Consider the following 107,395-nt stretch of genomic DNA (forward strand, 5'->3'; position numbering starts at 1 on the left):
CTGTATAAAAGTTTATATAGGATCATCGTTCAAAAATGATGTATTCTCCCAAGAAGACCTGGGAGGTATAGTCACTTTGAAGCTATAGTTATTAAACTGAGGATGTTGTATTGTGTAGTCAATATTACTGTTTATAGTTCTGAACTAGTTCAAAATAGTGGTGTGGCCAATTCCATTGTTGTTCCAGAGAGAGGAGCCTTGACGCCGTATGGCTGTATTAGCGGCTGTTGGCTTGCTGAAAATGTCCAGCGGTATAAGATGGAACAGAACATCAAGTGAGACGGAGGGGTAGAGCGAAGTGGTCCTCCCATACACAGGCAGGTTGTTCGTTTGACTTTGCTGAGTTTATCGCGATATGTCCAAATATTTAGCGCCGTCCACCATACCGCTACTCCATAGGTAAGGATCGGCATTATGACCGAGATATATAGCCAGTGTGTAATGCGGGGCTGTAGGCGCCATTTATTGCCAATGGCCATTTTACAGGAGAACAGGGCTATACTATACAGGGTTATACTGTGTAGAGCCGTTTCAACTCATTTGCCTTTGTTGTAGGCGTGTTGAGCCTTTGAACGTCTAGTAGCAAGTTGAGCGATTCTTCGCTTGAATTGGTCCAGAGGCCAGAGTCGTTTTTCAAGCAGCTTGGCATGATTTAATTTTTGGAGAGGATTTTGGGAAGCCTGGATGCTTCAAAGCAATCTTCCAAGTTGCTACAGAAGTTTTTCCAGGACGATCGTTTGGTTTTCCTCAGTTCTTTTTTTATATATCTTAAGTGATTCTTTATATGCTATCTGCATTCTTTTCGAAGTGGATCTAGCCCTGAGTTTCACCAGTGTGGTTTCTTTTTACCTCTTAGTTGTATAAGAGAACATGCAGTATCTAGAGCTGTATTTAGGGCTAATGTTAGATTATTGACTTTGTCGTCAAGATCTTCAGTGTTGGAGGGGGTATTAAAGAGTTCAAGTTCTACTAAACTATTTAACGTTCTCGTGTATTTTCGCCAATTTGTTCTTTTTGGATTTCGAAAGATCGGTTGGCAAGGTGGTTCATTTATAAAGTTAAATTGGATGTATCTATGTTAAGAAAAAGGAGGGATCTTTAGATACCTTCCAGTTCAAAATATTATTATTAATGAAGTCGGAGACAAGAGTTATATCTAAAACTTCTAGTCGATTTTTAGTAATAAAGGTTGGCTCTTTACCAACGTTACTTATGAGTAGGTTTGTGTTTAGTTCGAAAAGATTCTCACCCATGTCGTTTATATCCGTGCTAACCCACACTGTATGGTGGGCCGATGATGAGGCCGATTTATGCCTCGGTCCCATCTTTTTTGTAGACCCTTAGCGGTATTTCATCAAACCCGAACCTGATTACACCTTTCGATTGCGCCAGAGGAGAAAGGGACTCTGCATTGATGATAACAATTGTACCCTTGTAGGGTCCCTTTGGATTCTCTAGTTTCGCAACCTTCCAGTTGTGAGTAGGAAGGGTTGGATTGGAGAGCCTGATTACTTTCAGTTCCGCTAATCTACCACGTCATTCGGATAGAACGCCCCGAAAATTAAATTGTTGGTCGAAGACATACATAGCTCTTCCAACGTGACTTCGAACGAGTTTAATCGCGAAATTGTCAATTCTATTGATGTTCGATATAAGCCGGTACAGAGTCGAATTCACTGCCTCTCGAACACCCGAAACTTCTCCATCAGGGAAGGGGCAACGTTGAACCACACAGGACATAAACGATCATCGGCCGTATGAGGGCCATTTAGAAAATTACTTTCAGTCAAGCCGACTGCTAAAATACAGCCGTTTCGTCGTCGGCGTACGCAATTGCCTTTGTAAGGTTACCTATCAGATCGCTGGTGCAAATCCTGAAGAGAATCGGCGAATTCATCGCTCCCTGTTGAAGACCATTTTTAATTTTGCCACTTTTAACAACAAACTTTGGAGTTTTTCTTTCCCTTTTTCCGTAGAGGATGCACTGGATAATATGCATTATTGAAGAGTTTGGTGTAAATTTGAATTGATTCCATCGGTAAATGTCTTGGTACAACGTTGGATATACATCGACACCTGCCGACTTTTTGTTTTTTATTGAGTTAAAGATGATCTGAAGCTCGACCTTCGTCACTAACAAGGGACTTGGACTTTCAGTTGAGGTTAAACATGGGTTCAAAGTTTGTACATGATAAAAGCCCACTCACAAAACCACTTCTCACTTTATCTTCCAAAACGGAAAATTTACAGAATACGAGACCAGCTGTCCAAAAATCAGTAATTTATGTAAAACAATAAACTAGACAAATTTTCCAGCTATAGTTGGCTTAGATCATTTTGTTGGCGACGTTAGAAGTTAACGTGGAAACAAAAGGCGGGTGTCTCCGTATTTTTTTTTTGTACAGACAATGCTAGGAGAAGCATACTTGTAAAGTTCCATTGCCACCTTAAGCTAGTTCAGATTCCTCAACTAAATTAGTATTTTCATCATTTAAGCAGTTCGATAATTGCAAGACCAAATTTAAACTTTTGGTAACTAAACATTTTTATGGAATGAATGAAAATTATATTTTGCGTTAAACTTTGGCAATCCTATAAAAACTTCTGTACGTCAACAATTAACATTCATGTCGATTACATGATCTATTGAATGAGTTATGCATGAATTCAGAACGATTTAAAGACGTTTTCATTTTGTAATATATGTCAAAATTTGCATTTTATTTCCTCTGCATTTATTCAACAGGTTTGCTATAATTGTTCTGATTACTTTTTCAAATCATTGGTGTTCCTTTGGTGTATAGTTTTTTTTTTATAGCAAACACATGTATGTTTCTATCAATCAAGAATGTTATGGATAAGGTAAAATAGTTACAAGCTTAAATCATTAAAACCGAACTTTAAATATACTTGAATTAATTAAATTGACAAAGATTTTAATTACTTGGAAACAAAATATTTGGGCTATTTATTAACGAAAATTTATTATAATTCAATAAGTTGCGTTCGCACCCTTAACTTGATGGTTCTTCGAACGCATCTTTGATCCAATAATCCGGGGTTAATTATGAACTTTAAGGAATTTCGTTGTGATTACTGTAAATTAGTGTATTAATTATAATAAACTGATGTTGAATATGCTTTTTTAAAGACAAAAATGTACACTGGTTCGCTAACACCAAAATCACTGAAAAACTAAAGCTAAAAACTAACTTTTTCATGAAAAAAAGTACATAAAAAGAAAAATTTGAAAAAAAACTTACTAACCTCCGCATTTTCTTTTTGCTTTGCAAAGTGCAGCAAACCGAACGCATCGTTTTTTTTTTTTGTTGATTTTCACATCTATTCATGGACTAATTGTCAAAATTACAAATACAACAATGTAAACAAACGTGTTTTGGAGAGTGATGCCTGAAACACAAACACGCTTCAGCTTCGGCTTCGCCTGACGTTTACGAGTTCAGCCATAGGAATTCAATGCATGTTATCACAATGGAGCTTCGACCTCACGTTTCGTTTGACAATCGTAAGGAAAAGAACGTAATGTAACGTAATGTGAATCCAAACGGAAGCTCTAGTTCAATTATCTGAACATTTGCTTTGTCTGACAGCTCATCAGCTGTAAAAAATGTCAACAACAAACAAAATATTTGCTCTTTGAAGGGATGCAATAATAGAAATGTCATTCAAAGCAACCTCGAAGCAGGCCTAACGTAACGCAGACGAAGCCGAAGCTGAAGCGTGTATGTGTTTCAGCCATGAAACGTACGAAAGATTCCCATATTGGTAAATGAAACATTTTGGTTATATTTTGGTGCAATTCTTTTTCCCACCATGGCCTTAACATATACACTTCGTACCACATGGATAGGGACAAGCTTTTTGTTTAAATTTGACGATGTTTTGCAAACATTAAGGTTTTGTGAAATGAATTAGGTATGTATTAGGATTATATTGCAAGCAAACATTTTTGGATTAAGTTGATATATACAAGTTTTATGACGTTTTTTTTTTTGAAGAAGGTCATAAAAAGTTCCTGTTTTTTTTGTGTCACATGAATGGGACAAGATCTAAAATTACTCGTCATTTCAAATGGAAGGCTTTCCATTAGTAAAATCAAGGCAGAAGATGGGGTAAATGGTAGTAGACTGTTGCTCGTGTGATACAGAAAGCAGACCATATACGCCGTCAAAATGAAAAAAAAAACAACATTGAGCCAACACCATAGTTTTGCAACAAATCACATCGACATCAGGTGAAATTGAGCTTGGCATACCGTCGTCTTTTGCGATGAAAACAAAATTAATTTGGAGAGGCCTGATGGATGTATGTATCCAAGATTTAAGAAAGCAGGAAATTTATCTTGAGGTACATAATATATTATATATATACGGGACCGTGAAGCTGGATCTTTAAAGCTCTTAAATGACGTCAATCAATTACAAATCGATTAGGGAAGGAGCTTTTCCCCATCAGTTTTCTGAATTATTTGTTTCTAACAAGATAATGCACCAATGCACCAATACATGCCGCACGAACAACAAAAGCCTGGATTTAGGTGCAAAATGTAAGCTTATTACCATGGCCAGCATATTTTTCTGACTTGATCATCAAGGAAAACGTGTGAGGATAGCTTTCAAAAAAAAAGTCCACGAATGAGGACGACAATACCCAAAAACAGAAGAGTTTTTTGAAGCCATAAATCGATCCTGGGTCATGGCTCAATTATCTAACAGCTGACAGCCTTCTATGAATCCATACACTACAGGTTACTTGAAGTAATTCAGAAATCAGAATGCAGCACACGTTACTTAAAATTATTTTAATCCGTTCAATAAAACCAATATTTACCTAAACCATATGATTTTTTGTTAATTTCTTTACTTAAAGGGTCATATAGGTTTAGATCTTGTCCCTTTCCATATCGTTTGCAATACAAACTTAATACATACCTCATTCTTTCCACATTTGGTTTTTTTTTTCAACAAAAAAACCTATGGGTTTGAAAAATAACGTCAAATAAAAAATTTAAACAACTTGTCCGCATCCATGTGACACGAAGTGTACATTAGAATTGACGTTGCACCAATTCTTTCTTTAATTGTATGTGGTTTAAATTGTCCGTAAATAAGAACATCATTCACTATTGTGATTTTAATGTCAAGCTAAGAAAGGAATACATCTTTTGTGGAATAATCAGCAAAACAGCCTGGAATGCAACACTTCTGATAACGGATTTAGGCTCATCGATTTAACTGCCTGCTGAGACATCATGGTAGAAAGCACTCGTTTTCCACATAGATCAGATTAGATCAATCTACCGTAAACCAGATTGACCATATTCCATTATGGATGTGCGTACTTTTCGAAGAGCTAACATTGACTCGGAACACTACCTCGTTTTAGCCAAGGTAGCACTTCGGGTTTCCAGACTCAAGGCATAACAGGGATATGCTGGGAGAAGGTACAACGTCGAACGGCTACAATCACAAGAGATCACCAAATCCTTCTCCGACCGAGTTCGAAGTAACCTCCCTCGACGTTCTCTGCCGCAAACACAATGTATCGAGAACCAGCGGCATCATTGCAATTGCAAGAGGAACGTCGGATACTCAGAAGCAAAAAGAGAGGGCATGAGAAGCGTGCGGTCGAAGATGTTGGGAGGTTTAAAAGCAGGAATAAAGTTCGAAAGTCTTATGAACAGGCGAAACCAAATTCACAGGTATATAAACCTCGAACCGAAGTCTGCAAAGACGAAGAGGAAACATCATAGTGGAACCGCAGTCAATACTGAGGATATGGCAAGACCACTTCTGCAGACTGTATAACGGCGATGGAGCACCGAATTTTGCTGTCAGGCAGGATGATTCATTCAACATAGACGACGAAAGCCAACACTCCCTTCTTCCCGACTTAGACGAAGTAAAGATTGTCAGATATAATTTGAAGTCTAACAAAGCAGCTGGAGCAGATGACTTAAATGCCGAGCTCTTCAAAGCAGCTGGAAATAATTTGGTTAGGAGCATGCACAACTTGTTTTTAAGATATGGTGGGAAGAAAGGATGCCAAATGAATGCAATTTTAGTATTGTTTGCCCGATTCTGAAAAAAGGAACTGCAGCAACTATAGAGGCATCAGTCTACTTAATAATCATCGCCACCGTAATTTGTTAATGTCTAAAGGGTTGCCTTAGACCAGGAAAAACTACACTCCACTCACATTACGGCAGATCTTGGAAAAAACCCCAAGAACATCAAATCACCCATCATCTCTTAATCGATTTCAAAGCCGCATATAACAGCATCTCCAGGGCCGATGACCATGGAGAATTCACGTCGCTCCATAAAGGTTGGAAACAACTTAACAGACCTTTTCCATTTGAAAAAAGGCACTAGATTCACTATCTTTCAAAAGTCTGTCCCATTACTAGCATAAGCTGATGACATTCGAAAGAACTCAGCGTGATGTCAATGGGTATTGTGAATATTGAGACAGAGACTGCAAAAATGGGTTTGACAATCAATGAGGTTAGGAAGATTTTTCTTCACTTACTTTCAACTTTCCAAGAAAGAAACTAGAAACTTGCATGATTTTCAAGGCCCTTATATCGTCTTAACCATCTCCTTGGTAAAGAACTGAGTGATCTAACAATTTCGTATGATGATCTTACAACCGCCTGTAGTTATATTTACCGATACTGAAAAGCAAACTACATTACTGAACTGTTGAGTTCTCCCAATGAACACACTTAATAACTTCCTAACAACTTTCCGTACTAAAAACAAAGAAAACTTTGATTATATGTTTTGACATTTAACAGCTGTTTCCTCTGCTATTTGCTTAAAATATATACCAAAAACACTCTAGTAAAGATATAAATCCTTCGTACGTATCACCCTCCAAAGCCCATTTGTTTACATTGTTGTATTTGTAATGTGGACGAATTCAACGAGAAAAATTGACGTGTTTTCACGCATACATAGACACACTTACTGAGTTTTTTGGGGAAATTTATTAAATTAGAGGAGAAATTACACGCATACAATGAAAAAGTTTATGAGGCTGATTTCCGGTTTAGCTTGTAGGCAAACCAAGTTGTCTACCGCGGATTTATATCTTTATATAGAGTGTTTTTGATATATACCTTTAGCCAAACCATACTTCTTCCAAAAATTAAAACTCTTGAAATAAGTTTAAATCACAAAATAAACAAATGAAATGAGTTTTCTAAGACAAAATTCGCGTTTCCTAATAGCAGGCTTGCTTCCTTTAAGTGATAAAGAAAATGACATCATCTCCAAAGACACCCGAACCTACAAAGCCTTCCTAGAGAGGCCGCCTTCAAAAGAAACCGGCCTCGATAGGATTAAGGAAATGTTTAAAGTCGAGTATGTATACAATAATTGAAAAATCATTGATTAAGCGATAACATTATAAATTCCAGTGAATTTGGAAGTATATCCCCCGAATTAAATGCTGTCTATCAAGCTGGCTTCGTTGGTTTTCTGTTCGGTGGTATCTACGGAGGATTCATCAACTCTCGAACAGCGTATGAAGATTTCATGAATAATAACCAAGCTTCTGCATTTAAATCTCATTTAGATGCAAAGGTAAAAAGAAGAAACCACATGAGTGAGTGAGAATAGAAATAATATTCATGTCAATCTTTTACTTTAGAGAAAACTGCAAAACGAATTCACTGTGAGTTTTGCCAAAGGAGCCTTCAAATGGGGCTGGCGAGTCAGTCTATTCACAACCTCATATTTGTAAGGATTTTACCTTCCATCCAACAGTGTTTCTGGAGTTTAATAAACATTTTGAATATTTCAGTGGCATCATAACCCTTATTTCGGTTTACAGAGAAAAATCGTCAATCTATGAGTATCTTGCTGCTGGTGGAATCACAGGTAAGCCAATGCTCCCCCACTGTAAATCATCTACTCACATAGAACTCCCTAGGTGGTCTTTATAAAATGAACATGGGACTTAAGGGAATGACTGCAGGAGGCATAATCGGTGCAGCCTTCGGAGGCATTGCCGGACTGGCGTCGTTGGGAGTACTCAAGCTATCCGGCACATCAATGGAAGAAATTCGTTACTGGCAATACAAGTGGCGCCTGGAGCGTGACGATAGCGTTCGAGAAGCATTCAAGAGTCAAAACGAGACACAACAAATAGTGATCAACCACGATGCAAATCTCGGCGAAGCTGGACAAAAGATTTCCCTCGACGCAGTCAATTAGGAGACAAACAAAAATAAAAACAACCATATTCTTCAATGAGAGAATTAGAAAATATATTGCTTTATTGCTGACAAAATAACACAAAATAAGAAAATACACGAACACAAAAGAGAATATGTATATAATATAATAATTGTAAAAGTAAATCGCAGCTTGAGTTAACGGTAAGCACAAATCCACGAGATGTTTTACTATATTTTTCATTATGCAAGAATAAATGCGAGCAATACGGTTAAGAGTCAACAAGAACGATGCACTCGGAGTCGGAGAAGCACGAATTTCTTCAGTCGGATTGCTGGGGGCGCGTCAGACGCTTGGCGCCTCGGTTTGGCGGTCCTTTGGGTTTGGCAAATGCGGGTCGGTGGAGAATTTTCTTTGGATGCAGCTCGTCTTGGAGGAATTGCTCTGTCAATTCCGATCCACTATCGATTTCCAACTAGAAGACAAGATTGATGACTCACGACACATCAGCAAGATGTTTATGTACGTACCTTCTTTGCAATTTCTACTCCCAGGGCTTCCAGAGCCTCTAGAAAGGGTGCCTTGCAGCTGGAGTACATCATGCGCTCGCGAACAGAGCACGAGTAGCCAGGCATGGAGTAGATGAAGACAAACGATTCGAGGTAGTCACCCTCATGGGTGTGTTTGAAGAGAAATAGATGGTACCTGGCGTGATCTTCAGGTATTTGCTTGGGAAGCTCTTCTACGGCAATGTTTGTGGCATTCACAACATGAATTCTCTCTTCCTGCAATAAAAGATTCGTCATGAATTCACACATCACCTACCATCTCAACTTACTGTTAAATCGATGCGGAATTGAATATATCCATAAGAACCCTTAGCTGCATCCTTGACAGCGGCAACAGTTGCCTCGGACAGGGGACATGACACACCACCGAGCGTCTGGTGCCGTGTGTCGGTGCTTATTTCTGTATTCACTTCAGTCTTCTTCAATTCCTGAATCTCCTCTTCGCGCATTGTAAGCGGAGCTGGAGCAGCAAATGCCTTCTTAATTTTGTAATATCCGTTCAAGGTGATTTCATCGTTTGCGGTGGCATGGAGTTCCTCTGTGATGTGTGCAGAGCCGAATTCTTGCTTTAAGGTGGCCTTAGTCGAGGCGTAAACCATCTTCTGCCTAACACTGGCCGTATCCGGAACCCAACTAATGAGAAGCCATGCGTGACCCAGAGACGTCTTGCTATCCAAACGATAGAGAATGTAACATGGCACTGATTCCTCAATCATGGGGCCAATTAGTTTGTCGTAGTCTTTTTCCCAGTCTTTCTTGACGTCTTGAGTGCCGGCGCTTACGAGTTCCTCTTTTTTTTTAATGAATGCGGAAATGAAATCACAAGAAAAGAGGAGTTAGATAGTTGTATTTTTTGGTTTTGCTACACATCTGTATTTCACATTTCTTACCATTTTCGATAGATACTTTTATAACTCTCACTTTCCCATTTTTACTTTTTCCAAAGACTTTCAAAAGTTGATCATTTGCTAAAGAAAATAAAAGTTCGATTTTAGTTTTTCTTTTTGCAATAATTTTTGTATTTTTTTGAAACAAACCTTTGATTCCTGTTTGGTGGGACATTATTGCTTAGAAAGGTTATTTCTTAAATTCTAATTGGAAGAATATTTATGTATTTTCTTATTTTTGGGCGAGAATTATGTGATTATTTTTATATTGCAAAGGCAAACGGATTACTCACAACTCACTGGGTATTCTTTGTTTTTGAAGTTTTTTTTTTTACAAATTTGTCTTCTTGGCTGAAGTTAAAGTCAAAGAAAAGTCTCCAATCAAGGTCGTTCACAATGGACATGGATGTTGGATGGGAATAAATTTAACACTGAGGTCACATCTGTTGATTATTTGCTAACTAATACGATTAATTTGTTTTCAATTTAAACTTGTCTTGACATCGGGTTTAAACTTAGAGTATAAATAATTTATATTTTTTTAGTAAAGTCTCCGAACAGTTTGAAAAAAATGTATGTAAGGTGTGTTTTTTTTATTGCATAATGGCTGAAACACAAACACCCTTCGGCTTCGTCTGCGTTACGTTACTTGGGGTGTCCATTGAACATTTCTGATGACAGGAATATCGGCCTGAGAGACCATAGAGACCAACAATCCGACATCCAGTCCATGATCCGGCCATTACGGTTTTTTCGAGCGGATCAAAATTGACGTTTGTGTTGCATGTAGTGGTGAGCGTCCATTTTCCACAGTCTTATTGAAATTAAAATTTCATTTCGTTTAAATTGTCGTCGAGTGCCTAAAATCATTAACTCAAAGTTATCTTTACTAGGCACAGAACAGCTTCAAAGCTGTCGGCCGACATACTACGAAAATTCTTATAATCCGCACCGTCCTCCCATAGTAGGTCCTTGAGTAGGTGCGACTCCAAATCATGAAGTTCCCTTACTTCGAGAAATTAATTCACCCAAACCCAATAACTACCGACACTAAAGGTAAATCAAAAAAAGAAAACAACAGATTAACCCTTTTTAATGTCAATTGTGACTTTTGTAGTTTCTCATGGCAAGACCTCAGAGTTAGGCCTGCTTCGAAGTGAATGACACTTCCAAACACGGTAGCCACATTGGTAATCTGTAACCAAATTTGGTCATTATTTTTTCACTTGGTCATTTTTATTCAACTCAGTCATATTTTTCGGAAACGAAAAATTATCTTCGACAATTTGAGCAACGAAAACGTTCTTGGCTAAACAGAAACAACGGTTAAACTCATGTAAGCAACTTTATGTACATAAAAACTTTATTAAAAATACAAACTCTTGATCTGAATTGGACTTAGGGGACAGAGAAAATTTTCTACTCATTACATAAGCCGTAAAACATTTCAAAATACCTTACTTCTTTTAAAACAATTATTGTTAAAACAAACTCCTTATATTTGTATTTATGTATATAGAATTTTTAAAACAACTTCTACTAGTTATTTTAATTAAACTTTAGTAATTTTAATTTAAGAAATGTATGCAAAATAACTCCAAAAAGTTTTTTGTCGGATTTCAAAGTGATCAAGGTGTTAAAAAAGATAAAGTAATGAAATGGACGATGCCAATATTTTCAAAAAAGAAACACAATCAACGTCAGTATTTTTTTATTTTTTTGGAATAGTTTGTTTAAAAAAATAAAGGAATAGACTTAATTTTAATAACGTGCTGGGCAAAGAGCTTCAAAATAGTCTTAGTATCTGGAGAGTAATAAATTTTCTTAAATTATGTTTTTGCATTTACAGTTCTTAAGCTTATAAATTTTGATCTCATCTTAAATCGCTTTATTTTTATGTTTGGTTATCTTTATTCGGGTTAATCTAATTTAATTAAGTTTGTTAGAGATTTTGTGAGTTTATTTGTACGCAATTAAAAAAAATGTCATCTGCATAATATGGAAAATATGTTAAGGAAAATGTAAAGAATTCATAAATCTGTGTTTACACATTTTTCGGGCTTCAATTAATTATGTTCGTTATATTTACCAACAATTTTTATTTCAAATTTGGACACAAACTTTTTTCAGGTTGGCAACCGTGCTTACAATACGACATTTCTAAAATGGCACTTCTGTCATTAGCAGCTGTTATTTTTTCATATAATAAAAAAATATGAGTTTTGAAATCGGAAGAAGCTTAAACAGCCTATAATTATCCCTTGAAAAGCAAGTGCATTTTGTTTGTTGACTTTTTAACAGCTGTTGTCAGACAAAGCAAATGTTCAGCAAATTTGACATAGAGCTTCCGTTTTGAAGCTCTCTCAGCATCCTTACATGCTCTCATTTTACTTTGACAGGGTCCAGGCCTCAGCGCCATAAATGAGAACCGGGATGATGAGTGTCTTATAGATGGAGATTATAGGTGCTCGAGGGAGGACTTTACTTCTCAATTGCCTTCTAAATACAGAGAAGCAGCGATTTGCAAGAGTTATTCTTCGTTTGATTTCAGCACTGGTGTCGTTGTCTGTGTTAATAGTTTTGCCTAGGTAGACAAAGTCCTTAACTACCTCGAAGTTATAGCTGTCCATGGTGACGTTTTGTCCAAGACGTCGTTGTTCAATGTCCTTTTTTGGTGACGGCATATACTTGATCATGTCCTCATTGACCACTGAACCCATCTTCTTCGATTCCGTCGCAATACTCAAAAACGCTCCACTGACACCACGCTTCAATCTTCCAATTATGTCAATATCATCTCCGTATTGAAGTAATTGGATGGACCTTTGGAAGATTGTGCCTCTAGTGTTGACGGTTGAGTTTTGCACAATTCTTTCCAGCACGATATTGAAGAAGTCGCATGACAGTGCATCGCCTTGTCTCAAACCTTTTTTGACATCAAATGCATCGGTGAGATCTTTTTCGACCTTAATAGAGCAGCGTGTATTCTCCATCGTCATTCTGCACAAACGGATAAGTTTGACAGGGATGCCAAAACCAGACATTGCTCTGTAGAGCTCTTCCCTATATACGCGGCTTTAAAATCGATAAAGAGATGGTGGGTATCGATTTGAAGCTCCTGGGTTTTTTCCAAGATCTGCCGTAGTGTGAATATTTGGTCGATAGTGGACTTTCCTGGTCTGAAGCCACACTGATAAGGACCAATCAGGTTGTTAACGAATGGCTTCAGACGTTCACATAATATGGCAGAGAGGATCTTATACGCAATGTTAAGGAGATTGATGCCTCTGTAATTGGCGCAGTTTAGAGGGTCTCCTTTCTTATGTATCGGGAACACTATGCTGAAGATATAGTGTAATATTTAGAAAATTGGTAAAAACCGATTCAAAATCTTTATAAGCGATTTTTTTTTAAATTTTAAATAATTGCTTTTTTAGTTTAACTTTTGTTTTAAAATCGGCAAAAAATATATATGAACATGTTTTTAAACTTAAAAAAATGTTGGTTTTATGTAAAACATTACTAAAAATGTGAATAAAAAATGAAACTGTAGTATAAAATTAAGGCAACTATCATTAATAATGTGTAATTCCCCTTATGTTTAGGTTTCAGAGTTTCGTAGCTAGATGTCGCACGCTGAGCGCGAAACTCTGAAACCTGAGACATAGAAGCGAGACAAAAGGTTGTTTGGCTCGCTCTCATAAAAATTTGTATTCTAACGGCTATTCTATTCAACGGACGCGCCCAAGCCAGTCGAATTAGATTTGTAGTCTTTAAATAAGAGTTATATTTTAATAAAGAAATTATATACCACAACGTCAGATGTGGGGTAATACACCAAAAGAAAACTAAATTATTGTGTATATTACCTCTTTTTGCGGATTTAAAGCCAGCTATGACAAAACTCAACAAAGCACAATTGGTTGAAGCACTTCAGAGCGCTGGAGTAGATGTGCCAGACACGGCTTCTCTAGCTCAACTTCGGGCATTGTATGAAAGTACAGTTACAGTGGCACCCCAACAACCTTCTGGTGAGTTAACTGAGAAAACTCCACCTTCTGCTGAGCTAACCGAGGAAACTCCACCTTCTGCATCTCCGAATGGAGAGAATACTTCCGAAACACTGGCCGCTTCTGATAACAGGCACAGTAATACAGCTTCTGATGTCCAAGACTTGGAAGAAGAACAAGAGCTGGCCAGACTTGAGCGTCGGAAAAAAATCCTTGAGCTAAGGAAAGAATTGGACCAGATGGAAGCGCCCACAACATCTTCGGTTGCACCATGGCGTGCAGTGGACTTCTCAGACATCGAAAATGCTGTTCCTGCATTCAACGGTGACGATCCATACAGCATCACTAAATGGATAGTTGACTACGAAGATGTGACCGACTCGCTGGGATGCGATGACCGATGCAAGTACTTGTCTGCACGCCGTCTCATGCAGGGAACTGCGAAAATGCTGTTACGCACGGTCTACGTTGACAACTGGGATTCTTTGAAGCAAATACTTATCAAAGAATTCGACCATAAGATGAGCAGACAGCAGGTCTATCGTCAACTGAGTGAGAGAGTACGTCGTCAGGGCGAGCCACTTCTTCGATATGTCATATGTATGCAAGAACTTGGGTCACATGCTGAAATCGATGAGGCAGAGTTGATCGAATTCATTATCGATGGTTTGAGGGATTCACCAGCAAATGTCTCTATTCTTTTTGCCGCCAAAACTATAGTAGAGCTCAAAAACCTCTTGCCACGATACGAAAAAAGAAGAGTTCCGAGGACTATGGTTGCTAGGGCAACAACTTCTGGAGGAAATATGGTTCCCTCAACTTCAGCATCAAACAACGAGCAGTCCAAGAGATGTTTTAATTGCTCAAAGTATGGGCACATCGCAGCAAAATGTCCAAAGGAGCAACGACCAGCTGGATCCTGTTTCAAATGTGCTGACGAGGGGCACACTTACAAAAACTGCCCTTATATTGTGAAGACCAGAGTTGGAGCCGTGAACCGGGATGCCCTACATGATGACACCAAGGAGCTGACTCAGAGTTTGGATGCTGTTCAGATGGTGAGTGTCGCCTTTATGACAAATAAGAATAAGTGCACAAAATTTATCGATTGTTGTTCTCTTTTGGATACCGGTAGTCCGATTAGTTTCATACGAAAGTCTGTTCTGCCTGAAGAAATTAACGTTCAAGAATCATTAACGTATTCAAGATTTAAAGGATTAGGAAACATTAAACTCTTTACGTACGGTACGATTAATTGTTATATTAATATAAAAGATAATTTAAATCTTGTTTCCCTTATGGTTATTCCAGATGAAGTAACTCCTATACCTTTACTTATTGGTCGTGATCTCCTTGAAATCTTTAATATAAAACTTAACATGAACTGTAATAAAGTTAATATAACTTCTGAGCAGTGTCAAAATGAAATTTGTTCGAATAAAGTTTTTCTTTCTAACCAATTGTATATGTGCACTTATTCTGATGAAAAAACCGAACCTTCAGAGTGTAGTCATTATAAGAACAACATAAATGATGTTTTTGGGAGCAGCGTATTAGCCGGTGAATTAAAGATACAACCTAAAGAACTTAGTGATTGCTTCAAAGACAAGTTGAATACATTTGATCATGATCGGATTAAGCTTAAAGACGATCTTGATGTGAAGAGAGAATACAATAATGTTGAGGTAGATAGTGATTTATTTGGCTGCCATGCTTTTGAGATTATATGGGATAGAAAAGATTATATAGATATTGATTCAAATCTTAGTTTAGACATTTCAAAAACTATTAAAAATATAGTATCTCAAAATTATTTGAATTTTGATAAAACTATGGTTTCACCAAAGGATTTTGAGATGCACATTAGACTTACATCTGATATTCCTGTTTGTTTTGCTCCGCGAAGGCTATCAGTCTCAGAAAAAGGTACTGTGAGTGAAATAATAAAAGACCTATTGGAAAAACGAATTATTCAGCCAAGTAGTTCTCCGTATGCTGCACCAATAGTTTTAGTTAAGAAAAAATCTGGTGAAACCAGAATGTGTATAGACTATCGAGCATTGAACAAACGTACAGTAAGAGATCCTCATCCAATACCATTGATAGACGATTGCATTGAATACCTGGAGGGGAAGAAGGTTATGACCTTATTAGACCTTAAGAGTGGGTTTTACCAGGTAAAGGTAGCAGCAGATTCAACACAATTAACATCTTTCGTAACCCCGAACGGTCAATGGGAATTTCTTAAAATGCCTTTCGGCCTTAAGAATGCGCCCAGTGTTTTTCAGAGATTCATAATTCAAATTTTTCGTGAATTTATAGACAGAGGAGATATAGTTGTCTACCTAGATGATATATTAATTGCTAGTAAAACTATTACTGAACATTTTGAGATACTTACTAAAATTTTATGTTGTGTAGCGAAGAATGGGTTGGAGCTCAACTTGTCAAAATGTCGCTTTGCATATTCGAAACTTGATTACTTAGGGTTTAAAGTAACGGAACATGGCATCCAACCTAGTGATTCCCATATTCGAGCGATTGCTCAATATCCTGTGCCTAAAGACAGAAAGAAATTGCATTCATTTTTAGGACTTTGTTCATACTTTCGCAGGTTTGTCGAATCCTTTTCAAGAATAGCAAGACCTCTTTATAATTTATTAAAAGCTGAAACTCCTTTTAGATTTACTTCCGAATGCGAAGATGTTTTTCAGACTTTAAAGGAACGGTTAACATCTCCACCTGTATTGGCAATCTATAGTCCAAGGAAAGAAACAGAACTGCATTGCGATGCAAGTTCATTAGGGTATGGTGCAGTTCTACTCCAACGACAAGAAGATGATAAATTACATCCGGTAGCATTCTTCTCTAAAAGCACCACTGATCAAGAGGCCAAATACCATAGTTTTGAATTGGAAACTTTAGCCATAATTTCAGCTTTACGTCGGTTCCGTGTTTATTTGCAAGGTATTCCTTTTACAATCGTAACTGATTGCAGTTCTTTAACAATGACACTGAACAAAAAGAATGTTAATCATAGAATTGCTCGATGGGCCTTAGAGCTGGAGGATTATGATTATAAGGTCAAACATCGTAGTGGTGCCAATATGAATCATGTTGATGCCTTAAGCAGATGTAATGTTATATCCGTTATTGACTCTGAGGATGTTGATTTCCAACTCAGAGCAGCCCAAAATCGAGATGTAAAGATTTTGGAAATGAAAAACAAACTATATTTAAAAGATAATAATTCGTTTTTAGTTCAGGATGGTATTGTCTTCAAAAAAAATAAAAATGGTAAACTTCGATTCTATGTCCCATCTGAAATGGAAACTAATGTTATAAGAATGATCCATGAGAAAATTGGGCATTTAGGTGTAACAAAAAGCTCTGATCAAATTGGCCGTCACTATTGGTTTCCGAATGTTCAGGAAAAAGTTGGAAAATACATTAAAAATTGTATCCGTTGCATAATGCACTCAGCACCAGTTCGATCTAATATACGCAATTTGTTCAATATTCCTAAGGAGCCCATTCCATTCCATACAATACACTTGGATCATCTTGGTCCTCTCCCTTCAATAAAGTCAAAGAGAAAACATATATTAGTGGTAATAGATGCATTTACAAAGTTCACTAAATTATACCCAGTTGTATCCACAAGCTCAAAAGAAGTATGTGCAGCACTAAGAAAATATTTTGAGTATTACAGTAGGCCATCAAGAGTAATTACTGATAGGGGAACCTGCTTTACATCACTAGAGTTTAGTTCATTTGTTATAGACCAGAATATAGATCATGTTAAGGTGGCAGTTCATTCGCCACAGGCCAATGGTCAAGTAGAGCGAGTCAATAGGGTATTAACTGGCATGCTTGCTAAGCTTTCGGAACCAATCGAGCACTCAGATTGGGTTGTTACTTTAACACAAATAGAATTCGGACTAAATAACACTATACATCGCGCTATTCAAAATACACCAAGTCAATTGTTATTTGGTATTAACCAAAGGGGAGTAGTAATCGACAAATTAACAGAATTTCTTGATGATAAACAATTAAGTCAACTGGAAAGAAATCTTGAATTGTCAAGAGAAAAGGCTTCAGAAGCAATCACTAAGATTCAGGAATATAATATTAAATATTTTAATGAGCATAATAACCCGGCACGTATATACGATGAGGGTGATTATGTAGTAATAAAAAATGTAGATACAACAACCGGTGTAAATAAGAAATTGGTTCCAAAGTTCAGAGGCCCATACGTTGTTTACAAAATTCTACCTAATGATAGATACGTAATACGCGATATCGAAGGTTGTCAAATCACACAGCTGCCATATGATGGCATTGTCGAGTCTCGAAATATTCGACTTTGGAAGAATCGAGACTCTGAAGGTTCGGTTGATTAAGGGCGACACCTACCATCTCATGATTATAACTTAAGACTTGTTTGTTTAATTTAATCGTGGGCGATCAAATTGTCAGATTGGCCGAGTTGTAGTATAAAATTAAGGCAACTATCATTAATAATGTGTAATTCCCCTTATGTTTAGGTTTCAGAGTTTCGTAGCTAGATGTCGCACGCTGAGCGCGAAACTCTGAAACCTGAGACATAGAAGCGAGACAAAAGGTTGTTTGGCTCGCTCTCATAAAAATTTGTATTCTAACGGCTATTCTATTCAACGGACGCGCCCAAGCCAGTCGAATTAGATTTGTAGTCTTTAAATAAGAGTTATATTTTAATAAAGAAATTATATACCACAAAACTAAAAAAAACAATATCGCAAGTATTTTTGATCAACTTTTGTATGGGCTTATTTAACCGCTGCTTTTTTTATCATATATAATATATTTGAAAAAACATTCCTGAACCATTTTCTAGCCATTTTGGAACTTATATTTATATCGGATGCAACTCTTTTCCTAGTGGAATGTAGGTTAATGTTAAGTTGAGTTTAGTAATCGGTGTATCCTTGGCTTTTTTTCGTTAAGTGAAAGATTAGAAAAACACAAATAATTTTAAGAATGCAAATTACTAACCAGTTAGATACATGTAAGTGTTCCATTATGTTTAAAATTCACAATGGACTCATAATATTGTAAATAAAAGTTCCGACTGGCAATCCTCTTTGGAGAGAAATAATAATACGTCAAATGCAATTTTCTCCACATTCACTTTTTGTACCTTGTACAACCAAGTTACTTAAACTGACAGATTGTCACTGTCATGGCGTAATTTGCTTCGGCTGGGTTGTTAAATTTTAGTTTTTCGATTTGTGTTCATAAAGTTTCATCTTAATAAAAGGATGAGTGATTTTTTAAAATCCGCAATGGGTTACTTCAACTCCGGACCCAATGGCGAATCCGACAATGAATTTGTCGGCCAAACTGTCGAGATTGGTTCCATAAAACTACGAATCAAAAGAGTTATTGCCGAAGGTAATAAAACACAAAAAGAAAAAAACAATTCTTTTCTTTTTCCTCACTTCTTATGTGTTGTATGTTTTTTTTTTCTTTTTTGTATATTACCTACTATTTTCGTTCTGCCTGGGTTAATCATCGTTCTGCCTGCGATTCATCCATCTATCCACAAAATAAACTAAAACCAAAAAAAACTACATTCTGAGGGTTTTCTTTGTTTGCAGTCATTTTTGTTTGACTCTGGCCAAGGAGGCTTTCACCTTTGGCCAAAATGGTTTTGGTCTTGGTCTTTTGAATGAGTCTACTTCCGTCTGAGTCTAGGTTCGTCTGAGCCCGTGTCCGTGTTCGTCTGTGTCTCAAATAGTGTGAAGCTTTTCCTTCATCGTTTCTTCATTCATTATGTTGAAAGATCTGAGTACCTTCTATCCTTTGTTATAAATCAATAAAACAAAAACATAGTCAGCTGGTTTTGCTGGATTAGAAATTGATTTTTATGATTTGTATCTATTTTTTGGTTGTTTTTTTCATTGCTGCTGCTGTTGCTGTTTTTGGTGCATGGATGGAATTATTGTGTAGGTGGTTTCGCATTCGTCTATGTGGCACAAGACGTCGTAAGCGGAAAAGAATACGCCCTCAAAAGACTTATTGGCGCTGATAAGCAAGCTTGCAGCAACATTATCAACGAGATAAATATACACAAACAACTGTCGGGACATCCGAATGTCGTGGCATTCATTGGTGCAACGTTTATTGATAAAACAAATGGTCCACATGGCAGGGCTGAATATTTGTTACTTACAGAACTTTGTAAAGGTATGTAAACCTAATGTTGTTCTTTGACTAGCTGACCGATGTTTCTATTCTAATTTATTTTTAACTTGTCGATACAGGTGGCTCATTGGTTGATTGCATGGGGACTGCTTTGGATCCAGCTGTGGTGCTTAGGGTGTTCTATCAGGCGACAAAGGCAGTCGGGCATTTGCATGCTCAAAGTCCTCCCATCACACATCGGGATATTAAAGTTTGTTTTTTTAACTTCTCTCTTTCATTTCCGGTGAACTTGATAAACTTATTTTTGTTTTGGTTTGCAGATAGAAAATTTCCTACTGGGTAACGACAATCAGTTAAAATTATGTGATTTTGGTTCGGCAACGGTTCAGATATTCGAACCGAATGTTGAATGGGGTGTCCAGCAGAGGAATGTGCTGGAAGATCAGGTAAGTGATGCTAAACTCTTGTACTTAAGTTTTACTTCATTGTTTTTGTGTGATTTAGGCGTGAAAGTTAGATTTAGAAGTCAAGAGAAAGACTGAAAAAATGGTTACATAATTAATAAATTTGTTTATAACTATAAAAAATGATTAACGACATCAATTAGGTCTTCAGGTACACTCAAAACCAAAGTTCATCTTGTGCTCATTCATTCTTTTAGTGGGCGATGCTAAAAAGTGCATCAGATGCAAACAATGATTTATCAAAACAGAAAGAGGAATGAAAACAAAACTTTCAAGGGAAAGTTACAATCTTAAATGTTGTTGCAAAAAAAATAGTGGGTGTATTTTCGAAGGGTCAAACAAAGCCAAATAGGACAATATCATAGGCTCTGGTGGAGTAGAAAACAGTTATGCCAATTGTTAGCCTATTGAATCCTGAGTCTTTCTTTTGGGCTCAATGAAACAAATTGGAGTTTCTTATAAAACGTGAAAGACTAATATTAATATTTGTGTGTTTGAGATCCTTAAGATTATTAAAGAAGGATTTGCCTAGGCCTTTCTTCATTTTGACAATAAGGCGATGACGAACCGAATTCCGCTGTAAGGGAGATAGAACCGCTCAACCTAAGCGACGCAGATAAACAATTCAGCCTACCCGACCTTGACGAAGGGAAGATAGCTTTATCTAAACTTAAGTCAAACAAAGCTGCTGGAGCTGACGGCATGGCTGCCGAACTTTTCAAAGCAGCAGGCGATGACTTGGTAGGGAGCATACCCGATGAGTTTAATCTCAGCATAGTTTGCCCAAAACATACAAAAAGAGACCCTCTAAATTGCGCCAGCTACAGATGCATTAGTCTCCTTAACATTGCATATCAGATCCTTTATGCCGTATTATGTGAACGTCTGAAGCCGTTCGTCAACAACCTGATAAGTCCTTATCAGTGTGGCTTCAGACCAGGAAAGTCCACTATCGACCAAATATTCACACTACGGCAGATCTTGGAAAAACCCAGGAATTTCAAACCGATACCCACCATCTCTTTATCGATTTTAAAACCGCGTATGACAGCATCTATAACGAAGAGCTCTACAGAGCAATGTCTAGTTTTGGCATCCCTGTCAAACTTATTCGTTTGTGCAGAATGACGATAGAGAATGCACGCTGCTCTATCGGAAAAGATCTTAGACAAGGCGATGCACTGTCATGCGACTTCCTTAATATCGTTCTGGAAAGAATTGTATAAAATACAACCCTTAACACTAGAGGCACAATCTTCCACAGGTCCATCCAATTACTGGGATACGTAGATGATATTGACATAATTGGAAGATCAACGCATGATGTGGAGCGTTTTTGAGCATTGCGACGGAAGCGAAGAAGATGGGTTTAGTGGTCAATGAGGGCAAGACCAAGTATATTCTGTCATCAAGAAATTACATTGAACAACGACGTCTTGGACAAAACGTCACCATGGACAGCTATAATTTCTAGGTAGTGAAGGACTTTGTCTATAAACACAAACAACGACAACAGCTCTGAAATCAAACGAAGCACAACTTTTGCAAATCGCTGTTTCCTTGGACTTAGAAGGCAATTGAGAAGTAAAGTTTCTTCTCGAGCATCTAAAATCATCTTCCCGGTTCTCATTTATGGCGCTGAGGCCTGGACCCTGTCAAAGAAAGATGAGAGCGTCTTAGGATGCTTCGAGAGAAAAATTCTTCGGGTGATTTTTGGTCCCGTATGCATAGATGGAGAATAAAGGAGAAGATATAACGACGGACTGTACGGGCTGTACAGCGACACTGACCTAGGTAGCAGAATGAAAGTCCAAAGGCTTACATGGCTGGGTCATATAGAGCGAATAGACATCAACGCTCCAGCCCGGAAGGTCTTCGCATCTCATCCCGAGGGACGGCGCAGTAGAGGAAGACCGCGACTCAGGTGGCGCACTCAGCTGGGTGAAGACCTCAACCAACTTGGCGTGCGAAACTAGAGACATCTAGCTAGGGACCGAGATGGCTGGAGACGCATGTTGGTTGAGGCACAGCTCTGCCCCGGACTTTAGCGCCACCTCAACAACAACAACAAGACCTTTCTTCATTAAGCTAGAGCAGGACATGTACAGAGGAGGTGAAGAACTGTTTCCACCTTTTCGTCATTCATACAGAGTCTTCAAATATCATTTCGGAATACGCCTAGCCGCATAAGCTTTCCTGTTAAGCAGTGGTTATCGAGTTTATATGCAATCTTCTTTGAGATTTTAAGCACCTTAAGCCCTTTAAATCTAGAGTAGGCCAGATACCTTTTTATGGCCTGACAGGTGGTATATGTATATTATTATTATTGTCTTAGCAAAAGATTACACGGAGTGATTGGTATGCCAGTATTACGTGGTAGAATAGCTTGTAATGTACCATTCGTGACGAGTTCATATGCCTTACAGTTTTCTGGAATGTCTGTATGGGCAAGCACCCAGCGAGATGAATGTTAAATTGTTGTGCCATCTCATCTAGAGACGAACGACAGTTTTGGACTCTTTTAGAGTTTGTAGAGACAGGGTCTAAAGATTCTGGACCGTCTGAGAAAAACCGGTTATCGGATGTTAATGTCACATTCTCCGTTATCTTTTATCGCTTCTGCCTGAAACACTGTACAGTGATTGGGAAGATGGAATGAAAGACTTAGTTTAAGTCGTTCTGAGTACACGCCTCAAACAAGTTTCACTTAACTGTTACGTTGACATATTCGATTAATTATTTACATCCTTTTTTTCGTATGTTGACTACTAATGAACGACAGCGTTTGATAAGCTCATTGAATTCCAACCTTGACATCTATATTTTTATAAAAATATTGCTGAAAAAATTCAACAGTAATACATTAACTACAAGGAATGCTTATCAGTCTACACTTGAGCCCTTCTTCGCCGTGTTGTTAAATTCTGAGATTCAAAAACCAATGCGCATCAGTATCTCCCTTTTAGTCCAAAACCTCTTTTCTTATTACTTGTAATTTGTTTAAACAATATAATTGTATTCATTTCTAATGGAGTGCGCGCTCAATATAATAAAAACAAAAATTTGAAAGTTTTTTCTTTATAAAAAAAATGTCTTGTTCATTAATTGTGCCAAAAAGCAATCGAAGCTGAGCAAAATCTCGTCATGGTGGTGGATTAAAATACCTTTACAATATATAGTCACACGGCATGGTTCAGCAGCAATCAATTTATGTCAGTTTAATGACTAATAAAATCATACAAAACTTATTAATGGTAGCCTGTTTCTTTATTATAACCGAATATCCTGTCATTTTCTACTTGAGAAACTTATTGCGGCTAATTAGAAATAGTTTATAGGCATTTGGTTACTTTTTTTCTTTTGAAAAACCAATAAAAACTTTTAAATTATTTTCCATTATAACTACGTAAACTATCAACTATCAACACGTAGACTCTCTGACGTCACCAATAAATCAAAATGTTCTCTAACAACGCACCGCCAACGTTCACAATGTCAATGCATAAAACGTTCACTGTCCCAAAATGCCATGACGCATTCGGAAAAACCGCCAAAAAACTTGTATAAATAAACTTAGTACATACAGTGATAAAAAATAATAGAAACAAGCTTCGTGTTCATTCTTTTTAACACATAAAAAGGTATTTGTGAAGAGCAGGAAAATAAAAACTACACTAATAGATTTTTAATAATATATTGCTTAAACGCAACAATTTTTTAAATATAATAATGGGAAATAATGATAAAAAGTAGATTTCTGAATATTATGTTGTTGCATCCTGGAAAAAATAATAGAAACAGAATAAGAATGGTACTCTTTTGTAGAGAGAAAATAACTTAACGGTAAAAGTATTTCAAATTCTTTCTATTAATAACTTCCTCCACTGTTCGCCCCATCGAATTCACCAATCTGACAAATGGCTCTACGGGTATGGAGTACAATTCGCTTTAAATTTTCGAAAACAACTCGTCTTTCTTTTTGGTTATACAATCTCCGATCCTTCGCTTTAGGATGCCCCACAAGTGCTCAATTGGGTTTAGGTCGAGGGATTGTGATGTCCATTCCATAACATTGATTTTGTTTTGTTGTAAGTATTTGTTAGCCAATTTAGAGATTAATTAATTTATTTATTTTCGTCTTTCAAGTAACATGACTTTATGGAGACTACAATTAAATCAAATAATAATAAGATTTATAACATATGAGTTCAATACAATTTATTTAAAATAATACAGTTTATAACAAATTTAATAAATTTATCTTAATATCTTACCTACTATTAATAAAATCAATTAAAAAATCAAATTCATTAAAAGCAATACATGAACCAGTAATTGGATTGTGCTTGGCATAGTTTGTACTATGAAAAGGAATATGTAAAAAATTTCCATCTCTAGGTCGCAAACTACGAAAAGGTACGTTAATATTAAACATTGATAGCAAAGTAGAACAATCTATGTTAGAATTCAAAACATCGAAAGCAAAGAGTATCGAATATAGCTTTCTTCTCTGTACTAAAGGTTTTAAATTAATTAATTTACACTTGGTCTCTTAAGATGGAATATCTGAGTTTCTAAAAGCCAAAGGTGAATTTGGTAAATCTATTCTGAACTTTTTCAAAGGATTCCATATAATGCAACAATACTCAAGCAAAGGTCTGACAAGGGATAAATAAAGGGTTTTAAAAGTATATGGATCTTTAAAAGACTTACAACTTCTAGATATAAAACCCAACATCGCGTTAGTTCTAAAAATATCGTGGTCCATTTGAAGTGAAACACTCATTTTTTAGTCAAAGATACCTGCAAGATCTTTTTGTCTCGATAACCTTTGTAATGGATGATTATCAATTTTATAATTGAAACTAAATGGATGTAGTATCTTAAAAAAACACCAATTAACAATGCAGTCAATATCAGTTTGAATTTTACTGGCATCTAATTGAGATATTACACAGCTAAAAATCTTGAGATCATCGGCATATAAGAGACACTTTGCATAAGAAATATAAAATTTATATTTTTTAAATAATTAATTAATCTGACCACAAACCTGGCTAAATCATCACAAAATTAATTGTGAATTTAATTAATCATTAATAAAAAGAATAAAAAGGAGTGGCCCAAGGTGGCTGCCTTGAGGAACACCTGAAAAGTTTACTATTTTATTTGATGAAACGTCATCAATTTTAACATATTGACTACGTCCAACCAATCTCGCTCAATACTTTCCACATTTGGGAATAAATGAGGTGTTGTATGTCCTTTCTAGACGACAGCATGTACTTTGTTTTGCCCTCATTAACCGTTAAACCCATTTTTGCCGCCTCTGCCTCAATACTCACAAAAGCCCCATTGACATCACGCTGAGTTCTTTCGATTATGTCAATGTATCAGCATATGCCAGTAATTGGACAGACTCTTGAAAAATAGTTCCTCTAGTGTTGACGTGTGAGCTCTGCACTATTCTTTCAAGCACGATGTTAAAAAATCACATGATAGTGCATCACCTTGTCTAAAACCTTTTTTGACATCGAAAGGTTCTGTTAAGTTGTTTCCAACCTTTATGGAGCAGCGTGAATTCTCCATGGTCATCCTGCACAAACGGACGAGTTTAGCAGAGATGCCAAAACTAGACATGGCTCTATACAGCTCGTCCCTGTAGATGCTGTCATATGCTGCCTTGAAATCGATGAAAAGATGGTGGGTGTCGATTTGGTGTTCCTGGGTTTTTTCCAGGATCTGCTGCAATGTGAATATTTGATCGACTGTGTACTTTCCTGGTCTAAAACCACACTGATAAGGACCTATCAGGTTGTTGACGATGGGCTTTAGACGTTCACATTACGGCAGAGAAAATTTTGCAACCGATGTTAAGTAGACTGATTCCATTATAGTTGGTGCAGTTGTTGAGGGTCTCTTTTTTCAGGATCGGGCAAACAATACTGAGGGTCCATTTATCGGGCATGCTTTCTTCCGACCATATCTTACAAATAAGTTGGTGCATGCTCCTAAACAACTTATCACCAGCTGCTTTAAAGAGCTCGGCATTCAAGTCATCCGCTCCAGCGGCTTTATTAGACTGGATATGTCAATCTTTACTTCGTCTAAGTCGGGAGGACGGGATTGTTGGCTTTCGTCGTCTACGTTGAATGGATCATCCTGCCTGACAGCGGAATTCAGTTTGTCGTCACCGTTATACAGTCTGCAGAAGTTGTCCTTCCTTGTTGGTGGCTATTTGAAACCCAGCACATCAGTTTTCGATACATTGTGTTGGCGGCAGAGAACTTCGAGAGAGGTTACTTGTAACTCGGTCGGAAAAGGATTTCGCGATCTCTGGCGATTGTACCCGTTCGACGTTGTACCTTCTCCTAGCACCTCCCTGTTTTGGCTTGGAAAGTTCGTACATCCATGATGCTGGAAGCGTGTCTGGCGTCGATCGCAATATGGTCAATCTGGTTGACGGTAGATTGATCTGGAGAAGTCCAAGTACCTTTGTGGGTGTTGAGGTGTGGAAAACGCGCATTGGCTACCATGACGTTTCACCCCCCAGCAAAATCTATGAGCCTGAATCCGTTGTCGGAAGTGTTGTCGTGCAGGCTGTTCTTCCCGATGATTCCACCAAAGATGTCTTCCCTTCCTAGCTTGGCATTAAAATCGCCATATGTTTTGTCTAGGAGCTCGAAGAACATATCTTTAGTGTTGTCGTCTTTCTCTTTGTTATTTGTTATGAGGCGCTCATTGATGCACCTATAGCTCAAGACTTCTTGCCTAAGTCTGGCTCCAATGACGAAGCCGCATCCAAATAAGCGCTGTTGGTTTTCGTGGTAGCAGTCACCATAGTAAATATCGCAGTTTTTCATCCTCTTTTTGCCCGGCCCCTCCCATCGTATTTCCTGGATGGCGGTTATATCTGCTTTATATCGTTCTAGGGCCTCCGCTAATTCTTCGGCCGACGTGGTCTGTTAAGGGACCTAACATTCCACGTACATATCCGAAGTTCGTTGTCCTTTATTAGTTTGCGTTGGTTGTCAACAGTAAATACGTCCGTATCCGAGGCATCTCGGGAATTCCTCTGCTGCCGTCTGGATAAGGAGAGGTGCCGCTTGTGTCCTCTTGAATGCACATGTCTATCATTTGAACATCAATATATATGACTGGAACACAAACCTTCAATCTCAACCTATGAGAAGTCACCCCTGATAGTTCTACTCTATGGGGTATGATGTTACTTGCTCCGTGTCCATAACGTTGTCTACTGAGATATATTTTGCTGGCTAACCATCTCATTAGTAGGAGCTAAAATTGCAGGTTATACTTTTTAATTCATCTGTGCTACAGAGAATTTGATAGAATTCATGACTCAACGTCATTTCTTAAGTCTCAAACTATCTCCTTACAAAATTTTATTTAAATCTGTTCAGTAGTTTAGGCGTAAAAGCGATCGGTCCACCTGAATTTTTCCATGGGAAAACGTCATTTTCACGGAGTAAAAAGTAGCCTATGTCCTTTCTCGGGTATCTTGAAATTTGGTTCAGTAGTTTAGGCGTGATTGAGTAACAGACAGACAAAGTTACTTTCGCATTTATAATATTAGTATGATATGTCAACTTAATTTCCATATTGTGCGGTGCTATAAAATTACATTTAAAATATGCGTTGATTCTACCCTTTCAATGTTGGACACAGTCATTGCGATCTATCAAAATGTCTTGTTGGAAAATATTTTTAGAAGCAAATACACTATTTATAATGACATACTGTAACATACTGTTGGGATGATTCTCGCTCAATACTTTAGATCCTTAGAGCATGATATTTTATTTACAGTAGTTTCTATGTAACACCAATAGTGTTCTTAGCATTGACAAGACTCAGCTTGAAATGTTTTTACATGCATAGGTTTCTTGTAGGCCAAACTTGAAGATATTTAAATTCCTTGACAACATCTTTCTATATATATTCCTGGTTGTACGACCTACCCTCATTTAAATAATTTTATCCTTCACCATTTCATAATTTTTGATTTATAAATGTTTACATTGCGACTTCGTGGATTGCATTACCCTTGTAATTGATAAATCACCAGCTGTAGAAATTCAGATGAATATGCAAACAAAACTATATCATCCTCAAAGAACAAATCAAAGGATTTGTATATTGACGCTTTTTTAGTCCACTGCATGCCTAGGAAAGTCAAATACTCTCGAAACTTCATACATCCATAACATGGTTAGACGCCGCATTAAGCTTGTTTATCAACTCTGAAGTTTCATATTTTTAAAACTCAGAAGCTGTATAGGCCGAAAGAAAAAATTTCTCATCAAAATGCCTGGCCTTATTAAAAAGTTTAAGCTCTTTCTCGGAGACCACCACTGTGACGCTACAACTATTTAGCCATCTTACTAAATTTATATGGTATCAGAACAGACCAACACAATAAAAAATCTAAACTTTTACATTTACAGCTCACCACGGTCACTACACCGATGTACAGATCTCCAGAAATGCTAGACACCTGGAATAATTATGTGATTGGTCCCAAATTGGATATCTGGGCGCTAGGATGTGTACTCTATTGTTTGTGTTTCCAAAAACATCCCTTTGAAGATTCAGCTAAGCTTCGAATCACAAATGGAAATTATATAATGCCATCAGATTCCAGATTCAATTGTTTTCATGATGTTATAAAAGGATGCCTAACAGTGGACCCATCAAATAGATTCAACGTTTCCACAATCCTTGATCGTCTTGCAGCGATATCTGAGACTAAAAATTGGCCATTGAAGGGATCAATTGAATTGATTGTAATTATTTATTTATCGATAACTAAGTCATAATATCTTATTCCTTTGTATAATTTGTTACTTTGCAGGGCAAACCAATAGTAACACCACCAAGTGGTTCGCCGGAACATAGCCCGGCAACAACAAATGGACCTGTTCCGTCTCCTTTACCGACGCGACCTCCACCACCAAGACCTACTAACTCTCCCAATCTATCCGCTTACTCAGACAACAGTACCTCAGATAGTTTTGCCCAGCAACCGCAACAACAACAGCAACGTCCAGCAAGACCACCTCCAGTTGCAAACAACATACCGTACAACTATCCTGGTCAAAATCAAGCCCAAGCACCCATCGCTGCTGGTGGCGCACAAACTGGAAGTCTGTTCTCTTCGATTCGAGGTGGTGCCGGAAGTTTCTTAAAGAATCTCAAGGACACCTCGTCAAAAGTCATGCAAACCATGCAACAGACAATTGCCCGAGTTGACATCGACATAAGTTACATAACATCGCGAATCCTGGTGATGCCATGTCCTTCTGAAGGATTTGAATCGGCCTACAAAACCAACAACATCGAGGACGTGCGATTGTCTATCGAAAGCCGTTATCCACCAGCGAAAGTGAGTGTCTATAATTTCGGTAACCGAAACTGCCCACGTCTGCCGCCACCAGTTCGGACTGTCGAGGCAGGTTCCATATACACGTGTCCTCAATCGAAGGCTCCACACTTGCACGGAATGTTTTCTGTTGCTGAAGACATGTACGGCTTCCTGACTGCCGATCCCAAAAGTATTGTAATCATTCAGACAAGTGATAGCGGTGGCTGCAGTGCAGCGACCATGGTGTGTGCCCTGCTCATGTACAGTGGACTCATCCATGAACCCGAAGATGCCGTACAGGTGTTTGCTGTCAAACGACATCCGATAAATCTGAGGCCGTCGGAGTTCCGTTATTTGTACTATTTGGGTGATATTCTGAGGACAACGCCACTTCTGCCGCATTACAAAACCTTGAACGTGGTTTCGCTGGTGTGCCAGCCAGTTCCACGAATGACTAAAGCTCGTGACGGTTGTCGAATGTACATCGAAGTTTACTGCAATGAAAGGCTCCTAATGAATACAGTGCAAGATTATGAGAAAATGAAGTAAGATTAAAGGTTTCTTTCAACGCGAGATGTATAACTGTTTGTTTTTAGGTTATATTTGTCTGGACCGGGTAAAATTGTGTTACCCATCAATCTGACGGTTTGTGGAGATCTTACAGTGGTCTTGTATCATGCACGAAATGCCCTCAAAGGAATGGGTCGTCCACAGGGCTTGAAAATATGTCAATTACAATTAAACACTGGCTTCATACCCGAACAGGAAACCCTCATTACTTTCACAACCAACGATCTGGATGAATTACCTGACCAGGAACACGTTCCATCTAACTTCACAGTGTCTCTTTCGATTGTCGTTACCGATTCCGAAAGTCGCCCATCCAAAAATCCCCCTTGGCTTCCGGCTAAGCCAAAACGGAATCCAATTAATCTTTTTAGTTCACAATTGGAATACGTTGAAATGGTTGACAATTTTGGTAATTTAAAGATCCCGAAAAAAAAAACTCTAAGAGGGTATAAATAACATTTCTACTTTTTCAGTGACTAAACCAACAGGCGGATCTGAACCTGAACGTCATCGTCAGCAACCACCAACAAGGCCAGCGCCACCTGTTCCCCATATAGCGACCACAAGAAACTCTGATGGAGATGTGTCGGAGCATTCACACGAAGCACCCTTAGTGATGCCAGATGTTACAGAAAACATCAGCGAGCGTCCTTTTGCAAGCCACTCGCCAGCTCCTCCAATAGATTTACTTAATCTGGGAAGCCAATCGATGTCTCAAGATCCATCAACATCTCAAAGTCAGCCTCACAATGCATCGTCAAAGGAGGCTAGCTTTGATTTGTTGGGATCATTTGATTCAGGTGATTTGCGTTCAGCTCCAATTCCAGATATTTTAGGTAAGTGACATCACTTTTTTTTTAAAAAAAAAGTTAAACATTTTCTTTATGAAGATAACACTCAACCAAAATCAGCTGCAGGATTGGACGATATATTTGGTTCGATAAGTGCTCCGGCAACTTCTGCACCAGGAGGAGAATTTAATTTAGACTTTAACGCTTTTGCATCGGCGACACCAGCAGCTCCCAGAGTGGCCGCTACTTCGGTTCCAATGAGTTTTCCAAGATCACCCGCAACTTCGGCTGCAACACCTTCATTCACTTCGACTGGCGGCGGTGGTTCTAGTCAAGTGCCTAGCAAAGAAACATCACCACAGCAGGTTGGTTCAAGAGTTCTTCCAAAATGAATGTATCTTCAATTTTTGTTTCCATTTCCTAGCCGAAGGATCCTTTTGCGGACATAGCAAATTTAGCTTCTGGATTAAACATAAACTTCAATCCCAATACTCTTAGTAATAGTAAAACACCTGGTACCACGCCAGTGGCAAATAGTCCCTACACCACTCAATTTTCAAGTCCTACTCACAGTTATGCACGTAACAACAGCACTAATGCAACAACTGGAATAGTACCACCACCGCAGGTGAATCTTTCGACACCCTCACCATCACATAACATCAAATCACCCCTCAATGGCAGTGTTGGAGTACAATTCCCAAGTCAGCCTATTCCTACTGCGACGCCATCACCATCAACACAACCGCCACAACCAACATCGGCGACGAACAACAGACCCGACTATAGTCGGTCACACTTTGAGCCTAAAACTCCAGCTGGCGCTGCTGGTGGAACACCCAAAAATGCAGACATATTTGCAGATATTCTGGGAGAGCAGGGTTACAAATTCGGAAGCAAAACACAGCATGGACCGAGGTCTATCAATGAAATGCGAAAAGAAGAACTCGTCAAGGATATGGATCCAGATAAATTAAAAATTATGGAATGGGTTAGTATCAATAATTTAAAGTGGTTAACTTGGTACTTGAGTGTCATTCATTTTTGTTTGTTCTCTTTAACTTTTTTTTAGACGGAAGGAAAGAAAAATAACATACGTGCTTTATTGTGTTCAATGCATACTGTGTTATGGACAGACTGCAAGTGGAAAAAGTGTGAAATGTCAACCCTCATCACACCGGTCGATGTGAAAAAGGCTTACCGAAGGGCTTGTCTGGCTGTGCATCCGGATAAAGTGAGTACACACAAATTAGTTCATGGGCATGATTCATGAAAGTCAGTTGGGGGTTCTGCTGATGGAGATAAATCGATTTTTTCATGATTTGAGGAAGTATTCTCTAACAATTAATTAAATAGAAATGAAGGAGGTTTTTTGTAACTAATAATTAAATATAAATGAAGGACATGATGATGGCTAAACGAGGTAGACTGAGAATCGATGGGGTAGACAACCCCAGAGTTGAGAGGGAAATAAATATGCTTCCATGTAAAGCAAAAAAAAAAATTAAATAACCGATAGGGGTATATGGCACACACCCACCAGTCTAAACCTGGCAACCTTCCAATAGGGCCAGGAGAAATATAGGAAACTCATTTTTTAAGAAACTTGGTAATGGTCTCTCATTATATTAGCACCTCAAGGGCAAATTTTAGCTAAGCAAATCATTCACAAATTGTCAACCTTATTAATACCTTTGATAAAGTATTATATTTATTAAAAACGTTAAATGTTTACGTTGAGTTAGCCATGAGTATAGAGAATTTGTTAAATTTACTGGTTAATTGATTGATGGGGCCTCTAACGCCGTAGTTCGATCTGCTAAAACTATTTATAAGGGGTAAATTTCATCTTAAGCTAGTCTAATTTAGATTGAAATTCATTCGACAAAGAATATATGTGAATGAAATCGTTTCATTCAGTACACCATCTATAGAGTAGAACTGCAAATAATCTATGTGACCAGAAAGAATTGGGTGGTTTATCATGGGAAGCCTTTGAGTGTATTGAGGTAATAAATGTCTGTCAGGCCAGGGAAACACCGAAGACAAAGTCTTAAAAATCTACGTTAAATATAAAGCCCAAAGCTATACCTGGAGCTGATGGTATACCCGATTTTTTCTTAAAAAATTGTGCTAAGTCCCTATGCTATCCTTTGTATTGCATATTTAATCAATCTCTATTTCTCAGGGTATATTTCTAAGTGAATGGAAAATATCTTATCTTGTGCCAATTCATAAATCTAGATCTAAAAATAAAATTGAGAACTATCGTGGTATTTCCAAGTTGTCTTCCATCCCTAAATTGTTTGAGAACCTGGTAAAAAATAAATTGGAATTCATAACCCGAGAGCATATTTCTGACCGACAACATGGCTTTGTTTCCGGTCATTCTACAATAACTAATTTAGCTCTCTTTTCTCAAATTATGCGTTAAATTCGTTTGAAAGTAAGAATCAAGTAGATGCGATATATACCGATTTCAATAAAGCTTTTGATTCGGTGGATCATTCCACTTTAATACACAAATTAAAACTTTATGGTTTACATTCTACTCTTCTTGATTGGCTGTCATCTTATCTTATGGGAAGATCTGAAAAAGTCATAATAAATAACACTTTTTCGAGATCTATCCAATGCAGCTCAGGTGTTCCTCAAGGAAGTCATTTGGGTCCGCTCCTCTTTAATATTTTTATAAATGATATAACTACAGTGATAAAATATTCTCAATACCTCCTTTACGCTGATGATTTGAAACTCTTCTTAAAAATCAATTGCCCCCATGATTGCAAGCTGTTACAGGACAACCTTAACCATGTCTCCGAATGGTGTAAACTAAATTGTTTAAAATTAAATATAAAAAAATGCAATGCTATCTCCTTCTATAGGTCCTATATCCACATTAGCTTTGACTACACGATCGATTCTAATGTACGAGTATTATCTTGCGTAGAAAACATAAAAGATTTAGGTGTTATATTGGACAAAAATTATTCCTTTAAAAGTCACATGGATTATGTAATGAGCTTACTCAACTGTAGGATTTATAAAACGTAATTGTGTTGATTTCAGTGATCCTTACGCATTACTATGCCTATATATATCTCTTGTGAGATCAATATTGGAATATGCAGATGTCATTTGGAATCCGGGTTTTAAGACCTGCTCTGATCGTTTAGAAAAGGTTCAGAGGCGGTTTACTAGATTCATATTTTATAAGATGAAGTGGACTTCTATCCCAGATTATAAAGCAAGATGCCTTTTTCTAGGTATTAAGTCTCTTGAATCAAGAAGAAAAATTCATGGTATAATGCTTGTGGGGGATATTTTATGTTATCACGTACGTTGTCCATCTTTGCTTTTAATTGTACCAATTAATGTTCCGTCAAGAGCTTTGCGTGGTAGAAAATTTCTGTTTGAATATTTTCACAGAACAAGCTACGATATTAATGAGCCGATTTGTAGATCTATAAGGCAATTCAATGAAGTTTGTCAATTTATTGAATTAAGTAATTCTAGGGATTTGTTTAAGGCCAATTTACTTTTATTGTTTACTTTTTAATATAATTTTGTAATATTTAAATTTTTAAGATCAAATCTGTTAGCTTTAAGCTTGTAGATAAATAAATAAATAAATACTTTATATTCTATTGGAATCAAAGACGGATTTAAATCAGGGGGAGGGGTCACACGCTTATACTATAAACGAGTTTTTACTCACAGCTTAAAAATGTTCTTTAATGTTCTGTAAAGGAAGCTAACAACAATTAAATAACATGATGTGTATCTTAACCTTAAAATTACACATTTCAAGGGCCTCACCCAACAAACTTCTCCATCTAGCTCGGTCCCTAGCTAGATGTCTCCAAGTTTCCCGCTCCAAGTTAGGTGAGGTCACTTTCCACTTGTGCGCGCCACCTTATCCGCGGTCTTCCTCTACTGCGCTGTCCTGGAGCATTGGTTTCCATGTGACCCAGACATCTTAGTCGTTGGACTTTTACCATTCTGGCTAAGTCTACGTCGCGGTACAGTTCGTCGTTACATCTTCTCCTCCACTACCCTTCGATGTATACGGGACCGTAGATCACACGAAGAACTTTTCTCCCGAATCGACCCAAGGTGCTTTCATCCGCTTTTGTCATAGTCCATGCTTCTGCACCGTATTGCAGGACGGGGATGATAAGGGTCTTATATAGCAAAACTTTGGTCCCTCGAGAGATGACTTTACCACTCAATTGCTTTTTTAGTCCAAAGAAACAACGGTTAGCAAGAGAGCTGGTGTTGTTTTCTAAGTTTAAAGCGGAGCCTAGGTAGAAGAAGTCCTTGACTACCTCAAAGTTACGTCTGTCGATGGTGAGGTTTTGACCAAGACGTCGGTGTTGTATGTTCTTTCTTGACGACAGCATGTACTTTGTTTTGCCTTCATTAACCGTTAAACCCATTTTTGCTGCCTCTGCCTTAATACTCCCTGCCTTAATAGCCCCATTGACATCACGCTGAGTTCTTCCGATTATGTCAATGTCATCAGCATATGCCAGTAATTGGACAAACTTTTGAAAAATAGTGCCTCTAGTGTTGACGTGTGAGCTCTGCACTATTCTTTCAAGCATGATGTTAAAAAAATCACATGACAGCGCATCACCTTGTCTAAAACCTTTTTTGACATCGAAAGGTTCTGTTAAGTTGTTTCCAACCTTTATGGAGCAGCGTGAATTCTCCATGGTCATCCTGCACAAAAGGACGAGTTTGCAGGGATGCCAAAACTAGGCATGGCTCTATACAGTTCGTCCCTGTAGATGCTGTCATATGCGACCTTGAAATCGATGAAAGATGGTGGGTGTCGATTTGGTGTTCTTGAATGTGAATATTTGATCGACTGTGGACTGTCTTGGTCTAAAACCACACTGAAAATGACCTATCAGGTTGTTGTCGATGGGCTTTAGACGTTCACATATTACGGCAGAGAATATTTTGTAAGCGATGCTAAGACGACTGGTGGAGTTCAGAGGGCCTCCTTTTTCAGGATCAGGCAAACAATACTGAGGTTCCATTCATCGGGCATGCTTCCTTCCCATCATATCTTACAGATAAGTTGGCGCATGCTCCTAACCAACTTATCTCCAGTTGCTTTAAAGAGTTCGGCATTCAAGCCATCCGCTCCAGCGGCTTTATTAGACTTAAGCTTAGATATGGCAATCTTTACTTCGTCTAAGTCGGGAGGACGGGATTGTTGGCTTTCGTCGTCTGGATCATCCTGCCTGACAGCGGAATTCGGTTCATCGTCGTCGTTATCAGTCTGCAGAAGTGAGCCACCATATTCTCAGCATTGACTGCGGTTCCACTATGATGTTTCAACTTTCATCTTTGCAGCCTTCAGTTCGAGGTTTATGCATTTGTGAATTTCGTTTCACCTATTCATAAAACTTTCGAACTTCATTCCTGCTTCTGAACCTCTCAACATCTTCGACCGCACGCTTCTTCTGCTCATAGAGCTCGTGAGCAGCTCACGTCCTTTACTGCATTTACCCTGATCAAACCAAGGATTCCTTGTTGGTAACTGCTTCAAAGCCAGAACGTCATAGGCAGCTTCTCTGATTGCATCTTTTCAATGTTGCCGCTGGTTCTCGATACATTGTGTTAGCGGTAGAGAACTTCGAAAGAGGTTTCTTGTGGCTCGATCGGAGAAGGATTTGAAGATCACTTGGTATTGTAGCTGTTCGACGTTATAGCTTCTCCCAGCATTTAATTTTTTTGCCTTGAGTCTCAAAACCCGAAGTGTTGCTTTGGCTTCATCGAGGTTCGATTCGATGTTCATCGGAAATTTCGGACATCCATGATGCTGGAAATGTGTCTAGCTCCGATCGCAATAGGCTCAATCTGGTTGATTTAAGATTGGTCAGGGGAACTCCAAGTTCCTTTGTGGATGTTAAGGTATTTAAAACGCATACTGGTTACCATGACGTTACGCCCGCAGCGAAATCGATGAGCCCCAATCCTTTATCATAACTTAACTTGTACAGAATAATATATACCTTCATTAATAAGGTCCCTTGAAATTTCAAGACCCGTATTTTTGGGTACAAAATCCTAAGCTTAAAATTGTTGTAAGAGTTTATAATAATACGTTAAACTCGTTGCAAGCCTGACAGCTGTCATAATGCAGTAAACGTATATTAGGTGAATGGGTTCTATGTAAAGTTTTAATACACGTATTCCTTTAAAAAACATTACTTAATGTTTTAAAAGTCTGACTACATACTAATAATTTTTTTTTTTATTTTATTTTAGCACAACGGTACAGAAAATGAAGAAACTGCTAAACTGATTTTCATGGAGCTGAACAATGCTTGGAGTGATTTCGAAAATGATGCTACTCAACAAAATATGTTTAATTCATAAGCCTTAGTAGAAAAACCATTACCCATTAGGTATTGTATTTCTATTTTTGTTTTCTTTACAAACTCGTATCTATAAAAGAAAATCACTGTTATGAGAAATTTTGAAGAATTAAAATAAATCCTATCACTCAATATTTATAAATAAAATAATGCGATGCAGCGCCATACTGAGAGCAATTAAAGATGCTTTTTTTATTAAAACAAAAACAAAAGAAAAGAAAGAAAGAAATAAATAAATGTTATGTTGCCAGGACAGATTACTTAATTTCTAAATAAATATTTTATATGTACACGTACTTTTCCTTTTATATAAACAAATATAAAATATAAGCATACGGAAACATGCTAGGCTAGGAAATACAACAAACAAAACAAAAACAATATGTAAAAATAGTCTTTCCAGTTCATGTTCTGCATTTAAATTAATATATTATATACTTATAAATATTATAACAATAAGTTTAATCTATTGTTTTTTTCTTTTCTTCTTAAAATCAATATTTCATTTAGTGTGCTGTTTTTTCTTTTTAAATATTTCTATTTTGAGATTAGGAGATTTTTGATTTGCTTTGTTTTAGTTAAATTTTAATTTGTTTAAATTACTATATATAAGGATTATATAGAATTGAATTATGATGAAATAGAGACTGTTTAAGTTATTAATTATTTAATTCGTTCAATAAACAAAAAGAAAAACACACACAAAAATAAAATAAAAATATATTTATATACTGTCCACTGTTATTCGATAATAAAATAAATTAAAAGAAAACACAAGTTCTATTTATATACTTAAACAATGAATGCATTCATTATATTTATATATAAATAAACTAAACTAATTATTTTCTTAACAAAATTTTACTTCATAAAACAAACAATTATTATAAATTAGATAGTGAGTTAAATGTTATATTATTATTATTGAATTGAATTCATTCCAAAATTCCAAAAAAAAAAGAATAAATAAAATTAGAGATAAAAATCAAATAAAAATGTGCATAGAAATAAAAAGAAAAAAAAAAGAAAGGTATATATATTTAATATATAAAATATATTAATGCAATATTAATGTTATTAAAGCATATTCGTAAATACAAAATACAAAAATATAAATATATTTAAAATCAGAAGGAAGCAAAAATTATTTAAATAAAAATTAAAATAAAAAGAATAAAATAAAAATATATATTGACACACATAATTTTTGCTAAAGCTTTGTAAGTTAGGTTGAATTGTGGGCATTGCATTGATGTGCATGTATTGTATATATAATCTAAAAAAATATAATATATATATATATACATAAATGTTTATGTAACTGAAACATAGTTTAAATTGTTTTGGCGTTTTTTCTTTCTACTCTAAAATGGAATTCCGGATTTCTTTAAGAGGCCACATAAACAGTACTCACTTAAGTCCGTTGGGAACCCCTTGAGGGGCATAGAGCCTCTACTACGCCTACGCGCCATCGTGTACGGTTTCCGGAGATGTGTTTCAGCTCCCTCCAACTTTTGCCTGGTGACGCTGATTCCGCCTCTTCTTCCTTCTTGTGTTAGCGGATTCCACTGCATTGCTTTGCCTGCAATGCAGTCGTTACCTTTTCGAGGCGTATGTCCAATCCTTTTCCACTTACGCCTTTGTATTATAGAGTCTATATGCTGGTCTTTGATATACCGTTTGGCCAGAAAATCCTTAGGATGTTACAAAGACATCTATTCACGAAGGTTTGCAGTTTTCTTGTAATGGCTGAAGTAGCCTTCCAAGTGTTGCACCTATAAAGAAGCACAGATTCGACTTTCGTGCGAAACAGTCGTAGCTTTGTCCTTAAGCTGATAGAGTTATTCCCCCAAATTTTCGACAACATACCGAACGCCGCTTTTGCTTAGCCGATGCGACAGATGACGTCTTGTTGGGTCCCGCCTTCGATGGAGACGATGCTTCCAAGGTACTGAAAGCTCTCCACTTTTTCCACCGGTTGCGAGGAAACATTTATTTAAGAAGATCGGTCGGGTTCCAAGGCTGATCATTTTTGTTTTGCCGGAATTAATTTTCATCCCCACAACTTCTGCTTCTCTCTCCACACTTGTTGTCATTTGATGGAGATCCTTGATCCTATGAGAGAGTAAGCAAACATTGGCCGCTTAATCCAAGTGCTTTAAATATAATGTCAAAGTCCATTGGATCCCTCCGCTACCTGACAAAGCTGTGCGCAATACATCACTTATCACCAACAAAAACAATATTGGCGACAGAATACAGCCCTGTCTGACTCCGCTACGGATTTCAAAATCGTCTGAAAACCTATCATCGTGCAGGACGTGACATTTGGATCCATCATATGTTGCATTAATAATAACAATTAAATTTTCTGGGATGCCTCTCCTCGGTAAATCTAACCAGATATACTCCCTGTTAACGCTATTAAAAGCCTTCTCGAAGTCGATAAACAGCAGGTGTAGTGGTGATCGATATTTAACGCACTATTCAATAATGATCCGCAGGGTATTGATATGATCAATACCCCTCTGCGACTGACGTGGTAGTCTGACAGACACCACAAAATTTAAAATCTAGTATTCCGTCGTTATTTTTTAAAATTTCTCGCGTTCTCAGTACCTTTCAATCATACGTTCAAGCAGGCGTTAGTGTATAGTGAGCTGTCGTGGCGTGCGCATCAATAGTGTTGTGTGAAGGAGAGTGTATACGAGACCACCACGTCAGCATTAAGGTATGTGTCTGTGAGACCACCACCTCAGTGTTATTGTTTTAAGTTCATAGTGTCTGTGAGACAACCACTTCGGTGTTGTTCTTTGTCTTCATAGTGTCTCCTAGACAACACGTCAGTAAATTGTTTGGTTGAGTATAATTTTTTGTTTTTTTTAGATGGCTCACTCAAATAACAACGGAGAGTCGCAAAAATTGAAACGAACATCGAATGGAAACTTTGCAAGTCACGAGTGGTTGGACGATGAAAGCGAACACGACGATGAAGATGATGACCCAACTTTTCAACCAGAAACCGAATTCCTGGAAGCCGATGAAGTTTCAGATGAACTGGAGGAACCAGAACATGAAGAAGCGTCACCTGAAGCACCCGTCAAACATAATGTGCATCAAGAAAAGTCTTACAAAGGTAAGAAGGGATTTACGTGGAATCGAGAAGAGTGCCCCAGAACATCTCGAACTGCAAATCACAATATAATTAGATTACCTGGCCGCTTGCATACTCCTAGTTTTGAAGGCTATTTTGAACTTTGGTCCAAGCTTTTTGACCCCTCAATGTTGGAAAATTTGATCACATTTACGAACCAAAAGCTAAATAGCTTCCGGGCGCGGTTCAAACAAACAACTAAAGTAGAACTGAAGGACACAAATGTCACCGAAATGAAAGCATTTATTGGTCTATTGTACTATTCGTCAGTATTCAAGTGTAATGACGCTGATTTGTCCAACTAAAATTAAAAGGAAGACTGGATATTGTTGCTGTGATTGCTTGAAGCCAATTTGCCTTCAATGCTCCAAGCCACTCTGTGAACACTGCCAAAAAAATTTGTGATTTTTATTTTTAATTTTATTTTTTTTTTGAACCGATGAAGTGATCTTTTTTTTTTCTTATTACTATAACTGTTAACCTTAGTAAATTAATACTTTAAATGAAGAAAATATTTATGTTAATTTTTTTTTTGATTTTTTTTATATGTGTTAGTTTTTGAAAAACTATTTATGTTGTGTTAATAAAAATTTTTTAACTTTATGTGCGTTCTTAATTTAACATCATAAGTAATTAAAAATAGGAATGGATACTCTAAGCTTTAAAATAGAATAGTTAAAAATATCAATATGAGACAAGTTTTTGAAATACAAGCTGTTCAAATGGTGTCTGGTATACTACCACGTCAGGGGAATCGCAACAAAAAAGTCACGTCAGTCGCAGAGGGATACAGGAGAATTCAGAGCGGAATCCTGCTTGTTCGGGATCGAGTGTGGCCTCAAGGTGTTCTCGGATGCGTTCCAGAATGACTTTTGCTATTATTTTGGCAACGGCAGGTAGGACGCAAATCACTCTCCAGTTTTTGCACTTTGTAAAATCTAGTTTTTTTGGGAGCTTGACGATCATTCCCTTCGTCCACTCATCGGAGAAGCTATCGGTGGTCCAGGCTTCTTTTATGAGCGCATAAGGCAGTTCGCTTGAAGACGTTGGCGCTGATTGTAAAAGCTCTGCGAGAATTCCATCAAGTCCTACCGCTTTGTTGTTCTTAAGTGCTTTAATTGCTGCAACGATCCCATCTCTACTGAGAAGTACGGTGCGGATTCGAGAATTAGTTTGTTCAAGCAAGGAAAAGGGTTCTTTCCATCTTCTGAAGAAATCTTAGGTTAGCTATCATTAAGTGGTGGTCACGGGCAAGTCCCATGTCGGCGCGTCTTCTTTCATATTCATATATTTTATTGATTTTTATTTTATTCTGTTTCGGACATCCAAGAGACTGCTTCTAAAGCGTCGAATAATAGCGAAGTGGTCAATTTGGTTGGATGACGTTTGCCTGTCTGTCGACATCCAGCTAATTTTATGATACAGTTTGTGTTCAAATATAGTGCCACCAATCACAAGGCCATTGGCGTCAATGGTCGCATTCACAAAGCTAGTGGCTACGTAGTCAAGGGATTGATTCTGATTGGCTAAATCTAACTACAAAAGTAGTTGAAATTTCCCCTCCGACGTAATGTAAAAAATTCGGCTACAAAGTTAGTGGAGAAAGATTTTGACGTTTCACAATCAGCTGCTCGGTAAAGTAACACGAATTCAAAATGAAATAAATCAGTCAGTATTTAAATACAAATATAAATCATTCAAATTGTGTCTTAAATTTGATTTTATTGAATTTCAAAACACAAAAGATGAGTTAAAGTTATCAAATCAAAAATGTTTCCTATTTTATATATTTGCATTTGTCAATAATATGACAGTTCCAGATTGACTAGCTTTGTAGTGTAGTTTTGCATTCACAAAGCTAGTTGAGTTTTGACTACGTAGCCACTAGCTTTGTGAATGCGCCCAATGAACCTCTCACCATTATCATTCCCATTGCCGACACTATGAACACCTATAACATCCATAGCCCGTTGTTGTTACTGCCAACCTTAGCATTGAGGTATCCCATAACCAAAATAATATCTCCGCGGCGAGTGTTGTTGTAGGCGGATCCTAGTTGACTGTGAAAGCATTCTTTCTCTTCATCAGATGCGAACTATGTCGGGGTAACACTGTATAATGATGACGGGTCATACTCTACTCTGAAACTCTTCAGTTCAGGAGGTGCGAGGTCTTCCAGCTTTATGAAGATCACCTCTAGCCATATATTTATAAAATCTCGATGCCTTTATTATGTGCGCAAAGAGTGGATTTGCACACAGTAACTGCTTGAACAGAATGGTGTAGCTGTAGCTGTTGCCTGTAGCACTGTCAAAGTTACAAGATACGAAAATAGTATACATCGACACAATGAGAAGCTGTAGCTGTAGCAGTAGCTGCAGCGCAAGTTGACTCAACTTTAACTTTTAGCGACGCTACAATTTCCATTTCATTCTTTGACTTTTCACTTTTTTTGGGAGCGTTCAATCCTTGTATATAAACTGATCAAATATATATACAAAGGTTCAATGCATTTCAGAATTTTTTGTGGTTTTGTAACTTTTTTATAGTATGCTACCATACAAATTCAGTTCAAATAAATTTCCTGCGCTTCACCATTGTGGGCGACCTTTGCTACATTAGTGAGCGTTTTTATTGACAGCTTATACTACAGCGATTTGTTTAGCTACAGCTGCATCTCATTCTGTTCAAGCAGTAAAATAACATCCATAAGCTTTTTGGCTTATCAAATTCTAAAGCGCTGTAGCTCATTGTAGTCAATCTCCCAGGGACTTGAAAGTAAGGCAAGTTTATAGCATCTGATTGACCAGTTGCCAAAAAATCGCCTTCCAATTGACAGGCAACTTTATTTATTGAAAAGTTGACTAAAAAGTTAGTCAAGAAAAATCTCACTAACTATCAAGTCAGTCTTCTTCTGTCAAAATGACAGTTGATCATGTCTTTTCATTCAACTGAACTTTATTACTCTATGATTTATATATATATTTTTTACAGTACAAAATAAAAATCGTGAAAGATTTGTAGCTTGCCTAAGAGTGTTTTGTAGACAATAATGTCTTTAGTTTAGTTAGTTTTTGTACTATGAACTTAAAATAAAAGTTTATGAAGTAAAGTTCTGATTTTGAAATTCGTTATGCTTAAAAAACTAATTAACTAACTAACTAAGAATGAAATTGACTGCAAATGAGGTCCCTTATGATGTCTATATCTGCTCCTTGTCAATTGACCCGAAACACTCCTAAAATGTGTGTTTTCTCCACAATAGAAAACAAATTAATTTAAATTAAATACTTATTTCTTTCTTATTTCGTTCCCACCATTTTCGTCCATTTTATATTAAGAGACGTAAGTTCGCAGCTGGTAATGCCAAAAGTCACATTAATAATAGAGGCCTGAATGTCCCTCCAGATTCCGTGTATTATTTTTGTAATAATTAACAGCTCATATAATACTTACAAAGTCTTTCATATTTATTTTATTCGATTGAAAAAGTAATGACATTTAAATATATTTTTTTAAACTTTAACTTGAACACCGGCAACAAAAACCTTGACAATATTTCGCTCATCGCCAACATAAATAAATTTCTGTACTAATTCTAAAAGTTTAATTTCTTCAGATTTATCCTGGTTCCATGTTTTATATGAATCGAAATTGTGTAAAGGATATTTGCTTGTGTCGATTAGCAATGCATCGAATTCTTTTCCAGTTACAAAATTTCCGGTTACATGATCCAAAGCCAAAGCTTGTGCTCCACCGAGAGTTGCAAGATATATAGCTTGTTTATAATCAAGTGGTTTATATTCAACTGACGATGAGGGTTTTGTATTTTCACATCCCTTGATGTGTTGTTTTTTGACAAACTCAAGATGATGAGAAACATCCATGGCTCGTAGTATTGCATCTTGAATTGACATTGAATTTCCACCGGAGACATCTGCAAAAGAGAAACGTTTTAAAGGGTTGATTTATCGGAAGTTAAAGCTTGTTTTTGTTTTTAAATTACCAGTGCCAAGACCAACTTTGATTCCTTGATTTAAAAGTCTAAATATATCACATAGACCAGATGACAACATGGTATTTGAGGCAGGACAATGTGCTACAGACGAACCCCGCGAACTGATGAGCTTGATTTCATCGTCTTCTAGATGAACTGCATGGGCTAAAACTGTCTTTAAAAAATAGAAAACACAAATCAAAAATCAAGCTCCTTCTCGTTGGACACGAAAACTAGTACCAAACATAGTTAAATAGATTGTTTTAAGGAAACAATTCTTACCTTTTTCGTGAGCAATTTCGCATCATCGTAGACTTGAGCGTAGCTCTTTGAGAAAATTTCATGTACAAATTCAATTTCAGCAATACTTTCACTGATATGGGTCTAAAATAAAAATTGTATACTTTATCCATTCACTAAATTTGGAAAAAGTAAAATAATGAAATTACTTGAATGTGTAAATCATGCTTATTTGCAATGTTTCCTAATCCTGACAGAAGATCTTTATCACAGCTTACTGCAAACCGTGGAGTTATAATTGGTTGAACTAATTTTGTTTTCAACGACTTAAAATCGCTAATATACGCTTCAGTCGCTTTGATTGACTCTTCGCAAGTTTCTCTGCAATAGAAAAAAAAAAAAACAATATAGTTCGGAAGAATTATTCGTCAAGTACATAAAAACTAAAGCTTTAATTGTGTACCTGTAGAAATCTGGAATATTACAGTCCGAACAAACTTTTCCTATTAAAGCTCGTTGACCAAGTTGTAAGGCTTCCTTGGCCAAAATGAGAGTGCTGTCTTTGTGATTTGTTCCAAAATATGAAGCCAAAGTAGTACCACAGCGTAATGTTGTTTTCTTGATAAAATAAAAACGAAAATTAGTAGTTTGAGTTTAATGTAATTTGAATTTAGTTTAATATTGTATGCTTAACGGTCTTTGTTTGTTTGTAATAAATTTGTACCTACTTAACATATTTTTTATATTTTTAAAAGCAATTAAGTGAAACGGATTTTTATATAAAAGGGTAAAAGAGTAATGCGAATAATCATAATGAAAGTAAAAAGACAGGACACATTTTAGTAGAACAAAATACAGGTAGATGTATATTAATCCTGTGGAAATAAATAAATCTAACTTTTTTTTGTTGTATGTATAAAAGCTACCAGCAAATAAGGTCGCTGAAAGGAAAGGTAAGTTATTCTTTCAGATGACTCAAACCCTCAAATAAGAACCACTTTATTCCCTTTTTTTAAAGTTGGAAACATATATCCATTCTGCTCTTTTTGGAGGAGAGCAGAAAGAGAAAGGACCAGCTCCGAGACTAAAAAATCCGGCGAAGAACAATTTTTTAAGAAATTGCAAAAGTTCTTGAAGAACGCGCGTCGATTTTTGATGAGAAGGAATTCGAAATAAAATTAAAAAATATGAAAAAGCGCTACAACATTATCATAGCCAATAACAAGAAAACGTCGACGGGTCGAGGGCGAATGAATTGGTTATTCTTAGAGATGATGGCTGCAAGTTAAGAAATTAAGAAACAATAAGTTCTCTTGTGCCATCCTCTAGGTCTTATCCGAGTTTGCCCTTGACCTCATCGTCGCTTGAGAACCCTTGTCTACATTTAAGAAAAAGTAGCAGTGGAATGTCTGATTTCAAAATGTATCTCGCAACCGTCAATTTCACCAACAACTCCTTGAATACAGATTTGAGATTTTTCTCCTAAAATAATATCTTCAGACTTAACAATTTAATTAAGTGATATTGATGATGGGATTTTATTTGAGAAATATTGTTGTAATGTTGAACAGTTGGATATTTAATATACTCTTCGAGCAATGAACATACCACTTGAAGAATTTCGCTGAATGAAAAATGAGCAGAACTTTCAGCTAAATTGAACCTGTCTCCAGCTGATAAGAAACTTTCTTAACAGAAAACAACAGTTTTTCCTTCAAGTTAAAACTTTATCTACTGTGAAGAAACCAACTCAAAATCTTACCACAAAGCAACTTCTGTTTATTTGGAAATAAGATCGAAATTTTTCAAACTATATCTAGGTATTGTCATTTCATAATAGTACTCGTTTCGTTAATCGTTTAAAACTGGAGATTTCGCAAGTAAATTATTAATCGTATAGAATTCCAATTGAGCTAAGAGGAAATTTAACATAGATTACAGATTAAGGTTATCTTTTATTTATTAAATTGTTACGCACCTATCAATTCATCATCGACCGACGAATCAGTTGAATTATCCATTAAATGTTTTATCTTACAACAATTTTCACTTCGAAGCTTAAATGTTTCTCTGCTTTTTGTGAACAGCTGAAAGTTGCTTTTATTTGTTGACAGCTATTTCAATACACTTATCCAGCTCGTTCAACAAGGTATCTAAAAATCCACCTATCCAAGATACCCTATCCAACACGAGATTGAACGCAGCCATTCAGGAATTTTTTTGAATGACAGACATTTTTAATAATAGTTATAAACGACCAATAAAAAAAAATTAAATGCTTGTTTTCAATAATGAAAACCAATGATAGCTATAACTGGCGCTGTAAATGTGCGCGCGCATCCCCATACACATCACACAGATCGAGACACCGACTTTTTGCGTGTCAGACAATGAAAATCGATATCTGCTCCACACGTTTTTGCACAATGACACAACTGTAAACACAAGTGTGGTGTCTATCGGCCGCTTAACTTAAATTTACTTAAGACCTTAATTTCCAATTTTGAACTTATTCGACCCAATAGTTTGGGCTGTAGTGGTCAGGACAGACAGACAGACGAGACATACAGAATCTGAAGACCCATTTTTTTCGACTTCTCTAAATTAAAATCTCAACTTACAATTTTGTACGAATGTAATATGTGTTATGTATAGTTTCTATAAGTCCCAAGTAAAAATGTAAACTATATCCAGATGTAAAAAAAATGTTTTGTTTAACCTAAACCCTACATTATAACGTAGGTGGGTACTATGAATTTGCTAACGTTTTTTGAAGAAATATATTTAAAAAACTTGGCCAAACGGAGACATTTTAAGACCAACTTTGAATTCAGAAAAAAGTTAATTGCTAAAATGTATTAAATAGTTTGATGTGTATTGCACTTTAGCACTTTAACCTTAAAAGTACTAGGAACGCTTAAAAATAAATTTGTACTGGTTGTTTTGTTTCAAAAATTTTCACTGTTTTTAAATTTTCTAAACATGTATACACGAAAAAAAAAATAAGTTCAATTTACATACAAATTCATTGTTACGGTACATTGTAACAATGTCGATAACAACAGAAGTTTTTCAAAAATCGAGGTTATCGACATTGTTATAAAAGTCGATTATTGTCTTCTATCGGCTAAAGATTAAAAATCGAAAACAGAATGCGCAATACTAGCCAGCCAGCGATGCCACTTTGCTGCAAAAGCAGTAAATCTACTGCACATTCCGCAAAATCTAAATCTACTGCCACTAAATCCAATCTACTGCACTTAGACAGCTGTCTTAAAACATATATACAAATAACCGCTGTAAAAACCGTCCGAACGAAGTTAATTCATTGTGAACTTGATATGATATATAAAATTAGTTGGACGTTTTCATTCATGAAACAAATATCTGTCCCTGTTTCTAAAGTGTTCCCGTTTTCTGCGAAACTACAGGATTCTGGAAGCTTATTTAAATTTGTATATTTGTTGTGTGGCACTGACAATTCCTCATTTTACAAGAATCTATAGGTATATATAAAAGATATCGTGTTAGTTACACTATTTATAACTCAAGAACGGCTGTACCGATATGGCTGAAAATTGTTGGGCAGGTAGCTTAGAGCCAGGACATAGGATACTGCTTATCCCGTTCAACAGCGTTCCCGTTTGACTTGACATTAAACATCAGTCATCATAAAACGTGGTATAACAAAAAATAATCAGACTCGGAATAAAAAAAACAGCTATGGTATGGACGTATGAAACTGCATCTGACAACAAACATTGCTTAATGATACATCTGCTGAAGATTTCTTTGAGCGATTCCTGACTATCGGTAGTGGTCAAGTACCAGTCGATCAATCGAGCGAATTGATATTATTAAAAGTCAAACTTATCAACAATGTATTAAAAAACATATTTTTCTGAGCAAGCAATTTTAGCTGCTAAGAATAAAGATGAACTGAACTACATAATTCAAAATAAGATCATTGGAACAATGCATTCATTTAAATCTATTGATTGAGTCACAAATGAAGATGAAGCCACAAACTATCCAATTGAATATTTAAGCTCCTAGGATGTACCTGGCAATTAACAATTTGCTCTGTAGTACTCATGCTGCGAAACATAAACCAACCAAAACTGTGCATCGGTACTTGTCTGTTGGTTAGAAAATTGATAAACAATGTAATTTACGTGACGATACTGAAAGGAAAATTCAATTATGAGGAATTTCTCATTCCGAGGATACCGAAGATCCCAACCGACATGCCGTTTGAATTTAAAAGACTTCAATTTTCGATCCGTCTTGCATTTGTCATGACCATCAACAAATTACAAGGCCAATCCTTAAAAGTTTGTGGTTTGAATCTAGAATGTCCATGTTTTTCCCATGGTCAATTATATGTGGCATGTTCACTGGTCGGAAGATTATTGCGTTGTTTGTTTTTGCGCCTGATAATTAAAACAAATAAACTAAGACGGCACAGACTATCGGGTCAGCAAAAAAATAAATATCTACTCCAATCAGTGTATATCTTCTTGAACAATACATTTTTCTCTACATGGATCTTCATAAGGAATTTATAAAGCTTTCAATTCGTATTTTAGATAAGAATTTCAAGAATAAATAAGGTTTATTACCTGAACTAGGGTCTAGGAACTGATAAAATAAAAAGGGATATTTTACATTTTTATGTAGACATTTTTAACCAAATAAACAAAATACAGAACTTAAACTGCTGAAATACAAAGATGCTACGACTACATTAGTTATCGATGATGCTATGCCATCAATATATCCTCTTTTCCTATACCAATTTCTGCACGGGGCTTATGTTTTATATTTTAAGCCAAGTTAAAACTAAATAATAAAACAACAAACACTCTTGCAAATGTAAAAAAATAATGTCAGTAAATGTCAGACTGTCCTGAGTTTTTAGAGTATTTCCAAAAATTTAACTTTTACTGATAGATAGTCTGTAAAAATAACGTTTAAATATTTAGTAAGTATTTCAATATATTAAAGGTTTTAATTAATTATTTGTATATTTTGTGCTCGATGAAAATCTACTGCGGAAAGATTCAATCTACTGTTTTTTCTGTAATGATCTACTGCACTCTTCTCTTCTTCAAGTAGCAACGCTGAGCCACACGAGTGTACCTTAAATCCATTCCATAAAATATAGTATTTATGTAGGTACCTTTGTACCGACTTGCTCATCTCTTTGGGTTTCGGCGAACGGCAATCAGCAAATAAATAAGCGAATAGGTAAAGAATTTGATAATAAATTATGTTATCATCAATTTATTAAAACAAGTAATTTATTTTAGACTACATTTATGTGAATGTCATAGCACTAAAACTGATAACATTGGTAGCTCGTAGTCTAACAAATTAAAAAACCCATAAAAATATGATAAGACAATAATTATAAATGGTTATAAAAAGAGTTCGTTGTTTTCCATTCAAATGTAAATATAGTAAAACAGAACAAAAAGATTGATAACAAAATAGGTATAGCTAATAGCGCACTTACCACAACTTGATTGTAGACTTTGCGGGCAAATTCTTGGTCAGCGAATTTCGCCTCCAATGGAAAAGTATAAGTATTTAGCCATTCCAACAATGGCATATCCAATCCGAGACCTATTTGAGCACATTGTGGTGCATGGATGTGGCAGTCAACAAAACCAGGCATTAGAAATTGATCTGGAGTGAGATAAATTATCTCGAAATCGTTGATGTTCTGCGTTTTATTCCATGATTCATATTCAGTGTCGCTGCCGCAACTGATGATCTATAAAAGTTGTTTCGTTTAGCATTTAATTATTATTACAACGTACAGCTTTTGAATATTAATTAATTGTTTATTTACCTTTCCATTTGTGTCAATTGCAACAAACCCATTTGTGAAGACTTCGAACTCATTCAATGCTCTGGTGTGTACAATTTGCCCGCGAAAAATCTTTGCCATGTTTTATTCACGTGCAATCCAATTCCTATCCACTGCGTTGTTATTTTATTACTGGTTTCAGCTTTGTTTTGTCTGGCGCTGGTGCCGCTCTCTGTGGGCCCTTGTCTAGTATATTATGGAAGTGTAGTGATAGTGAGTGAAGTGATTACTTGAAATTATTTGAGTGGAATTTTTCTGAGTATCTTTCAATGGGAATGGGAGCAGGCCATAGCATAGGGATGGGAAGAATAGAAATAGATGATAATTGGTTTCTAGTAAATAGAAACTAGAAAACATGAGCATGGTTGCCATTTGTGTAATAAATTGACCAGAACAATTATTATTGGAAGTGGAAATAGGGTTGGTACTGCAAAGCAAGGGGTGTTTTAAAAAACATTTATACAAAAATATTTGATTTTTAACAATTTCGTAGAAAGTTGAAAATTGGTTTCCTCATACACAATTTGTTCAGTAAAGAAATTTGTTTGAAGACGATTTAGAAGAACATAAAAGCCCAAGAGCTGTTAAAAGATCCTTATGGGACAGTTTAAACCCTCTGGAATAGCAACATTTCCTCAATGGATAAAAGTATGCAAAACGTCGATAGAAAACAGAAAAGCTGCTCAGGCATTCAATTCAAAACATAACTTTCCTGGCATTGTAGGGTGCGTTACAAATTCGAATCATTGCCTCGCCGCCTGTAAACAAACATTTATTTTATAACATATAGATATTATGTGAACGTCTGAAGCCATTCGTCAACAACCTTATTGGTCCTTATCAGTGCGGCTTCAGAACAGGAAAGTCCACTATCGACCAAATACTCACACTACGGAAGATCTTGGAAAAAACCCAGGAGCTTCAAATCGATACCCACCATCTCTTTATCGATTTTAAAGCCGCGTATGACAGCATCTATAGGGAAGAGCTATACCGAGCAATGTCTAGTTTTGGCATCCCTGTGGCACTTATCCGTTTGTGCAGATTGACGATGGAGAATGCACGCTGCTCTATGAAGTTCGGAAAAGATCTTACTGATGCATTTGATGTCAAAAAAGGTTTTAGACAAGGCGATGCACTGTCATGCGACTTCTTCAACATCGTTTTGGAAAGAATTATGCAAAACTCAACCGTCAACACTAGAGGCACAATCTTCCAAAGGGCCGTCCAATTAATCGGATACACAGATGATATTGACATAATTGGAAGATCAAAGCGTTGAGCATTGCGACGGATCGAAGAAGATGGGTTTAGTGGTCAATGAGGGCAAAACCAAGTATATGCTGTCATCAAGAAAGGACACTGAACGACGACGTCTTGGACAAAACGTCACCATGGTCAGCTATAACTTTGAGGTAGTTAAGGACTTTGTCTACCTATAGGCACCGCTATTAATACAGCTAACGACACCAGCGCTGAAATCAAACGCTGCTTCTTTGGACTAAGAAGGCAATTGAGAAGTAAAGTCATCTCTCGAGCATGTAAAATCACCATCTATAAGACACTCATCATCCCGGTTCTCATTTATGGCACTGAGGTCTGGACCCTGTCAAAGAAAGATGAGACCGTTTTAGGATGCTTCGAGAGAAAAATTCTTCGGGTGATTTTTGGTCCCGTATGCATAGATGGAGGTAGTACCCGTGGCATGATGTTTAGTGCGTTGGACTGTCATGCAAGGGGTCTTGGGTTCAATCCCTGCCTGTGCCACATTAATTTAAAAAAAAAAAAAAATAATTTTCGCGGGTACGGCCTCTTGCGAGGAATTGACAAATCCTTCAAGAGTAATTCTTGTCATGAAAAAGTGCTTTCTCAAACTAGCCGTTCGGATTCGGCCTTAAATTGTAGGTCCCTTCCATTCCTGACAACAGTACTCGCACACAGGAATGGTTGAGAGTTGTAAGTCACTAGGCCCTGGTTCACAACGGACTGTTGCGCCACCCCATTTGATTTGATTTGATGCATAGATGGAGAATGGAGGAGAAGATATAACGACGAACTGTACGGGCTGTACAGCGACACTGACCTAGTTAGCGTTGATGGACATCAACGCACCAGCCCGGAAGGTCTTCGAATCCAATCCCGAGGGACGGCGCAGTAGAGGAAGACGCATGTTGGTTGAGGCCCAGGTCCAATATATAATAAATGCATGTCAATCACCGGTATGTCCCGCAACATTGGAAAATTGCTGAAGTAATTGTCATACCAAAGCAAGGTAAACCACCTACAGAAGTGACGGCTTACACCAATTTTGGCAAAAGTTTCTTAAAAACTGCTTCTAAAGAGACTTAGCAAAATCATAGAAGAAAGAAGGTTAATCCCAAACCATCAGTTTGGCTTTGGAAATAAACATTCCACGATATACCAAGTTCATAGAATATCGGATGTAATAGAAAAAGCATTAGAAGAAAAACAAGTATGTTCAGCTATTTTCTTAGATGTTACTCAAGCTTTTGACATGAGGGACTTGAGTACAAACTGCAAAGGGATCTTCCCAGGCAGTACTTTGAAATATTAAAATCGTACATCTCAGACCGATTGTTTAGAGTAAGCTACGATCAAGAATACTCGAAATTGAAGAAAATAGAAGCCGGTGTACTACAAGGAAGTGTCCTAGGTCCTACCCTGAATTTACTATACACGAGGGATATTCCAGTTGGTAATCACACCATAATGGCTACTTTTGCAGATGATACCGCAATTTTGGTACGAAAACACGAACAAAATCTTCACATATAAACTTTACAAATAAAAAGATAAACAATATTCCAATAATCATTAATAATCAAGCTGTACCTTACGCCAATACGGCTACGGCCAAATACCTTAGAATGACTTTGGATGCAAAGCTTAAGTGGAAAGAGCACATCAAAAAGAAAAGCGAAGACCTAAACTTGAAATATAGAACAATGTACTGGTTACTTGGTAATAACTCTGATTTATCAATACAAATCAAAATAATCAAGTACTAAAGCCTGTTTGGACCTATGGAATCCAATTATGGGGCTGTACAAAGAAAACAAATACCGAAATCATCCAAAAATTCCAAAACAAAGTCCTTCGTGGAATTGTTAATGCACCTTGGTACATAAGAAATACCGATATACATCGTGACTTACAAATAGAAATGGTTACAGAAGTTGTTAAAAAATACGCTTTATCGCACAACCAGAGACTGCAAAGTCATACTAATTCTGAAATGGAGTCCGTCTTGAATATGAGAAACCATGTTCGGAGATTAAGAAGAACCAACTCATGAGCTTATGGTCTAAAAAAACATGGGAAAGTACTAAAAGTTTAAACTTCCCCCAAAGTGATTGTACAAAGTTAAGAAAGAAAAATCGGAAGTCGATCGTTCAAGATTGGTCCTGATGAAGAGGTGGTTTTAGTGGTAAAGAGTCCCACACTACTTGGTGTCAAATACTGCAAAGTGTCTTTTGAAGATTTCCTCCTGTCAAAAAAAAATTTAAATAAATCAAATTTAAGACACAATTTGAATGATTTGTATTTGTATTTAAATACTGAACGACTTATTTCGTTTTGAATTCGTGTTACTTTACCGAACAGCTGATTCTGAAACGTCAAAACCATTCTCCACTAACTTTGTAGCCGACTTTTTTATACTACGTCGGAGGGGAAATTACAACTAGTTTTGTAGTTAGATTTAGCCAATCAGAATCCCTTGACTTCGTAGCCACTAGCTTTGCAAATGCGACCAATGCGACCATTTACAAAAGCATGCTTCGTGCTTAGTTTTTCAAAACAACGCGAAAAGGAAGACATTCCGAAGATATTCAAAAGTTCTACACAATATGTGTGCCTATAATTTGGTTTTAATATTTTACTTTCTATAGTCGATTATCATGTAAAGAAAGGCGACAGAATATGTACATAGTTCATGGGGCATATAGAGAGAATAGCTTTGTTAATGTTTTAATTAGTATTATGATGATTTTATTCATTTGACCTAAAAAACGTTAAATTAACACTCATATGAATGTATTAATGCCCATTTGAAAATTAATATCTTGTTGCATATACATAAGTTATGAGTGTAGTTGACCGCTGGTTGAATTAATGTGATTTTCTAGAATTTTAAACTTCATACGTGAAACACATTTTTGTTTTGATAGAAGTTTTTCTTAGGACTCGAACACACGGTGTTGGACAAAATAAAAGAAACAAGATTCTTCATCATTTTCAATACACGATCATTTTTTAGCAATTATGCCTTTTTGTCGTTTGTCTCTCTATATTTTGACCATACCTAATAAAGCTCTCAATTGGTAAATTGTTTTGTGAAAACAACTTATTGTTTTCCTGCATTTCAATTTTAGGCAATTAAATAAAATAAATAGTCGTTACGCCACAGATACTTTTGGGTCTTACTTAACTTACTTTGTCCGAAAGCGATTTCCGATGAATTTCTATCTAAGAAAGAAGGTTTTGAACCTTTAGAAGAGGTGTTACGATATACAGCATTTTTTTTAACAAAAGTACACACAATGTTGCTTCTTACCATGAAGATCCAAAACCAAGCTGAGAGAACTAATTTACTATTGGGAAAACGATAGCTTAAGCGTCAAAATATTGTATGTGTGCTAACAATTGAATTAATTTTGCAATGAGAAACATTAGTTATTTTATCCTATTTTAATTTAATTTAACCCTTTGTTTGCACAAATAGATTCGATTTTCGTTATGAAACCTCTAGGAACATATCAGTTTTATGGTTCCACAGTGAAACCACTTTTATTTGTTAATTTTTTAAATCGGTCATCGTCTTGAGCTCCAAAATATTTTTCTTGTTTATATCTTAAAAATGGTTACATTAGCTCTTTTTCGCTCAACTTCACTTTTTTTTCTATAGCATTCAAATTCATATTTATGAATTTTTTGTACTTTTCAGATTACAAGAATGTGTGCCCAAGACGTTTTACTTTCAGCCTTCTGCTTTCCAGACGCATTCAAAGCTTTTTTCAATGCATTTTTCAACTTCAAACGATAATAACTTTATCCTTTTTCTATAATAAATAACTAAAGGGGTTTCCGAAGCGGCTATTCAACAACTGACAACATTTTTGTCTTAAAAAAGCATTGTGGAAGCACTCTTGCAACAAAAAAAAAACTATATGTCCTATTCATAGATTGCAAGACCACATTCGATACTATCGACAGAAGAGCCTTGTTTTACAAGCTGTGTCCTTTATTACGAGTTTCGTTAAACGATCGATGCGATAAATGTCGAAAGCATCGATAATAAGTATGGTATTATGTATCTTCATCGACAGAGTTTCTTGTTACTGTGAACAGCGAACTTTGGGATTGTGAATAAAAACTAAATTTTGACATTTGAGTTAATTTCAGTGATAATTCATGTAGAGAAATTGTTTAATTATTTGAGTAGTTAAACTTTATAAAAATATAATGCAAGCAACTAATTGACCACTTTTCAGATAGTTAGCATGATTTCCAGCAAGTTTTTTTTTAATCAGACGACGATGAAATAGCAAGCGAAAAGATGGACAGGAATAGAAGTTATGACCTGTTGGTGATTGCCAGAAAGAGAAGGCTTTTGAGGGACGCTTCGAACTGTCTGGAACTTGAAGAAAATATGTGAATTAATAATATGAACATATTCACCCTTATTCTAATAGTCGTTTTGCTAAAACGCCAATAAAACGACAAGGCTCTGGAAACAAAAATTGGAATTTTATTGAAAAGATTATCGTCATAATGCTTAGAAAAGTGAAGAACATAGAGAACACTGCTCTTTTCGTATTATTTAAACACCAAAATGTGGTCTCTGGAGCGTTCTCGTTTTAAAGGCGTTTAAAACGACTACTGGAATAAGGGTGATTGGTTTCATTTGCTAATTTATTATTCTTTGAAGATTTTTGAAACACTTGAGGCTATCAAAGCCAGCTTTTGTACATTTACTTGCTGACATTGATAACCATCTAAGGCCAGCAAAGCAAATAACTTCGATTAAAAGCATTATAAAATTAGATACCGCACTACGATTCTGCGCCCATGCCCATGCCCATGGTTCATTCCAATTTAGTGTTGGCAACGAATATTGCCTGGGACTTGCAAAGTCGACCATATCCGTCATGCTAAAAGAAGTGTTAAACTCCCTCGAAAGAATAATTTGCCCAGTGTGAATTAAGTTTCATTATACCGAAGCTGAAAAATCACGCGCTAAAATTTATTTTTATGAGCGCAGCCATATAGGTACCACGAGTAATAGGTTGTGTCGATGGCACGCTCATTAAAAGTGCTTCTCCAAAAAAGGATCTCCAACATGCGTACTATAACCGTAAAGGATTTTACAGCATAAATGCAATGATAGTAAGAAAACTCTTTTTCAGCAATTTTGTCTATTAATTTACAAGTTTTGTTTTAGGTTTGTGACGATACGATAAATCTATCCCATCTTTTTTTCGCTTGTTTCTGGGTTTGCTTCCATTATTGAAACTAGCCTTTCTAGCTGTTTTGTATTGCTCACTACTTTTACCCTGTGATAACAAAATATTTATTTATAAATTACAAAACTTACATTTTTACCCGGGGATTTACACTCAACACCAGCAGTAGAACAGAAAAATAACGAATAATATCGAACAAAATCATTCACAATAGTAATTATGTTCGACTATCGATAAATGCCGTTTATCGGAAGCCAAACGACACTCATAATAAGGGGCTGCTGTTGTACCTTTATGAAAAGAGTAGAACTGCGGTGTGAAATTGTGAGGAAAGGTCAGATTGGTTTGTAACAAGAAAGGGTGTCCGTATCTGTTTTCACTGTTTATTGACGAGAAGAAACTTATTTACGCCTAGAGCGCAATAACCGCTACTTGAAAACAATGCTTAGCACACTATTTTGTGTAAAATACAATGCTTTTACTTCAGTAGCTGAACCTATAATGATGTATGCAGCACAAACTTGGGGATATAAAAATATGAAATTGTTGAAAAATTACTAGGGTTCTATGTCAAAAGATGTTTTTACCTAACAAAAAAAAACGCCAAATTATATGGTCATCATTAAAACCGAATTGTGGCCGCTCATTATCAAAACGCTTAAGCTATGTACATTGGACTATTTTTTGAGAGTTTTTAACATGCCTAATCAAGGATTGCCAAGCTCCTTAAACAATTCAAAATTAGAGTCTTTGGTTCGAGAAATAAAAGGAACTTTCTGAATTTTACCCTCAACGTGCCGTCATGCAATGGAAGAGAAGAGAAAATGCACTCTATGATCTCATTGCCAAATGAGATTAGAAATACAGGTATCCATGAAGCGACTTAATTTGAAAATAGAGCCAGATAAAGCGTTCTTCAACACAATCTTTGTAAAACAATTTATTTTATGATTGATTCTAATCAAAAATTAATATCGGCTATATTCAAAATAAGAAGAGAGTTGAACTTCATGCCGCAACGAGACGATCTTCGATCGATAGATGATTTGCACAATTTGTAACATGTCGGTAAGAAAAGACATTATGCATATCATCGGAAAGTGCCCAATCCTGAAAGAAGAGAAAAAACCTTCCTTGGCAGCAATGTATTGAACGATGCAGAGCTAATACCTCTTTTTAACTGCAATGGCGATTTAACGCAGCTGTACTTATACTATCAAAAAGCCATGTCCTATAGAATCCAAATCATTAAAAAAGCCTTTTAATACCAGCCTATACAAAGAATTATGTTCACTTTTTTATATTTAGCTTTTTCTTTTCTTAAATTAAAAATTGTCTCCATCTCTTTTAACTTAAAATACCATTAACTTGGAGTTAATTATGGAGACGACCAAACTGTGCTTAACATTTTGAAAATGATATAAAACTGTGTTGAGGATCGTGAGAGAATAAAAGAAAACGAAGATTAAACTTTTATTAAATATACGAATATATTTATTTGAAAATTAAGTAATATAAAAATGGTTGATTGCTCTGACGAGACGAGAGGTTAAAAAAGGAATGAAAGGAAATGTATTCATGCATGATTAAGAAACGTCTTGTTCGATGAATGTGTTCAGTGTAACACTATGTTTCAGGTGATGGTTTCTTATGCTGGATGTAGAATGGTAAAAGTGAACCTTTCAACAAACTGAAAAAATCTTAATCTAACAAAAATCTATAACCATAGCAATGGTAGACCTCAATATCAGAAAACTTCCCCTGATTACACAATTTTGTGTCCAAGACGTTTTGGTTGCAGCCTTCCACTTGCCAGACACACTTTAAGCCCAAAAACTTTTTTGCTATATCAGAAAACTTTTCCTGATTACAATGTGCATCTTGGACGATCTTAGGGATGCACCTTTAATAAAAATCAAACATTTGGTTTGAAAATTGATTTTATAGAAAAAAATCATTTACCATATTAATATTTTAACTATCAATATATTCACGTTAATTTTTGTTTACAAAGTTTTAAATGGTTTCTGGGCCGCAACTCTGGTAAACCATTTCACTTCAACAATATTATCCTCAATTGTCCAGCCGTATTGAAATAGGGATACTTTATGCATGTTTTTGCAAATACAATTCTAAAAAACTAAGAGTACCACTTTTTGTTCCAACAAAGGTTTAAATGTATCAAATCTAGTTGTTGAACATCGCATTCCCTACACTTTATGAAACAAATTTCAATAATATTAAACCAACTTAGACCTATTTTTAAAGAATAAAATAAAAATTAATAATTTTATTTGGTGTCAAAATTATAAGGTTTATTAATTGCAATAATAAAATGGTATATAATGTACTGTATATAATATGTACGCACTTAGATTTTGTAACATTAAACTTCATCAACTTGTGCCTTGTGTGCGTTTTAAGCACAAAAGATCTATAAAATAAAAATGTTTAAAATATTCATCTGACTAGTAACTCTGTGGTAAATATTGTAATAAAATGTCTTCTAAAAAAAAGCTTAGCTGGTGCGTTGTGAATTTAAGGCTTTTTTCCATTAATATAAAACATTGTATAAAGCCATGTGTTAATTGGGAATTCTATCTCTTAGATATGACATCACAGCATCAGTTCCTTTTTCCAAAATCTGATGACGTGGCTGGCGGAAACGATTGCCAATTATATCTAAGCACCTAAAAGTAAAATAAAGGAAATTTACAAGTTTCTAGAAAGTTGAAGTGATTTTCGAACAACTGACGTTATATTTTTTAAATTTCCCAAGATCGGCGGAACTTGTTCAATATTGTTGTTCCTCAAGTCTAATGTAGCCAACCGCTTAAGAGCACCAAGACCAGTAGCCGAAGCATCGATCTTTTCTATTTGATTTTCCCTAGCTAGAAGTATTTCCAATCCTTGTAGTTCGTAAATGCACGACGGAAAATCTTTAAATCTGCATAAATATAAATATAATATAAAGGTGTTGGAAAATATATAAAATGTATTTAACTTGTTGTTTGCGATGTTAAGTTCACGTAACATAGCTAGAAGCCCAAACTCCTTTGGCAATTCGGAAAGATTATTACACGACACATCGAGCCGACTAAGTCTCGAAAATTTCGATATAAATACGGGAATAGAAGATATGAAATTCTGGGACAAAATAATTTCTGTGGCATAATCCGTAAGCTTTTGAAGTCTGAAAAAGAATATAAACGGTTTAAACAAGGTCATTTGAAATATTTGAAATACTTAAGTTACCCCTCAGGTAATTCTTCTAGTCGATTTTTTGACAAATCCACAATATTAGCGGCCTCTTCCTGAGCATCGTGGAAGACTTTATCCGGTATTGTTGTTATATTTTGCATTGTAACAATAAGGCTTCGAGTTTTACGAATTTTGAACCTTGAATTTTAAAGTTTTTCAATATAATATTTGCACCAAAACTTAGAAATAATCTTTTTTTTTATATACTTGTCAGGGAAGATGTGATTTTCTTCACCAACTAATGCTGAATCTTTGACTTCTGGCATTGAACTTGAATGCATTTGACTTCGATCTCGAAGAGTTTTTAATATTCTACTAGTTCCACACTGAAGAATATCACGTCGAATCGATTTGATTGGATTTCCTTCAACTTGAAGACTCACCAAATGAGCCAAGGTGTGTAAGGAGTTTGGTAGACTATTGATCGAATTATTGGACAAGTCTAATCGAATTAAACTCTGAAGGAGAGCAATTTCATCTGGAAGTTTTTCAATTTTATTGTCACGTAAATCTAAAATTTTTAAATGTGGCAATTTTGAGCAAAGGTCCCCAGGTACTTCCTGAAATTATTTTTATTTTTATTTTTTAATTAACAAAGTGATTTATGTAGTTTACAAACCTTTATAAAATTATTGGCAATATGAAGTTCTTGCAGTTCAACACAACCGTCAAAGTCTGGCAGTAACCTTATGTCATTATGTTGAGCGTAGAGGCACTGAAGCTTTCTCAAACTACCTATGTCCATGGGCAGAAGTTCTAAATCATTGTGCATTAAGTCTAACTTTTGAAGTGCTGCAAGGTTGTAATTTTGGTTGTTATTTTTAAATATATAGAAAATAATAAAGTTATTAAAAAAAATATTGTATGGTTAACTTACATCTCATGTTAACTAGATCGTCGGGTAGTTCTTTAAGATGGTTATGAGAGCATAAAAGTTGAGTTAGTCGCACAAGAAACCCAATACCACCGGGAAGTGATTTAAGATTATTATTTGAAACGTCCTTTGGTTTTTTGTTTGTTTTATTGTTGTTGTTGTTAGGATCGTAATTATAAAGAATATAATAAAGCATATATGGAATTAAAAGCATTACACGTTAAAAGTTTATCTTATTTTATGATTTATGTAAATATTATTATAGCGGCTGGGTTTTAGGGTTCTTGAGGTTTATTGATAGAAGTTTTCGGGCGGAGGTATTTTGTCGTAACACTTTAGAGGGTTGGTTGAGTGGAATAAACTCAATAAGACGATTGGTTTTTCAAAGTTTTATGGTAATACTCTTGAAATGGACCCTATAGAATTTTTCGAGGACTGCTAGATCACTTGGAGTAATTAAGTAAATATGAATTTAAGAGTGGACAATCAAAGGATGGAACAAATTTAATAATTGAGTTGCCTGTATTTTTCTTAAACTTTTAATAGTCTAGTAAAATAAGGAAAACAAAGGGGTCAACCTCGGAATTAGAGAGAGTAAGCACGACTTTGTTTATAGCTTCCTTTTGGTGTTCTTAATATTGTGAAAAAAGTCTGATGAGATGTATTGTCTGATGAGATGTTCTTGGATATTACTATAACTGGGAAAGACAGAGTGTGGTAAGACATTTCATATTCGCGTAGTACTGAAAAAGAACGAATATCTGTACTTCAAAGTACGGCTGAAATTGGAGTCAAGGTTAATAAGCATTCTTACAAACGCAATTGATACGGTTAAACAGTTTAAGGGGAGCAATGCAGCTGGTTCTCTCACTAAAACATAATTCGTTGAAATAACGATAAGATCGGGTGAGTCAAGAAACTTAATGATGATGTTCTAGTATCGTAATTGTTTTAAAGATATAATTGTTTCCCATCATTTAAAAGATCTTCCTTCTTGCAACGTAAACATCCACTAAAGGCTAGGTTAGTTTTTGCCAGAGAACTGGATCATCTCACATGTGGAGTGACGAAACGAAGATAATAGAGTCAGTTCCGATGGAAAACAATATGTTCGACGACTAAAAAATGAAGCATTCAACCTTAAGTACACAACTGTCAACCTTAAACATAGAGGTGAAAGGATCATGCTACGGGGTTATATGTCATATAAAGGAACCGGTCCGGTATATCGCATAGAAAGTATAATGAATGCCCAAAGCTACATACACATCCTTAAGACGGTATGCTGCCCTACGCAGATGGAGAGTTGCCCGTGACGCGGAAATGTATGCAGTAAAATGAGTAACTAAAGCATGGTTTTCTTCATGTAGCCCAGTCCTAAACCCTATCGAAAACCTTTGGAACGAATTGAAACGAGAAGTAAATAAACATAAGATAAAAAACATAAATGAGTTGTATGAGATCGCTAAAGCAGCTTGGGGAAACGTAACCACACAAAAATGAATTGTTCTTAATTAGTTCGCCAGCTAATTTTGTTTCTTTCAAAACCTTTGCATTTAATTTTATATTATTTGTTATTTTTTTGTAAAAAATATTTTTATTTCTATTAGTATACTAAAATATATACACTGCGGGTCATAAGGTTAGAAGCAGGATTTTTTGAGAAGTAAAATCGATATTTCTCCCGTTACATAATGGATTAAAAAAAATAACTATGGTTAATGAAAGACTATTTTGTTAACAGCACAACATACATTTTGGGTATAGAGGAGATTAAGCTAACTGAACTTCTAAGACAAATTTTTAATTAAGTCAAGAATATGCGAAAATAAACCGGGTCATTAGATTAGAAGCACATAAAATAAATGAAAATAAAATGTAGTTATTCATATTTTGTTTAAGTTTTTTGGGTTTTATTAAATATTTAATAATGTGTGCTGCCACTAGCCTTTAAAATAACTTCAAAAATTTTATCTTTTAGGGATTTATAAAGAGATTCCAAGTAGTCCAGTGAAATCTCACTCACGGCCAATTTGATACCATGAATAAGCGCTTCCTTGTCATCGTATTGCTTTCCTTCCTAATACACCTTACGTGTAAGGTTTGCAATGAAGGATTTTACCTCTCGGGTTGTGTGTATCGGAGCGTTGTCCTGCTGAAAAATCCTTGAAATTGGTCCAAAAAGCTCGGTAATTTTGGGGAATACTGATTCCAGCAAGGCTTTGTAGGTTTTTCCAGTCATTTTACTATCTTGGACTACCAAGTCTATAGTGCCATAAAACGAAATTGAGCCCCAGACCATAACGCCTCCTTCTCTGCTATGGTGACGGTTTAAAAACCGCTCCTCTTTCCTCATGCCATGGAAATAATAATTATAACCATCTGGCCCATCTATGTTAAATTTTTTTTCGTCGGAAAAAATAACCATTGAATTCTGCACATCCCATGATCTTTCACTTCATGTGATCTTTCGCAAAACACAAGCGTTGCTTCTTCAGGGCCTTAAGAGTAAAAAAACATCTATTCTTGCCATTTCCTCCACTGTCAAACATTTTTCCTTGCCCATTTTTATTACAACTCAATAAACAACAATTAATTTATGAAATGCACCGTTTATACCGAAAATAAAATGAATTCACTTCACAAGACAACGTTTATATGTTCACTGCTTCTAATCTTATGACCCGATTTATTTTCGCATATTTTCGACCCAATTGACAATTTGTCATAATTCTCTAATATTCTCAAATTTTACATTTTGTTGTTAACAATAATTATAAATTCGGCAAGCAGCTGCCTTAAAACTGTGAGTATAAAATTTCATACAAAAAACCTCCTTAAAATTGTAAAAATTTAAAAAATCTTGACCCGTGTCAACTCTTTCGCCCCATCTCCCTCCTCATACGAATCCAATCCAAATCGTTGGCTTATGAAAAAGAGAGGAGATAATAGAAAGAAACTGAATAAAACAACAACAATTACTTGTGTGTGCTTAGAAAAATGCTAATCGGTTCAGTATAGTACGATAGAACGAAAAAACCTGTAATTGGCTTACAACTTTCATGTGGGTGCGGTGGCGTAGTGCGTAGTGCACTAGCTCCTCACACGCTTGATCGCTTGTTCAAGCCCAGCTCGGGCAAAAGTTCTTCAAAAATTAAATTGAACAAAAAAAGCGATTAAGCACCACTAAAGGAGTCTGATGATCGGGTTGGCCCCCGTGAAATAGCTATAACTCCAGCCTATGAACTTGGTGGTAGCACACACAAGTTGTTGTTGTTTCATTCTTATATTCAAGTAGTCTTTCATTTACTCCAGTTGTTTTTTTCTAATCCACCATGTAACGGGAAAAATATTGATTTTACTTCTCAAAAATATGTAAGAAAAAAATTTAAAACTTTTTATAGCGAAGAATTTTAATACAAATTTGGAGTACACAAAATTTCTATAATCTTTCTTAATTAGTTCGCTACAACTGTACATAGGCTTTGTAAATTGTACTCGTAGCCAGATTATTAAGAGAGGTAGGTACATTTCCTACATCGGTTCAGGAAACCCAAACATTTGAGGACATTTTTGAAGACTTAACGTGGAAATTCTTTTGTGGAAAAATCAGAAAATGTCGACATGTTCAGTTTAATCAATGCAAGTGCCACTCATAGATAGTGATAAAATTAATGATAAATGACAGCATTGGGGTTTCCCATTGTACGATGCATGGCAGGTCGATATTTCCTGAGCTTATCATATTTTTTCGTTACAGTTTCATATCCGAAGACGGGGGAAGTGAGTTTGGGAATGAACATGAAAACGGAGCATTTGGGTGCAAGACCATTTATGTTGCAGTTTACAGGCTTTAACAGATTCAGTGCTGCATTCATTAGACGATACAAAATGTAAGAAAAGATTCATCTAAACCGAAGGCACATATTTTGAATAAATATTGCTACAAGAGCGTACTCACGGTCATTAAAAAGCCTGAATAGCGGATTAAGGTCTTATAATTTTCTTTATTTATTTGTCTATAAATACAAAAACTATCTTACATTTAAACATTTTAGAACTAAATGCATATGTAATGTACATTGAAGCTTTGAGTAATTTAAGACTTATCCAAAAAATGAAAATAAATAAATTATTTATTTTAGTAGATAATTAGTATTATTCATTTAAAATCACATTCATATTTATTGAAAAATGACAAGCTCGTGTTACTGGTTTATTGATACCATAATAAGTCCAATGAAATGGGATAGAAAAATGGTAAACCCTTAAACCCCGATATGAAGTATATAATTTAAAAAACTATTGTAAAGGCAAGAGACATATAAAATTAAACTGCAAGATATCAGACCAAGAATACGCTCTATTTCAGTAGTCGAAGTCAAAACCTCGTAAATCGTTTTGGAAGGGTTGGGTACCCTAGCCCCAAAGCTAAAATCCCCAAAACACGAAATCCCCAAAACTAAAATCTCAAAAACCGAAATTCCCAAAACTAAAATCCTCAAATTCAGAATCTATACAATCAAAATTAGTACAGATCCACCATATTTAGAGTATATCTAAAAAATTGTGTTTCGCGTTAAACATATTTAAAGTTTGTTGGAAACAATAGTGCTGTATTTTACCCATACGCTGTAGTTAGCTGTTGCATATCCATGTATTTTTTATTACAAAAAAGAAGTAGAACTTGAAAAGCGAAGTAGATTCCATGCCGAAGTAAATCTACTTCATTAAAAATGAAATTAGTTTTAAGAAAATGCACCACTTTAGATCTGGGGATTTCGTTTGTGGATTATGTGCATGAGGATTTAGATCCTGGGGATTTTGTTTTAGGATATTTTGTGCTTGGGGATACGAATTAGTGGAATTTTTAAAGTGTGGGGATTTTGTTTTTGGAAATTTTAAACTTGGGTATTAAGTTGGTATACCGTTTTAGAATACTTTATATTCTATTTGACGTATTTTTAAAGTATAGAGTCGAAACTTCACAATGGCGTTCCAAAATCGGTCAAACAAAATGACATTTCAATGTGATTTAAAGTCTTTGGAAATTCTTATCAAGAATCCAAGCATAAAGGTAACGTACTCTACATAAATTCTAAAATCTATTTTTGTATTAAATATAACTCCTACATTTTGATGGTTATAAACTCTTACAAGCTCATTGGTTTAAATTTTATAATGATAAATAAAAGGGGAAAGATAATTTTAAAAATGATGGAAGTTGATTTTCCTATATTTAAAGATATGTCATTGAAGTTGCATCATTCAAGGAGTTTTATTGTTTTATGAATTTTAGGATTATCCACAGAGATTAAGCATGATTTTTTTTATAATAAGAGAAAACTCAAGGTGATAATACTACCCTTATTATGCAGACACAGTGTGAGCACTATGAAAGGGAGGGAGGAGGTGTTGGTACACATTGGTTTTGAATTCCTGAATTTTGCAATGGCTGGGAAAGACAGAGTGTGGCAAGGCATTCCACATTCGCGTAATACGCCTAAAGAACGAATCTCTGTACGCCTAAAGAACGAATCTCTGTACTTGACAGTACAACCGAAGTTGGGCTCGAGGGTATATTGATGAGCATTCTTAGAAGCGCGAGTATTACGGTAGAACTGTTTAAGGGGAGGAATGCAACTGGCTATTTCTCTAGAGCATGAACCGCAAAAATAACGGTAAAAGAGGGTGAGACAAGAAACATTTCGATGATGTTTAAGCAACGTAAATGATCTTATGATGGTAAAATCACCAATCAATCTGAATTCTCTATGTTTAATACAGTCCAAGAAACTTAAGTAAGTTGCAAGAGCACCAGACCAGATATGGGAGTTATACTCAAGCTTTGGACTTATATAAGTCTTGTAGATAACAGCCGGATCAGAGGGAAGAAAAACTTCTTGCATCGCCTTAGAAAACCCAAACATCTTGCGGCATTTTTGGCGATATCGCGTATGTGATCGTTCCATTAAAGGTGGTTCGTGATACACATACCGAGAATAGAGGTAAGTCGTTAATAAATAGCAAGAATAGAGGGGGATAAGACAACTGCCTTGAGGTACCCCTGAGTGGTTGAAAATTGTGTCAGATTTATCAGGAGCGATTTTGACATATTGAACATGATAATTCAGTTAGATTTTCAACCGGTTAAATAATTGACCATGAATTCCTAAAAATTCAAGCTTTTCTAACAGGATTTAATGGTTAACTATACTAAAAGCCGTCGAAAAGTCTATATGTATTAAATCTACAAGATTTCCTTTTACAATAATATTAACACAAAAGTTTGTAAATGAAAAAAGATTAGTTGCTGTTGACTTGCCACTCACAAACCCGTGTTAAAAAGGTGATATATGTTATTCTTAACAAAAACTTTTGAAATTAACTGTAATTCCAAAAAAGAAAAACACCATTTCTTAGAGACATATTAAAAATATACGAAAGAGGTTTCGATAGATTTAATCTACAATTTCTTAAAAATATTGAGGAAAAAATACATTTTGGATAAACAAGCCCCATTACTGAAGTTCTTATTTATGGCCCTACCAATATCATTAGACAAAAGGCACGGTTTAGAATAGATAACTAGGTAAGCTTAAACATTTTAAAGAAAAACTACTTTTTTCAATAAACTTTAATTTTTTCACTATGAATTTAATTTTACAAAGTCATGAGTGAGGAAAGATGGCCATTTACTGACCTCCATTTTTGAAACAATTAAGCGTATATAAAAAAAAATTAGGTGGCGCAACAGTCCGTACCGTGGAGAACTAGGGCCTACTTACTTACAACTCTCAACATTTCTGCTTACGAGTAATGTCTGAGATGGAGGGAACCAACAATTTATGTGCCGAATCCGAACGGCTAATTTGAGAAATTACTTTTCCCAGAAAGAATTATAGGTATTGAATACTAGAGCTCTTCCTAGACAGTCTTACGTACTTACGGCTAGGCTACAAATTTTTTAAGTTAAAAAAGATAGCAAATTGTATGCTTGACAATAATGTGGTTTTACTATTGGAGCTATAGAAGATCAAGAAAAACTTGTATATACGATCTTTGGCGATCCATAACAGTGTTTAGAACACCAAAAGGAAGGTATCGACTAACTTCTAGCTTACTATCTCTCATTCCGAGATAGAAACCTTATTTAACTGGATGATAAATGGTTTGTAAAACTCATCGGGTTTGAAGCACTTTAGTTTACTAAGCGACCGAGGGAAACTCTAAAAATTAATATTATTTCAGCAGGTAACCTTCGCACGTTACTTAACTTCTGGAAGCGTTAAATTTTGTTTTTGTTTTTAATACGAATATGAATATGAAATGTAAATATTTTATGTGTTATGTTTTTTGAGTAATTATTTTTCTTTGTGTCAAGAACGTATGTTTTTTGTTTACAAAATTAATTTGAACAACACTACGCTAAATATTTGTTCATGTTTTGTTGAAGCATCACTACATATAATTTATGTTACAATTTAATTTTAATTTTTCTAAACAAGCCTTAAATTAAAAGCCTTACCAAAACTTCCAGCATATGTAAATCGCTTACATCTGGATTCAATTCTTCAAAACAATTGTATGCCAAATTTAAATTCTTTAGATCACGAATTCGAAAAAACTCAGCTGGCAGTTCTTTGAGTTTATTTCTGCTTAGATTGACTCTAGTTAGTTTTTCTAATTGGCCAATTTCTTTTGGAATTGAAGTCAAAGCATTGTCATATAACTGCAATTAGATATTATTAAACAAAATTATATCATTATGGAAATTAAAACTCACACTCAAAACCGTCAGGTCGTGAAGGTTCTGAATTTTCGGTGATACACTTGTCAAAGTATTCGAACTTAGATCGAGATTAACTAAAGCACGTTGATTCCACCAGGCATCCTCTTCTCGTTCCATCAACGTGTCCAAAGTAACTTCGACTTCTTTTTCCGGCTCATGAAGGTTCCATACTTTGTCAGGAACTAAAAATAGAATAACAATGTTGAAAAGGATTAATTATTAATATGTACGAACACTTAATTTAATTACTCTTCGATTCGGTTTCAACTACTGGAGTCTCAGTATCCATCGATTTTTGTTCCTTACTACGAACTCTAAAGTATCTACGCTTCGGGTATGGTGCAGAGGCATGAGCATGAGCATGAGTATGCACACACTGTAAATGGTATGTTCCTTTTGAGGCAGCTATTTTGAATAATTTATTTTCAACAAATTCAATAGAGAATCGCAAAGAAGAAGCTCTGGTTAATCCGAAGGATTAAAGTCAACTGGTCACTTGAATAGAGAAATAAATCGTATAAAGTGTTCTTGGGAATGTTACGAGAACGCCAAAACATACATAATTCTATGAACCGTGAAATTTACTCTAGGGTGTGTACTCTAATGTATGTATTACATAATTCAATGTCAAGTTCAGCGTTTCATATAGTTTTGTATAGATTCACATTGTTACTGTAGACAACAATATAAGGTGAGTAATAATAGTGTTTTCTTTTATTATATGGAATAGGCAAGAGTTGCGCAAAGAAAGTCTTTATGTGCATTCTACGATGCTATTTGGTTTCAGGCCTATCATTTACTTCTTCCCTCAACTTTTAGATGTTTTGAAGTTTTTTATTTCTTTTATACATACGTCTGTAAAAGGGGGGACACTTTTTAAGATTAAAGTTGGAATTCGTTTAAAGTTGTTGCCAATGGTATGGCACGACTCTTAGTGTACATATGGGTAAGAATAGCTTAGGCAAATGAAACATTATTTGAATTTAATCTTTAAGTGCGCAATTATTTGTATATAACAGTCTACAGAATTAAATTAAAAAAAATATTATTTTTATTTAAAGCTCAACTTTGGGTTCTCTTGGAACTTTTGTATTACATTTTATTTTTGTCTAGAGCAGCGGTTACAGCGCAGTTACATGAAGCAAATAAAATAACAATTTTTTCAAATTTCGTTTATTATATTGAATTCAGGAAAAACTTTCTACAACGAAAAACACAAGAATAATGTTAACTTATCTTATATATACTCATAGTCAAAATATACTTGTCATAAAAGATTTAAATACAAGGATTGGTAATTTGGAAGTTGAATCGAACATGCGACAAGGAATTAAACTCGAAAGATTCAACCATTAACACATGTGGTCGTAAGCTGTTGGATTTTTTAGACTCTTTGGACTTGAGAATTGTGAATGGAACTTCAAAGTCAGACCAAAAGGAGAATTTACCTACGTCAAAGGCAAACATCGAATTTTAATTGACTATTGCTGTATAGGAGGAAACTGGTGCTCCCTAATTGCAGATTTTAAAGTCGATTCTTTCCCATACTCCGACCATCTCCCTATTGTTGCAAAAATAGGGCTAGAAGGTGTCGAAATGGATAACATGCGTGTGCTGCCAAAATATGTGTGGGCCAATTCGATGGCTGAAACCTATAGGATTAATAAAGGGTGATTTTTTTGAGGTTAGGATTTTCATGCATTAGTATTTGACAGATCACGCGGAATTTCAGACATGGTGTCAAAGAGAAAGATGCTCAGTATGCTTTGACATTTCATCATGAATAGACTTACTAACGAGCAACGCTTGCAAATCATTGAATTTTATTACCAAAATCAGTGTTCGGTTCGAAATGTTTCGCGCTTACGTCCGATTTATGGTCTACATAATCGACCAAGTGAGCAAACAATTAATGCGATTGTGACCAAGTTTCGCACTCAGTTTACTTTATTGGATATTAAACCAACCACACGAATGCGTACAGTGCGTACAGAAGAGAATATTGCGTCTGTTTCTGAGAGTGTTGCTGAAGACCGTGAAATGTCGATTCGTCGCCGTTCGCAGCAATTGGGTTTGTGTTATTCGACCACATGGAAGATTTTACGCAAAGATCTTGGTGTAAAACCGTATAAAATACAGCTCGTGCAAGAACTGAAGCTGAACGATCTGCCACAACGTCGAATTTTCAGTGAATGGGCCCTAGAAAAGTTGGCAGAAAATCGACAATTTTGTTCAGGGATGAGGCTCATTTCTGGTTGAATGGCTACGTAAATAAGCAAAACTGCCGCATTTGGAGTGAAGAGCAACCAGAAGCCGTTCAAGAACTGCCCATGCATCCCGAAAAATGCACTGTTTGTACGCTGGTGGAATCATTGGACCGTATTTTTTCAAAGATGCTGTTGGACGCAACGTTACGGTGAATGGCGATCGCTATCATTCAATGCTAACAAACTTTTTGTTGCCAAAAATGGAAGAACTGACCTTGGTTGACATGTGGTTTCAACAAGATGGCGCTACACGCCACACAGCTCGCGATTCTATGGCCATTTTGAGGAAAAACTTCGGAGAACAATTCATCTCAAGGAATGGACCGGTAAGTTGGCCACCAAGATCATGCGATTTGACGCCTTAAGACTATTTTTTGTGACGCTACGTCAAGTCTAAAGTTTACACAAATAAGCCAGCAACTATTCCAGCTTTGGAAGACAACATTTCCGAAGAAATTCGGGCTATTCCGGCCTAAATGCTCGAAAAAGTTACCCAAAATTGGACTTTCCGAATGGACCACCTAAGACGCAGCCGCGGTCAACATTTAAATGAAATTATCTTTAAAAAGTAAATGTCATGAACCAATCTAACGTTTCAAATAAAGAATCGATGAGTTTTTGCAAATTTTATGCGTTGTTTTTTTTTTTTTTAGTTTTCAAGCTCTTAAAAAATCACCGTTTATTAACAACCTGTTATCAGAGCGATCTACAAGTAATATGTCAAACTTACTCGTAGAAGCAGTAATTAAAATCTCTATTCCAAACCAAACTCTTTCAGGAAATAAAAGTCAAAAAACAAACTTCAGAAATCAATGGTTTGATAATGAGTGTTTAAAAGCGAGACAGAAGACATTTGCTTAACTTAGGTCGTTTAGAAAATTCAACACCGCAACTTTCCAGTAACTTTACAATACAGCCAACAGTCACTACAAGAAGTTATGTCGAGCAAAAAAAAGGAACATTCTGAATCGGAAGCCAAAAGACTTGCAAACTGCAACAATCCTTCGGATTTTTGGAAAGCAGCAAATAAAATAAAAGGAATTAAACCAAAGGTAAACATTGAGTTAACAGTCGAAACTCTTAAATGTCACTTCCAAAACCTTTTAAGACCACTTATGAAGGATGCGTACTTTCTCTACAGTAGACCAAACCATTTTAATGAAACCTTAAATAAGCTAATCTCGACCTCAGAAGTTGAGGAAACATTAGTTAGGGCGAAGGATCTAAAAGCTCCAGGATTAGACCGAATACCGATGGAATTTTATAAACATAGTTCAACAGAATTCAAGAACACACTAACTGAAACATTTAATAAGTTTTAAAAAAAGGAGACTCCAAAGATCCAGCCAACTATAGGGGAATTTCACTGTTGAACTCATCAGGTAAATATTTTAACAAGTTTTCTCCAAAACCGGCTAGAACTTTGGATCAACGAAAACAAGCTTCTGAAAGAAATATCTTTGTAGCTTAAAGATTCATGAAAATAGTTATTGTTATTTAGATTAAATTGTAACTGGCTATATAATATTCGACTTTCTGATTCAATAGCTGTTTTTATAAATTGATTCCGAACCGAGTCTTCATTAAGCTGGATAATTTTATACATTTTTTCCTTAACATCAAGAATGTTACTTGTATTAATTTGCATATCTTCACCAAATGAAGAGGCAATTCGTTGCCATTTGTCATACCACCAGTCTTTGTTCCTTATTTCGTAAAGCAGCATTATTTTGCTCAGTCGCTCATCTGGGAAACCTAAGACTTTAATAATATAATCCGCTTGTAGTTTTAATGTGCTTGTAAATAATTTTGGTAAGCCAGTTTCCAAGTAGATCGCATAGTTCGGCGTGTTGATTGGTAGGTTGAAAATTTTTTTGATGAAACTCCTCTGAAATTTCTCAATTTCCTCATACTCTTCCATTCCCCAAACTTGAGCTGCATAACATAAAGTGGACTTCACAACTGAATTAAAAATTTGGTATTTGGTAGACAAATATACAAGGTTGTTTGAGAAGATCTTTCTCCATGTTAAGTTTATTAGACTTTGTGATGTTTTGGCTTTAATGTCAAGGTGCTTACTAAAATTCAGCCGTGGGTTGAGGTTCACTCCAAGATATCTATATTCGTTTGTCACCTCCAAACTTCTTCCTTTGTACTTCCAATTACTTCCGACTTCAGTCCGATTGGATCGCGAAAAGATCATTATTTTTGATTTTTCTGTATTGATTTCTAATCCCCATTTATCGCAGTATGTAGACAGTCGGTTTATCATCAATTGAAGATTTTCTTTCGATTCCGATAGTATGACCATGTCGTCAGCATAAAGTAAAGCATTTATCCGGATTCCGGCCATTCTAATTCCTCCAGGTAAGTCGTTAACTATGTCATTAATGAATAGTGAAAATAAAAGTGCACTAAGCGGACATCCTTGTTTGACACCAGAATCAGTACTAAACCATTCAGAAAAATGCGCTCCATCCCAGACGTTAGCTTCTGTGTTTGTATACATATTTTCGATGACATGTACAAATCTGGTTGAAACACCGATCTGCGAAAGTTTGTATATTAAAGCATTGCGATTTACCAAATCAAACGCTGCTTTGAAGTCAACAACCATCGAGCAAACCTTTTTATTTCTTGCCTTAAATGCTTTCACTATCGATGACAGAGTAAAGATTTGGTCAACAGTGGAGTAATTTTTCCTAAATCCAGCCTGGAAGTCAGATAATATCTTTTTCTCTTCTACCCACTTTTTCAAACAATCGACAAGAACTCCGCAAAATACCTTAGCTATAATATTCATAAAAGATAAACCTCTGTAGTTTGAGACGTCATTTAAGGAACCTTTTTTATGTATTGGGAAGATAACCGATTTTTTGTACGAGGAAGGACTTCCGCTTTCGTAAGAATTTTGTTAAAAAGCACAACAAGTTGCAGCTTAAAACTTTGCGATGAATTCTTTAAAAATTCGTACGGTACACCATCTTCACCTGGTGCTTTATTATTTTTAGCTTTTCGTAGAACTGTTTCTATTTCAATCAAAGATATATCGGTGTCTAATATATCATTGGTGATGAGAGGTTCAGCATAAGGTTCGAGAAATGAGAAGAAAGATTAGCGGCGGATACACCTGTGCCAATTATATGTTGAGTACCATTAATATTTTTTGCAAGTTTCCAAAATTCCTTTGTATTCTTTGTTTTGCCAAGTGATTGTGCTTGTTCATTTTCAAAACCAAGTTTCTTTTCATAGCATAGACGTTTATATTGAGGATTCAACTGCATGTACCATTTACGTAATTTTTCATTGTCGAATCTCTTAAATGCTTTTAAAAGAGCAAATGATTTTTTCTTGCTCTCATACACTCGTTATCAAACCATTTTTGTTTAAACGCTTTCCTTACATTGTCACTTGATTTGCTCCCGGCATTTCTTATGCAATTTATAAGTTCAATTGATAGAGTATCTGAAGACTCGATGTCAGTTGGGATTCTTGAGAGACAGATGTCCAGTTTGTGTCGAAAAGTTCCCGCTTCGTCTTCTCTCCATTTAAGTCGGGGTAATAGCTTAAGATTTGTTTGATGTGAGCCAGGTTCTGTTTTCCATTCGACGGTGATTGGCATATGATCAGAGAAATGCCTGTATGGAACCTCAAACTTATTTATGAGTTTAATCCAATCATTGTTCACCATACAGTAATCAATCACTGATTTGCCTGATCCTCCAATAAACGTATATTCACCATCTAGGTCACCCTTGGTGCATCCATTCAACAGAATAAAATCATACAGTTGAAGCATATCGAGTAGTGCAGTACCATTTCTATTGCATGTTAAATCTTTGGATGTTCTAGAGTTAACGTTCAAACAATCATTGTTGATATTTCTTATGGCAGTTATTTGATTGCAACTTGTTCTAGCATTGAAATCTCCAATTAATAATATACTCTCATTTGCATGAATAGAGAGATTATCATTTAGTTGTTCAAAATCTTCTGTCCATTTATTACAATTTAAATATAGAGGCATTATATACATGTTGTTAGTTTTTAATAATTTAATTACAGTTGTTTCCTGCATTACAGTAAAATCGTATAATTCAAGATGTGATGTTTTTATACCAAAAACACAACCTCCACTTGCACGTCCTTTAATAGATGTTTTAATAGCAGGAATCCAATGTAGTTTATATCCATTTAAATATTTAATAAATTGACTTGTATTTTCTATTGTTACATGTGTTTCAAAAAGGAAAAATATTTCAAAAGTTTTGACAAAGTTGAAAAAATCTACAAACAATAATTTACTTTTGAGACCAGATATGTTATACGCTAATATTTTACAAAAACTATTGATTAAAGAGCTGACGGCATTTAATTCTCAATTTCTTGATACACTACTACTACTACCATTGCTACTACTTTGTTGAAGTGGCCCTTTACATCGAAGACATCATTGATCACCTCTCAGTGGAATCACTTTCGCAGGAATGCATATCAAGGCTCTTTTGTACGTTGACGACATTTTCATTTTGGCTAAATCACCTGAATCTATGCAACTGATGATTAATCGAGTTGCGGAATACTGTAATCTTTGGGACCTTTTTGCAATTTTTAATATTTTGTAGAATATTTAATTACATTTTCTGTACTAGAAATCAATATTACCCTATTATTGAAATATATTCTTCATTTGGATTTTCGTTTAATAAACCATAAATTTAGTTATGTTAAAGTATATCACTTCATTCACTGTTGTTGTTCATAAATTTATTTTTTTAAAACACAAAACATAATAGAAATTGAAAAAATGTAGTTTTTATTGTTTCTAAACTAAAAATATAGAATGTCAATTATATTAAGGTAATTTTTATGTTTGAAAAATAATTAAGGGTTATAATGACCTTTTTAATTTCTTTTTATCATTTTCAAATAAGTATGTTTTAAAAAAAATTAAACACTTCTTAAGCAGAGTTTTATTATTAACCGTTAAATGGCGGTTTAAATTAAAAAAATATTATTATCAATTTTATGAAAACATTTATTTATACTTTTCATGATGAGTTAAAAATTCACTGATATTTATGATTGTTCTCTTTCAAATTTGTTCTATCAGGCAGTTGGGCGTATACGCCCTTTTTTATTGAAATGTGAAAGGATTTCCGTCCCTTTTAATTACTGAGGTATTTAATAATTTTGTTTGAATCATAATTAAATACTTAAATAAACATGTTTAATATGCATAATGTATCTTTAATTAAAATCTTGTTAAAAAATTTAGGTACTCGTATCTTGAAGTTCAAAACAAAAGCCCTTTTATAACAAATAGAAATTAACTTTTTTTGTTAGAACCATTTTTTATAACGGTTTTGACCAATTTGGGATCCATTCGTGAGAAATGTGATTTTATTTTTAAACAATTAATTTGCCGATGTGACCTTTTCAACAGAGTTATCCTTTACTCGTTATTAACGCAACACATTAATAGTAAAACCAATACAGTTTTTCAAAACACTATTAATATTTTAATCTTTTTTTTGGGCTACCGATATTGAAAAATATTGTAATTTAATACTCTCACTTATATAAATCTGTGTAATATTTCAAAATATTCATTAGTGTAAAAATTTATAAACTAAGAACGAATATTTCGATTTTCATAATGTCTGAAACTATTCAACAACTCAGATTGATTAAATTTTGTGTGCGGAATAAAATATCAGCTGCCGAAACGTTGTATTAGACTTTTGGTGAGCAAGCTACTAAATACATATATTATATATTGCTAAAAAGAGTTTATAAGGGTAAACATTATTCAAAGAGGGTCGAGAATGCGTTGACTAGGCACGGCTACAAGTACGACGATCAACAACAGTAAATAATCAACTACACTTCATGACGCGCCACAAAGAATTAGTTTTTCAGAGTCTTCGGCTTAGTAACCATTTGCGATTCAGATTGGAGTGGTTATGATGGATACTACAGAGAGACGCTCAATTTCTGTTTCTGTGATTGGTAAACGTTGGGGGCATTCACTAAGCAAGGGACTACGTAGTCAAATCATTCTAATTCGATTAATGCTACTACAAAGTGAGTTGAAATGTTCCCACCGACAGGAATTTTCGTTACAAAGTAAGTGGACACTGATTTAAATATGTCACAATCAGCTGCTCGGTGAAGGCACAAAAAATCAAAATGAAATTATTAGGTCAGTAATTGAATATACAATATGTTAATATAAGTCATGTTTGATTTTATTGAAAATAAAAACAAAAAAGGTCATTTAAAGTTCTAAAAATACATATGTTTCTTATGTTATATGTTTAATGACATTAATTTGACAGTTCCGGATTGACTAGCTTTGAAGTGCAATGGGTGGGTTGGGACAACATAAAAGGCTTCATTTGCAGTCAACTTCATTCTTTGAACGTACATTTTGACCAAGGCACCTAGTTAGATTTTTAAAGTGTAATAAATTTAAAACTCGAAACATTACTTCACTAACCTCAACCTTCAGTTTATCATACAAAAGCTACCAAAAACTATATCCTCTACAAAACTCTCCTCTAGGAAGCTAAAAGTCTATCACGATTTATATTTTGTATTAGCAAGGAAATAGGCAGGTTCAGAAGAGTCTTGAAATTAAGGCAAGTTTCTAGTATCTGATTGGCCAGCTGTCAGAAAATTCCCTCCAATTAAAGCAACTTTATTGGAAGGTTAGGTTAGGTTAGGTTATAGTGGCTGTCCAAGATGGAAACGGACACATTGCGTTTTCGAGCTAGAGCAGGGCATGTGCAGAGAAGATGAAGAACCGTTTCTTGCTCTTTCTCGTCGGTACAGCTTCTGCAAAAGTCATTTGAGAATACGCCTAGTCTCGTGGCGTGCTTTCCCATTAGACAGTGTCCGGTTGTGACACCTATTATAGAGCTTATTTGCGATCTGCTTAGAGAGAGCAAGCACCTTGAATGTTTTAAATTCAGTGTTGGATAGATGTTTTTTGTGGCTTGACACGTGGTGATGTTGTTCCACCTGGTGCCTGCCCTCCTCGCAGCGTCTTGCATTAGTAGCAGTTTACAAGCAGCGATTGGTATGCCAGTACTTGCCAAACGTGGTAGGATGGGCTGTACTGTACCGTTCCTGGCGAGTTCATCTGCCTTACAATTACCTGGAATGTCTCTATGGCCCGGCACCCAGCAAAGGTGAATATTAAACTGTTGCGCCATCTCCATTAGAGATGATCGACAGTTATGGACTGTTATAGAGTTTGTAGAGACAGAGTCCAGAGATTTGATAGCGGCTTAGCTGTCAGAGAAAATACGAATATCAGATGTTGATATCACGTTTTCTTTGAGCCAAGACAAGACTTCTTTAATCGCCAAAAGTTCCGCCTGGAACACGCTACAATGATTGGGAAGGCGGAATGAGAGACTTAATTTCAGTCGTTCAGAGTACACACCTCCACCAACCTCTTCTTTGGTTTTTGACCCATCTGTGTAAGAATGGATTGACTTATCCTCCAAGAATGTCCTATCCTCCCAAAAAGATCTGGTAGGTATAGAAATCTGGAAGTTTCTGTCTAATTGTAGTTGGGGGATGGTGTAGTGTGTGTGCTTTGGAATTGATTCTAAGTACCTTAGAATTACGGAGTGGCCAATTTTGTTTTTAGTCCACTGCGACGAAGCATTGAGGCGAATAGCAGAGCTTGCAGCTATTTGTTTGCTAAATATGTCAAGAGGTGTAAGGTAGAGCAAGGTGTCCAGTGCCGCAGACGGGGTCGTGCGAAGCGATCCGCTTATACATAGGCAGGCTGAACGTTGGACTTTATTTAACTTATCCTTGTTTATACCTTTCTCTAAAGCAGTCCACCATACTGCCACACCGTACGTTAAAATCGGTCTGATTACCGATGTGTATAGCCAATGCGTGATTCTGGGTTGTAAACCCCATTTATTACCAATAGCTTTTTTGCAAGAAAAGAGAGCAGTAGCTTTTTTGACTCTTTCCTGTACGTTGCGTTTCCAATTTAGTTTTTTGTCTAAGACAAGACCTATGTATTTAGCCTCGTCTGAGAATTTTAATTGGATTCCTTTAATGTAAGGAGGGTTGGCAAATGGAATTTTGTATCTCCTCGAAAATAAGACCAGATCGGTTTTGTGTGGGTTAACACCCAGTCCACACCGATCAGCCCAAAGTATTAGTCTGTCTAAAGCATTTTGTAAGAGTTCTTTTAGGATATTAAGATGCTTTCCTGAAACTGCTATAGCAACGTCGTCCGCATAGGCTATCACTCTGAAACCCTCCGCAACCAGACTAGTTAGGATTTCATTCACCACTAGGTTCCAGAGGATAGAGGATAGAACACCACCTTGAGGTGTCCCTCTACTAACGAATCGTCTGCTAGAAGAGTTGTCCAGTTTTGAGTTAATTATTCTGCTAGTAAGCATTAAATGAATTACCTCCCGAAGCGAACTCTCTACATTTAGAGATGTCAGTGCAGATGTGATTGCAGATGTGTCCACGTTGTTAAAGGCACCTTCGATGTCAAGGAAAGCAACCATAGTGAACTCTTTATGATGGAGGGAATATTCGATGGTGCGTACTAAAGTGTGTAACGCTGTTTCCACCGATTTACCTTCACAGAAGGCATGTTAAGACGAAGACAGAAGTCTTGTATCGATACGTGCCCTTAAATGGATATCAATCAATCTTTCCAAGGTCTTAAGAAGGAATGATGATAGACTTATAGGTCGTAGATCTTTATGATTGACTTGGGAGCATTTACCTGCTTTAGGTTTAAACACAACTTTAACTTCTCTCCATGTCAAGGAAACATGGACCAGGTAAAGACAGCTGGTAAAAATTGCCTCAAGGATTGGTGTAATTATATCAGAAGCCTTTTGTAATTCGGCTGGTATTATTCCATCTAATCCTGCAGCTTTAAATGATTTGAAGCTGTTGAGAGCCCATTGTAGCTTATCCTTTGTGATCAGACCTTGTGGATATGTTGTATTTGAACTTGAACGTATAAAACTGTTGCAAGTTTCGGTAAGAGAACTACCAGGAAAGTGAGTGTCCAATAGTAAGTTCAGCGATTCATTACTTGAATTTGTCCAGGAGCCGTCTGTATTTTTCAAGCAGCTTGGCATAGCTGGATTAGTTGAAAGAATTTTCCGTAACCTAGAGGCTTCAGAAGTTTCTTCTATCATGCCACAGAAGGATCGCCAAGAAGATCGCTTGGATTTCCTTAGTGCCTTCTTGTAGATTTTTAGGGATTCTTTGTAGGAGTCCCAATGAGAAGCTAGTCTTGCAGCTTTGGCCCGGTTGAAAAGTTTCCTGCATTCCTTCCTGAGCGAGTCAAGCTCTGAGGCCCACCATTGTGGTTTCCTCTTTCCTCTTATGTGTATAAGTGGACAAGCAATTTCTAGCGATCTGTTCATAGCTGAGGTAAGGTCATTGACTTTGTCGTCAAGTTCGTTAGCGTTAGAGGAAGGACTAGATAGTCCAGGTTCTAGTAAACTCTGTAATGAGTTCCTGTATGAAGCCCATTCAGTTTTCCGATAGTTTCAAAAAGTCAATGGACTCGGGTTATCATCCACATTTATATTGAACTGGATCTATGATCAGAGAATGAGTGTTCTTTGGATACTTTCCAGTTCAAGATCATATGGTGACAAGAGTTATGTCTAAGGCTTCTTGTCGAGTTTTAGTTATGTCTAAGACTTCTTGTCGAGTTTTAGTTATGAAGGTTTGAAAGTTAGTCACGAAATGATAATAGAAAATACTTTAAATTAACGAAATGCTATATTTATGAACAAAATTCTCCAACGTGCTCGTCAACTTTTAAAGGGTATTCAGATGAATATTTTCAATTTTATAATTCAATATAAAAGAACCTAAATTGTTTTTATTAAATTTTTATTTCAATTAAATGCAAAGTGACAATGCGTTTTTTTTAACTATATCATCCAAATAATCGCCGCTTTTTTCAATGCACTCTTACAGTCGGACCCTTACCCAATTACATCTGCAATTGCGGTAATCGAAACCTATCGATGACTGTCTCACTTGGCTAACTAGCTGAAATACCAAACCAAAATATCGTTTCTAACTAATTATAACCTTTTTATGTCGTATTTCGTAGTATGGCATATTTCGTTTGTGAACATATCAACCAATAGTCAATTGTGATTCGTCACACAAAACAATTTTCAAGTGGCTTAAGTTTTTCCGCTGAGATCGTGAAAACTTCCTCATCGATTTACGTGGAATTCGAATAATATAATAATTTAAATACAGTTACTCTCAAAATTGACCGTACACCAGCAAAAAAAAACTGTTTTGCTGTTTTAAATTATTAAAATGTTATGTATTGGTATTTTGTTTTCAATCTTCTTTTATTTAATGTTTTATGTTAAATAAACATGAGGAAAAACAACAAAAACAATTAACAAAAAATAATAAAAAACATAGCACAAAATTAAGCGTACACTTGGAATTTAAAGCATACAAAAATGTTAATTAGTGGTCAAATTTAAATTTTAATATTTTATGGGGCCACCTTTAGCCGTAATCACAGCTTATAGTAGCCGCGGCATTGATTCAACAATTTTTAGTAAAATTCCGTGATCTTCGCTTTCAATTGACTTTTCTTGGTTGGGTTGCAATTCTGCAACCTTCACTTTATTTATTCCCACAAATTCTCGGTATTGAGGTCCGATGACTGAGGTGGGGTCTTGTGCTTGTTTTTGGCATTATACAGCAACCATTCCTTCTCAAAAAACGAGTTGTGTTTTGGATCGTTATCTTGTAAGTAGTAAAAGGTTGCAGATAAATCCAGTTTTTCTGCAGGCTGACCCAAATTTCTTTTAAGAACGTCCAAAAATGTCCACTTGTCCATTATTGTGTCAATAAATTCAAAGTTTCCAGTCCCATTTGCCAACATTGACTCCCATAACATAACATTTACTCTCTGTCTTGAACTGAGTATTGGGCTGTTTCCAAACAATTTGTTTACCGTCGTTTCAAACAAGTTAATTTTGGTCTTATCCGAGAACAAAACATTGTCTCTGAAACTTTGGGATTTATTGAGGTGCTTTTTAGCGAACTCAACACGTTTTCGCTTATTAATTTTGAAAATAAAAGTTTTTTTTTTTCCGAGCAACTCTGCCGTTAAAATCATTCTTCCGAAGAACACGGCGCACGGTTTCGGTTGAAACTGAACAATACCTGTCGCCGTTTCGGCTGCAAAGTTTGGTACACTCGTTTTGAGGTTTACCTCGAATTTTCTTAAAATTCGCATATATGACCACTTATGTTGGTTATATTTTAAATCATATTTATTAAAATTAAACGGTGTTCAGGAAAAACTTTCCGAGTGTTTACAGTCAAAAATTTCTTTTTCAAAAAGGCTCCATAAGTTTGCTAAGCAGAACAGAGCTAATTATCTTGGATGAGGGCACCGTTACCGCCGCCAGTTATATTAAAATGGTAATATGACCTTTTTTGATCCCATTTTCACAAAGAGTTGGCTATGGGTTTGTTGTTATGCAAGACAATACTTGCCCGCATATGACCCGTAACACGCAAGCAGCTCTTTCTGAAGCCAATACTACAATTTTGACATGGCCAACAAAAAGCCCAGAACTCGGTCCGATATAGCATCAAAGAAAGCCACAGCAGTGTCAACACTGCACAGAAGTTTATAAACGAGTTAAAAGCCGGCTGGGAGCGTATATAAAATTCTAAGCTTCTACAATTTTCACCAATTAAGTATTTCTTAGGCAAAATACAAAGTAAATCTTGGGTGGGCCCTATTTTGTTTTGAGTAGTTTAGATACACGCTTAAATTTATTCATTGGATACCCATTAAATTCTACCCTATTTCATTAATTACAAAAATAAAAAGACAATAAAAATCCAATGTTTTACATGTTTTATTTCAAAGCCTTTACTGTTTCACAAGTTGTATGCATGTACCTACAAGCAGAGCAAAATTTATAAATTTAATCACGTCCAAATCAATTAAAAGTCATACTTTAATTAACAATAATGTATTTTTTAAAGCCCAGACATGACTGCGAAAATGATAACTAGGTATATAAATGACTTCACGTTCACCATGTTCCCAAATGATGACATGACATGACATATTGTGTAGTCTTAACATAAAATCTAGAAGTTTATCTTGACAATAAAAAATATACCTATAAATTTCCTTTTAAATGTTTTTACCAAGTTCAGAAACAAATAAAACAGACAACAAAGTCGTTTCCTCCATTCCATGTACTTGTACCCGCCTAGTAGGCACCTACCTAGGTAAAATTTCAACAACTGCAAATGTTAAAAAAAGCAAAGTGCAATCAAAGATAAAAATAACTCACTAGGCTATTGACCTAACAAGTCCGTTCTCCTCTTAAACAACTTAATATCTATCTGAAACCCTCTTCCCTACACGCCACCACTATCGGAAAGTAAATCGCAATGACCTTGAACGTCATTAAAGCCCTAGAAGTGTAGTTTGAGGCAAAATGGGAGCTGAATAGTTTGAGGTGGTGATTGGAGAATGCTAGTCGATATATCAGTTAAATATTATTGATTTTTACACTCATGTCTTTAAAAAGAAAAGTGGGAAAAAGTAATATTTCCTGGATAGGGAAAATAAATACAAATAAATGTAAGTGCGTTATGAGGAATTTTACCCCCTACCTGTGGCCAATGCTCTTCCCGATAGATTCAGCACACCCGACTTCCTGGCTTGTATAATCATTGCCTGCGATAGTTCACTATTGTCCTCAGATTTTTCACGTTTGTGAAAAACTGGATTGAGATTCCTTAAATTAGGACGACGCGAAGCTCTACTTGCCATTGTCTTAGTAAAATTAAAAAAACAAACAATCAAACCGTATTAAACACTCTTAATGACAAAAGAAACTTTATTCACTTTAGACGAAACAAATAAAAACAACAATAACCGCACAATAAAGTTGCAAATGAATCTCACATCATTAATTGAACTATAAAGTGTTATTTGTTTATTAGAACAAAAAAAAAACAATGTTCCAATGAAAGCTGATTGAGTAGTGTAGTGTGTTGGAATTGGCACTTTGTTAAATTCCACTGCGGGTTAGGAAACAAAAATAATTAAAACAAATAACTGTAGGCACGGAAAACGACGACGGAGACAAGACGCGCATAGAAATTCTCGTATTCCGAAGATTTGTTTTCTTTTGCGGTCGTTTGTTTTGTGCTTTGTCCGGAACAGCTGTTTGCTATGAAATGTCAATTTGTTTGGCATTCTGTTTTGGTTTCGTTCGAAAGGTTTGAGGGACTTTGGGAGATGGTTTGGTTATTTGAATTATGGGTGGGTTCACTTGCTGAGATGTTACACTGTCGAAAAGAAAGATGTCGCTAACAGTTTCCGGTGCTGTAAAAAGAAACAAATAATTTAACTTCCTCTTATTTCAACTTAAATTATTAACTGAGATAAATGGTTATTATAATAGAATTTACTTATATTTGGATGTTCACAAATATAGTATCTATTATATTGCAGTCTTATGAGTTTTGAGGTTTTGGGTGGATCAAAATTTACTTCCTAATTTAAAGTGATAATAACTTTTTTATAATGCATTAAGTATTAATTATGAAGACTTTTTTGGCTAAATATCTAAAGAACTGGAGAGCGCTGGTAAACGCCACCTTGGTGGCCCAAGGTTCAATGAAAGAAAAATCCTTATGTGCACCTCCTCGTGGTAGAGAGCGGGTAACGCTAACGGACAAGGGGACCAAATGGCTGCCGGTATAAGCAAACAAACCAGCAGACGACCCTATCCTGTAAGGCCAACAGTAACAGCAAGCAGCGTCTGTATACATAGTCGGCGGCAGCAAAAGGCGTCTGTTTTGCCTGTCGAATCGAAGGCTTGTGTGTATAATGTAGTAAATATGTTGTACAGGTACGTGTTATTAAGCAGTGGAGCGAGAATGTATTTTTTCATGAAATATGACAACGAACTGTAATCATTCCCCAAGAGGTTACCCAGCTTCGGTAAATCCTTCTATAGTCACTCCGACTGTAGTAAACCGCTCATGGGATTTGGGCGTGCGGTATCTTTCATACAACAATGGCAATCGTGATGCTCTCAATAATGAATCAGATACAAGATTAATAAATCCTTCAGATTCAACAAAACGGATTTTTGGCTACAAAACACCAACGAAGAGTGGAGAATGGAACGTTTGTTCCCTGTGAATGAAGCTGAATATACTGCAGAGTCGGGCCAAACAAGAATTTTGTACTCTGATGAAGAGGAGGCAGACAGATGTCCAAGACTCAACTGTGTGGGCATCATAAAGAAGCTACCAAAAGTCTTATATCTTAGGGAAACTGATTTCGGCGAGGCTTATGACGGCGGGGTTTAGCTCAAAAATCAGAAAAGTTACCATTATTCAATGCTACGCTCCAACGAATGAGGCTTCAGCGGACGAAAAGACCTCTTTTTATACTCATCTGAATTCAGTGTACAACGGTATTCCGGGGGTCGATATCATTATCATCATGGGGGACTTTAATGCCAGAATAGGTTCTGATAAAGTAGGCCTCGAACGAGTTAGGGGTAAGCATGGCTTAGGCCAACCTAACGAAAATGGTTATATGCTTGTCGACTTCTGCAACGCTCGTCAACTTGTGATTGGGGGTTCTTTATTTCAGCATAAGACCTGCCACAAAATCAACTGGGAATCTCCTTATGGTTGAACCAAAAATCAAATCGATCACATCGTTATACAGCAGAAATGGAGGAAGTCACAGTGCGATTATCGTAACGAAAAAAAAGCTGATGCAGGTAGTGACCATGCATCGAACAAAGCATCGAACATACAAAATACTGGCTTATCGGTAGATGCTTTGTGGGGCCAAATTAAGAGCACTTAGATGGAAGCTGGAACTGAAACGATACCCAGACAGACAAGAGCAAGAGATTCATGGATATTCCAATACACCTGGGACAAAATCACATATCGAAGAACACCTAAAGTTGGAATCAATTCAGAAAGTGATGCTCAGCGGAAATTGATTGAGTATAGAGCATTTCATAAGACAGTGCAGTGGTGTGTGAGTTGTGACAGGAGGGCAAGGCTGGACAAACTTTCGGAAAATTCTGAACATGCTGCAGGAAGAGAGAACGCAAGGGAGCTGTATAAAATCACTAAGGACATTGTCGGACAGCGTTGCAGCACTAACACTAATCATCCCGTGTTAGATTTGAACACCAACCTTTTAGTGACGTTAGAAGATCACCTACAAAGATGGAAGTAGCACTTTTGTGCGCTGCTAAATGATGACCACAATGCGGAATTGAATCCACAATTGAACATCAAGCGCAGATCTTCTAGGGGTATTGACACCAGTCCCCCAACAAGTGCAGAGATAAGTAATGCGATCCATCTTCTGAAGAAAAACAAAGCAGCTGGACTTGATGGTATTCCCGCAGAATTCCTACATTTTGCTCAAACTCGTGCAGGCTGTCTGGGAGAGTGAAACTTACCCAAGGGACTGTAAGGATGGTGTTATTGTAAAGTTACCAAAGAAAGGAAACCTCAAAAACTGTAATAACTAATAACTATTATTCTCGAGATGATTAAGTCCAGGATCGAGTCTACCCTCAATAGGCACCAAGCGGGGTTTCGCAGTGGCCGATCTTGCGTCGACCACATCAACACCTTGCGAATCATAATCGAACAATCATCTGAGTACCAATCACCGCTGTACTTAATGTTTGTAGATTTTGAGAAGGCGTTTGATCGGGTCAATCGTGAATGCATCTGGAGACCGCTTATTACGCGAGGAATTCCTGCAAAAAATTGTTGCTGTTATTAAAGAATCGTACAACAACGCAAGGTGTTTTGTGTTGCACAATGGACAGCTTTCCGACGCCTTCGATGGAGATGTCATGTCACCAATTCTGTTTTTGCTGGCGATTGACGATGTGATGACTGCCACGGTGGGTACAAAATAAGCAACACGGCAGGCTTAAATCAGATGTGTCATTTGCGGCAATTGAGTGGAGAGGTGGCTGGCTTAAGGATTAACACAAATAAGACCAAAGTAATTCTAAGGCAGGAGAACATGAAGGAGTTCGAGCAGTTTAATTATCTTACAAGTTTCATACCTCCTTTGGAATCCTTTCTCCTGTGTGGAACTCTAGCAAAATATCACTACGCACCAAGCTGAAACTTTCGAATCCAACGTCAAATCATTGCTGTTATATGCTTCCGAAACATGGAAAAGCTCTGCCAACATCTCAAGCAGACTATAAGCTCTCGTTAACCGTTGTCTGCGCTCTATTCTAAAGATCCAGCGGCCGCAAACCATTCTAACGTTGAGCTGTGGAATAGGACCGGACAGAAAAAATTGGACGTACACATCAAGCAACGGAAATGGCGATGGATAGGCCATACTCTGAGGAAACCTGGACGATAATATAGCAAAACAATCCAATGGAATTCCCAGGGAAATAGACGCGTTGGAATAGAAAATACAACTTGGAGGTCATCAGTTTTGAAGGAGGCTCGATCTGAAGGTAATCAATCGTGGTAACAGCTGTGGTCAGTTGCGGTGAATCGGGATTGGTGGAAGGATCTTGTTGCTGCCTTATGCTCCATTAGGAGTAAAAGCCCTGCTGCACTTGCAGCCGAACAACATATATAACAGAGACGGACGTTTTCCATGACAACTTGTAGGACAACTGTCAGTGATGAGAACAAAATATTCCTGATTGAAATCCAGCCGGAAAACTTTTACTGACAGAAATCTGTCAAAGATATAATTATAAAATTGTACACACAATAAGTGGAAATATTTTTTCCTTTTTTGACAAAACGTCATCAGGAAAGTAGAAAATCAATAAAAGTACAACAGTCGTACATTCTTAAAAGTCCAGATTGATTTTAATGATAACTTAAATAAAAAAGCTAACCATAAATACATAGGGAACAATGTAAGCAATGTAAAAGAACTTTAAACACTGAGGGCTTGAAAATGGATGTTGGAGTAGGAGCAGGTTACTTCTCTGATACATTGAATCTTGCCCACTCCTTCCTGATCTAGGCAGCGTCTTTGAAGCCAAAGTATTGACAGTGACATACATTGCACGAGATGATATCACCATGTTCATTGATAGCCAATCAGCATTAAAATTGATTTCTGAAACACCAATCAAATCGGAGCGATGTACCTGGGAATGAGATAGCTGATGAGCTAGCGATAAGCGGTACACTACTGAACAGTATAGATTCAATCATAGACACCCAATAATCTTAAAGAACTCTGAAAATATTTCAAGAAGCAGACTTCACTCAAGACTTTAAATAGATAGAAGAAGACAACTCATATTAACATGGGTTTAACCACTCTTTTAGGGAAGTTCAATTCTTAATCAGTTACCAAATACAAATCGGACAGGTTCAGACAACATAAGAGGCTTTATTTGCAGTCAACTTCATTCCTTGAACGTACATTTTGGCCAAGGCAACTAGATAGTTTTTCAAGTGTCATGAACATCAAATTCAGAACTTTACTTCACAAGCAACTACTTTAAGTCTTTACTATCAAAAACGTTAATGTCTACAAGTTAAAAGTTCACGACGATTTGTATTTCGTATTTTAAAGAAATATTACTTATTTCTTTTCCAAATTGACAAGGAACTCTTGTACACAAAACATCAAATGAAATTATGTAGAAAATAAATAAATCACAGGGCAATTAAGTTCAGCTTTCAGTGAAATGAAAATGTATGATTAGCTGTCATTTTGACATAAGTAGACTTTACTTGATAGTTAGGGAGATTTTTCGTGACTAACTTTCCAATACTGTTGCCTTAATTGGGAGGCAGTTTTTTGGCATTTGGCCAGTCAGATGCTAAAAACTGGATTTACTTTAAAGTCTGAACCCGCCCATCATCAAGTTACAGTGTCGACCACCACGTGGAAATGACAAAGCTAATTGGACTTTGGAGACATTGTTGGTCCCAATTTCGGTTTAAAAATCAACTGTAGGGATGAGGACCATTTTTGGATGAATGGTTACGACACGGCTCCAATCCACGGGAGATTTACGAGGTGCACAGTGCACAGAAATGAAGTGACTATTTGGTATGAAATTAAAACATCTCCATCAACGTTGATCGCTATAGAACGATGATCACCAAATTTTTGTAGCCTGCATTGGTTAATATAAGCCGCAAACCACCGCCAAGCGGCCCTCAAAGACATCAGCCTGATTTATGTGCCAAAATCATCGAAAACGGCCGCAGCCATTAAAATGATATTATATTTCAAACATAATGCCATTGATAGGACTCTCAAGTAAAGATAATACATTTTTGATACCTTATATATACAACTTGCGTTATTCAATTTCAAAAACGACTTATATGGAAAACCCTAAGGCCTCTTTCACACGTCCGTACGGTTTTTATCCGTGAGCCATTAATAATAAACTAATAATATTAACTAAAGCTTTCACACTGGACGGAGACGGGTTTTTTCCGTACGGACGATTTAAAACAGCCGTCTCAACGACTGAAATATACGGCGATCATGCCATCGCCGTCTTATCAGTGGCGTACGTGACTACGAGAACGCATTCCTAAAAGACGATTTTTGTTCGTCTGCCGTCCGTTTTTGTGGTCACTTGTAGAAAAGCATTTAAATATTTTCGCGACGATTCACGAGAAAAATAGGTTAAGTGTGAAAACAAAGTCCGTACGGAAAAAAATCACACGGATTTTAACCGTATGGACGAAACCGTCTACTGTAAAAGAGGCCTAACATTGACCAATGATATCAGCTAAACGTCTACAACTACAACATGGTTGCAGCAACATATCTATTTCATGTCAATAAGCGTTTTTCTTTTTTTTAGTTCAGAGCAGAGCCCGAACTGTCAGACAGAAAATTGTGTTCTTTTTTCGTTCTGATCGTGATCTTTGATAGTCGCGAACACCTTAGCAATGTTAGTTATATAGTTAATGTCATCATCTGCTTTATCAGAGTTGGCTAATAGGCATTGTTTCTTTTCCGTTCGCTTTTCAATTTCGGTGTCGAGAGTGGATGGTTGTACGGGTATTTCGAACTGCCACTTTTCTCGCAAAAAAGAGGGTCCTATCCACCAAAGGTCTTGTTGAAGGTGAAATGCCCCTAGATGCTAAATCAGCTGGGTTATGGTCTGTTGGAATGTGTTTCTAAATATCGCAGTTTGTTAATCGTTGGATTTCAGCAACCCTGTTACTGAAAAACGTTGTTGTGCTTTAATCCAAGCCAATGTAATCATTGAGTCTGACCATGCGTTTACCTTTGCGTTCAAAACATGGAGAACTTCTTTTGTGTAGTTTAATAGTAATGCCAGGGATACAGCTCCACAAATTTCTAGTCGTGGTATACTGACTGTTTTCAATGGAGCCACTTTTGTTTTTGATGTTAGTATATTCATGTGGATATTCTCGGCATTATCAAGGCCACGTATGAAGACAAGTGCTCTGTTGTATTGTAAGAAATAAAGAAAATTCTTCGTTTACAAAAGAACTACATTGCTTTATTTAGTATTAGATACTAATAGTTCCTTGTTAAGATACCACAGCTCTTCCCTCGTGAGAATTGTTTAACCTCTCACAAACAAATATAAATAAGATATGTTAAGATCACGTAACGATCTGGAGCCTGTCGTGCTCTTTCAGAACGTCTTATTGCTGGAGGTATTTGAATACCTTCATTTGAATTACCTAAATCATCCGAGAGGGCAGCCGACTTGGCAGAGGTTTCCGACATATTTGGCTTATCGATTTGGACTGATGTGGATTCTGACAAATTTCGCCTTTCGATTTGGTCTGATGTCTCAGCTAAACTAATATCCTGAGTTTCCTAAGGATCTATTATTTCATCTTCACCATCTCCGTCCGTTAGTTCAGGTAATGTTATTGGAGATTTTTAGATGTCTTCACCAATTCTTCTCATTTGATCAACATGTCGTTTCCATATACGACCATCGTCTAATTTAATGTTAAAATGTAACTTACCGAAAATTTCAGTTACTCGACCAAACTTCCATTTTTCCCCCGATAAATAATCACTCACTGCTACTGATTGATAGCAAATTTTGGTGCGCTTAATTGGCTTGGTTTGACTTTAGTTGGTGATGTTGGCAACATCAAATCAAGTTTTGATCTTATTTGACGTCCAAAAATAATCATAGCCGGTGATTTACCTGTTTCTGTATGAATAGCTCGGCGGTACGGTATTAAAATATTACTCAAAGCTTTTCCAATTTCATTACGATTGCACTTAATGGCTTTCAAATTATTTTTATTGTCTGGACGTATCTCTCCGCTTGACCATTCGTCGCTGGATGGTAAGGTGCTCCACGCTTATGATGAATTCCATTTAGTTTTAGAAGTTCTTGGAATTCTGATGACATGAATTCCCCCCAATCAGAAACAAATGTGATTGGTAATCCAAAGGTAGAAAATATCTCTCGGCATTTTCGTATTGTAATTTCAGCAGTTATATTCTGTAAAATGTGCACTTCTGGCCACTTCGAAAAAGCGTCTACTAATATTAATAAATACTGCCCCATGAACGGACCAGCAAAATCTGCATGCACTCGATCAAAAGGTTTAGATGGTGTTTCCCAACTGTGTGTTGGTCGTTCCCCTTTATGGCTGAAACACATACTGGCTGAATCACATACACGCTTCACCTTCGGCTTCGCATGACGTTTACGAGTTCAGCCATAGGAATTCAATGCATGCTATCACAATGTAGCTTCGACCTCACGTTTTGTTTGACAATCGTAGGAAAAAGAATGTAATGTAACGTAATGTGACTCCAAACGGAAGCTCTAGTTCAATTTTCTGAACATTTGCTTTGTCTGACAGCTCATCAATATAATATATAACAATATATTTGCTCTTTGGAGGGATGAAATAATAGAAATGTCATTCAAAGCAACCTCGAAGCAGGACTAACGTAACGCAGACGAAGCCGAAGCTGAAGTTTGTATGTGTTTCAGCCATTAGCCTCGGGTCGCGTTGATTGGCAGTTTGAGCAACTCATCACCATTGCCTCTACTCGTATGTCTTTATCCATGTTAGTCTACCAACAATATCCACGAGCAAGAGATTTCAGTTTGGTCATACCGAAATGCGCAGAATGTAGCTCGTTAAGAACTTGATTTCTTAAAGTTGGTGGTATGTAAACTCTTATGTTTCTCATCAAACTGCCCCTCGGTAGTGCAAATTCGGTTTGTTCGTTCCAAAACGATCTCTTGTTTCGCATTCTTGACCAAATTTCAAAGCTTGAATCAATTTTTGAACTGTTTCGTCATTTTGCGTACCATCTGCCAATTCTACTACTGATACTGGTAAATTTTTGATTGCATTCACTTCCAAGTGGTCGACTTCTTCAATAGTTTTACTTGTTTGTTTAATCGGTAATCTGGACAACGCATCCGCATTTCCATTTTCTTTCGATCGCTTGCATCGTATTTCATAGTTAAAGAATTCCAAAACATTGCTAATGCTGCATACGCGTTACTGACAATGTTGGCAACCGTTTTCTTGTTGAAAAAATTTGTGAAATAGGTTTATTGTCTGTAACCAAAGTGAACCTACGTCCAAACGTATTGATAAAAATTTTTAATTCCAAAGACAATGGCATAAGCTTCACAATCGATTTGACTGTATCGTTGTTGAACTTCGAATAATGTCTGTGACGCGTATTGTATTGGACGTTCTGATCCATCACTAAAAATGTGACTCACTCCATAGGGACTTGCGTCCGTAGCTAGTACTAATGGCAGTTGTGGGTCATAATGTGCCAATACTACATCGGATTGCATTTGTCGCTTGACTTCTGAAAACGCACGTTCACATTTGCTGCACCAGATAAACTTTGTATCGTTTTTAAGTAAATTATTTATTGGATATAAAATTGTACTCAAATTTTGTAGGAAACGGCCATAATAATTAATGAGTCCAATAAATGATCGCACCTCATCCTTGTTTTCAGGTTGTTTCATGTCTTCTATGGCTTCAATTTTTTCTTCATCTTTTTAATTCCGTGACAATCGATGACATAAACACAATACTCAAATTCAAATGTATGGCATCATTCGGTGACGTAATCTTTATGTCATCCAAAAATACCGTGACTCCATCTATGTCACTCAAAATCTGTTCCATCAGGCGTTGCCATTTCTCAGGAGCGGATGCAATACCGAACATCATTCATTTGGCATATACAATACCTTATGAGTGTTCAATGTTAGCAAACTTCTAACTGCATTACCTCATTCAGTTTACCATCCAAAATCTTTTTTCAATCTAACCTAATTTGACGTAACCATTCTCATCCAAGTAATGGATTCCGATTAAATCGCGTAATGTACATTTTAAGCTGTTTTGAATCGCCATGCCCATTTGTTCTAACATTTACCTGCACAAATCCCATACAGTCCAGTTTGTTGCCACAATAACTGACCAGTTCAATGTCACTTTTCTCAAGTTGAAGATTGCCAAAATGTCTTCGCGCAATTTATGTTTTTTGTGACCACAGAAAAGAAAAAAAACTTTTTATTTATTTTTTATTGGGCCACAGGCCTCTTACGCTTTATTTATTAATATTAAATATAACAAACTAAGAAACCAGACTGATCCGCCGTCCAAGCGTCGCTGCGATCATTGGGGTTACATACGTATTATTGGGCTCCGCTGATCGGTTATGACTTTGCTTTTATATTCTTTTAATGCTGACATTGCATTTAGTGGGTGATTGAGCTGTTGACCCTTTATTGCTGATGCCGCACTTATTGGTTGGAAGTGCTGTTGACCGTTATTAGCCGATGCTGCACTTTTTGGTTGATCGTGCTGTTGACCCTTCATTGCCGACGCTGCACTTATCGGTTGCATTGTAGTTGCTGCTATATCATATGTAACTCCTCCTCGGTTTGAGTAAGAATTCTCCTGAATTCTATAATTTACTTGTTTTACATTGTATGTTTTATTATACATTTTATTGCAAAAATAGGTTATGCTTACTGATATACAAATAATCATTATAATCATGCTAATGTTTATTACATATGATATATTTTTATGAAATCTTAACTCATTAATTTCTTTTATATTTTCAAAATTATTTAAAACAATATCATCAAAAGTGATGGTTTTCTTAAAAGAAGTATTAAAATTATTTTCGGGGTAAAAATATTTTTCTTGAACAATTGTTTTGTTATTATAAAAAATTTCTTTTAGCAAATATATTTGACAATTAAAAAAATTAATAAGATAATTGTTGTTTAATACAATTTCTCTGTCATCACAATTATGTTTTAATTTTTCTTTGTATGCATTTTTTACAATTAAAGTTTCATCATCTATTATTTGTATTTGAGTTTTGTTGTTATGTCTCAATTTACAATCTTTAGTTAGGATACAATGTTTGCTTGGTTTTAATTGTTGCACAGTTACATCATTTTGGTATACAAATGTTTTATTATTAATTTCTATTATATATTCGTTTTCGTAATCAATTTCAAAATGTTTATCATTTGGTAAAGGTAAAATTAACTTTTGTTCTACTGTTACATAATTTCTTGGAATTTTAATGGCGATTATGAGAAATTTGTTTTTGTATTCTAGTACACCCATTTTAATTAATTTAAGTTTATGCAAATCAATTTCATATTCATTTAGTTCTTCCAATGTCAATATACTGGGGTGTATTATATTATATTTTGCTGATACAACATTATCTTGAATTTGATTTACTTTATTTTCTATAAAACGTAATTTTGTCATTTGATCTAAAAATAATTGGTTTTTTACAATTTTTGAAATAGAATTTTGTATTCTGTTATAAGTATTCAGTATTTTTTCTCTATCATCTAAAATTGTTTTTTTTAATGTTTCTATCGATTCATTAAAATTTTTATTTATTTTAATTTGTTCATTTATTGCATCAATTGCATTATGGCTGTTTTCTTCTGATATTCTTAAATAGTTCCAAATTCGTTCCCTATCTTCATTATCCATGGTTCCGAAGAGCCATCTTTCTACGTTTCCGACTACGTTTATTAAACCTCTTCTAAATCTTCTCTGTTCTTTAGGTGTAATCGACTTAATTTTTGCTATAATTGTTTCTATTTCTTTAAATATCATATCTTTGTTTTCGATCTGTAAGTGTTTAATGTTAGTTTGTATGAGTGTTATTGTGTTCAGAATTTCTTCTGGGTCTATAATATGTAGAATTGTATTTGTTTGGTTAGTAATTTCTAGATCTTTAATTTTTATTTTTAAATAACCTGTTTGTTCATTAATTAGTGTTGTTTGAAGTATGCCTTGTGTTGTTTGTGCTACTAATAGTACTAGGAGCATTATTACCTGAAAATTTATAAGGTCTTTTAATATTGCTAATGTGTACGTTATTGAGATTTTTAATTTTATATCTAGGTTGTTCTTTATGTCGAACATTTTTGTAATTTTTGATTGGTCCTACTTCTCTTTTTTCTGAATATGTTTCGCGTTTTTCATTAAGTTTGTTAATTTTCTTAACTTTCGTTTGTTGGATTCTTTCATAAAGTACTAATTCATCAATTTCTTCTTTAGCTATTTTAGGTGTGGTTTTTATCGTGGAATGATATCTGTTGTTATAATTATCTAGAACTAATTGCAATTTCATTTCTATTGATAAATCTTTTTCTTCAATGCCTGTTATTTTTTCTAAAATAGTTGAATGCAATCTTTCAATATCCGCATTCCCTGTGTGGCTATTAGGTTTCGTGAAGTGTATTTCGACCTCGCTTCTATTAAGAAAATCTAAAATATGTTCTGATTTGAATTCGTTATCTGATATTATTTTTTTTGGTTTACCGAATTTTGAGAAATGTTCAATAATAATTGCTTTTTTACTTCTCCAATTTCTATCGGTTATTACATACCCTACTGCAAATTTTGTAAGTTTGTCGATTATAGTTAGAAATGCTTTTTTCTCAATGTGAAATATATCTAAATGTATTATTTCATTTTTATGTTTTGGGGTCTCTGTTAAGTTATATTTTGGTTTAATGGGATTCCTATCGTATTTTATTTCCTGACACTTTTTGCAATTGTTAATTACTATCTGTATTTGCTCGTGAAGTTTAGGGAAAAAAATTTTTTCTTTCAGCGTGTAGTATGTTTCGTTTATACCACTGTGCATAGATTCTTTAGTGTGATAGAGGGAAATCTGTTTGTGAATCTCCTCCTCGGTTTTGATTTCGGCTGCTCTTTTAGTACATTTAATGAATTTTATTTTGTTGTTCATGGAGAATAATTGAATTATAACTTGTTGAACTTTATTATAGTCATGATCTTCTACCTCAGAATATATTCCTGTTGTTCCTTTCTTAGTTACTCTAATTAGAACATCTTTTATTTTGTCCACTCCTTCAAGAGGATTCAGATATATAATTCTACGTTTATGCAATATTTCTATTTCGTTTGTTATTCTACTGTAAGTTAGGATTAATTGCGTTTTATATTTGTTAACAATTTCCTCTTTTATTCCTATATGATCTAAATGCTGTTCCTCGACTGAATGAATTGTTTCCGTAAGCTCCATATTAGATTCTGAATCATTATCCTCGTTTATTTTGGGAGTGTTTTCTAATCTACTTAGGAAATCTGCTACTTTATTCTCTTTCCCTTTTAAATATTCGATTTCAAAATTATACTCTTGAAGTTTCAAAAGCCATCTTTGATTTCGTTGGGAGAACTCCTTTCCTTTATATTTGCTATTTAGATATTTTATTGGAATATGATCAGTTACAATTTTAAAATGATTTCCATATAAATATGGTCGATAATAGTTGACTGCGTAAACAATTGCCAGGAACTCTTTATCTGTTACACTGTACTTTTGTTCGTGTTTATTAAGGGTTCTGGATACGAAGCATACCGGGTGCCCGTTTTGAGATAGAACAGCGCCAATGGCATAATTGCTTGCGTCTGTTGTAACTACAAAGGGTTTGTCATATTCGGGATATTTTAAAATTGGGTGTGAAGTTATTAAATCTTTAAGGTTTTCGAATGCTGAAATATATTGAGGGTCTTTAATATTAATTGTTTCACCTTTTTTCAAATATCTTATCATAGGATAAGCAATCTTAGCATAATCCCTTACGAATTTTCTGTAGTACCCAGTCATCCCTAGGAAACCTTTAAGTTGTTTCTCTGTTTTTGGTATCTTTAAATTATCAATTTCTTTTACTTTGTTAGGATTTGGTTTAATCCCTTCCTTAGTCAAAATATGACCGAGAAATTCAGTATCTCTTTTCATAAAGCTACACTTATCTGCTTGTATTTTAAGGTTATGATCTTGTAATTTTTTAAATATTTTTTCTAGAGAATGCATATGTTCTTCTAATGTTGTAGAGAATATTAAAATATCGTCTAAGTAGACTACGCATATTTTATTTATATAATCACGTAAGATATTGTTCATAAGTCTCTGAAACGTTGCAGGTGCATTCTTTAACCCGAATGGCATCCTGATGTATTCATATAGACCCGCTGGAGTAACGAACGCTGTCTTTTCAATGTCTTCTGGTGCAACTAAGATCTGGTGGTAACCTTTTGCCAGATCTAATGTGCTGAAGTACTGTGATTTCCCTAACTTATCCAATATGCTGTCTATATTGGGAATTGGGTATTTATCATCTACGGTTACTTGGTTCAACTTTCTATAATCAACGACAATCCTGTATTTTTGTATGCCGGTATTGTCAAGTTTTTTTCGGAATAACTATTATTGGTGAACTGTAACGACTGTTACTCTTTCGAATGATTCCTTGTTTCTCCATTTCTTCCATCTGCCTACGTACTTCGACTTCATGTTTTGGTGGATACCTATATAGTTTAGAGTTAATTTGTTGGTCTGTGGTAGTTTTTATTTCGTGAACTACTGTAGTAGTGTTTGTTAATTGATCGCCTTCTTTGAAAATCAATTTTTTATATTTATTTAAAAGCTTTTCTACAGACTCTTGTTCTATTTCATTGAGGTGATTTGTTTGAATGTTACAAACTTCACTTGTTTCCAACACATTAACTTCTTCAAGTAATGTGGTTAAGAATGGAAGATGTATACCATTTACTAAAATAACTTCCTCATTTTTTAAGTCTATAGTTTTTGCATTGTTCCTTATCCAATCCATTCCTATTAGGAAATCGTAAGGTTTATTTAATTCTACTTTTGTCCATTTCATTCTTGCATTGCAAGGCTGATTAAATTGTATTGGACATTTTGTTTTTACTTGTGCTGTTTCGTTAACAATACCATTAATAGTATTAATTTGAATTGGTGTATCGTTAATATATTCGTAAAGATTTGAGGGAACTCTAGTTGAATTTAATAGGCTAATGGTTGATCCTGTGTCAATCAATGCTATATAGTCTGTTTTTTCAAAAGTTAATTGTATGCACATTTTTCTTGAATCCGAGGCTAGTTGATAAAAAACTCGTGATTCTCTATTTGATTGGTTTCATCTTTATTACTTAAATAGTCTACTTCCATAGGTTCTATTCTAGCCTGTCTTGATCTATGTTGACCTGAATTTTAAATGTTTTGGGGATGGTTATTATACCCATTATTTCTAGCTTGGCCTGATGCATTATTATTTCTTATTTGTCCTGTCGGGCTATTCCCATTAGGTTGATTTTGATAACTGTTTCTATTAACTTGATTTTGATTCGTATAGTTATTGTTTCTATTAGGATATTGATTAGTGTAATTATTGTTTTTAAAAGGATTTTGATTAGTGTTAGTATTGTTTTTATTTGGATTAGTGTAATTGTGTCTGTTGTTTTGGAAATTTTGAGGAGTTGTGTTTTGGAAATGATTTCTAGGTTCAATGTTGTGTGTTCTTTCAGATCGTAAATTATATTCATCCTGACCTATATATTTAAACAAAATTGTTCTAATTTTTGATAAATTGTATTCATTGTAAATCTCTGCAGCTAAAGCTCCTGCTGTTACATCTTTTATTTTTAGAATTAATGCACTATTTAGACAGTTAGCAATTTCTAAACCATTTTTATTGAATGTTGCACATTCTGTTATATAATTAATAATATTTTGTATCTTATCTAATAATTGACTTATACTATATACCTTTATACTATTAATGCTTCTCAGGATTGTTGCTTCGTCTTTGGTTGGCCGGAAGTGTATCTTCAGTTTTTGCTTGCATTCCTCCCACGATGCTGGTGCTTCAATTGCTAGGAAGTTCTTTGCGATTCCTCCGATTTTCTCATTGTAGACAACAGCAAACACTTCGTTAATATTTACCGGTCCAAATTCTTCTATAATTTGGTCTATCGTCGCGATAAAAGAAGGTAACGTGCCTTGCTTTCCCGTAAAGTTCTCTACATATTTTAAACGTTTTTCTATTGTAACTCTTATGTTCCGCACTGCATTATTCTGACTGTTTAGAATTTCAGTCAGTGTTAGTAGACATTGTTCCATTATAGGTTGTGCCATTTTGGTTTTTTAATTTTTTAAAGTGATTATTAGATTCTTACTTTATTAGATTACACTTTATTATAATCACAGTTTTCACTTCGATAACACAAGGTTTTTGGTTTTTTAATTTTTTAAAGTGATTATTAGATTCTTACAGTCACTTTATTATAATCACAGTTTTCACTTCGATAACACAAGGTTTTTGGTTTCGGATGCGATTATTAGCTTCTTAAAGTCACTTTATTATAATCACATACACTTTGATATTCCGTGGTTATTGGTTTCGGATACGACTATTAGCTTCTTAAAGTCACTTTATTATAATCACATACACTTTGATAATCCGTGGTTATTGTTTTTTATTGAAAAGTTTATTTCTAAAACAAAACACTGAGATTTCTTTTTTTTTTCGTTTCACTATCCTCTAATTTATATTATAGAGGACAACCGACTGCGCCATTTATGTTTTTTGTGACCACAGAAAAGAAAAAAAACTTTTTATTTATTTTTTATTGGGCCACAGGCCTCTTACGCTTTATTTATTAATATTAAATATAACAAACTAAGAAACCAGACTGATCCGCCGTCCAAGCGTCGCTGCGATCATTGGGGTTACATACGTATTATTGGGCTCCGCTGATCGGTTATGACTTTGCTTTTATATTCTTTTAATGCTGACATTGCATTTAGTGGGTGATTGAGCTGTTGACCCTTTATTGCTGATGCCGCACTTATTGGTTGGAAGTGCTGTTGACCGTTATTAGCCGATGCTGAACTTTTTGGTTGATCGTGCTGTTGACCCTTCATTGCCGACGCTGCACTTATCGGTTGCATTGTAGTTGCTGCTATATCATATGTAACTCGCATCTGCCAAGCCAACTACGGTTACGGGTGATCCGATATCTATTTCAAAAGTAAAGGGAAAATCATTAATGAAGAGTTTACAAAGAATTTTGGAACGACAAGTTACTGGTGATGCTTCTCCAATTTGATATATCTCTGCCAGATGTGCCAGTTCATCAAGCTGCACCATTTTATCTTCTTCTTCCAAGTGATTCGTGGCTCCAACACCCGACCTCTTCGCTCTGAAACAACCAAGTGATTCGGGGCTCCAACACCCGACCTCTTCGCTCTGAAACAAACCTTCTTCAGATGTCCTTTTTGGCCACAACCATGACACACTGAGTCTCCAAGTCCACATTTATTCGCCAAATGACTTGTATCTCCAGATCGAAATCACTTTCTTACAAATTTGGTATTAGCTGGAGTTTTCTTTCGGTTTTTCTCTTTGACGAAGTTAACATCGGCTCCCTTCACCTTCTGAATTTTAGCACCAAGTTTTGCAATTGCTGATAGCATTGTCCTCTTTGTCACTTCATCGGTTTCTTGTTGAAAGTTTTTGAAGAAAATGATACTTCTTGTGGACTCCATCTTATGCCTAATGTTTTAACATTATCTTTTGATTGATCAAAAGGCAATTCAAAACTTATCTCACAATCTTCTTTGGGTAAGTCTTGCAGAAGATCTTTGCAGTTGGACGTCCACTTCCGAAGCTTGAGACCTGCAGATGCCAAAAGATGTCGTGTTTCTTCGCGTTTTATACGAGTTTCGTCAATAGAATCTCCTCCATTGATAAAATCATCGACGTACATCTCACCTTTACCGCAGGAGCTCCCTTTGGATACCTTTCAGACCCATCATCAGCTACTTTGTGTAGGACACGAATTGCCAAGTAAGGCGCACAAGCCGTGCCAAAAGTGACCGTCTTCAGTTTGAAGACTTTGATGGGTTGCTTTGGATTTTCACCAAATAATGAGTTGATAGTATTGATCCAATTCTTGCACAAAAATTTGTCGATAAATCTTCCCAATATCAGCTGTTATTGTAAATTCATACGCTCGCCATTTTAAAATTATATCAACAGCGTTCTTTTGAAGTTTAGGACCTGTCATCAGGTGTTGATTGAAGAATGTATCATCATATGTTTTTAAGGCTCCGTCAAAAACGACTCTTAATTTTGTGGTAGAGCTCGATTCTTTAAATACAGAATGATGAGGAAGAAAATAATGAAGAAAACGACAAATAAATTGAAATGTCAAATAGTGACAGCTTAAGTGTTTAGATGTGTTTCAAAAATAATTCTAAACGTTCAGAAAACACTTTATTCAGAGGATGTTCAGAGCATGCTCGATATGCTCGACTCTGTTCATTATACTCTATTCTATAAAAAAGAAAAACGCAAATTTGGCATTCTTGAAGTACTTTTCGTAGATATTACTTGACAAATGTCAAATAATGACAGATTTAAAAGTGACATCTACCAAAAACACACACAAAAACTGCAAATAAAATATTTAATGATAATATGATTGAATAAACCAAAAATGCGAATTTTAAGTGGTATTTCTTATTTGGTTTCACATAGATCACCTTATACCATTAACAAAATGCATAAAACGACCTATTGAGGCCGTAGGCTTTAAAAAGGTCAGTAAACTACTCATAAAAGCTAAGTTCTTCCAAGTTTAAATTGACACAAGTTCTTCTGACGCCTTCTCGGACTTCTACTTAAAACAAAGCCAATCAGTTTAAGTGTGAATTTAAGTCATTATAAGTACTTAATTGACTATTTTCTTCAAATTTATTTTACGTCAACAAAAGATTAACTTGTCATACCAAACACACCGTATTTTTGTTATTCCAATTGCTAAATCACTTAAAATGTATTGTATACTACGCGCCATCGTTCCCTCCATCCCTCTTTGCAAAAAAGTTGCATGTCCATTTCTTTTCAATTGCCCCAATAAAAAAAAATTGAAATACCTTAATTGAGACAATCATTGACTGAATCTTAATCCATGCGCTTTTTATATACTTTACCATGTCAACCTTCCCGCATCCAGAGTAGGCCAATCACTTTGAGTAAGTTTTGTGTACATAATATTTGTGTGTGTAACTTTCATTTATGTCATTCAAAGTAATATGGTTTTGTGTGCCTGGTGTGCACTTTGGTTTGACAATGACCACATCTATCCACTTACCGCCAATTTGATCTTAATGCATTACTTGGATGTACGCGATGTGATGTGAGACCTCTTTTAATTATTACTAAATGAGACCACAAGCTATGAGTGCACATCAAGAACACATAATATTATGTTTATCATCTTTCACATGAAATGAAACGTCATAAGAGAACTCACCCCAATGTCACCTACCTACACTACTGCTAACAGTGAGTAGAGGATACTGAAATACACTTTGAGAAAATGTCATCCGCTATGTCACACGATGAAAATGTCAACCAACAATAACCAAATGACGTTTTTGATTGATTATTCGGTAATAACAATGAAACACTTAAATAGATCTTCCACATTTATTCTAAATCATTTTATCGTGTATCTAGAAAATAAGTCCCTTTTTGTAGAATACAAAAGGTTTTTGAATGATCAATCGAAGACTTTATAACAAGCGTTTGAATATGTAACGTTCCGCATATATAGGGTTTTTTTGGAGCGGGTATAGATTTTGGAGACTCTGGCAGTCATTTTATTTTGGTGACATCTGTCAAATCTTTTGTTTATTATTCAGTTGTTTTTTTTTCAAATCATCATAGCAAGTTACACAAGTGAACAGCACGATCAAATGATAATGATAAAACTTTACTATCAAAATGAGTGTTCGTTAAAGCAAACGTTGCGGGCACTGCGTCCATTTTACGGTAGAAGTGGTGGGCCTCCACAGTCGACTCTTCAACAATTGGTGGCCAAGTATGAGACGACCGGTTAAGTAAACAATCAGCCAACACCGAGAACATCGCAGCGGTCAGTGAAAGGTTACAGCAGAACCAATCTATTCTCACGTGCACAAGAACTCTGCCTTTCCCAGATCCAATTGGCCCAGGAGCTCAAAGTTCATGACCATAGACAACACCGCTGACGGAGCTTCGAATTGTTTGGAAGAGGACCCCAATTTTGGCCGAAAAAGCATCTTTAGTGCGAAGCGCAGTTTTGAATGAATGGCTGTGTTGTTAGCAAAATTTTCGTATATGGGACGAAACAAACTCACACGAGGTTCAGCAGGTGATAATGCATCCTGAAAAAGTTACAGTTTGGTGTGGATTTTGGACCGGCGCGGTGGCGTAATTGGTCCGTATTTTTTTGAAAACGAAGTTAGTGAGGAGGTCACCATCAACAGCGAGTGCTACATAACGATGATAACAAATTTCTTATGACCCAAATTAAACCATATGGACCTAGGAGATATGCGGTTCCAGCAGGACGGCGCGGCGCGACGTGTCACACAGAAAACGCACCGACATCTGCACACAACAACTACCCGCCCTCATTGAAAAAACCCTATATAACAACATGAAAACGTCAGAATCATGTATTGGGCATGTTTGTTTTACTGACATTTTATCAGTAATTGATATAGCTGTAAAGTAGCAGAGAGGTTCAGACACCATAAGGGACTTTGAATGTCAGTTTTAAACTTGAAACTTCAATTTACTTCTTTTTTACAATTTTGTATTTCTGAGAGTTGACCATACAGAACTGTACTGACAACAATAATACTATCTACAAAAAAAACTACTTGCACAAATTACAGGGCTATCCATTTTAAAGTTTTAAACCTTAAATGCATGATTATTTATTTTCTAAAAAAAAAATATTTTTGGACGTGAATATATCCTTCGCTTTGGGCTGGTTCCTCCGAAAAACTAGTGCTACTGTTGGGCCGTCCCCTTGTTGGCTGATTGTGTGCCTTATATTTACAAAGCGTATCGGCAAGTTCGCTTCTAAAATCGACAAGATTAAAAATTTCTTTCGGTGCTTTCCCTTTCTTAGACAAAACTTGCTTGTATAACACCCATGAGCTTATCACAGTAAGGTCCAGGAGGTGATAGAAAAGTCTCAAGTACCATTTTCTACTTTTCATGCGGATACGGTACCGTCCCAAGTACGAATCCATCAAATCAACCTCGCTCATATGGGCGTTGTATTCTTTGACTATTTTTGGATATGGTATATTTTGTCTTCTCTTTTCAGTCTTGTCATACCTTTCTATGCTTGAAACAGGATCTGCAGCAACATACGTCCATCCAGCTCACGGTAGACATCTAGATACCTTCGTAACTTGTGACGTATTCTTCGTACGATCCTCTTGACAACCATTTTGCCATAACTTTTTGCATTGTCGGCAGCTTACAATTTTTTCCGAGGCGGTTTCTTTGCACAGTCTCCAGACATAAAATTTCCTTTCTTGGCCATGTAATGCATAAGTGGCAGGGAGCTGTAGAAATTGTCAAAATAAACAATGTGATTGACTCTTTTTTCTATTGCCCGAGAAAGTTTTATCACAACGTTTCCAACCTCTTCAACGTCCAACATGGGATCATTGTCTTTTCCGGAATAGATGATGAACTTATAGGCATATCCCGTTAATGAACACAGCATACACATTTAAAATCCCCATTTATGAGGTTTCAAGGGCAAATATTGTTTCATGAAATGACCCATTTTTGTTTCATACATTTGCTCATCAATAGAGAATTTTTCGTTGAGGTGGTCTATCACTGGACGAAGCTTATGGAGCACGTCATAATTGGAGTCGTTTTCAGGCTGTGTATGCCCTGAAATCCATGTTTATTACTATTGACTATTCCTGCCAATGCCATCTAAAGCCTTTTTACGGGTATTGCCTCTTGCGACGAATTGACAAATTCTCCAAGAGTAACTCTTGTCATGAAAAAGTGCTTTCTCAAATTAGCCGTTCGGATTCGGCATATAAACTGTAGGTCCCCTCCAGTCCTGACAACATTACTCGTACACAGGAATGGTTGAGTGTTGTAAGTCACTAGGCCCTTATTCTCAACGGACTGTTGCGCCACCCAATTTATTTATAAGGTCCAATCACACCTCCGGAACAAAGAGCGCACCAAACAGAGACCTTTTGTGAATTTAATAGCCTCTCTTCAACTAATTTACGATTCTCAGAACCCCAAATACGACAATTTTGTTTACTTACATACCCACGGAGTTAAAAATTGGGTTTCGTCGCTGAAGAAAATTTTGTTCGAAAAATCGCCGTCCACCGCCTGTTGTTCATCGACGTATTTACGATGTTGTGTATGGTCAGCTGGCTTCAGTTGTTGTGTGAGCTGAACTTTATTTGGATGTAGGTGTAGATCCCAATGAATCCAAATCCTCAGAACGACAAGGAATCAACGCATTCGAGTCTTCTGCAACACTTTCACTTAAACGAAACGATGATGCACAGGCCTGCAACCCATCCAGCCATTCAAAATTCTTCCCAATTTTGCCAATTGCTTGTGTAGTTGGACGATTATGCAAACCATAATCCCCTTTTAAAGCTGTGGCAGAATCACAATTTTTGTAGTAGGTTTTAACCATTTGTATTCCTTGTGCGATAGTTAAGCGATCCATTTTCGTAAATGTCAAACTTTCAACTGACATAAAAAAAATTGGTTTAACAACTTAGTTTGACCGGTGTCGAATTCCAACCCTACACTTTTGAAACCGGAAAGTGGATAACCGGTTATAAGTTCATCAGGAGTTTTGTTTAGTATTTTAAAGTGATAGTACTCATTCGTTTTCCAAAATGGCCAGGAATCATTTTACTCAACAATTAAAATACATTTTCGCGGTAAATAAATAAGCCAAAAAATTATGAATTTCAGCTTAAATTTAAAATAATTGATCAGCTGACATTGGGCAGGTTCACACGTTAGGGACTTAAAAGTAAGGCAAGTTTCTTGTATCTGATTGGCAATGCTGCACTCAATTTTACTTCCAACTAAGCCAACTTTATTGGAAAGTTAATTTTAAGGTTTATTAAGAAAATTCTCTTTAATTGGCTGCGTTCAATCTCGTGTTAGATAGGGTATCTTTGATAGGTGGATTTTTAGACACCTTGTTGAACGAGTTGGATAGCTGTATTGAGATAGCTGTCAAGAAATAAAAACAACTTTCAGCTGTTCGCAAAAAGCAGAGAAACATTAAAGCTTCGAAGTCAAAATTGTTGTTAGATAAGATTAGGACAATTCAACTGATTCGTCGGAAGATGATGGATTAATAGGTGCGTAACAATTTAATAAATAAGAGATAATCTTCTAAAATTCAGAGGCAAATAGCTTCTTCATCACCTATTATGTACAGAACATCCTCAAATACAATTTCAACTAACAATTTTTATCTTTTTGTTTACCAACAAATACAAAATCCTAAAATCAATTTTCAAGTTTCTTGAAATTCAACCATGTGTTGAATCAGCTGTTCTGTCAGATACCTACCCTTGGATTTCTTTTTTGACATCTCGCCTGTGTTTGATCAGCTGTTATTTTAAACGTTAAACACTAACAAAAAGGTATTCGGATATCCTATCTGTCTGATATAGAACGCAGCAGTCAAG

General features: G+C 35.8%; 5 protein-coding genes and 1 long non-coding RNA gene across 7 annotated transcripts; 2 read left to right on the forward strand and 4 right to left on the reverse strand.

Annotated features, from left to right (window-relative positions):
- Positions 1–7,142: 7,142 nt before the first annotated feature.
- On the forward strand, positions 7,143–8,422 carry LOC129941115 (RPII140-upstream gene protein). Its single transcript, XM_056049665.1, has 5 exons — positions 7,143–7,388; positions 7,445–7,610; positions 7,678–7,766; positions 7,831–7,907; positions 7,960–8,422. The coding sequence occupies exons 1-5, from the start codon at positions 7,219–7,221 to the stop codon at positions 8,241–8,243; spliced, it is 786 nt and encodes a 261-aa protein (XP_055905640.1). The 5' UTR covers positions 7,143–7,218; the 3' UTR covers positions 8,244–8,422.
- On the reverse strand, positions 8,324–10,146 carry LOC129941114 (twinfilin). The gene is made up of 5 exons (XM_056049663.1): positions 9,811–10,146; positions 9,664–9,741; positions 9,043–9,563; positions 8,735–8,989; positions 8,324–8,679 (listed from the first exon to the last, which is right to left on the reverse strand). Exons 1-5 carry the CDS (start codon positions 9,833–9,835, stop codon positions 8,527–8,529), a joined length of 1,032 nt encoding a protein of 343 aa, XP_055905638.1. The 5' UTR covers positions 9,836–10,146; the 3' UTR covers positions 8,324–8,526.
- Positions 10,147–16,905: 6,759 nt separating this feature from the next.
- LOC129940361 (uncharacterized) lies at positions 16,906–18,435 on the reverse strand. Its single transcript, XR_008780670.1, has 2 exons — positions 17,318–18,435; positions 16,906–17,246 (listed from the first exon to the last, which is right to left on the reverse strand). It is a non-coding gene; the product is annotated as an uncharacterized LOC129940361 (long non-coding RNA).
- Positions 18,436–18,880: 445 nt separating this feature from the next.
- On the forward strand, positions 18,881–38,798 carry LOC129939130 (cyclin-G-associated kinase). The gene is made up of 12 exons (XM_056047009.1): positions 18,881–19,109; positions 19,668–19,904; positions 19,982–20,112; positions 20,183–20,308; positions 28,795–29,133; positions 29,202–30,256; positions 30,308–30,690; positions 30,755–31,117; positions 31,172–31,437; positions 31,497–32,063; positions 32,145–32,306; positions 37,358–38,798. Exons 1-12 carry the CDS (start codon positions 18,977–18,979, stop codon positions 37,466–37,468), a joined length of 3,873 nt encoding a protein of 1,290 aa, XP_055902984.1. The 5' UTR covers positions 18,881–18,976; the 3' UTR covers positions 37,469–38,798.
- Positions 38,799–44,067: 5,269 nt separating this feature from the next.
- Positions 44,068–50,919, reverse strand: LOC129942549 (guanine deaminase). The gene is made up of 7 exons (XM_056051542.1): positions 50,716–50,919; positions 50,377–50,637; positions 45,322–45,476; positions 45,068–45,239; positions 44,901–45,002; positions 44,628–44,793; positions 44,068–44,558 (listed from the first exon to the last, which is right to left on the reverse strand). The coding sequence occupies exons 1-7, from the start codon at positions 50,812–50,814 to the stop codon at positions 44,137–44,139; spliced, it is 1,377 nt and encodes a 458-aa protein (XP_055907517.1). The 5' UTR covers positions 50,815–50,919; the 3' UTR covers positions 44,068–44,136.
- An 8,587-nt stretch (positions 50,920–59,506) lies between these two features.
- On the reverse strand, positions 59,507–84,595 carry LOC129939239 (leucine-rich repeat-containing protein 40). 2 transcript variants are annotated; one of them, XM_056047183.1, is made up of 10 exons: positions 84,115–84,595; positions 69,140–69,327; positions 68,882–69,085; positions 61,357–61,480; positions 61,099–61,271; positions 60,687–61,039; positions 60,474–60,617; positions 60,223–60,411; positions 59,974–60,165; positions 59,507–59,908 (listed from the first exon to the last, which is right to left on the reverse strand). In XM_056047183.1, exons 1-10 carry the CDS (start codon positions 84,272–84,274, stop codon positions 59,803–59,805), a joined length of 1,833 nt encoding a protein of 610 aa, XP_055903158.1. In that variant the 5' UTR covers positions 84,275–84,595; the 3' UTR covers positions 59,507–59,802. The 2 variants fall into 2 exon arrangements, with proteins under 2 accessions (XP_055903158.1, XP_055903159.1); XM_056047184.1 differs by lacking the exon at positions 84,115–84,595 and adding an exon at positions 69,395–69,627.
- Between the last annotated feature and the right edge of the window lie 22,800 nt (positions 84,596–107,395).

Source organism: Eupeodes corollae, chromosome 1, assembly GCF_945859685.1.
Source record: "Eupeodes corollae chromosome 1, idEupCoro1.1, whole genome shotgun sequence".
NCBI classification, from domain to species: Eukaryota; Metazoa; Arthropoda; class Insecta; order Diptera; family Syrphidae; genus Eupeodes; species Eupeodes corollae.

Excerpts from the sequence above, each read along its gene's own strand:
- LOC129939130 (XM_056047009.1), top strand. The coding sequence starts at position 18,977 with ATGAGTGATTTTTTAAAATCCGCAATGGGTTACTTCAACTCCGGACCC. Across the intron at positions 20,309-28,794 it reads GGAATGTGCTGGAAGATCAG|CTCACCACGGTCACTACACC; the intron begins GTAAGTGATGCT and ends TTACATTTACAG. Across the intron at positions 32,307-37,357 it reads TGGCTGTGCATCCGGATAAA|CACAACGGTACAGAAAATGA; the intron begins GTGAGTACACAC and ends ATTTTATTTTAG.
- LOC129939239 (XM_056047183.1), bottom strand. The coding sequence starts at position 84,274 with ATGGCAAGTAGAGCTTCGCGTCGTCCTAATTTAAGGAATCTCAATCCA. Across the intron at positions 60,412-60,473 it reads CTAGAAGAATTACCTGAGGG|ACTTCAAAAGCTTACGGATT; the intron begins GTAACTTAAGTA and ends ATTCTTTTTCAG. Across the intron at positions 59,909-59,973 it reads GGAAATTTAAAAAATATAAC|GTGCTTAGATATAATTGGCA; the intron begins GTCAGTTGTTCG and ends TTTTACTTTTAG.
- LOC129942549 (XM_056051542.1), bottom strand. The coding sequence starts at position 50,814 with ATGGCAAAGATTTTTCGCGGGCAAATTGTACACACCAGAGCATTGAAT. Across the intron at positions 45,477-50,376 it reads AAGTCTACAATCAAGTTGTG|AAAACAACATTACGCTGTGG; the intron begins GTAAGTGCGCTA and ends TATTTTATCAAG. Across the intron at positions 45,003-45,067 it reads AGCATGATTTACACATTCAA|ACCCATATCAGTGAAAGTAT; the intron begins GTAATTTCATTA and ends TTTTTATTTTAG.
- LOC129941114 (XM_056049663.1), bottom strand. The coding sequence starts at position 9,835 with ATGTCCCACCAAACAGGAATCAAAG. Across the intron at positions 9,742-9,810 it reads CCACCAAACAGGAATCAAAG|CAAATGATCAACTTTTGAAA; the intron begins GTTTGTTTCAAA and ends TATTTTCTTTAG. Across the intron at positions 8,680-8,734 it reads GAGTAGAAATTGCAAAGAAG|TTGGAAATCGATAGTGGATC; the intron begins GTACGTACATAA and ends CTTGTCTTCTAG.
- LOC129941115 (XM_056049665.1), top strand. The coding sequence starts at position 7,219 with ATGAGTTTTCTAAGACAAAATTCGCGTTTCCTAATAGCAGGCTTGCTT. Across the intron at positions 7,611-7,677 it reads AATCTCATTTAGATGCAAAG|AGAAAACTGCAAAACGAATT; the intron begins GTAAAAAGAAGA and ends CTTTTACTTTAG. Across the intron at positions 7,908-7,959 it reads TGCTGCTGGTGGAATCACAG|GTGGTCTTTATAAAATGAAC; the intron begins GTAAGCCAATGC and ends AGAACTCCCTAG.